This window comes from Talpa europaea (genome assembly GCF_964194135.1).
Source record: "Talpa europaea genome assembly, chromosome: 8".
Lineage (NCBI taxonomy): Eukaryota > Metazoa > Chordata > Mammalia > Eulipotyphla > Talpidae > Talpa > Talpa europaea.
The window spans coordinates 62641633-62758022 of NC_140075.1; the positions used below are offsets into that span (position 1 = coordinate 62641633).

At 53.1% G+C, this 116390-nt stretch overlaps 12 protein-coding genes across 17 annotated transcripts; 9 read left to right on the forward strand and 3 right to left on the reverse strand.

The window, feature by feature from the left end:
• Positions 1 to 3973: 3973 nt before the first annotated feature.
• LOC311174814 (dehydrogenase/reductase SDR family member 4) lies at positions 3974 to 13938 on the forward strand (the record flags this gene model as incomplete). Of its 2 annotated transcripts, none has more annotated exons than XM_084239543.1 (8): positions 3974 to 4104; positions 5251 to 5428; positions 8868 to 8969; positions 11230 to 11309; positions 11398 to 11449; positions 11736 to 11870; positions 12318 to 12373; positions 13824 to 13938. In XM_084239543.1, the coding sequence occupies 8 exons, from the start codon at positions 3974 to 3976 to the stop codon at positions 13936 to 13938; spliced, it is 849 nt and encodes a 282-aa protein (XP_084095669.1). The 2 variants fall into 2 exon arrangements, with proteins under 2 accessions (XP_084095669.1, XP_084095670.1); XM_084239544.1 differs by having other exon boundaries at positions 11230 to 11300.
• Positions 13939 to 15130: 1192 nt separating this feature from the next.
• On the forward strand, positions 15131 to 31082 carry CARMIL3 (capping protein regulator and myosin 1 linker 3). Its single transcript, XM_084239771.1, has 40 exons — positions 15131 to 15185; positions 16592 to 16686; positions 16958 to 17008; positions 17106 to 17165; positions 17239 to 17354; positions 17552 to 17649; positions 17881 to 17951; positions 18049 to 18122; positions 18346 to 18421; positions 18501 to 18589; positions 19039 to 19133; positions 19363 to 19449; positions 19638 to 19747; positions 19881 to 19958; positions 20471 to 20547; positions 20630 to 20734; positions 20828 to 20897; positions 21317 to 21398; positions 21533 to 21629; positions 21796 to 21850; positions 21931 to 22103; positions 22325 to 22393; positions 22612 to 22705; positions 22793 to 22891; positions 23334 to 23462; positions 23650 to 23763; positions 24201 to 24376; positions 25124 to 25211; positions 25344 to 25481; positions 25750 to 25813; positions 25929 to 26137; positions 26506 to 26606; positions 27244 to 27559; positions 27835 to 27963; positions 28603 to 28669; positions 28766 to 28855; positions 30273 to 30391; positions 30468 to 30648; positions 30777 to 30887; positions 31005 to 31082. Exons 1-40 carry the CDS (start codon positions 15146 to 15148, stop codon positions 31028 to 31030), a joined length of 4119 nt encoding a protein of 1372 aa, XP_084095897.1. The 5' UTR covers positions 15131 to 15145; the 3' UTR covers positions 31031 to 31082.
• Positions 31083 to 34661: 3579 nt separating this feature from the next.
• On the forward strand, positions 34662 to 39538 carry CPNE6 (copine 6; the record flags this gene model as incomplete). Its single annotated transcript, XM_084239823.1, has 16 exons — positions 34662 to 34829; positions 35260 to 35439; positions 35778 to 35852; positions 36009 to 36083; positions 36241 to 36324; positions 36437 to 36526; positions 36836 to 36940; positions 37136 to 37222; positions 37446 to 37505; positions 37726 to 37859; positions 37945 to 37999; positions 38092 to 38143; positions 38453 to 38586; positions 38713 to 38949; positions 39158 to 39330; positions 39451 to 39538. The coding sequence occupies 15 exons, from the start codon at positions 34662 to 34664 to the stop codon at positions 39293 to 39295; spliced, it is 1674 nt and encodes a 557-aa protein (XP_084095949.1). The 3' UTR covers positions 39296 to 39330; positions 39451 to 39538.
• Positions 39539 to 42295: 2757 nt separating this feature from the next.
• Positions 42296 to 43745, reverse strand: NRL (neural retina leucine zipper; the record flags this gene model as incomplete). Its single annotated transcript, XM_084239925.1, has 2 exons — positions 43350 to 43745; positions 42296 to 42628 (listed from the first exon to the last, which is right to left on the reverse strand). The coding sequence occupies exons 1-2, from the start codon at positions 43728 to 43730 to the stop codon at positions 42296 to 42298; spliced, it is 714 nt and encodes a 237-aa protein (XP_084096051.1). The 5' UTR covers positions 43731 to 43745.
• A 9737-nt stretch (positions 43746 to 53482) lies between these two features.
• PCK2 (phosphoenolpyruvate carboxykinase 2, mitochondrial) lies at positions 53483 to 62067 on the forward strand (the record flags this gene model as incomplete). Its single annotated transcript, XM_084240877.1, has 10 exons — positions 53483 to 53511; positions 55538 to 55783; positions 56835 to 57019; positions 57106 to 57309; positions 57598 to 57785; positions 58101 to 58263; positions 58518 to 58736; positions 60866 to 61003; positions 61289 to 61384; positions 61613 to 62067. The coding sequence occupies 10 exons, from the start codon at positions 53483 to 53485 to the stop codon at positions 62065 to 62067; spliced, it is 1923 nt and encodes a 640-aa protein (XP_084097003.1).
• An 8405-nt stretch (positions 62068 to 70472) lies between these two features.
• Positions 70473 to 76814, forward strand: DCAF11 (DDB1 and CUL4 associated factor 11; the record flags this gene model as incomplete). Of its 2 annotated transcripts, none has more annotated exons than XM_084239926.1 (14): positions 70473 to 70627; positions 71515 to 71642; positions 71884 to 72011; positions 72297 to 72361; positions 72678 to 72778; positions 72996 to 73142; positions 73341 to 73395; positions 73737 to 73805; positions 74141 to 74198; positions 74296 to 74481; positions 74921 to 75074; positions 75494 to 75646; positions 76480 to 76586; positions 76680 to 76814. In XM_084239926.1, 14 exons carry the CDS (start codon positions 70473 to 70475, stop codon positions 76812 to 76814), a joined length of 1641 nt encoding a protein of 546 aa, XP_084096052.1. The 2 variants fall into 2 exon arrangements, with proteins under 2 accessions (XP_084096052.1, XP_084096053.1); XM_084239927.1 differs by having other exon boundaries at positions 70473 to 70604; positions 71570 to 71642.
• Positions 76815 to 80663: 3849 nt separating this feature from the next.
• On the forward strand, positions 80664 to 82115 carry FITM1 (fat storage inducing transmembrane protein 1; the record flags this gene model as incomplete). Its single annotated transcript, XM_084240736.1, has 2 exons — positions 80664 to 81116; positions 81503 to 82115. The coding sequence occupies exons 1-2, from the start codon at positions 80851 to 80853 to the stop codon at positions 82113 to 82115; spliced, it is 879 nt and encodes a 292-aa protein (XP_084096862.1). The 5' UTR covers positions 80664 to 80850.
• Positions 82116 to 84345: 2230 nt separating this feature from the next.
• Positions 84346 to 86901, forward strand: PSME1 (proteasome activator subunit 1; the record flags this gene model as incomplete). The annotated part of the gene is made up of 11 exons (XM_084240249.1): positions 84346 to 84384; positions 84939 to 84971; positions 85095 to 85157; positions 85261 to 85371; positions 85460 to 85505; positions 85613 to 85710; positions 85960 to 86028; positions 86112 to 86179; positions 86285 to 86339; positions 86411 to 86497; positions 86671 to 86901. The coding sequence occupies 11 exons, from the start codon at positions 84346 to 84348 to the stop codon at positions 86749 to 86751; spliced, it is 750 nt and encodes a 249-aa protein (XP_084096375.1). The 3' UTR covers positions 86752 to 86901.
• A 63-nt stretch (positions 86902 to 86964) lies between these two features.
• EMC9 (ER membrane protein complex subunit 9) lies at positions 86965 to 88858 on the reverse strand (the record flags this gene model as incomplete). Of its 2 annotated transcripts, none has more annotated exons than XM_084241017.1 (5): positions 86965 to 87145; positions 87305 to 87399; positions 87488 to 87557; positions 88456 to 88532; positions 88661 to 88858. In XM_084241017.1, 5 exons carry the CDS (start codon positions 88856 to 88858, stop codon positions 86965 to 86967), a joined length of 621 nt encoding a protein of 206 aa, XP_084097143.1. The 2 variants fall into 2 exon arrangements, with proteins under 2 accessions (XP_084097143.1, XP_084097142.1); XM_084241016.1 differs by having other exon boundaries at positions 87488 to 87593.
• A 1577-nt stretch (positions 88859 to 90435) lies between these two features.
• PSME2 (proteasome activator subunit 2) lies at positions 90436 to 93705 on the reverse strand (the record flags this gene model as incomplete). The annotated part of the gene is made up of 11 exons (XM_084239512.1): positions 90436 to 90516; positions 90608 to 90694; positions 91002 to 91056; positions 91216 to 91283; positions 91433 to 91501; positions 92190 to 92287; positions 92368 to 92398; positions 92528 to 92614; positions 92853 to 92915; positions 93329 to 93361; positions 93658 to 93705. 11 exons carry the CDS (start codon positions 93703 to 93705, stop codon positions 90436 to 90438), a joined length of 720 nt encoding a protein of 239 aa, XP_084095638.1.
• Positions 93706 to 94786: 1081 nt separating this feature from the next.
• RNF31 (ring finger protein 31) lies at positions 94787 to 106839 on the forward strand (the record flags this gene model as incomplete). Of its 3 annotated transcripts, none has more annotated exons than XM_084239773.1 (21): positions 94787 to 94975; positions 95056 to 95202; positions 95343 to 95498; positions 95701 to 95775; positions 95871 to 95937; positions 96726 to 96903; positions 97377 to 97758; positions 97929 to 98219; positions 98440 to 98688; positions 98796 to 98981; positions 99087 to 99293; positions 102075 to 102248; positions 102332 to 102430; positions 102521 to 102610; positions 104480 to 104594; positions 104697 to 104815; positions 105083 to 105196; positions 105322 to 105379; positions 106016 to 106112; positions 106447 to 106615; positions 106728 to 106839. In XM_084239773.1, 21 exons carry the CDS (start codon positions 94787 to 94789, stop codon positions 106779 to 106781), a joined length of 3216 nt encoding a protein of 1071 aa, XP_084095899.1. In that variant the 3' UTR covers positions 106782 to 106839. The 3 variants fall into 3 exon arrangements, with proteins under 3 accessions (XP_084095899.1, XP_084095900.1, XP_084095898.1); XM_084239774.1 differs by having other exon boundaries at positions 95701 to 95769; XM_084239772.1 differs by having other exon boundaries at positions 95701 to 95760.
• Positions 106840 to 108246: 1407 nt separating this feature from the next.
• IRF9 (interferon regulatory factor 9) lies at positions 108247 to 112136 on the forward strand (the record flags this gene model as incomplete). Its single annotated transcript, XM_084240250.1, has 8 exons — positions 108247 to 108426; positions 108731 to 108914; positions 109119 to 109246; positions 109332 to 109508; positions 109561 to 109627; positions 110138 to 110545; positions 111619 to 111737; positions 111828 to 112136. 8 exons carry the CDS (start codon positions 108247 to 108249, stop codon positions 112017 to 112019), a joined length of 1455 nt encoding a protein of 484 aa, XP_084096376.1. The 3' UTR covers positions 112020 to 112136.
• Between the last annotated feature and the right edge of the window lie 4254 nt (positions 112137 to 116390).

Consider the following 116390-nt stretch of genomic DNA (forward strand, 5'->3'; position numbering starts at 1 on the left):
TTTAAAAGGGAGAGAGAATAAAACAGATCTTTTGTATACCTCTCAGAACAGACTCAAAGAATGTATTTTAAAAAATGAAAAAAGGGGGAGAGGAGAAGGAAAAGAAGCACAGTTTGAAGGACAGTGTAGAGTGTTGCTCCATTCATGATAAACACTTTGAAGGGAGATTTGCAAATTTTTAAGAAAATTTAAGGAAAATTCTAGAAGGACACACAAGACCAAGAGCTATATGGGGAGCAGGTAAAAGAAGCATAGGGAAGAGTAGTTTTACTTTTCACTTTATAACCTTCTGTCTCTTTAAATTCATGAATGTGTGTTACTTTTATAATTCAAAGAAAAGATATTTTAATGATTAAAACAAAAACACATCTGTGCTAAAAGTAAAATTACAATTCAGAGAAAAGTTACTTCTATGAAGACTGCCATTCCCCATCAGGTCAGAAAAATGAAGTGTAGCTAGTCAAAAAACACAGCAGTCAGCTGGTCATGGCTTACTCCAATTTCACATATGGAAATAAAAATGCCTATCTCACCAGATTAGAAATATTCAATAAGATTTATAGAAAGCACCCATACTTGTGGGCATTGAGTAGGAAAGTGTTCAATAGAAGTCCATCACCAGCCCTCCCCACTGCCCAATCCTGACTGTCTCTGAAGCACGAGACAGTGGGCAGCCCGGGGCAGCCATGACAGATGCAGATGCAGGAGCTCATCCAGCCCAGGTGAACTTCCGGCTGGACCACAGTCAGTCCTTGAAGACGAGGGGAGACAGTCCTCAACCACAGAGTCATTTCCTCAAGATCTGCAACTTCATGCAAGAACAATCCTAGACCATGGGTTCCCCAGTAAAATTTCCATTTCAGAGACTTGAAATTTCCCCCAAATGTATTTCCCCCAAAGAGTCTCTTCCCCCATCTTGAATAAACCAGCTTGATGAGGAGCTAGAGACTCCCACACTTTTTGCCTTCCCTTTCCTGTTCTCTGTCCACAGATTACCCTCCCTAATGCCCTTTGTGTTCTCTCAAAAGAAATGAACAACCTGGCTCTGAGGTCCAGACAGGGGTTACCGGAAGGGAAAGCTGGAGGAAGATGGGTAAATTGGGTAAAAGGGATCAACTGTATAGAGAAGGATAGAATCGGACTTTTAGTGATGAATTTAATTAATGATGCATATCTGAAACCTATTAATATTATAATTTTGTGGCAATTAAAATATTTTAATTTAAAATATGCAAAAAAAAATCAATTTTGAATAACTCCCCTTTAAAAAAAAAAAACAAAGAAATGATGCCTGAGGTCAAATATGAACCCTGCCCAAACAGGAGGGGCAGGTCGTGCTCACCCAGCTCCAAGGCCACCCGCACCCTTCCCCCAAGCTGGGTTCCTGGAGGTGGCTACAGTGTCTGAGCAGGAGGTAAAGAGAGATCAGATATGCCCTGGGGGGCTGTCCTTTGGAGCCAGAAGCCCCGAGAGTCCCTGCTGCAGCCCCACACACCCTCCACCAGGCCCCACGGGCAGGTGGAGCCGAGCTGGGAAGGGCTCCCACAGTGCATTAGCTCAGAACAGGGAGGAGGAAGAGGAACATCACACTACCCAGCGCCTCTTGTCAATAATTCATGAGGTTCAGACTGATGGGCACCAGTCGGAGAGTCAGTTTTCCTGGACACGGGGGAAATAAGACTTAAGCTCTCTTGTCTCATCAGGATGTGCTGAGCACCAAAGCTGAGAACTGCCACTGTAACTTCTCGGTTGAGGAACACAGTGAGTTGGGCAGGGGCCTGTGGGAGCACTTGCTACCCAGACGCCCCCTTTTGAACAGTAAAATCCTTTGTGTAGCCACCTGGCTGACCTGCACATAGACTCAATGAATCTTTAACAAGTTTGAATTCTATTAAACACCAACCCCAGAACTGAATATCACAGACGAGAATTCTCTCTCCTCTATCTGGGTCTGATACTGGGGTGTCAACTTGACGGTTTCACCAACTACCAACACTTCTCAACTTGTTACAGGGCAGGGCGAGGGGCAGCCCAGACCCCACAAACCTGCCTGCTCTAAATAGGTTCTGCCATCTGCCGCATCAACACAAAACATATGAGACTTTCATGGGAAGTAACTTTAATACAATTAGGAAACAATACAGGAAAGGCAAAGAATATAGTTTCTAAATCAAGCACCCAAAGTTACCCATCCCCTCGTGGGTAAAAGTCCACCCAAGCAGGATTGGCCCAGAGCAAGGCCCCAAATCCTGCCACAAGTACAAAGCATCTTCCAGTGGGGACCCACAGAAAAGGATCAGAAACCACCACACAAGTCTGGAAGGAAAAGAGCAAAATCAAAATCAAGACAAAAACCGCCATTGTCACCTCCCCCACGGGTCTCTCACCCACATCTGTGTCACCCAGTCCACGACCAAAAGGCAAGCGCAGTTTCTTCACTTGTCTCTTAGCCCCATGTGCCTCCTCCAGGTCTCCTTCTGGCTCTCCATCCTGCTTCCTTCTTTCCTCAGTCTCCTCTGCAGCTTCTTCTCTCCCTGCTCAGCTCCACCCTCCCTTGGGTGGGGCAGGGAACCTGGAAGCTTCCCCTTTCCTGGGGACCACCCTGTTACAAACTGACCTACCTGCTTTCATCATCGTTTCTTACTGCAAAGAGCAACACCAAAACAAGGACGCAAAATCACATCCAGAATAAAGGTCCGACTGCTAGGTTAAATGAGCTTCTCTTCATGAAACTCACTGTATTATCTTCATTTTGCTCACTTTGGGTGGCACCTAGTGAAACTTTGCCATGGCCAGCTCTACTTCTCAGCCTGGCATTTGGAGGCCACTGGTTTAAACCAATTCAGACACTGTCAGTTGGGTCTGCAGGGCCTTTCTAGAGTGTGCCATACGGTCTCTAGATTTATTAATTCTCACAGAAACCCAAGAGGGAGATCATTTCAGCCCACTTGGCAGAAGTAGAGTCTGAAGTCTCAGATACGGAATTTATAGCTAGTGAGGAATTTATTCATCATCTACTCCAGTATCCTCAATTTACAGACGAAGAGACTGGCCTGTGCCGGCAATAATAATTACTATATGGGGGCAATAATTACCATGCGTTTAGTAGTTTACCATTTATAAAGTGCTTTTATGTTCAGCAAACATTTACTGGACTGGGGTAGAGGTAAAGACCTGGGACTTAGTGATTACCCTCAATTGGGCAAGCTTCAGTTCTCTGTATTTCCAACACTGGTTAGGGGACCTCTAGCCCCTTGCTATCATTTAGGCCTGTAAAATGGGGAAGTCCTCTTGGGAAGCGGCTGTAAGATCAGGATCTTTCTCCCTACTGGATAGTTACCACCGTGATCGGTTTCCCCTCCAGGCTTGTGATGCTAGAGGTGGGGAGCCAGAGAGAAGAGCAGTGCAGGCCTAGACCAGCTGCTCCCACACATCTCTGTCCCAACTCCTCTGCCCTCACCCGTGCCCCTCACTTGAGGAACTCTATGGGGACCACTTCCATAGCCAACCTCAAAACATTTGTCCTTATGTGGACTGAGGAAAATGTCCCTCTTGAGGTTCTGGAAGGCAAAGCAACCAACCCTAAGTGCCTCTCCCAAGGAAACCAGCCCAACCCTCTCCCAAGGAAAGGCGTGAGTAAGCAGACGAGCAAGGTGGGGCGCGCAGGCAGGGGAGCGCGCGGGTCGCTGCAGGGGAGCGGCGGGGCGGGCAACCCGGAGAGCCTGCCCTATGCTCCCCGACCTGGGCAGAGGACGGCGGGGCGCGGCGGCCACGCGCCGGCAGGGGGCGCCCGCGGTCACGGTCGGCTCCCCCAGCGAAGAGCCAGCCCAGGCCGGAGTCCAGCCCCGGGGCGGCCGGGGGCGGCCGGGGGCGGGGCGGGGCGGGGAGGCGACCGCCCCTTCCCCTGCCCCCAGCTGTAGTCCACGGTCACCTCCCGAGGGCGGCGCGGAGCCGTGCGCGACCCGCCGGCGCCATGCAGAAGGCGGGGCTGCTGCGGGGCGTCTTCACCCGCGTGTGGAAGTCTGTGCGGATGGCCAGCTCCGGGGGGGCGCGCCGGGACCGGCTGGCGAATAAGGTGGCCCTCGTAACGGCTTCCACCGATGGGTGAGTGCCTGGCTCAGAGTCTCGGAGGCCCCTGCTGTCTAGAAGTTGGTACTAAGCCGTGCTTAACCCCCGGGCCCCTGTCCTCAGGCCTCGAGGCGCAGCCAGAGGCGGGGCTGGGGAAAGAAGGAATCACGTGGCCGACCTGTAGCCCCAGGAATCCCGGGCCAGGCCCCTCCGCTGTCAGTCTCTGTCATTGCCTCCTCTGGCTCAACTGCCCCAGCTCAGCTTTGCCCCCATCAATCCTGTCTCCAGGGCTCTGGGCTGCCCCAGTCACGGGCTCCACCTAGAGTCTGGGAAGACCAGAGGCAGAAATCCAAGAGAGCCCACATTTCTTAAATCCCTTCTGGCTGCTTCAATCTACTATAGAAATGTTCTAGGCACCTCATCTGGGCAGTCCTGCAAGCCTCCCAGAAGCCACCGCCATCCTAGAAGTCGCACAAAATCATGTGTCCAGACTTTTTGTCTTGTTCAGTACATTTGACCTCCCTTGCCCAGCCTCTCTCTAAACACCACTCTTGTCTGGTTTCTCATTCCCCCGGCACTTTGCTAGCTGCCAGCTTTTCACAACTCCGAAACAGAAATGTTGCAAAAGGCTAATGGCTGCCAGTTGCTGCATAGTGTGTAATCCTTACTCCCTGGGGAGTGATGTAAACATTTTCATTCCAGTCAGAGGCCTGCCCTTTCACATGCACCTCAAAACATAACTAAGGACAAAAAAAAAAAAAAAAACATAACTAAGGACAGAATTTTGAGATGATGTAGATTCAAAATGAAGATATTTGGGGGCAGGGGCTCGCTTGAGTGAAATCATCCAGTCAGGGAAGTGGCTGCAGCTACACCCCTAGTTCATTTCTTTCCCACAGTGCCCATAGGGTGCTGGACACCCCCCCTTGAGGCACCTGTGGTAGGCTTAGCTACTGAGTGCTATAGCTTAAGAAAAATCAGTAAACAAGTGCCAAAGGTGTGCTAAACATATCCATCTGCATGGTTATGGTTGTGGTGCACCATTCACCCTATTTACACAGAGTACAGACACATGGAGGTCACCCAGAGGGAGAACTGGACTTCAAACCCCTGTGTCTCTGGAGTCCATGCCCTCACCCTCGTCCCTGTTCTGGCCCTGACAGTCTTTATCTCTGCCCACAGGATTGGCTTTGCCATCGCCCGGCGTCTGGCCCAGGATGGGGCCCATGTGGTGGTCAGTAGCCGGAAGCAGCAGAACGTGGACAAAGCAGTCAAGGCCCTGCAGGGGGAGGGCCTGAGTGTGACGGGCACTGTGTGCCACGTGGGAAAGGCTGAGGACCGGGAGCAGCTAGTGGCCACGGTGAGCAGCAAGGGTGTGGGCACAAAGCCTGAGCCCCCTTCCATGCTTTACTGGATAATACTGGTGTGATCCAAAGCGACACTTTTAACTAAAACATGAGTTCTATGTATCCACGCCAGTCTGCCACACATTTTCATTGTGTACCTTTCTGTTACGTCTCCAAATATCATCCCAGCCCAGTCAGAATCAAAACCACTAGTGCAGCAACCCTGGCTCATCCCTTGGGGCACCCAAGAACACAACTGGGCCTGGTTCACCAGTAGTTTTCAATTCTGTTGGGCAAATGAGAAGAGTGAATACAGTGGCAAAGTAGATGTTCTCCCACCCATGAGCTAATAAATAATCCCGATTCTTCATCTTATATACAAGCCCCTAGAAACCTGAAGGTGGCAGCCCACCGTGTTCCAGCCCCACGCTGTGTACCATCCACTTTGTTATCTCCCAGCCTGACAAGCAGCCTGGCAAGGCAAGGGTTATTCTCCCTGTTCACAGAGACTGGTTCAGAGAGCTGGCAGGAACTCCCTAGGTCACACAACCAAGTAGGGAAAGATCTATGAGTCAGAGCTAACCTGCCAAGCTGCCTACTAACTACCAGGCATTTCCTCACTTGGATTGGCTCCAGTCCTAGGTGCCCACTTGGACTTTTGTCTCAAAGAATGTGCTAAGCCAGTGTCAGTGTTGTACTAGGCACCAGCCTTCTAGCTGCACAAGCAAATATGACCATCTGACAAAGAGGGCTCATCTTCCCTCCAGGTGGGCACACACTGTTCCCTAGAGTTGAAAGCAGAATCTACCCAAGAATGGAAAACACAGGAATGAGCTAACAGAATGGAAGACTAGCAGGCAAAATTTGGGCAATCTTAGGAAAGGGAGATGTTCATTAAATGATGGTAGACTGTGGTTTGGGAGCTGGTATAAGGTCATTCTATTTTTTAGGGATCCATTTGGAAACTGCTTAGTGTGCATTAGCGAACCAGATGTGAGTGTATGCCTGGCATAGGCTGCCCGACAGAGCCTGAGTCTGAGACCTTGATGCTGAGAGTGATGGGAACATTGGGATCCTAGGCCAACTTAGGGACTTAATGTCAACACCCTGCCAAGAAAAGAACCTCTTGCTTCACCAGCCTCTCTTAACCTGTCCTGCAGCTTTGGCCTAGAAGTAGGTCTTTAGCTAGACCTTGAGTGTGTGGGACTGGACAGGTAGAGTAGGGTCGGGGTTCCAGATGACCTGCAAAATGAGCAGACAGCCAAGAAGGGACTGAAGAGATGAGGGGCCACTGCCTTCCACAGCAGAGAATTCAGGCTGGTGGGAAGCAGAGTAGGTGGGAAGGATAGGGGTTGAGGGTCTTCATGGCCTCCCAGAGGAGTTTGGACATTGTTGTAGGAGGTAAGAGGCTGTGTGAAGTGAGTGGTTGAGAAAAATGAAAATAGTTATTATGGAAAGATGATCTGGCAGTGGTAGGAGGACTATATTGGAGCAGGGAAGATTCCAGGCCAAGGATATCAGTATCTCCTTGGATACACCCAAGGAGACATTGGTGGGAACCAACCAAGATTTTTTTTTTTTTCTAAACTAATGTCAAGAAATGGAACACAGGAGGGATGAGTCAAAAATGACTCTCAGGTAACCTGTATAACCCATGTCAGGTGGATAATGAGCGACTACCTGGTAGCAATTTGAGATGTATTCTGATTGCGAGCTGTTACCCAGTGATGAGGACAGGCTGTCCTGAGGACGGGCACTACCCAGTGGCCTAATTTGCCCCTCAAAGCTTCTCACAGAGTGGTGAGCAGAAACCCAATTAGCTTCTTCTCCAGGTGATTATACTTTTTCTAGAAAATACACTTATCAGAGCACAGAGCAAACAACTTAACCACCTAAGTGTAGTGAACACATCGTTTAGAGCAAGACTCAGAAGACACCTAGGTTGCCATTGTGCCTTTCTCATTAATCTTCTGTGCTTCTGTCTCTGTTCAATCAAAGCCCAACCTTCTCCCCTCTCTGAGCTGATATCCGGAAGAAGGGGCTCAGCAGAAGTGAAAGACCTCAGGGTGGTGATTCGGTTATAATCCACCATCTTCTCCCCACCCCGGGTATAGATGGAGCCCAGCACATGGCACTTTCTGACTTACGCTGCCCTGGCCTAGTTACACATCCACAGGCAGGACTTAGCCAGAGCCAGAGCAGGTGACTGGGCTTTGTGCCAGGATACCAAAATTCAGAGAGCACAAGAAAAGTATCGATCCTACTTTTAAAAAGTGTATGTGATTTTAAATTTGTTAAATTTACATGTTGACAGCCCAGGCATTCCTTCAGCAGTGTAGAAGCAACTGAGCTTAGCACCTAGTTAGCAAGAATAATTAGTTAAAACGGGAGCTAGCAGATGGTACACGTTGTTAATAACAGCCCTCTGTGCGCCAAGTCTCGAAGCACAGAGTTGATGGAGGGCCCATTCAGCGCTGCTTGCCCAAGGCAGCAAGATTGCCAGATCTGGGCAAATGCAAAGTCTGGTTTCAGGGTGGTGTATTGTTGGCAGATTCTGTTTGGCTACTCATTACACCAGCACATGGCTTCTCCTACTTAAAATTTATTAAGGAGGTGAGATGTCGCCTTTCTTGGTTTTATGTGTTTAAACCCCAGTTTCTGCCTTGAATCTTCCATGCCTTTGGGCCAACAAAGGTGGGAATGACATCATCACTGACTGTGGACCTGCTTTAAGCCCAGGCTCCTGGGTAGCCAGCTTCTAGTGACACCAGGTCACTCTGGGGAGAGTCCTGTGAACTAGCTGTGTGCTAGAAAGTAGGTGACCCATCTCATTTCTGTCCCTACTAAGCAGCTTTCTGCCTTGAGCAAATCACTTCCCTTCCCCCAAAAACTAGATGAGCAGACCTCACACCTGAATGTGTCATTCCTGAGCTATACCACCTTCAGAAATCAACTCTCCTTGTCCTCAGTTTCATCATCTTCACCGTAAGGAACTGACTAGATGATCTCGAAAGACCCTCCACTGGTAACTTTCTGTGGGTCTATTTAAACTGGTTTCTTCATTCAAGTGCATGCGGACAGGTTGAGGTTGAGATCTGGACACAGGAGACCTAGGCAGTAAGCACTTGGAGAAATGGGGCTGGATCTCCATGTGAAAGAGGACAGGTCTAGAAATAGATTTTGAGGTAAGAGCTGAGTTACCCAAAGGGAAGATGTAAAGAAAAGAGCAAAGGATTAGAGACAAACTTCGAAGAAGTGGGAGCAAGAAAACAAGACTGCCCAATAAATTAGACAGTCTTAAATGTCTGACAGCGGAGCTTGGAGTAACTCTAGAGAGAAATAGTTTCAAGGAAAAGAGATGTTGTTTTGACAATTTTCCTAAGAAGGAATTCTTTATCAATGTGGACCCGCACTGACCTGCAGTCCTCATTCTGAACTTACTTCTCTCTCTAGGCTTTGAAGCTTCACGGGGGCATTGACATCCTGGTCTCTAATGCTGCTGTCAACCCTTTCTTTGGAAATCTAATGGATGTCACTGAGGAGGTGTGGGACAAGGTAAGCAGGGATTAAAGCAGCAGGGGGCGGCCTCAACTCAGTCTGCCTTTAGAATGCATCTGTCAAGTGCAACACAATGTGGGAATGAATCCTTGCCATTTGCCACACTTCTGGAGTGCACCTAGCAAAGGGCGAGTGGGGGGTGGCTTCTTCGGTCCTGCCCTTCTCCTTGTTTCCACTTCTCCCCAGTCTATACTTCCACTTGTTCCTTGCTGGTTTTCTGCTTCCCTCTCCTATACCTCCCCCACCTCCACCACCACCACCACCACCACCACTTATCCAGGCTCTTCTTCCTAGTTCATTTCCAGCAGAGACATGGCAGCTAATATGCCAATAACTAATACACTTACACTTACACACTCCCCGTCCTCTTTCAGCTGCCAAAAAAAAAATGATTTTTCATTAGTTAGAAACTTTAATAGATGCTAGTTAAGTGAAATACCAATTCTGATGAAATGGCCTAACATCATTTCATATAGCAATTAAGAAAGACCAGTGCCCTTTTCTTCTTAATACAATGTCAACAAAGTCTAACATGTAGGGGCCTCCCTGGTGGCACAAGGAGTTAAGTGTCAGCACCATGAAGCTATCTACAACTACTGCAGCACAAGTTCGATCCCTGGCCCTGGAAGTGACCCACATGGTGCAGCAGACCTCTCCTGTCTCGCCCGCTGCTCCCCTCAGCAGTGTGTTTCAGTCAGTCTGCCTTTTCTGCTCCCCACTCTGTCTCTGATGAATCTTCTCACTCCCACGCCTCTGGCCTGTACCCCAGCTCTTATATGCATAAATAAATAAGTCTTAAAAAAAAAAACTCTGAGATGTACATATCTAAATTCAAATGCTAGAATTTGGTTTTTGTGCACGCCTGTATAATCACATCATATTTCTGTTTCAGACACCTATTTTACTATAGTCTTAATTAAAATATTTGTCTTTGTTTACTAAGGTTAATATTCCCCTGTGACTTGGATATGCTGAATTTTTTATGATCTCCTTTGATTTTGCTTTTTATTCTGACATCATCAATTATTACTTAACACTGACGTTTAAAGATACTAAAATATTATAGTTTGTTTATCAGTATTTCACCAACATAAAGATCAAAGTGCCAAAATACTCTTCAGTGAATCAGTTCCTGATTGATCTTCTTTAAAGCAGAGAAACATTTTTCACAAGGCTTCTGCATGAAGACCACAGGAAAATCAGTTTTAAAGTAATTTTTCTTTTCAGTTTGCATTTTTTAATAACCCACTATATCAAATCTAAATGTGATACTTGATCCTTAATTGAACTTTAGATTTTTAAAATAAGAACATTTAAGGGACACTTTGGGAAGTCTTGTGCTGGACAGCATATTTGGTAAAATCACTTTTATCAATGTTAAATGTCTGGGGTGTGGAAATGGACTGTGGTGTGTAAGAGAATATCCTTATTGCTAAAGTATTTAGAGATAGCATTATGGCATCTGCAATTTATCTTCAATCGTTCAGGAAAAATAACTGTATAGATACATGGATACGGCAAATGGGGCAAAATGTGAACAGCTGATGAATCTAAAGGATATCTAGATATTCCTTGTATTTCTATTTTCAACTTTTCTGCAAGATTGAAATTTTTCAAATTAAGAAGCTAACACTTGGGGGCATGGGAAGGAGGTAACCCAGCAGTGCCAAGAACAATGTGAGCAAGGGTCACACATTTGTTTTAAATTATGGATGTTGGGCTTTGATTGTAACCTAGGCCTCAGTTTCCCCCAGTGTGATCCTACTTTCTGCTGACTGTCCAGCCAGACAGTCCTTCTTGGAGAGCTGAGAGTATCTCAGCCCCAGAACTCAGAAGCCAGAGAACAACCCCAGGTGCCAAAGGTCAGGTCTCGTTTTCCAGGAGAAGCACGGCCCGCTCCAGGGCAGGTCCATGAAGCCCACCTGATTCCAAGCTCTCCCTAGCTGGAAAAAAAAAAAGAACAACAGAAGATTCAACTCAAATCCAAGGCAGTCTTAAGCCTTTAGAATTTTCTGGGCCAAATCATACTTAGCTGGTTAGGAAACAAGAGGAACCAGTCTCCATGCTTTCTCACCCTAACCTAATGTGCCATTCTCTAACTGAATACGCGAGCTCCCATGTCTTCCCCTGTAAGGTCCAGGTAAGTGATCTCTAAGAATCCCACCTGCCCTAACCCGCAGATGCTGGGAATGTACATAGCTCCTCGTCGCTTGCCTTCTCCAGCTCCCTTCTTCATTCCCCCTTCTCTTGATTTCAGATTCTGGACATTAATGTGAAAGCCACAGCCCTGTTGGCAAAGGCAGTGGTGCCAGAAATGGAGAAACGAGGGTACAGGGGGCAAGAGGGAGGCAGGGTGCAATGGATCCCCCATGGGCTGGGGGCGGTGACCTCCACCAGGAAAAGGGTCATTCCCTTCTTTTTCCAGAGGCGGCTCCTTGGTGATCGTGGCCTCTATCGCAGCCTACAGCCCATTTCCTGTAAGAACCCCTTTCTCGGCTATGGCCATCTTCCTCCCTCCTGCCCCTTTCCACCTCTCCACTCCCCTTAAGAAGTTTTATTGGCCTTTAGAATCACAATGCCAATGCCCCTCCCACCCAACAGATGCCTTGCCTCCCCAAGCCCTAACTTAAGAGATTTAGCCACACTGTTTTCTAACTGGGAGCCTCCCTTGCCCTAGTATCTACTGTCCTTTATGTCCACCGATGAGTACCACAGGTGATGAGCTGGAAATGAAGAGACTAACCCATTCTCTCCTTTCTCCAGGGCCTGGGCCCTTATAATGTTAGTAAAACAGCCTTGGTGGGCCTCACCAAGAACCTGGCCAGTGAGCTGGCCCCAAAGAACATTCGGGTGAACTGCCTGGCGCCTGGACTCATTAAGACTAACTTCAGCAGTGTGGTGAGCCAGGGGTGTCCTGCATCCCTCTGGGACCCTAAAGGGACATCTTCTTGGGTGGGAAAGTCCAGCACCTGAGTCCTGAGCTCCCAGCGACATCTTCCTCCCTGGGATTTTCCACACTCCCCCTCCACACCAGCCACCTGTCCAGCCCACACCCTCAACAGGCTCCCTTCTTGAGGTGTGTGGTGGAGTCTAAGGAGTTCAGATCCTACTCACACTGTATTATGTCTCCGAAAGTGACTGAGAAATGGGGAGGCCCGGGGAAATGCTTCCCTAGAACCTGAAAAGAAAGAACAGAAGAGGGAGGGCCTGGGAGCTAAGGAAGGACTAGGACATGGAAGAGAGTGGCTCTTCCTCCTTCCATTTACGTGCGGCCAGCAGTTTCTCCCCTGTCTGTGCCTCTTTTTCCTCTTCTTTCACATAAAGAGATTTCACTTTTTCCTACAGTTTTGGAAGGACAAGGCAAGAGAAGACAGCATAAAGGAAATCATGCGGATAGGAAGGTAAGGCTGTCACAGAGAGGGTCGGGAAGGATAAAGTCTGAAGGTCTGGTCCCTCAAGCCCACAGACGACACGGGCACATACTCCTCAGCCACAAGCATGCACTTTACAAGTTCATGGCATTGCGTCACTACAGTGACGCCTGCAAGTGCTGCAAAGACCAAGCTGAGAGGCACCCAGGTCTCAGGAGAATGGCGCTCTGGGAGAGGCCCTGACTTTCCTCCCTTCCCCTGGGTGTTGCCTCCACTTCTGGGCGTCCCTAGCCACCTGCGGCCAAAACCATGCTTTTTCGTTCCCCTTGGGGAACAAAAGCTCAGGTTGATGATCCTATAATCCAAATAAAAGGAACAAAGAACTTCACTAATCCCAAAACTCCCCTTGCCTAAGAAACTCCCCTGTTCTCCAAAGGGATAGCCAAACTGGGCATCTTCGTCCGGTTCACTCTCTAAGTTCCCTGCCTCGCTCCAGCTTCTGGCATCTGGGAACTCTCTCTTTAGCTTCTCCATCATGTCCCCTCCAGGCACAAGCCAGAAATACCTACTCTATACTGCTCCAAACAACCCACACACTCTCAAGCTCTCCCAAATCCATGCTCATGTGAACATGAGCATACCATGAGCCGCAGGCCTCGTTCACAACTCACAGCTCATTACTAAGTAAGGGTATGGCCATCCTAGAGCCCAAAGAATGATCCAGCCAAGTGTTTCTGAATCTTGGATGCACATTAGAGTGAGCTGGGGTGATTTTGAAACTACAAATGTTCAGGTTCCGTATTGGTCCAATACAGGAACAAGGCATCTTTCTTTTCTATTTTTTGGGAGGTGGTGGCAAATGATTACAATGTGCAGCTAGGATGGAGACCCACCTCATCCAGAGCTTATACCCATTCTACCCACCTCTAGAGCATTCTGTGACAGTTAGGTTAAAGCATCCCCTAACTGCGCAATCGCTGATGCAATCCCTGACACTAACACCGAGAATAGCACGTTTTCACAAAATGAACCTGACTTTAAGGAACAAAAATAGACTCCCGAAAAGATGGTCTGTGAACTGAAGCTGTACAAATGGAATCATTTTAAACAATGCATTGGCTGTGCACAGATTCCCTGACACTTGAATAGTATGCACACAGGTGAAACTGATTCTTTCAAGTATGAAATAGCTGCTCACCAGTCTAATCTAACTTTGAATATTGGTGCCCTGAGTTCTCTAAAAACTAAGTGTCTCTGAAGTGTTCAGGTATGATGTGTGATGGTTTTTGCTGAGCATAGCCCTTATGCCAAATTATAACAGCTGATTTTCATGGTAGCACTGTTTGATGAGCGGGAAGCTTGTGAGTGCTCCCAAAGAATCAACTGATATTTTTTGATTAAGCAAATTTCATTCCCTGTGGACCAGGTCGGAGGGTATGGCCTGTTTGATGGTTACTGCCTTCTTGTATCCCACCCGCAGGATAGGCAAGCCAGAGGAGTGTGCAGGCATCGTATCTTTCCTCTGCTCTGAAGACGCCACATACATCACTGGGGAGACGGTGGTGGTGGGTGGAGGGGCTCCATCCCGCCTCTGAGGACCTGGAGAAAGTCCCCCAGGGCAGATTGGACGCCAGCTCCTGGATCTGTTCCGGCATTCACCCAGTGGCCTCTCACACCCCTGCCTGTCACACTGCTCACCTTATACCCCACTCCACCCCCAAAATCTGGCCTTTCCTGAAGTCAAAGTGTGTGGTCTTATGAGGAGTCCCACAGCTGCTTTGCCTTAGATAAAGACTTCCCCAGAGAGCACAGGGAAGGCCTGCTGAGAAAGCCAACTAGTATTTGGTGGGTGGTAGGGGGCATCTGGGAAATTTGAAGAAAATGGGAGAGAAGGAACCTGGAGTGGAAGGAGAACTGCTGGAAATTAACAACTTGCAAATGAGGTGCAAATAAAATGCAGATGGTTGTGTTGCTCCGAATCAGTGTGCTCATTTTTCAGTGCTGGGTATAAAGGTATGGTATCAAGCACAGAGCCCAAGTCTGGGTGGACGGCATCTCTGGATTCTCCTGGCCCTCCTCCCTGTCTCCAGGACCTGAGCTTGAAGCTCAGGGATGGAGGTGTCTGCAGAGCTGCCAGCTGGGAGGAGTTGGCACGGGAATTCCCAGGTGCTACTCTCGGCCTAACGCCAGTGGGGATGGTGCCAAGAACGCCACCGGGATCCCCAAGGCTGGGAGGTCTAGAAAGGAAGAACTCCCCAGATGGAGCCATGCCCTCTCCCAGCATCACCCTCGGTCCCAGTTCCCTCGCGGGTCAGCGAGGACAAACTGGACAACCGAGCAAGCGAGGTGGAAAAGGGAGGGGCCTTGCAAGCATGACCCGGGGAGGGGTACCTGGGCTCACAAACAAAAGAAGTGGGTTATGCTCACAGTGCCCGAGGAGTGGGTGGCACGGAAAGCGGGCGCGCTGCCCCCTGCCCCAGGGATGGTCCGAGCTCCGGGCGGCGCGCAAAGGGCGTCGCACGCGGGAGCCGGCGGGAGGGGTGGGCGCGAGCGCGCGCGGGGTCTCACGCGGCCCGGAGGCGCGGCGCGCATGCTCACGCCGGAGCCTCCCCGGGAGGGGCGGGAGCCCCGCGCTCCGAGGCGGGGGGAGGAGCGCTCGCGCAGCCGCCCCTGACAGGAGCGGGCTCGGCGGCTGCTGCAGCGCTCGGCGCCCGGGCCCTGCCAGAGCCGGGTCTAGCATGTGCCTCGGCTCCCGGCGGCGGCGGCGGCTTCTCTGCAGCAAGAGCAGCAGCACCGGCCGCCATGGCCAAGCCCAGCACGGAGCTCACCCGCGAGCTGCAAGGTACGAAGCTGCGGTGGTCTCCGGGACACCCCGTCCCGGACCCTCCCAGACCCAGTGCGTTCCTCCCCGCGGTAATCCCAGCCCCGACCATCCCGATCCCCATGCACCCCGGCTCTAAGGCGGCCCCTGCATCCCAGCTCGGAGCATCGCTGTCCCCGAAGCATCCTCCGCTGCCCCCCTCGCCTCACCCAGTCAGGACCTTCCTGTCCCGGAGCCGCCTGTCCCTCTCATCGGGGACAGGTGTCGTCTCCCTGCGCTCCCTGGGGCTGACTCTCGGCGATCCCGGCCCACCCCTCGGCGAGGTGTCCAGCCTCCGCTCCGGAGAGTCCCCGTTTCCTTGCCGGGCGGGGCCAGGCCCGCCCCGCCGGGCGACGGGAGCTGCCCCTGGTCCTGACCGCCTCCTGACTCAACACCCTCCCTCCTCCCGGCCCCGCCCCGGAACTGGCCCTGGGGAGCCCCCCTGGCAGCTAGGCAGCGCCCAGGTCAGTGGGGCAAAGAAGGGAGTCAGGCAAGACGGCCTGCCTGGATTGGAGCTAAGGCCAGGAGCAGGGTCTCCGCAGTCTGCCTCCCACAGCCTCTGTCCCAGCCTGTCCCCTTCTCACTACCCCGCACCACACCTCAAGGCCTCTCCTGCCTCCATGGTTCTCAGGCTCACCCCAAACCAGGTCCAAGCCCTGCAGCACTGCCACAACCATGACCCCCAGAGGCAGGAGCACACACTAGCCCACACGGAGACCAGGACGCTCAAGGATACTTAGAGGCGTGCTGCACCGGCGATTTCCCACACCTACACACACTTAACCCCCAACACACACACACTGCTGGGTCGACTGGTAGATAGGTGCGGGGTTCTCTGTGACTCTAACTTCTACCCCCCCTCCGCCACACGCACACCCCGGAACTGTCTGACTCTGTGCCCCTTTCACAACTGCATAACATACTCATTCACACTTATCCATCCCCACCGGTGCCACACACGGGCTTGCTGGCATCTCCAGAAGGCACGCACACACATAGTAAAAGGCAGAGACTCACACCCAGGCCTCCCAGAATATAGTCAAAGGGACACCCCCACGCCCCCACGCACTGACTCACTGTGTATGTGTCGACGGCTGCTGGAGTGCACGGGTTGGGAAAATTCTTCACATCCTCACAAGTGTAAGACACACTCCCACAGACACTGTCACTCAGCGACTGTCCCCTGTCTCGGGGATATCAGAAGCCAGAGTTTTTCCCACACCCCTGCCTCTCTAATACGAGAAAAGCCACTTAGGAAGGAAAGGGCTCTGTCCCTGTCCTTTTCTTTGTTTCTCTCTCCTCCTGTCTGCCCCTGCCCCTGGAGAGTCCTGGGGAGGTGGGGGTGGCAGGCGAAGGAGCGCTCTGAGCAGGTCCCCGCCCCCCTGCAGACAGCATCCGGCGGTGCCTGAGTCAAGGGGCTGTGCTCCAACAACATCGGGTGAAGCTGGAGACGAAGCCGAAGAAGTTTGAAGACCGAGTGCTGGTGAGGGCCCTGAGCTTGGGGAAAGAGGGATGTATCAAGGCCACCCCGGGTGGTGGGGACAGGGGCCACAGAGGAGAGGGACAGCTGAGGAGACAGCCCAGGGGAGAGGGCAGGCAGGACTGGGTAGACAGAGTAGAGATGGGGTTCCCAGAGCCCGAGGGCAGAGTTGCCAGCAGGGTTGCCCCCAGGCTGAAGGGGTTAAAGGAGGGCAGGGGTGCCAGGGCCCCAGAAGCTGCCGTTGCTGGCTGACCTTCTTCTCCTCTCTCTGAAGGCTCTGACCTCCTGGCGCCTCCACCTCTTCCCCCTTAAAGTCCCAGCCAAGGTGAGTCGGGCCGAGGCACCAGACAGCACCTGGCATGCTCCCTCCTGAGCCTGGCGGCCAGTCCCTTACCATGCGCTGAGCATCTCCATGCCCCCAGGTGGAGAGCTCCTTCAACGTCCTAGAGATCCGCGCCTTCAACACGCTCAGTCAGAACCAGGTGAGCACCAGGGCTGGGGCCCCTGCTGGAGGAGGGAGTCAGCACCTGAGGCCCTGCTGCTGCCTCTCCCCAGGTCCTGGTGGAGACAGAGCGGGGCATGGTGAGCCTGCGGCTGCCCTCCGCTGAGAGCGTGGACCAGGTGACCCGACATGTGAGCTCTGCCCTCTCCAAGGTCTGCCCTGGCCCTGGGTGAGTGGCAGAGAAGGAGTCTCTTGAAGGTTTAGAATACAAGGAGACTTCCCTCCCCCCTCCTTCCCCTGGACCTGGGCTCCTGGGACACACATGTCCCCACTCCTGCTTTTTCCTAGGGATCCAGAATCTATAAGGGGGTGGGGGGGAACCAGAAGCTATAATCCCTCTCTGACAGGGATTTGTTCATTTTCCAGCTGTCTAATCCGGCGTGGAAATGCAGACACCCCAGAAGGGCCCCGAGACACATCCCCCAACTCTGAGACTTCCACATCTACCACTCACAGTGTCTGCGGTGAGTGGGGGCAGACTTGAGGCTGGCGGGAGCAAAACCACCCTGCCCTTGTGCTGAGTCCTTTGTGTGTGGGGCTGCCTGCCCTGATGATGCCACAGCTTCTGATCCACAGAGGTTCACGGTGTAGTAGGACCCCGGGATACTAGCACATAAAATGACCTTGACCTTTCCTTGAGCCCCAAACCTGTTCCCCTTACCGCTTGTGCAGCCAGCTCATGTCCTGCCCCACAGGTGGCTTCTCCGAGACCTACGCTGCCCTGTGTGACTACAATGGGCTACACTGCCGTGAGGAGGTGCAATGGGTGCGTTGGGCAGGGACCCAGCAGGAGGGCAGGAGGGGCCCGGAGGGAGGGGGCAGAGGAGGAAGGAGCAGGTGTGAGCCAGTCCCACCTCTCCAAGGACGTGGACACCATCTATCACGCTGAGGATAACCGGGAGTTCAATCTTTTGGATTTCAGCCACTTGGAGAGTCGGTAAGCAGATGGGATAGAAACTCAACCCCCCATTCCAGCCTCAGCCCAATCCTTACCCTTCCACCGTCTCACTCTGGTCCTACCGCAGTCCCCGTTCTATCTGCCCAGCCCCTCCCCACGGCCTTCTGCCCTTCTAGGCTTGCCCAGCCCAACACCCCGCCCTCTTCTTTCCTGCCCTGGCCACCTGCTCACCACTTTCTGCCCCCTTCAATCTCCCCCACAGAGACTTGGCCCTCATGGTGGCAGCCCTGGCCTACAACCAGTGGTTCACCAAACTCTACTGCAAGGACCTGCGGCTGGTAGGGCCTCGGAGAGGCGGGGAGAAGGGGAGAACAGTGTCCTCTTTGACTGCTGATCACAAGACTCCTCTGTCCGCAGGGCTCAGAAGTGCTAGAACAGGTGCTACATACCCTGAGCAAGTCGGGGAGCCTCGAAGAGCTGGTGCTGGACAACGCCGGGCTTAAGACGTGAGGCCAACCTCCTCCTCAGGCAGTGGTGCCCCCTGACGTAGTCTTAGTGTCCCAGAGCCTCAGAGCGTGGTGTGGGCCTCTGAACTATCTCACCCAGCAGCTCGCTTTACAGAAGAAGAGACTGGGGCTCCCAGAGGGCATAAAACCCCGCAGGGGAATTTGGGACTCAGACCTCATTCTCCCAAGCCCCGTCTCCATGCCCACTCCCTCCCTCCATCAACTACCAAGCAGGGTGGACTGCTCCAGTCTGGAGGACCCGAAACTGGGCTCTGTCTCAGCACTACTTCCCTGGTGCTCCTGAGCGGTGACAAGCTCCCCGGCTGGCCGCGAGCTGCGCCCCGCCTGGGGCCCTCTAACCACGGCAGTCCCGGCCAGGCGGGCAGGTGGAGGAGGAGGGGAAGCCCAGGCGATGGGACAAACAGATCCTTCCTCCCCCTTCCCTGAAGGGACTTTGTCCAGAAGCTGGCCGGGGTGTTTGGGGAGAACGGGAGCTGTGTGCTGCATGCCCTCACTCTGTCCCACAACCCCATCGAGGACAAGGGTGAGCCCCAGCCCTGGAATCCGACCCGCACCGCCACGCAGACCCCTGTCCTAGCCCAGAGCCCACCTCGGGTCCGAATAGGGGCTCTCCAACCCGATGCCAGCCCCTGCCTCCACACTGCCATCCTCCACCCCAGGCCTGTGCCCCACTCGAGCCCCAGTCTGACTCTCTATCACCTGTGCCCTCTGCCCAGCCTCTCCCTGCGCCCATTTTTCTTTCTACTCCCCAGGTTTTCTCAGTCTGAGCCAGCAGCTCCTCTGCTTCCCCACCGGCCTCACCAAACTGTGCCTGGCCAAGACTGCCATTTCCCCGCGAGGTACTTGCGAGGGACCCCTGACCTCTCACTCTGACCCTCCCCCTATGCCGCCTGGGGTGCTGAGCCCAGAAGTGTCCCAGGGGTCAAGGAAGGGCAAAGGAACTCATTTCGGGAGTGGGGGAAGAGTTGCGCACAAGGTAAAGAGGAGGGGATGAGGGCCAACCCAGCCCAGTGTCCGCTGTGCTCAGGGCTCCAGGCGCTGGGCCAAACCTTCGGGGCCAATCCAGCCTTTGCCAGCTCCCTTCGGTACCTGGACCTGAGCAAGAACCCCGGGCTGCTCGCCACAGATGAAGCCAATGTGAGTCCAAAAAATAGCCTCAGTCTCCTGCAAGCTTGGGAGCCTGGGAATCTCTGCCCTGGGAATCTATAGCCCCGGGGGGGTGGGGTTCCATCACCCCTTCCCTGGCAGCCCCTTTGTCCTTCCTTTCCAGGCCCTCTACAGCTTCCTGGCCCAGCCTAATGCTCTGGTACACCTGGACTTGGCGGGGACTGATTGCACCATTGACTTGGTGAGGGGTTGATGATAGGGAAGCCTGCCTGATGGTGAGGGGGGAGGCCAGGGTAGGCCTCACCCATCCTCCTTGAGTCCAAAGGTGGGCAGAGCTGACTGGATGACTTCAGGTTCAGCTGAATTAAAGAACAATGCCATTGCTCCCAGCTGCATGGCACCTTGTCCTGGCCCCAGGCTGTGCTGGCTGCGCAGAAAAGCCAGCCCTTGCTCTGTCCCCCAACTGTGTGCCCAGATGCAAGGCCAAGTCCTCCAGGACTTGAATGAGGCACCTAAGAGGCCACATACCCATTGCCTGCGAGCCTCTCCACCACCCTGGGGACCACGCAGGGGTAGACCCACTTTCCACAGAGTGGAAACAAGGCATTAAGAGGATAAGTGGGCAGCCACAGTGGGGCTCACACAGACTGACCACAGAGAGTGAAGAGCCTCGATGGGGCGGGAGGAGGAGTCCTCGCCACCCCTCCCAACTCTCCTCCCAGCCCCATGAGACCGCCATGTCTGTCCCCACAGCTGCTGGGCGCCCTGCTCCATGGCTGCTGTTCCCACCTAAACTACCTCAACCTGGCGCGAAACAGCTGCTCCCACAGGTGGGAGCACCAGACGTGCAGGGAAGGATGGGGCAAGTTGTGGGCATCCCCCTCCATCACTGACCCCCAGGGATCTCCACAGGAAGGGCCGGGAGGCCCCGCCAGCCTTCAAGCAGTTCTTTAGCAGCGCCTACACACTGAGCCACGTCAACCTGTCGACCACGAGGCTGCCCCTGGAGGCCCTCAGGTCGGGTGGGTGCAGGGTTGGGGGGTGTCCGAGGGGAAACCATGACAGAAGGAGGTGAGGGGTAAAGGTGGGCCTGCTGACCTTCTTCCCCAGGGCTCTGCTCCAGGGTCTCTCCCTCAATAGTCATCTCAGTGATCTGCACCTGGACCTCAGCAGCTGTGAGGTGAGCCCTCACCCCTCAACCCCACTGCCTGTCCCCCACCCACTGCCGCACGTGCCTCTGACCTAAGTGGAACCCTGACTCCATCTTGCCTCTGCACTGCCTCTGCGACACCTCTTCCCCACCACACCTCCACTTCCTCCCTCAGTGTCCCTCTTTCCAGAGGTCATTTCCAGTCTCCGCTGTCTCCCCTGCTGAAAGCTTCAGGGTGGGAGATACCAGGCTTTCCCGCCAGAGGGCAGGAGCAAGCTGTATCGGGAGCAGCAGCTTGGAGACTTTTCTGGCTGAAGGGAGGGCAGAGATCCCTAGGGAAGGATCTGGTACGGAGAAGGGGCCTCCTGACTTTACACCCCAGCCCTGGTATGACCTTGATTCCTGGTGTTACTACTCTATCCCACCCCACCCCCACTGTGTCCCTGCAGCTCCGCTCAGCTGGAGCCCAGGCTTTGCAGGAACAGCTGGGGGCTGTGACCTGTGTGGGCAGCCTGGATCTATCAGACAATGGTGAGTGAGGGTGCTTCCCTTCCTGGGGGCCATGTGGAAACAGAGGCCTGTGACATGGGCGGGGAGGGAGTCTCCTCAGGAGACTCCAGTGAGCCTTGGGCCTCAAGGCTAGCCTTCTTCCATCTACTGACCAGGCTTCGACTCAGACCTCCTGACACTGGTACCCGCACTTGGCAAGAACAAGTCCCTCAAGCACCTGTTCCTGGGAAAGAACTTCAATGTCAAGGCCAAGTGAGGTCCCCTCCCCATACCACCAGATCCTCACTCTATCAAGCACTTGTCCTTTGTGCCCACTGGATTACCTCTGATCCCCTTCCTGCTCCAGCTACTGCTCTGCTCCTCCAATAGCATGATCCCAGCCCCCTCCCATCCTGCTCTGAGCCCTTGCTCCCCACAGGACGCTAGAAGAGATCCTCCACAAGCTGGTGCAGCTGATCCAGGAAGAGGACTGTGTGAGTGCCTGGGCCTGGGAGGGGACCCACGGTGGCAAGGGCTGTGGGGACTGGGCCCAACCCCCAACTTGCCCACACAGTCCCTGCAGTCGCTGTCAGTAGCAGACTCCCGGCTGAAGCTTCGCACCAGCATCCTCATCAATGCCTTGGGCAGCAACACCTGCCTGGCTAAGGTGGATCTGAGTGGCAATGGCATGGAGGACATCGGGGCCAAGATGCTGTCTAAGGCCCTGCAGATTAACTCTTCTCTCAGGTGGGGCCCACACCTGGATCCTCTGACCTGCAGCCCCCCAACAATACATATCCAAGCCCTCCCTGTTTGCCCCTCTGTTCTGTACCCCAGGCTCAGAACTACCTCTGAGTCAGCTTCATTACCAGGGAAAGGAGGGAGGGATCCAGAGGGGGGTCATGTCCCTGGCCCCTAGCACAGACCCAGAGGGAGAGGTAACAAGCTGGTACTAACCCTCTCCCCAGAACTATCCTATGGGACAGGAACAATACGTCTGCCCTGGGCTTTCTGGACATTGCGAGGGCCCTGGAGAGGTAAGTGGACCAGGACCCTGCCCTGACCCAAGTCTCCAACCTCCCTGTGCTGGCCCAGGCCTGAATGATTCCCGCCCCACCCGGCCCACTTGACCTATTGGCGTAGAAGTGTCAGGAGGGGACCGGGAGAGGGAAAATGTCAGAAGGGTAGGTGTGGGGTAGTAGAGGCCTATCCTGCTCACCTCTCTCCCCACCCAGCTGTGCTATTTGTCCCACAGTAACCACACGCTTCGCTTCATGTCCTTTCCCGTGAGCGACATCTCCCAGGCCTACCGCAGCGCCCCTGAGCGCACTGAGGACGTCTGGCAGAAGGTGGTAGTCTAAGTCGGGTGGAACCACAAGGGGAGGGGCTGGCCCGAGTCCCCAGGCCCTGACCTCCACCCTCTCCATCATCTCCAGATCCAGTGGTGCTTGGTGAGGAACAACCACACTCAGACGTGCCCCCAGGAACAGGCCTTCAGGCTACAGCAGGGCCTGGTGACCAGCAGCGCCGAGCAAGTAAACGTTTCCCTCCGGGACACCTGGGCACGCATGAGGCATGGTGGGACATGCAGGGCCCAGGCGTGATGTGAGAGAGCACGGAGGGCGTGGTGGCGGGGAGGTGGGACAGGCGTCGTGTGACACCCACAACTGGATAAGCATGTGGGAGACAAAAAGACAGGGCGTTCAGAATGCAGGCCCCAAACATAAGAGAGCATGTGAGCAAACAGTGAGGGACCCCTGGCAAGGGGTCCACAGGACTGTGGGGTGTGCCACTGGGCATTCAAGAAGGGCATCCCAGGAAGAAGAGGGAAGCCATCCGGAGACATCGTCACACCCCTTTCAGTGCCAGCACAGTAGCACTACCCAAGGGGGCTCAGAAATGGGATGCCTGGGGTCCCACCTGGGAAGATGGGGGGTGCAGGGGTGCCCCCTGACACTCCAGCCGGTTGTGCTCCAGATGCTGCAGCGGCTATGTGGACGTGTGCAGGAGGAAGTTCGGGCCCTGAGGCTGTGCCCCCTGGAGCCCGTGCAGGACGAGTTGCTCTATGCCCGGGACCTCATCAAGGATGCCAAGAACTCCCGGGCGGTGAGCCTCCTCAGCCTCCACACCCCACCCCTTCTCTGATAGTCTGGGGAACCCAAGAAGGCCAGCCATGCTAAACCAGGAGTATCCAGGCCCCACCTCAAGCACCTACCCTACTAGCCCGGGGCCCAAAGGGACCCAGTGAGCCTGGTTCTGGCCTTCTGGTCATACATAACCCTTCCTTCCCCAGCTGTTTCCCAGCCTTTACGAGCTGGGGCATGTGCTAGCCAACGATGGGCCTGTGCGGCAGAGGCTGGAGTCAGTAGCTAGTGAGGTGTCCAAGGCTGTGGACAAGGAGCTACAGGCAAGTCCTGGGGAAGGAGCCCAGTACTGACCAAAGCCCTAAGCCCAGGGCGAGGTCAGTGCCAGGAGAATACTGGGGGAAAGAAGGAAATGCAGAGATGAGACTATTGGCACTCTCACTGTGCTAAGAAACCCAGAAACCCACACTTGGGGTTTTTCTGCCAGCTTCAACCTTGGTCTTTGAACTCTGACCTCTCCCCTCTGAACTCTGATCCTTGGCCTGATTCTCCCCTCTTCCTACAGTTGGGTGGAAGGGGGACTAACCAGGGACTGGGGAAGCTTGAATGTCAGAGGCCAATGATCTAACCAGCTCTGTGACCTTGGTGGACCCCTGGACTCACCCTGGGGAGCTGGAATACACACACCAGAGCCTCTTCAGTGGTGTGCCAGCCCTGTCCCTGCTCCCCTTGGGGCTCTGGCTCCCTTCCCCCGACACAGGTGATCCTGGAGTCCATGGTCAGCCTCACGCAGGAGCTGTGCCCTGTGGCCATGCGGGTGGCCGAGGGGCACAACAAGATGCTGAGCAATGTGGCCGAGCGCGTCACCGTGCCCCGGAACTTCATCCGAGGGGCGCTGCTGGAGCAGGCGGGCCAGGATATTCAGAACAAGCTAGAGTGAGTGGAGGGGCTGGGACTGGCTGGGGCGGGGCTGGATTTGACCCAGAGCACTTAGGGATGGCACCCACTCCCTGCCAGCTCTCAGCCATGAATAATGAATGGCACAATCTCCATTATAAGGGATAAATCTTTAACCAACTGAAACCTTGCTATTTAGGAACTGCCTGGTCTTTGCCTTACCAATCTGAGTCCCAAGCTCAGTTGAGGAGCAGGGGCAGTGCACCCACAGGTGCACACACACAGCCACATACACACCAGGGATTGCCTCCTAGAAACAAAGCGCAGCCTCCTGGAAGGCACAGAGAAAAACATGTGAATGGGGGGTGTGAACAGCACTGTGCCCTCCAGTTCTCATGGAACCTAGAGCTCTTCCATTCTATATCTGGGCACGACCACTCACCAAAGTGAGAGAAAATTATTGTACGTACTGGTGAAAAAGGTTCAAGATCTGCTTTCTGCTCTTATGGTACCCCAATTTACTTAGCTCCATTCCACTGAGCCCCGGAGTCCCTCAGCCTCAATTCCTCTTTGCCCATCCTCCTGGTCCACACATGCCTAGATGGGGGGTCCATGAGTGGGACTGGGCACGCCTTTATGGAGACATGAATGTGGGGCCTCCCGTAGCAGCTGTGTTCTCCCTGGAGAGCCAGGCTGGCCAACCATTCCCATGGGCATCTGGGGAAGGGTGGGGCCGAGGCTCAGGGACCTGGAGAAGTGGCTGAGCAGCACCACCTATGCCCACAGTGAAGTGAAGCTCTCGGTCGTCACCTACTTGACCAATTCCATAGTGGATGAGATCCTGCAGGAGCTATACCACTCCCACAAGAGCCTGGTAAGGTTTCTGAAACCCAGCCAGACACCCCACATCATCCCATCTCCCCCAGCCCCATCTCCCCCTTCACCATCCAGGCTCTGATAGGTGGGCAGCTTCTGCAGAATCCTGCTCACACCTGTCCTTTTCCAGGCCCGGCACCTGGCCCAGCTAAGAACACTCTCAGATCCACCTGGGGGGCCAGGCCAAGGGCAGGACCTGTCCTCCCGTGGCCGAGGACGGAACCATGAGCACGAGGAGACCACAGATGATGAACTCGGAACTAACATCGTGAGCACCCGCACTCCTCCCTCCTTAACCCTGGTCCGGGCCAGAACCTGCAGACACTGTCCTTTCCGCTTCCTGGGATTCCACTCTCCACCTCATGTGGCCTGGCCTCATCCCCTAGCCCCAACCCCACCCAGCCTCTTCCCTCCTCCCAGTGCCTCAGCCACAGCAAGACAGACTCTACGAAGAGTGGGCTTTACAAGGAGTGGAAGCTTCAAGTGAGGCTTCTGGGCTTTGCGCCCTGGCCTCACCATCCGTCTCTCTCCTGCAGGACACCATGGCCATTAAAAAGCAGAAACGCTGCCGCAAGATCCGGCCGGTGTCAGCCTTCATCAGTGAGTTCCAGCCTCAATTCTCATGGCCCTGGCGCTCTTTCTTTTTTCTCGGTCTCACCAACCTGCTTTCTTCCTGTCTCTCCTACTGGTCCCACTAACACTGCTGTGCCCACAGGTGGGAGCCCTCAGGACATGGAAAGCCAGCTGGGGAGCCTGGGGATCCCCCCTGGCTGGTTCTCAGGACTTGGAAGCAGCCAGCCTACAACTGGTGGCTCCTGGGAAGGTCTATCTGAGCTACCCACTCACGGCTATAAACTAAGGCATCAAACACAAGGAAGACCCCGTCCCCCCAGAACCACCCCTCCAGGACCAGGTCGGCCCAATGTGAGTCCCTAAGACCTTGCGAGAAAACCAGTTTCACTCAGCAATCCAGAGCCAGGAGCTCTAGCGTCTCAGGACCAGAGGCACCAGCCTTGGGGAATTGGTCAGGGGCTGGGCAGGCCACTGGACAGGATTATCTAATCTGGATGGAAGCCAGACCTTGTTACAGATAGGAAACTGCTGTCTGACAGTGGCAGTTCTTAGTTTGGTGAGGGATAGAGCCAAGAGACACCAACCTTAGGAAATGCCCAGAAGGACTGAAGTCTAAATTTTCACAGGGCCCAGGAAAGGCAAAGGGGAAGGCCTTCCCTGGATGGGCGGGAGGCCTCAGGGCACAGATGAGCTATCCCATGGGACTTTCCTCCCTGCAGGTTCCAGTCCCTGGAACTCGTCAGGAGAATGGGATGGCCACCCGGCTGGATGAGGGGCTAGAGGACTTCTTCAGCCGAAGAGTCATGGATGAAAGCTCCAGGTGTGGTACCCAGACACACTCCCATGGTCAGCAGACCCTGAGGCCCAGAGTGGATACCCCTGTCTGCCTGGCTCCTCTGGGGGCCCCTCTAATAGCAGTAGCCCAAAGCCAGTCCCTCAGGGACATTCCGCCCACATTCTCATCCTTCCCGTCACACCCCAGCCCTTGGTTCCCATGCTCTCTGAAGCTACTCAGGACACCTGGAAAAGACAAGAACAGAGTGACCCAGCATATTGAGGTGGGGGCAGTGGCAGCAGGCCCTGTCTGCTGATGGGATGACAGTCAGTGGTAAGAGGCCTGGAGAGTATGTTCCCGGTCACTGTCCTGCATAGACTCCCCAGCATCTGTTCAGAAGGAACTGGGTCACTTGGAGACTGCAGGGGAGCGGTGGGGGGGAAGGGAGACCAGCATACTTGGGCAGAAAGAGCTGATCTGGGGGAAAGAGGCTGCTGGGGAATGATGACACCATCTCTTCTGAGAACTCAGTGGACAGGGTCACAGAGTGGCAGGAGACTAGATGAGAGAGGAAAACGGGAGGTTGGCCTAACACCAGCAGGACTCTGGGACCTAAGTGACCTCTGTATCTGGCATTTGCATCCCCCCACGGATGTTACTAACTCACCCCGACCCTGCCCAGCTACCCCCGGACTCTGAGGACCCTGCGGCCAGGCCTCTCGGAGCCACCGCTGCCTCCACTCCAGAAGAAGAGGCGCCGAGGCCTATTTCACTTTCGTCGGCCACGGAGCTTCAAGGGGGACAGGGGGCCAGGGTCCCCCACCACCGGGCTCCTCCTCCCTCCGCCCCCACCCCCACCCCCAACTCAGGAGAGCCCCCCCAGCCCAGACCCTCCCAGCCTCGGCAATAACTCCTCCCCCTGCTGGAGCCCAGAGGAGGAGAGTGGCCTCCTCCCTGGATTTGGGGGGGGCCGGGGACCTTCCTTCCGTAGGAAGATGGTAAGTGAGGCAGGGATTGCTGTGTCTCCCTATTTGCTGTCTCACGCTTATTAATCTCTCCACCCACCCATCCCATGAGGCAATGAATAGGACTTGGTCATCCCAATTCTGGCTCTTTTGTGTGTGGCTAAGCATGCTGGGAGTGTGGCATGCAAATGAGGGCAGTGGAAGGACTCCTGGGTTGGAGGGTAGGGGCTCCAAGGGGCCCCATTCCCTGCTGCTTATGGAATCCCTTCTCTATCCAGAACTGCTTATAACCTGAGACCTTATTCCAGGGCACAGAGGAGGCGGAGCCAGGGGAGGGTGGCCAGACCCCTGGGATGGTGCAGCAGCCCAGGGTCCATGGTGTTGCCCTTCCTGGGTTGGGAAGGGCCAAAGGTTGGAGCTTCGATGGAAAACGAGAGGTGAGGGGAAACGGGAGAAGGGTAGAGGAGCATGAACTGAAGTTCTGTGGATCCCCTATCTACTGCCCTCCCTTTTGACACCCCTGTGCCCAGTGGGTCATGAGCAGGAGGCTTTGGCATGAGAAGGTGTTAGCTGCCCCTACCACACTTGGTGGTAGAAGGCCAGACTGGTCACTTCATCTCCTGGGACCTCTAAGTCCTGCTAAAATGGGCAGTCATAAAAATGCTTATCTCTGGAGCTGTTTCCCAAACTTTAAGTGACTTAATTACCACCTTTCTGGACTGACTTTTACCTCCACATACCATCTGCAATATTGTTTACACTATATTTCTATTTAAATCAACTCACCTGTTTTAACCTGGTCTGAACCAAAGCATTGTCATCTTTACCACCACAGACTTGTATCAGTTGTTTTTTTCCTACTACACATAAAATTACCACATAATGATTAAAATAGCAGTGTTTTAATTCATGCAAATCATGACTTATGCCCCTAGGGTGGTATGGTGCCACTCTCTGCAAAAAACAATCCTTGTCTAGGGACTAATGACACCGCATGCAAGAGCAGAAGCCCCTTGCTAACTGCAGTCCCCACGTGAAAGGGACTTTTCTGGTGACCTCACCCGCTGTCCTTTCAGGGCACAGGCCCAGAGCTGGAGGGGAGCATCCAGGCCTGGCAGAAACGGCGCTCTTCCGATGACGCAGGTGAGAATGGAGGCCCTCACTTCCCTCCTGTGACCCCTCTCTCAGGGCCTCTCCTAATTTACCTTTCCTCTTCTCCTTCCCCTCCCTCCCCTCCAGGCCCCGGAGCCTGGAAGCCCCCACCGCCACCCCAAAGCAGCAAACCAAGCTTCAGTGCCATGCGCCGGGCAGAGGCCACCTGGCACATAGGTATGGAAAACCCCTTTTCAGGAAGCAGCACTAAAGGCTCAGGGCGTGTACAAAGAAACAACCATGTCCCTATGCTGGGGAGCTGCCTGCCAAGGTGGGGGCAGTGGCGATGTTCAAGGATATTTACAAAGCAGTGGCGACGTTCAAAGATATTTACAAAGCCACATCCAAAAGAAACAAACAACCCAATCCAAAGGACAGCCCCACAGCCCAGAAGTGGCTTTGCTGGATTTAGCAGACATGGAACAACACCCTGTGGATGGTTCTGGGGACTCTTCTAAGCGGAGGCCATCTCTGACCACCATCAGCGGGGTGGCCCCCAGAAGGAAGGCCTCTCGGCCGCTCAGCTGGGAAGAGGCAAGCACTAGCCATGCCAGACCCTTCTAGAACCTAAAAGCCTCCTCCAAAAATAGCTCCTCAAGTCATCCTCAGCTCACTCAAAAAGGTGCCACATCCAAAATGAAGGTACAGGAGCCCCCTCTGGAGGTCAGAACCCCAGATGTTAGTCCCACCTCAACCATTGACCTTAAGCAGTCACTACCTTCTGACTTTGAGACTCTGGGGAATAAAGGGGATTAGGGAGGGGGAGTGTGAAGGGGTGGAAATCATGGGATGATGAAGCTTAGGCAGCCAATAAAGGAAATCTGCTCAGCTTGGCATCAGCCTCAGTCCCCACAGACCTGAGTAGATCGCCAACCGTATCGACATGCATAAGTCTCCCCACCTCCTCCACTCTGCCCGCCCGGCCTCAGGACTTGGTCATAGCCGCACTATTTGCCAGCTACCCATCCCACCCACAGACTGCTGGAAGCACCCGAGACAGGCCCACCCTTCATTTCAGCAACCATGGCCGTTGGATGCTCCAGTGCACACACCTGCCACCACCACCCTCCAGGCCTCTTGCTCTTAGACCTCCTAGACGCACACAGACAACACCACCATTCAGGGGGCACATCCCAGGCTCAGGTGGCATAGAACCACAGAAAGGAACGGGGAGTAGATGCCAGGGCACCTGTCCCGAACTCACCATCTTAATCAGACTGCAGACAGAATCCTGGGAATGCCAGGCTGCAGCCTTGGCAGGGCCCCGACACTGCAGTCCTCAATGGGCAGCCTGGCCTGTGGGTGGACGCAGCAGGGGGCCCTGACTTCGCCCCAGAAGAACAGGCTCAGACTTGTTCTTTAAGAGGAACAGCCAAGATGCTTGAGCCCCCTACAGAAGTGACAGACTCAGATGACCCTGAGGACAAGGGTTCAGGGAAACTTGAGAGCAGAGGGACATCTGAGACAGAGCTGTAGGGGCGAGTGGGCTTGGATGGGGAAAGTCTTTGTCTTCAGGGCTTCATAGGGACAGGGGACAGGGATGGCGATGCAAGAATGCTTTTACTATTATTTCTTCTCTCTTCCTGCCCCCCAGCTGAGGAGAGTGCCCCCAACCATAGCTGCCAGAGCCCCAGCCCAGCCTCCCAAGACGGGGAGGAGGAGAAAGGGAGAGCCCTATTCCCGGAGAGGACAGCTCTCGCTAGGAATGCCAAGGTGAGGCACGGCAAGGTGGGTTGGAAGGCACTCTGTCAAGGTCAAAGGACTAACTAACCCAGCTTCTTTCTGCCAGCTGCAGGACCCCCCTTTAGCTCCAAGGCCCCCCAAACCAGTGGCTGGACCCAGGGGCCTCCGCCCCCCACAGGAGCCAGGAGGCAGGGAGGAGACTGAGACTGGAACGGTGGTCCCAGGGATGAGCAAGCCTCGGCTGAGGCTAGGCTCCCAGCAGGAGCAAGAGGAGGAACAGGTCCAAGGTCTGGCCCTGACTGGAGGGGACTTGGGCCACCTCTGGGGACTCGCTGACTACATCATATGAGCACAGCCACAGTGCCCCACCTGTGAACCCCTCTCATGTGCCAGCCCTGCCCGACTGTCATTTCAGGGCCCCCAGATCCAGGCCGCCGGACTGCTCCCCTGAAGCCCAAGAGGACGCGGCGGGCACAGTCCTGCGACAAGCTGGAGCCTGATCGAAGGCGGCCCCCTGACCCCACAGGTGCCAGCGGGTGGGCAAGAGGGGGGTCGTCCCTCTATCCAACACAGCATGCCCCCACACGGGGCGGTTGGCTTTCTCTGCCCAGGAAACAGGGCTCCCTGGATTTGTCCCCAGCAGGAGCCAGTGAGCCAGGAACAGACTGACAGCCGCTGCAGCACCCTCCCAACCCTCCTCTCGAATGTGCCTCACATGGACTCAGATGCCCACCCACCCCGCACCTCCAGGCCCCTCTGCCAGCCTCTGTTCCACAGGGGCCTCAAGGCAGGATGAGGCGTGGGGGATAGGAGGTGGGGGACAGGAAGGGAGGGAGCAACCTGGAGAGAGGGAGGCTCTGAAAGCCTCGCTTGCTCCCCAGAGAGCTTGGGGTGGGGGCGGATCTGTCCCTCTATCCCCAGGGGCTCTCTCCCCACTTGTATAGAATAAAAAACCAAAATCACTGCCTGCCTCGAGATTCTGATGTCTTCCCCATTCACTGTCCCCCACCCTCTGCTCCCCTTCCCACCAACCCGCACAGTGGGGAAAAGTGAGGAACACCCCATAGGGCTGGGGCTGAGAGGAGAAGATGGAAAGACCAGAGAATTGCTAAATGGGGTTGGAGGTGCTGCCAGAGCCCAGGCCAAGGGGTCTTCTGTGGGGTCTGGGCTGAGCTACCTCGAGAAGGAACCAAAATGACAGAAACCAACACCCGTGTATGCGTAGCTCTAGGGAGTACTGGGGTGGTAAGACTCAGTGTACCAGGAGGAAATTGGAGAGCAGTGTGTGTGTGTGTGTGTGTGTGCACGCGCACACGTGTGTGTGCGCACACACACGTGTGTGTGCGCACACACACAGGTAGGCATGCTCACTAATGGTGGAAAGAAGAGGTGCTACGTCATCCTGGGGGCACCATTAGCAGTCAGAAACCTCCACAATAGAGTAGCCTGTAGGTGAGTAGAAGTGTCTGGCGTGAAAAGGTCAACAATGACATTGTTTGCTTCCCACTGGTGTATTAATACTGCTTTGGCATTCAAGACCACGCACAGGAGCCTTTGCCTCGCCAAGCCCTTCCTGCTGCCTTCCCTGGCTCAGCCACTCCAAACCCTCCCTCTCCTGCCCCACCGCAGCCTGAACACCCCATACCTCTGCACCTGTCACACTTAATTGCATTTGCGCATTGGCTCGTCATCTCTCCATATGTCTATCAGTCGCAAAGGTCTAGATATATACATCTAGATATAGATACATATGTTCCCCGGGGGCAATAGCTGTGTCTCAATCACCTGTGTGGCGCCACCCCCTGGCACTGCGCTGGGCACTAGGAGATGCTTGGTAAATGGTTACTACCTGAATATCTGAGCGGCTTAGGGGATGGAGGGTGACAACGTTCTGGTGAGCCCTCTTGTGTACTCACCTCAATCACCACGTGTGTACCTAAACATCTCCTTGTGTGGTGTACAGCCCCCCGCAATTGCTCACTCCCCCTGCTCTCACTAGGGAATGACTAACATCTCATTTCCTTAAGATCTGTGCGTGGCCTGGCCCCTCCCACGAGGATATGACCATATGGGATGAGCCTAGGGGGTGGGGCATGCATGTGGCCACTAGGATGGAGTCTGGGGCTCAGTCCTTCGGCACATCTCCCCACCAGGCAGCCCCAGGGAGCTGCGTGACCAGGACCTGGGACCGCATGTCCTAAAGCAATTGTGTCCATTTCCTCGTGACACCCTGTTAGAAGGTGGCTGGGGAACTGACTTCATTCTCCAGGCTACAAGGTCCAACGCGGCGCATGATGATTTTTAAAGAGCATGTGACGATCTCCATGCTGCTGTATTTGGGTTGGTGTGAGTGAGTGTATATGAGTGTGTGACAAGTATAACCCAGTGGGGTTTTTTTTATATGTTTCTTTTCTATATGTGACTGCAAATATCCCTAACAAGTGTGATGTGGAGAGTGTGCTGAGTCTGGGTTTGTTTCCCTATGTGAATCCGTGGAGCTGTCACTGTCTCGGTGTCACAGTGGGTTTATGTGCTGGTGCTTGTGTGTGTCAAGCTATGTGTGAGCCTGTGAGTCGTGGGTGCATGTGTCTCCATCGTCTCCCATTGGGGCTGTGTGCATGCACGCACCACCGCAATGTGTGCCTTTCTGTGAGGCTGGGTGTGGGTGTGGCATGAGGGGAAGATGCATGTCACTGTGTCTGTGGGGGTCCTGCCTCTCAGCCGCCCCCTGCCCGCCCTCCTCCCCCAGTTCTGTGGCTCCCTCCCAGCAGTGGCCCTGCTCCTCCCCTCTTCTCCCTCCCAACCAGTCTGTGCGGGGGGAGCTGGTGCTGCGGCCCCCCCACCCCTCCCCATCCAGGCCCCATAAATAGCAGCAGAGCCGGAGCCCGAGCCGGCGCCAGCGGCTGGAGCAGCAAGGAAGTCAGGGCCCGGCTGAGTGTTGGAAAGAGGAGCCCCCCGCCTAGAACCCAGGTGAGCCCACCCTGCCTCCCTAGCCCAAGCCTAAGCAGCCCCACCTGCCCAGTCTCCGTAACAACATTTCCCCCACCCCCGGCCCCCAGGAAAGGCTTGGGTTCTGCCGGCTCCCCTCACCATCACATGCCCCTGCCTATCTCAGGGGACCTTCGAGAACTGGGTGCCTTTCAAGATTGAAAGGCAGAGATCCCCAACACAGACCCTCCCTCACCTAAGCTGAAAGGCATGCATTGTGGGTGGTGGCTACCCAGCCAGGGAAGGGTACCAGTTCTGAGGGAGACACAGAAACTGTCACACCCTCCGGGAGACAGACACCCCACTAGCGGACAGACACACAGGGCGGGGGACCTCAGACACACCCATACACACTCACTGGGGGAAGCGCGACAAGAGATCAGACAGTTTCACCCTGAGACATGGACAGACACAGATAGATGCACTGACCAGCCGTGAGCTCGGGCCAGCGTGCCCCTGCCTGCAGCTGCCCAAGGCTTGCTACCACAGCTGGGGGAGGGTGATGTGTGTGCATCCCACGAGCAGCATGGAGGGGGCCTCAGCTCCCCAAAAATCCTGTCGCTAAGAGACAGTGCCAGCGCTGCCAAGAAGTGTGAGAACAGGGGAGGTGGGGAAGGGAGCGAGAGTTGTGATAGTGGGCGCCCCTGCCAGGAGGAGCTGTCAGCAGGGAGAGGGCTCGGCACCTAACTCCCCAAGCCCACCACCCAACCCTTTCCAGAAGGTGAGTGGGAGATGGTGGAGAGCGACAGCCCCACAGGTCACCTTCCAGCCTGCCCCCTACCGCTCACTGCGGACTCCATCCCCGAGGCTGTCCTTTTAGGACTTCAGGGGCCTCCCACCCTCTCCCCCACCCCTTGCCCCAGTTCAGCTCCCTCGTGCCAAGACTGAGTGCTGCGCTGGCTCAAACGCTAGTCGGGAAATAGCAGAAGGTGCTGAGACAGCAGAAAGCATGAATCAATTCATGACCTAGGAGCCAAGTCTGCCAGGAACCACTCCCCCCACCCTCCTGGCTGCTTCGGCCCATCCAGGCACACTAGCTGAGCAGGGTCCACAGAAGCATCAAGCTGGCAGGAAGGGGAGGGGAGAAGAGGGCCCTCTGCCTTCCCCCCTCAGAGCTCCGGAGAAGCTGCCGTGGGGGGTACAGAAGCAAGAAGCTGCCGTGGGGGGTACAGAAGCAAGAGGTCGGTGAGATCCCAGCTTCTCAGGAAGGGTGACAAGGGGGTGGGTCCCAGGGGCCCTAGAAGACAGACCCCTGCCTGGGCAGCTGTTCCCTTCCCAGTGTCCACGCCATCTGCTCTGTCCCCACAGTGACATGTCCGACCCTGAGATGGGATGGGTGCCTGAGCCCCCGGCCATGACGCTGGGGGCCTCACGGGTGGAGCTGCGGGTGTCCTGCCATGGCCTCTTGGACCGAGACACACTCACCAAGCCCCACCCCTGCGTGCTGCTCAAGCTCTACTCTGATGAGCAGTGGGTGGAGGTGAGAGGGGGCTCGGGTCTTTCCTCCTTAACGAACTTTCTGGCCTGGGAAGGAGGGGGCTGGGTGGGACCAGTGCAAACCTCACAGGGAATATAAAGACTCCGAGGGGGCCTCTTCTAGGCTACGTGGGTAACCGTGGAGATGGTGCGCCATCATCACACGCACAAACCATTTCACAGCTTCTGAAGCCCGAGTCCCAGAGGGCCCTGAGATGGTGCCAGGCACAGCTCCCGAAGACCTTCGGAGGGCCCCAGAGGGATGATGGTCCAGTGGGCTGGCAGCGCTCTGAGCTCAGGGTGCAAGCTAGGGAGGGAAGAGCTAGCCACTACTAAGGGTGTGGGAGCCCAAGGAGAGCTGGCATGACCAGGGCCGTCCAGGGCAGGGAGAAGCGGTCGTGGTTCCCAGAGGGCCCACAACTTTCCTGCCACAGGTGGAGCGCACAGAGGTGCTGCGCTCCTGTTCCAGCCCTGTCTTCTCCCGGGTGCTGGCCCTTGAGTACTTTTTTGAGGAGAAGCAGCCCCTGCAGTTCCACGTGTTTGATGCCGAGGACGGAGCCACCAGCCCCCGAAACGATACCTTCCTTGGTTCCACCGAGTGCACCTTGGGCCAGGTCTGTGTTCCCCAGCCCCACGCCCAAGCCCACCAGCTTCTCGGCCTCTGAAAGCCATAATAAGAGAGAGCCTGAGCTCTGAGGTTGATTCATTTCGGGCTCGGACCCCATCTCTGCCACTCAGTGACTGTGCAGTCTGGGACAAAATACTGAACCTTACCAAGTTTTACTTAAATAATGCACCTACGTCTTCAGACTGCTGTGGAAATTAAGTCCAACCCTAGCCCAAGGGCAGCCCTGTGAGCCCTCAGAGGACACATTAATTACCCAGTCCCTGGTGCCATGGTCAAGGCAGGTGGGGGCATCACAGCTGGGTCTCCCTTCACCTCCGTCCCCAGATTGTGTCACAAACCAAGGTCACTAAGCCATTGCTGCTGAAGAACGGGAAGACTGCGGGCAAGTCCACCATCACGGTAGGCAAGGCCACCTGCACTCACCCTTGGGTAGGGCATTCAATGCCCCTGCATGGATATTCATGGTGACACCATGCCAGGACTGCCCCCACCTAAGGGCGCCGGTGGCCCTGTGTGCTTGTAGGGGAAGTCCTTCCACTTGTGTCCCCCTTGCAGATCGTGGCCGAGGAGGTATCTGGAACCAATGACTATGTGCGACTCACCTTTAGAGCCCACAAGCTGGACAACAAGGTTAGAACCCGAGTCCAGGCCACCATGTCTTGTGCTCGAGCGCCCAGGTTCCCACTCGGGACAAGTCTCCAGGGCCCGAGCACCGCTTCCTTCTCGGTGCTAGCCACCCCTGCCTGCAGACTTCATCAGACTCATGGGCCCTATCCTGTATCCGCAGGATCTGTTCAGCAAGTCTGACCCTTTCATGGAGATCTATAAGACCAACGGGGACCAAAGTGACCAGCTGGTCTGGAGGACAGAGGTTGGTAGAGGGGTGGGGATGGAGGAGTTTTGAGAATGGAAGGAGGGAGAGCAGAGTAAGGAAACCTTGATGGGGGTGTGAGGGGTGACCAGCTCTCTGGTGTCTCTTCAAGGTGGTGAAGAACAACCTGAACCCCATCTGGGAGCCATTCCGCCTGTCCCTGCACTCCCTGTGCAGCTGTGACGTCCATCGGCCTCTCAAGGTGAAGCCCCACCAAGCCAGGCCACCTCCTGGGGCATCTGGCTTCTGTCTGAGCCTTCCCCTGAGCGTGTCAAGCCCCTTCCCGTTCCTCCACGCGACAGCCCTTCCCGCTGTGGCATAAAGAATGAGTCACAGCCTTTTATCAGAAGCCAAAGTCCTTGCCAGATTGAGCCAAAGAAAGTCATTCAGCAGGTGGCCACTCAATGCAGGTTGAAGACCTGTTTAGGCCTGGAGACTGATTGGCCCTGAGTCCCCCTCACAGCCCCAGGAAACCCTGCAAAGTACTTCTGACCCTGTTCCCTCTCCCCAGTTCCTAGTGTACGACTATGATTCAAGCGGGAAACATGACTTCATCGGCGAGTTCACCAGCACCTTCCAGGAGATGCAGGAAGGAACAGCAAACCCTGGGCAGGAGGTGCCACAAGGAAACCCCCCCCTTCCCAGAATCCTGCCCAGGAGCCTGGGAGGATCCTGAGAACCACCCTATTGGTCTGAGGTGGAGAGGGAGGACAGGACAGAGCTCTGGGTCTGCTCTGGGTCTGCTGGAAGGGGAAGGAGAGGTCACATAATGGGATTGTGACCCTGGGCTTGTGGGGTTTGTGGGGTCTAGATGCAGTGGGACTGTATCAACCCCAAGTACCGGGACAAGAAGAAGAATTACAAGAGCTCAGGGAGTGTGGTGCTGGCCCAGTGTTCGGTAAATCCCAGAGCCTGCCTCACGCCACCCCCGCCCCCAGGTCCCACCACTACAACCATGGATTTAACTTTCCCTTGTTTCAAAGATCAGCTTCTCTGTTTGTGGGATCTGAGAGTTTTTCCCTAACCCCCAAAACTCTAGGCCCTCCATTTCCCCTCAAAAAGCCCACCTAACTTCCTCCTCAAGGGACCATCCCTGTACCTTACCTCCCCGCCTCCCACAGGTGGAGAAGGTGCACACCTTCCTGGACTACATCATGGGTGGCTGCCAGATCAGCTTCACGGTAAAGACCCAGGGACAGGAGAGGAGTCCAGATCCCTACTGCCCCAACTAGGGCGTCTCATGATGCCTTAGTGCGGTCAGCCTGTACCCATGAACTCACCCCCTGATGACGCCACCTGAGAGCCTGCCAATTTCATCGCCCTTCCTGCTGACTGGAGCTCCAGCCTAGCCTCTCTGTTGGCCCTCACGATGCAGCGTGACCCTTTCCCCACCCCTCCCAGGTAGCCATTGATTTCACTGCCTCCAACGGGGACCCCAGGAGCAGCCAGTCCCTGCACTGCCTCAGCCCCCGCCAACCCAACCACTACCTGCAGGCCCTGCGGACAGTGGGAGGCATCTGCCAGGACTATGACAGGTAGGAAGAGGTGAGACTGGGTGGCTGGAGGGACAGGCAGGGAGGCCTTGGCCGATGGGCCCCCACAGTCTTTTCTTCTCCCCAGCGACAAGCGGTTTCCAGCTTTTGGTTTTGGGGCTCGAATCCCCCCCAACTTTGAGGTAGGCTGCTGGTTGCGAGAGGAAGGGAAGAGATGGTGTGAGGGTGTCATGGGATGCGAAGACACCCCTGCCGCTCCCGAATACTCTCACAGGTGTCCCATGACTTTGCTATCAACTTTGACCCGGAAAATCCTGAATGTGAAGGTAAGAGGGACAGTCCCCCTGCCCACCTCAGCTTGAAGCACACACTGTGCATCCCGTGCAACAACATAGATTCCATACCCATGGGCCCCGTTCCCTGCCGGTCATCCATCAGCACCTGTGTTCATTTGGTGAGATGCCCAGCACCTGCCCACCCCAGCCCCCCAGAGGCTGGCCATCTAACTGTCTTTCTACTAGGTAAAGAACATGGCGGGCAGGGCAGTCCTGAGATAGGGAAGCACATCCTTGCTTTAAGGGGTGTCAGGAAGGGCTCCCTACTAATCTCTGTCAGCCTCTTCTCTTTGCCCGCAGAGATCTCTGGAGTCATCGCCTCCTACCGCCGTTGCCTGCCCCAAATCCAGCTCTATGGCCCCACCAACGTGGCTCCGATCATCAACCGTGTGGCTGGGCCAGCCCAGAGGGAGCAGAGCACAGGCCAAGCCACGGTGAGGAGACAAGCAGCAGTCACGAGCTCCCCATGTGCCTTTGGGTGGGGCCAGGGCCCAGATTTGGGGCAGATGCCAATGTCCTTGCACACAGAGCCTACCCATCCCCCCTTTGCCTGCCCTCAGAAGTACTCCGTGCTGCTGGTGCTCACGGATGGCGTGGTGAGTGACATGGCAGAGACCCGCGCTGCCATTGTGCGGGCCTCGCGGCTGCCCATGTCCATCATCATCGTGGGCGTGGGCAACGCTGACTTCTCCGACATGCGGCTGCTGGATGGCGACGATGGGCCCTTACGCTGCCCCAAAGGGGTGCCTGCAGCCCGTGACATCGTCCAGTTTGTGCCATTCCGGGACTTCAAGGATGTAAGTGCCAGCGCCCCCTCCTGGGGGAAAGACTCCTTGGCTACTTGTACCCCCAAATCTTGCCTCTCCCACCTGGTTGCAGTCCAGCAAAAGACTCTGGAGTCTGGGTCAGAGTCTTTTGGGACAGGCCACTCCAAAGCCCTGATGCTCTCACCTGACCCCATGCCCCCCTCCATCCACTAACCCCGTGCCTGCTGCCCCACCCCAGGCCGCACCCTCTGCGCTAGCTAAGTGCGTTCTGGCGGAGGTACCCCGGCAGGTGGTGGAGTACTATGCCAGCCAGGGCATCAGCCCCGGAGCTCCCAGGCCCAGCACTCCGACCACGACCCCCAGCCCTAGCCCATGACTGCCACCTACCGGACTGACACTCCCTCAGCCTCAGTGAGTCCTGGGGACCCAAAGGGGTGGAAACTAGGGGGTACAAGGTGGGGCTCTTTGAAGCCCATCTTGGCTAGGTGAGATCTAGAGAAGGATGCTCATGACCATCCCATCCTCTCCCAGGTGCCTGTCCTGACCCTTGTGACCCAAGTGAACAGTGCCTCTTCCCATTGGTCTGGCTGTGCCCCCTGGGTCCTGGAAGTGAGTGATGAGCCCTGCCCCATCTCTCCAGGCCCCATGCCCTTCAGCCTTGTAGCCCCTCAGTGACTTTCTTCAGTGATCCTGACCTCCTGGCTGTTAATAAAGTAAACCACTCCTAGCACCTTAGCCTCTACTCATCAAACCCCAAATGCCCACCGGACAGCACACAGTACCCACTCCCACACATATCATTAAGAAATGAGTCCAGCACCTCTGAGCCAGAGCTCCCCGGGCAGCTTGATATCTCTACAGTTTCACCCCAACTATGTGCCAGGGGGATCTGAGAGTCCCTACCATCACCCCAAGCCCCAGGAGGCCCAGGCACCATGGGGATTAATTATGGGAAGTGGGAGGGGGTAATTAGGAGCTGTCAAGGAGGCAGGCTGATACCCTCTTACAGCTGTCTCCAGAGAAGCCCAGTTGAGTCCCCCAGGGGCAGAACCCCAACCTCCACACAGCTGTGGGGCGGGTTGAGAAGGGGCATTGGGGAGACCGAAGGTCTGGGCAGCCTGGTTCTCCTGGGTGTGTGAATGTGTGTGGTCATGCCCTGCACATACCTGACTCTCCATGAGTGTGGCCCTCGGGGCTCAGGAAGTCCAGCTGGGTACTCATAATAACATTCACATCATCAAGCATTATTGTTTAGGGTGTATGAAGCTAGTGCTAAGTGCTCTAAATACACTCATGCCCACTAAGTAGTACCATTATTTTCCCCATTTTTCTGACCAAACAAGTGAGGCTTAATTTACGCTTACCCATGGTCAAGGTCAAGCTGGAACTTGAGCCCAGACCCATTTGACTAAAGTGTCCAAACTTCTTACCCAAACTTCTGTTTGAGGCATATCTGTGTGACCCTCATCTTGAGACCCAGGTATATTTCTATATGACCTAAGGATGGGCACCCGCCAGTGTTTGGCAGAGCCTCAGCCGGTTAAGGAAGGTGTGCAAGAGCAGCGGTGGGTGTGGATTGTAGCTCCAGAGGGCAGGCAAGAACACAAGTGATATCCAGACAAAGGGAAGAGGACCCTCCCTGCCGAGCCTCTCCATCCAAAAATGCATATGAAAGGGAAGGAGGGAGAGGGTTTAGATGCAGTAAGCCACTCAGAGAGAAGAGCCAGAGAAGGTAACCAGTGGCCAGTGTGAGAAAGGAAATGGAGAAGAGAAATAAATGCTGGGGAAGATGGAGAGGACTCCCATGGCAGACTTCTGAGTGGAGGAGGGACGAGCTGGGCTAAAGGAGGGGGAGGAGGGAACAAGAACTGTGAAGGAAAGAGACAGCTGGGGAGGGGGCGGATAGAGGGGGCAGAAAGGAAGAGAGACATATGGGAGCCTCTTCCCCCACACCTGACTGTTTCTCCCCATTTATTTTGTCCCTTAGAGGACCTATGGCAGTGGCTGGTGAGGTAGCTACTCCCAGCTCACTGCTTCTGCTCTGCCCAGAGCCCTGGCCCACTCTCTCTGCAGGCTGGTTACCATGGCAACTGTGAGACCTCAGGATAGCCATAGAGTGACCTGGCTGGTCCTGGCTTCTATGCAATGATGATGGGAGAGGGAGGCTCCATCTGGCCCAATCCTTGCCTCTCCACCTATTTTCATTAGGCCTCCAGAACTGAGATGCACCACTCAGCCCAGGTGGGGGCTTCCCAGCCCGCCCCGCCCCTCACACACACACACACTCACACACAAACACCTTGAGCAAAGACAAAGAATACAAGAAAATTTCTAATAACAGAGTTCCACTGGACTTCAAATTTAATTCACAAAAGCAGTATTCTCTCAGCTCCTTGGCCTCCTGGGGAAAGTCTCGCCTCTGCCCTCAGAGATACAGGAGGCAGCAGGGGCACTGTTGCAGGTCTGAGGCCGAGGCTGTCTGGAGGGAGCTGCAGAGGACCAGTATGCAGACTCACCCACTGCCGAGGCTGCAGTCAGGAAACTGAAGCCCAACAGGAAGTCCCTTTGGTGAGGCTGTCTTTGGGGCTTCTTGGGGAGACCACTAGGGCTCCCGCCCTAAGGAGATGCAAGACCTGGAAAGGTGCCAGAAGTCCTCCAATCCACATGAGGATTAGATAACTGAGAGCCAGGGAGCAAGTGACTTGTTCAAGGTGACAAAGGTATCCTGTGCAGAGCTGGGACTAGTGCCCAGATCTCCAGACTCCTGTCCAGGGCTCTGTCCCAGCCCACACCAACCATCCCCAGAGTTCCTTGGGTCTTTGCTACTCTGCCCCAGAGGCCACTGGGTTGCATAGGAAGACAGCCTCTTAGATTTCCTTGTCTGTCTTGCTATTAGGAATTGAAATCTTGAAAATGCGGTAGTCCTATAAAGGGGAGGTTATAAGGTTCAGAACAGAGATACAATCTCATTGCCAATTACCACTTAATGCACTACAGGTTGAAAAGTGTGGATTAAAAACTAAACTGGGAGGGGGGTGCTCTGTCACTGTCACCCCGCCATCATCACTCCCACCCCACCCCACCCCACACACACACACAGAGTGCCTAGCACTGGCCCCTGCAGATCTGCGTGCTGGTCCTGTAGGGTGGGCCAAGAGGTGGAAGGTTTCTGCGCATGACCTCCGTGAGGGAAGGGCACCCCGAAAATGACCAGCAGCTAACCTCGGAGCGCTGAGGGTCCAGAAAATGTGGGGATATCTGTGTGGTCACACAAAGGAGAGGCTCGCACCAGAAGGCGCTCGCACCAGCACAGGCGCCTCCTGGGTGGCGCCCCCTACCGGCCCACCCGTTCCACCACTTGGCGGCACCTCAGGGCTCAGAGGAAGAGGTGGGCGTGGCCCCCGGCCCCGGCGCCGCCCGGAGCCAGCCGGTCGCAGCGCTCCTTGTAGAGGTCGCGTTCCCGGGCCAGGCGGGCCACCTCAGCCCGCAGCGCGTCCAGCTGGGCAGCCAGGCGGGCGCGCTCGGCCTCCAGCCCGCGCCGCTGCTGCAGCCTCTTGGAGCGACAGGCCTGCGCGTAGCCGCGGTTCTTCAGCGTGCGGCGCCTCTGCTTCAGCCGCAGGGCCTCGTCACGGCCGCAGCCGCGCAGCTGCCGGTTTAGCTCCCGCACAGACATCGACACCAGGGCCGCGTCGGAAAACCGCTCCGCCGGCTGCAGAGCGAGCGGGCAGAGGCCGGGTCAGCGCCGGGCGCCTCGGGGGCGAGCAGGGGGCGGCGCCAGGGGGGCCCCGCCCCGGGACGGCTCCGCCCCCGGCTGCCGGCTTAGCCGGATGCTCGCCCTCCCACAAAATCCAGCCCGCGGTCATTCCCAGGGCCCCCCAAGTGGCGGGGCGCTGGATCTAGCCCCCCCCCCCGCGCCCCTGTCCTGAAGGCCGCAAGCCTGTGACCCTCAAAGGCTTTGGATTACAGCTAATGCCCGCAACACCCCCATCTGTGTCTATAATTAATAGGATGAGTCGAAATCCTTCCTGAGAAGGTTGGGGGGCGGGGAAAGCACGAAGTCTTGAAAAAACGAGCCTCCTTCTGGTTCCCGTAACTCCTTTGGGCGCACAGCCCCTTCCTTGGTTTCCACTCGCGGAGTATCTGTTTACCTCCCGGTAATAGCCCTGCTCCCCGGTGCCCTTGAATTCCCAACCTCTCCCCTTGCGGTCCTCTTCTAACCTCATTATCTCCTTCCTCCTGGTTCAGCCCACTCATATTTCTCCATTTAGCAAAAAGGGAGAGGGGAATAATGTGTTTTTCCCTCTAGTTTCTTTCAGGGCCCCTTCTTCCCTTCTCCTGCACTCCCTAACCCTCCCCGGGACCTCTCCTTCCTCTCTCCCGCTGTCCTCCCTCATCCTGCCTCCCTTCAAAATGTCTGGGTGATTTCTTACCTGGGTATGCTGGGCTCCTGTCTCCTCTGGGTTCCCTGGGTAGTAGCTGTGGGCCCCCTGGCCAGGTACTGGGCCCTGACCCTGCAGCATCTCCACAACTTCCTCAGGACTCAGCCCCAGGGCGTCCCCAGTCCCCAGATGCTGCTGCAGGGTGGCTAGCCAGTACAGCTCCTCCAGGCCTGGTCGGGGGCCCTCGGTGGCCCCCACCAGGCCTGGGTCACTGAAGGTGGGTGAAGGAGGCACTGAGCTGTAGGGTGTGGAGCCCAGTGAGGCTGTGGGGGGGACAGATCGCCCTTCAGAGGGTTCCCGTTTTACCTCAAACTTCATCAAGTCAAAGTCATTGACATATTCCATGGCCAGGGGACTGGGAGGTAGTGTCATTCTGAGGCTGGATGGGTGGGGGGGAGCACCTGCAAAACAGAGGAGAGGTCTGGAGCACCTAGAGGTGGTCTACCTGCCTCCTTCACCCAACTCTACTTCCCCTAAAACCCAAGTGTCCTGGAGCCAATTCTGGAAAGTCAGGGTGATGGCGTGGCCCTGATTCCCCACCGTCACCTGTGGGCTAGGGGCATTTTCAGGTGGCAGGGTCTCCTGTCTAGGGACATGCAGGTCTATATAAAGACCTGATTGAGGTAGAGAATAGCACAGCCTCTGGCCCCTCAGGTGCCTCTGAGATCTTTGAAGAACAAGAGGAATATGGCAGGGTTCCCAGCTCTAGTGCTGGGACCTACTGAGAGACACTGTCATCTCAAGAGGCATTATTCCAATTCCAAGCAATTAAAACAATTTGCTTAATTAACCATGACAGAATGACTGTGTATAGTAGGACAGTGGAAAAGCACAAGTGTTGTGAATTTTAACGTAAGGATAAGGTGCTATTATACCTCTCTTTCTCTCTTAGCACCTAGGCCAATGCTTTGCAAAGAGAAGACCCTCAGTTCTAAATCAATGAATCTCTTTTATAACAGCAAGAGCCTTTCCAAGGACAAATAGAAAGTTCCTAGAATCGGTTCTGGAAAGATCAGAACTGAATGGTGACCATCCTTTCCCAAGGCCAATCTGTTCAATGGAACAATCAAGACTGGTTTTCCTCCTACTCAGAACCTGCTACATCGTGTAAACTTGAGCAGATCACCTTCCTCTTTCTAACTGTGGGTTTCCCATTCTGTTCAGTGAAGGCAATTAAACACCATTTCCCAAAATATGTTCTGTGAAACACTGTCAAGTGCCCAGGAAGAGGTCTGTGCTCAGATAATTTTGAGAAATACCTCCCATGCCTGCCTACTGCAGCTTCACAAAGCACAGTCACATATTAATCTGAGAAGCCCTTCTGTAAACCATGGTCAACTGTGACACCAAGTGTCCCAAACTATGCCACCAAGGAGTTCTCTCCCTTGTTTTCAGCCATGGAGCATGTTCCCGCCTGAGCAATCTCTGGCTAGAGGACTTCAAAGATCCTTCCTGGCCTGGAAGTCCCCAGTCCCAGCCCAGTTCCCAGTTCCAACAGCCCCACACCCAACCCCAGAAGAGGAAAGGCAGGGAGCACTCCTCCCCAAGGCTGAGAGTTTGATTCCATCCTGTTGGAGCCAGGGTAGCCCTCTTTCCAGCCTTATCTCAGACCCAAAACTCTACCCAGGACCAGAGGAGGAAGGACAAGGCCTCGCTCTCTCTTCCCATCCCAGGATTGTTGCCCTTATCCACAGAGCCCCTTGCCTTGGAGAAGACAGAGGGCATAGGAACAAAGATGCAGGTTGAAGGAACTGACCCCCGGTAGCGAGGAGACAGCAAGACAAGACGCTGACAGAGGTGTCCAAAGAACTGGAGGAAGAGCTGAGCGAGAAGGGTTGTTTATCTTCCCGACATGATAGCAGTGAGAGCCATCTGGCCAGTCAGAATGGGAGTGGGACAGGGAACGAAAGTGTGAGAATCCCTGAAAACAAACGAGACAGAGCAGGCAGCAGATGTCAGAGGAGGAGGCTTAGGTGAGAGGCCTGGCACCAGGCAGGTCCAGAACATACTTACTTCAGGAATGGTAGGGATGATGTGGTTAGTGTCAGAGCCAGGCTGACACCGCTTCCCCAGAGGCTGGAGGCCCCATCAAGCAGGACCTGGTGCCTCCATACAAGGGGAGTGACTATGGGTCCAGAGCCCACAGGGGTGTTCTTAAAGGGCCAACACTCTGAGGTCATCCTGGTCTTCAGGCCCCTGGCCAATGAGATAAGTGAATCATTTGCATATCTCATTGGCCTGAGGGTGGGGGCAGGGAAGAAGAGAGGAGAGGATAAGTGTGACTTTTCTCAAGAAATGGAAGAAGGCCTCTTTCCCAACAAAGCTCGCACATGCTCAGATCCACAGTACAGAGAGCCACATGGGCCCTGAGCCCCGCTTCATGTGAACACACCCTCAGCCCTCGGTGCCTGAAAGCCTGAGACTGGAAGAGATGGCTCCCAGAGAGGTGACTCCCAGCACCCTCACCCTCTAAGCCCCTGCAGCCCCAGTCAGTATTCACAAGTTCTCCTGAACCCACTTCACTTGGCCTGTTGGGTTTGTGACCTGTGTTTAGGAATCCTCACATTTCCTTTTCTTTTTTAAGATTTATTTATTTATGCATACAAGAACTGGGGTAGAGGCCAGAGATGTGGGGGTGAGAGGATTTACCAGAGACAGAGTGGGGAGCAGAACAGCAGATTTTACTGAAATACACTGCTGAGGAGCGGCTGGCGAGACAGGAGAGGTCTGCTGCGCCATGTGGGTCACCTCCCTGGCCGGGGATCCAACTTGTGCTGCAGTGGCTGCAGATAGCTTCATAATGCTTGTGTCTTAACCCCTTGCGCCACCAGGGAGGCCCAGGAATCCTCACATTTCTGCCACCCCCGCCATGACCGGCTTCATGCCCCTCACAGCTGTCACATCAGAAAGATAAGCAGCCCTCCCTACCATGAATCATGAATCAACAAGACTTGGCCATCCAACTTCAGCCTCGCCCACCCTGGCTGATCCAACCCAGCTTGGGGGAAGGGAGAGTGGGGAATTCTACTATTTCCTTCCGGTCACATCAGGACACTGAAATCTAATCACTGCAATCCTTCTAAGACACTGTATAACTGCCTCACATGCCCTCTGCTTCCTCTCACCTTTTCCTCATGTGGGTCTCTGTCCCTTTCTCTGCCTTTCCCACTCATCCTGCCTCCCAGATGGCTGGGCCGTGACCTACATTTTCAGCCTAATCCCCTAACACCTCTTAGAGCTATCATCCCCGGGAGAAGTTGGACTGGGGATACTAGGAATTAGGCAAGGAGATGTTTAAACCAGTCTGAATCTGTTTAATAGGGTCTGTACTAGAATAGAACCCTAAGAGTTAAAGGCCATTCCCTACCTACTGAGGACACCCAAACCCTCCCGTGGGATAACATTGCCTTTTCCCATCCTGGAGAGAGACCTGGGTGTCCATCAGCCCCAAGGATCAACATATAAAAATTAACCTGGTCCCAACCTGAGGTGCTGGGTGAAAAGCTGGTAAATTCAGATGACCTAAGACAAGATGTGGTCCCCAGACCAGCAGCACCACCTGGGGACATGTTAGAAATGCAAATCATCTGGCCTCACTTCAAATCTACTGAAACAGAAACTCTGGGGGTAGGCCACAAAAATCTGTTTGAATGAGCCCTCTAGGAAATTTTGATGAACACTAAATTTTGAGAATCATTAGTCTCCAGAATACCTACAGTCAACTCAGCTTCCTTCAGGATGTGTGTGTGTGTCTGTGTGTGTGTGTATGTGGTCTCTCCTGCATTTTCCTTGTGCACATGTAAGCAGGCCGAGGCAGAGGTCATCTCTCTCTCTCCGCACCTGGCCTCTACTTTGTAAAGGCCATTGTCATTGTTCAAGTGGAAAGCTTCTCAACATGACTGCCTGTGCTGTTTGTTTGTTTTTTTAAGATTTATTTTATTTATACAAGAACCAGGGTACAGGCCAGATGCGCGGGAGGGTGAGAGGATTCACCAGAGACAGAGCGGGGAGCAGAACAGGCAGACTGACGAAATACACTGCTGAGACGAGCAGTGGGCGAGACAGGAGAGGTCTGCAGTGCCATGTGGGATTCTCGCTGGCCAGCCGGGATTGAACCCGCACTGCAGGGGCTGCAGACAGTGTCACAGGGCGGCACTCAATCGCCTGCACCACCAGGGATGCCCTGCCTGTGCTGTTTTTGCAGAAGACCCAAAAAGCCCAGGACATGGGATCATGGCCAAAAAATGGGAACAGGAATCATGGAGACAGGGGACTTGCACACATGCCCGCGGAATATGACTGTAAGGTAAAACACCCAGAAAAAAGACCCCAGAATTTCCCTTGCTGAAGAATGGTAGGGAGTGTTGACTGCAGCCCCTTTTCATGCCCCTTCTGGCAGCCAGACACTGGCTCCCCAGCAGATGTCAGGTCTGCGATGATCTTCTTGTTTACTGGGAGGCTCAAAGGAGAGGTGAGAGCACTAAGCTGCTAATGATCTAAAGGCGTCAGACTAAACAAGCTCAGGGAAGTTGAGTTGCTCAGGGCTCAGACCAGGCAGCACTGACCAGAGCAAAGGGTCTGGGGGGTGAGGATTGGCCCGAGGAATGGACCAGGGCACAGAGAAGAGAGACAGCTAGAGCCCACGGAGACCCAGGAGGTGGTGAATGGATCCTCTTGGGAGAGGGAAATGCACACTGAGACTGACTGACTCAGGGACATGAGTCTGGGAACTGGGAAAGAGGGGTGAAGAAGAGGAAGTGAGGCGGACTCTAGGAATGACAGAACAGAGAAGGAAAGGCAGGACCTCACCAAGGAGGCAGTAGCTATGGAGCTGGACTAGAGCACAACAAGCCAGTGCCCCTCCTACATTTGATTTCAAAGACACAGAGGAATGTAGGCTTATGGGAAAGACAGTCAAAGGGTCGCAGGAGAGTGAACCAAGGAGGGATTAAGGGGTAACAAGAAAGGTGATAGGAGCAAAGGACTAGAAGAGCACAAGTGTAGAAGAAAGGGACAGAAGAGAGCAAGCTCAACTAGAAGCAAATACAGAGGGCCAGACAGATAGGTGGCCAGGTCACAGGGGAAGATCGATGGTCTGTCGACAAGCAGATAGGTGTGAACAGAGAGATGCTGGGCCCAGGGGAAAGAAAGCCGGGCAGGCCAGGGCCTAGAGGAGTGGGGTAGAAAACCAGAAGGAAGGAGATGAGACAGTCAGTATTCTGTCTCAACCTCTTCTCCTGCATCCCCATTTCTGGAATCCTGTAAAGAGTCATTCTCATTCCTTGTTCTGGCTTTTGGTATCTAGAGTTTCAGTAGTGGATCCAAACCCCAAATTCCCCCTGGTCTGTCTTGTACATTTATTTGACACCTTCTCTGCCCCAGGCACTGTGCTAGGCATCAGGGCCACTTCAGTAGATCAAACTGACACCCATGCTGCCTTCAGGGAGCTTACAGATGGATGAAACAGGGGTGGGAAAAGAGGAGGACCAAGGATCAACGGCTGAAGTTGCCTCCCCCACACCATCACATTCTGCAGTGGGGTCCTGAGGATTCCCAATAAAATCTAATTTGAACCAAATTTCAGGCCATTATGTCTGCATTTGTCAAAGTTGAAAAGTAGAACATATTTTATTTAACAATTTGTTAGCTTGAGTTGTTACATTTCAAATATTTAAACACCAGGCTTGTAAATCTATTTGTACTCTTGCCCCCGGCCCTACATGTGCTGGAAGGGGCCTACATAAAAACAAACCTCTGGAATGAGGTGAGTGCTAAGACGGAGAAGGGCAGGTGCTATGAGAGTTGATTTCATGAAGACCTGATTAGGTCTTCAAGCCGGCACTGGCGAGGACCGCGCTGCAGGTCAGCAGGTCCAAAGAAGCCTGCAGAGCTGAGTCTGGCCAGGGGAGAAAGAAGCGCCCACACCTGGATGTGGAGAGGACAGAGATTCCTAGGGCAGGAACAGCATGTGCAGAGGCTCTGGGCGGGACAGAGCTAGACATGTTCACAAAATTGGAAAAAGACCAAGGTGGCCGGAGAGTAGGAGCCAAGGAAGCGGGAAGAATGGTGTGGCTGGGTGGGAGACGCAAAGGGATTTGCTGAGGGGTGCAGTCGGCTGAGACCAGTTTGTGCAGAGTATTGTAGGCCAAGTTTAGGATATAGGCTTTATTCTAAGAGCAACAATAGGCTGCTAAAGGATCTTTTAGCAGGAACATGACGTGGTCAGATAGTGTTTGAAAAGAACTCTGAATCTAAGGTGGAGCAGGGCAAAAATGGAATCAAGGTGAATACGGTATCCAAGTCGACTTTGGGGAGTATCTTAAGCTGGAGACAAACTCTGAGATGGCAACTTGTACACAGGTGGTTAACTGGGGAGTACTTTTTTTTTTAAGATTTATTTATTTATGCATACAAGAACTGGGGTACAGGCCAGAGGTACAGGGGCAGGGGTGAGAGGATTTACCAGAGAGAGAGTGGGGAACAGAGCGGGCAGATTGACTGTAATACACTGCTGAGGGGAGCAGTGGGCGAGACAAGAGAGGTCTGCTGCACCATGTGAGTAGCTCCCTGGCTGGGGATCAAACTCGCACTGCAGAGGCTGCAGGATTGCCTCACAGTGCTGTGCTTAACCCCTTGCACCATCGGGAGTCCCTGGAGAGTACTTTCAAAAGGAGTGAGAGTAGCAGAACTGGGCAAAGGGAAAAGTGGAGATGCATTGCAGTTACGAAAGAGGCTTTGGCAGATCCCATAGACGGTCTGGAGCTGGGAAGCAGCTTCAGAGTTGTCCCAAACTGAGGCAAAGGGTCAGGCCTTTGTGCTCTTGCATCAACCTGTATCACTGGATATGTGTTAACTCAGAAAGTAGGTGTTGCATGTAGCAGGACACTGCCTTCAGCCACAGGTAGATATCAGGGAAGTAGTCAGCTGTGAGTCACCAGCAGCCAACACTCAGGGCTGGGGCAATGAGCACCAGGACTCCGAAAGGTGGTCTGGGCTGCACACCACAGTGGGGGTGGGGTGGAGACATCCACAGGGTGACCCAGAGGGCCCTGAGGAGAAAATGCAGACCTGGGCAAGGCTAGTCACACCCTGCCCCCTGGTGGTGTGCCATGGATGCTGGGGAGTAGGGCCACACTGAGCTGGGGAAGGACCATCCTTGGACAAGCTGAACAAAAGTGTGTAACAGGTAAGAGGAGTCAGCAGTGCAAGAAAATCCTCTTGTAAGCCCCTTGCTCAGTCTCCCTAAATTTAAGGAAGGAAGATGAGGGAAGGATCGGAAACAAAGGACTCATTCATTTTTTCATTCAACCAACACTTACAAAGTGCCTATTATAGGCCAGAGTTGGCTTGAAGCTAAGAATAAAAGCAAGACTAAGGGGCCTCCCTAGTAGCGCAGGGGTTAAAGACACAGCACTATCAAGCTATCAGCAGCCACTGCAGCAGGAGTTTGATCCCTGGCCAGGGAGCTGACCCACATGGCTGCCACTCCCCTCAGCAGTGTATTTCAGTAAATCCTGTTCTGCGCCCCATTCTGTCTCACCCCCACTCCTCTGGCCTAGACCCCAGTTCTTGTATGCATAAGTAAATAAATCTTTTTTAAAAAGACTAAGGTTTGGGTCCTTTACTCAAGGAGCTAACACTCTAGTAAGGACTATAGAGGTACAAAAGCAACTTTAATGAAGTGCACTACATACAAAAACATAGATATGTAGATGGCATAAGACCAACACACATGAGATATATGTTAATTCTAGGGAACAAACTAACTTCATATAGGTGATGTTTGGGTCTGAAGGGCAGAAGGCTCTGGAAACTGCAGGATTGCTGTGTAGGTAAGAGGATGGCAAATAGGAAAGTGGGGGTAATAACGTTAGACAAAAAGGAGTCACATTTTGAGGGACATCTGCTGCCATGTGATAGGAAGACTTAAAGGGATTTTAAGCCTGAGAGTGATATGATTTCCTTTTTTAAAAAAAATGATAAATCAAGGGGACACCATATGACAGCAGGGGAAAAAAAAAACTTGGTTATTGAAGTCAGAAAGAGTGGAATTCAGATTCTATTTTTCCTGCCGCCCAGCTGCGTGAGTTTGAGCGAATGATTTAATTTTTCTAAGCCTCAATGTTCACATCTGTAAAACAGGGCTGTTATGAAACCAAATGTGACTGCATGCAACGCTGCTGGCACAGAGCCTGGCACTAAGGAGAATTATCCCCTCTCTTACCTCTCCAAAGTGAACTTATTGCAGTTTGGAGGTTAGGGAGGGTAACTTAGTGGGAGGGAGATGGGGGTGGATTTGGAGAGGTGGGAAGCCAAGAGGTGGCTTGAACGCTATCACCTGAAGCCGGGTGAGCAATAAGCCCTGAACAGCAGTGGTCATAGCTAATTGTGGAGAGCTAATTGTGAAATACAAATCCAAAGTCCTGGTGTCTAATTGGCTATGGGAGATAAGAAAAGAATAGTCTAGACTGATTCAGATTCCTCTAGGGCAATTGGCTGAATGGTAGTACCATTTGCTGAGTTTGGGAACTATAAGAGCGGGAGTAGGATTAAGATGATGATATTCAGTAAGCAGACCTATGCCATCAGGGTCCACACCTTTAGGTTCAGAAAGTGGCCAAAGAAGCAGCTTTTTAGCAGCTAGTGAATGTGGACAGAGTTTAGATGTAGGAACTGAAGGGAAATCCCAAACACATACACTTGAGGTTGCTTACAGTATGGTGCCTGTGTGGAAGAGATGAGGACCCATAGCAAGCCTAGTGCTGGAAACCAGCTCTCCTAGCCCCATTCTATTCCAGCACAGAACTCTGAGAAGTCTGAGAAGCAAGATAGTTTTTGTTGCAAATGGCGGAATGCCACTTAAAATTAGCTTGGGCGAGAGCAGGAATTTATTGACTTCTAGAACTGAAATCAGGAATCTGCCCTCTCTGTCCCTCTGCTCCTGCTTCCTCTAGGCTGGCTTCTGCCTGTTTTGCAGAGCCAAGCTGTCACACAGCAGCTCCAGGGTTATATTCTACCAGTTCAACCACCCCAGCAGAAAGCAAGTTCATTTTGAAAGTTTACAGAAAAGTCTCAAAGAGGAAGGTTCTGCCGGTCGCTGAACATTCCCAATTGCTGTGGCCAGAGTGAGGAATGCACAAAGGGCCATGCTGATAGCCTACACCCCAGAGATGCATGAAAACACACAGGTGAGGAAGTGGTCCCCAAGGGGCAACCGGGTGCTATTAACAGAAATAGGGAGTGGATGCTGGGCAGATGCCCATGACAGGCATATTGAGTTTGAGGCGCTATGGCACTTAGGGTGATGTCCAGTGGTCTCAAGTTGCACAGCCATATCTGGATGGAGACATAACTTGAGAAATTACCTGAGGACTCATGGTGGTGATTCAGTGGGGCAGATGAGTTCTCCAAGGCAGTGCCTCCAAGGAATGACCAGGGGCAGAGACCTAAAGAGGAGACTCTGGGATGGAGAGACACCACCCTTTCATGGCAAGGCTGAAGAAAGTCCTGATCGGAGGAGAACAAACAGGGATTTGGGAGTTGGGGAGAATACAGATTTTATCTTTGGGGCCCTGGTTCTGAATGCACAGTCCTCAGGAAGAACGGAAAAAGCAATGCCTAACCCCGGGTTTTCTAGACCTCCAGGCCTCAGGCTCCCTCCCCAGGTCTCGCCCCTCCACCACCCCCCCACCATTCCCAGCTTGTTTGCCGCCCTTTATCTTCCCAGTCGCTATCTCCCCGGAGCAAGAATCCTCAAAGTTACATCATGTGCAGGGGGGCACGGCGGCGCGGGGGCGGGGCTTAGAGGAGGGGTGCCTAGGAGAGGACCCTGTCCGCCAATGGGGGAGATGAGCTCGGGGGTTAGCTGTAGAGGCGGGTGCCAGGCTGGGCGGGCCCCGGGCCGGGAGCCCCCGCGCCGCGGGGTGAGCGGGGCGAGCGGCGGGGCGGAGAGAGGGTCGCGGCGGCCCGAGGTTCCGCCCCTGCGCTCGCCCGCCTCCTTTTTAGGCGCCTCCCGCCCAGCTTAGCTCCGGCTCGCTGCGCCGCGCTCCCTCCGTCCCTGCCTCGCGTATCTCCCCGGCTCCGCTCCGTGTTCGTGGCCACCCCGCAGCCCCCACCCCGGTGCCATGGCCGCTGTGTACCGCCCCGGCCTGCGGTGAGTGACCCCCAGCCCGGGGCCGACCCGCACCCGCCGCCTGCTCGCCCCCTCGGGGCTGCGGGGAGCGCTCCCCGGCCGGCTCCCCTCCGCCTGGTTTCCCATCCGAGGACGAGGGCAGGGGCGAGGGGCTTTGGGTCTGACATCACGGCCAGCGAGGCTCCCGAGATCTAGGGCGTCCACAACCGCCCCGGCTCGCGGTTTCCCTGCTCCCCCCCTCCCCGCTTTGCTGGTCTCAGCGCGCACGTCGCAGCCACTCTCAGAACTTCCTTCCCCCTCCTCTGTCGCCCAGGCTGAACCTTGTCTCCGCGGCTCCTGCTGTCCTCTGCAGGCGTCAGCTTCTGCCCCAGGTAGCAATGGGGGGCGGTAGGCCCTGGGGTCAAAGGTGCTTGGGCCTCTGGGGACTGAGTTCACAGCTCCCTCAAGAAGGTAGAAGGTAAACATGCATTCCCCGGCCTCCCTTGGACTGGGCCTGGGGAAGGGGGAAAGTAGGTGGAGGAGGGGGCCGAGTTGCCTTCAGTTCTTCTATGACTGCCTGCATCTCCAGGCCGGGACCAGGAGCCCCTAGGCCCTGCTTGTCTGTCCCCTCCCCCTTGCACAGCTCGCTGTCGTCTCTCTATAGACTCCCTCCGCCAGGGCTTTGTTCCAGCGTCTAGGCTGACCCCCTTCTCTCCCAGAGCTGGTTCCATTCGTTCAGCCCCAGTGGGTGGTCTCTGGAGCTGAAGGAAAGGAGAAAGTCCCACTAGGGGACTGGAAGGGAGGAGGGGAGCTTCACAAGAGACTTCCTGAGCCAGCCTCCTCCCCCTCCAGATTGTGTGCCTTTAAATTCATGCTCAGGGAAAACCTCCCTCACAGGCAGGTCCCTGGAGTCCTCCTCCTCTGCCCCAAGGCCACCCTGGGTTTCCATCCTGCTCTGGAGCGGAAGCCACTCCAGCTCCCACATCCTTTATCTGAGCTCACTCCCTTCTCCAGGTTGACACGCTCTGAGGGTGAGCAGTACAGTATGATTTTCCACCCTTCCACCAGTACCCAAAACTCTAAGCAAGTGTCTTCTGGGGAAGAGAGCCTGGGTAGGGACAGGGTGAGTGGCCCTGGGTTTGGGAGCACCGTGTCTGATGGATGGGCCTCCGGCATGGAAAGAGAGCAAGAGACACCCCTCTCTTGGCCTTTGCTCTCTCAGGGTCACTCCACCCTGGGTCCAGGCCAATCAGAGCAGACCCTGCTTCTTCCTCTCCAGGGGTATGAAAGGACAGACAATTGGGACCCTGGCCTCCTGGGGAGAGGGGCATGAATCCCAGTGCCTGACATTCCCCAATAGTCAGCCTCCACACTTACTTGCACAGAGGTACCTACCCAATGGCAACCTTTCATGCAATCTTTGTTGACCCAGCTGGGCAGCAGCAGGTCCAGTGCCTGGATCCCCAACATTCAATTACCCACTCTATGTGCAAGAATCCTAATCTAGAGACCTGATACTGTGCCATGTCGACTGGATCCTTCGCTTAAGGCTGGCACAGTCTTAGAGCGTACACCAGAAGAAGGAGTAATAAAAATAGTTGCCTTTTCGCTTATAAAAAGTATACTTGAGATTGAAAAGAACAAGGATGACAGCTTTAAACATCAGACACATGGAGCTATCACCTGGACACAGTTTATTGACATTTGGGCCATTGAGCACCTGCTCATTTCTAAATATTGACCAGGCATAGTTAAATATGGCCACAGGCTAAGCCTGCAACATCATCTTGCTTATATAAACACCTCCGCAAAGCCAGGCATTTGGTGATATCCACCCCTTGCTGACAAATGAACACCCTCTCTGAACTTCAGAAAAGCCACAAAATGTATCTGGACTGAACCCCCGCCTACACACACACACACACACACACACACACACACACATAGCTGCTCCAACCTGTTCTTCACTGCAGCTACCCCTGACCTGCTTTAGCATGCTCCCCAGAAGCACAGGTTTCCATCCCCATGAGAACACCTGCTCATTACCTCCCTGCTTCCTCTCTCACAGGCTTAGCCTGCGTGGCCTGAGTCCCTGGGACCGGTCACCACGGCGTAGCATCCAGACCCTGCGAGTGCTCAGTGGAGATCTAGACCAGCTACCTGCTGGGGTTCGAGACTTTGTGGAGCGCAGCGCCCGCCTGTGCCAGCCAGAAAGCATCCACATCTGTGATGGGACTGAGGCTGAAAACACTGCCATACTGGCCCTCCTGGAGCAGCAGGGACTCCTCCAAAAACTCCCCAAGTACAATAACTGGTAAGCTCTGGGCCCTGCACCCAGCAATAAGGGGCAGCTGATTGGAACTAAGGCCATTTTGGGTTTATCAAGACAAAATCTATTTTCTTAATTTTTATTTATTTATGCATACAAAACTGGGGTACAGGCCAAGGGTGCGGGGGGGGGGGGGGCAGGGTGAGAGGATTCACCAGGGATGGAGTGGGGAACAGGACAGGCAGGTCTACTGAAAGACACTGCTGAGGGGAGCAGCAGGCAAGACAGGAGAGGTCTGCTGCGCCATGTGGGTCAGCTCCCTGGCTAGGGATCAAACTCATGTCGTAGTGCCTGGCAATAGCTTAATAGTGCTGGGACTTTAACCCCTGCGCCACCAGGGAGGCCCCAAAACAAAATCAAATTTAACCAGATCACCCCAACCCCAGTGGAATGAGAGCTTTGGGGGAAACAGAATCAGGAATTATTGGGATTGGTCTGTTTTTTTTTTTTTTTTTTTTTTTTTTTTTTTTTTTATGTTAAGTGAAGAAGTGAATACAAATAAAATCCTTTGCTTTTTTTTTTTTAAGATTTATTTATTTATGCATACAAGAGCTGGGGTATAGGCCAGAGGTGTTGGGGGTGAGAGGATTCACCAGAGACAGAGTGGGGAACAGAACAGGCAAATTGACCAAAGTATACCGCTGAGGGGAGCAGCGGGCGAGTCAGAAGAGGTCTGCTGCGCCATGTGGGTTGCTCCCTGGCTGGCCGGGGATCGAACTCCCGTGCTGCAGTGGCGGCAGATTGCTTCATAGGTTGTGTCTTAACCCTTGCGCCACCAAGAAGGCCCTTTTTTTTTTTAACTCACAAGTTCCAGGGGTTTTTGCCAGGGACAGTGGCCTTTAGAGGACTGAGACTGAGGAAACTCTCCTTTAGATGGGACAAAAGCTGAAGGAAGCAACTGAGATGCAAAAGGATGGGGGGAAATAAAGCCAACACCAAAAAAAAACCCATGGAGTTAAAGTTGGACTTGAAAGAGTGGGTCTGGGGACGAGGGATCTGCTGGCCGCCGTCTTCCTGATAACCCCCTCTTCCCCAGCTGGCTGGCCCGCACAGACCCCAAGGATGTGGCACGAGTAGAGAGCAAGACAGTGATCGTAACTCCTTCTCAACGGGACGCAGTGCCCCTCCCGGCTGGTGGGGCCCGTGGGCAACTGGGCAACTGGATGTCTCCAGCTGAGTTCCAGCAGGCTGTGGATGAGAGGTTTCCGGGCTGCATGCAGGGTAAGCAGGGGAAGGACATGGAGGCAGGGACGCTGAAGGTATGAGCAGGTGGGAACCTTTTATTCAGGTGCAGTTTTTTTCCACAGGCCGAACCATGTATGTGCTTCCGTTCAGCATGGGCCCCGTGGGCTCCCCACTGTCTCGCATCGGAGTGCAGCTCACTGACTCGGCCTACGTGGTGGCCAGCATGCGTATCATGACCCGGCTGGGGACACCTGTGCTTCGGGCCCTGGGAGATGGCGAGTTTGTTAAGTGCCTGCATTCCGTGGGCCAGCCCCTGACTGGGGAAGGTGAGCACCCAGTGCCAGGGGCAGACACAGAGACCTGCTTGCACGCTGAGGGAATCCCTGATCCTCCCAGATCTCCCTAGTAAGACACCTAACTCCCAAAGCTGTACGAAACTGGGAAAAGTCAGTTATGCATGTCCAAGAATAGGTTCCTGGAAGCTGATGGATATTCTGAGGTAGGGGGCTTTAGCTACCCTTTGACACTGCCAGTGCTCCCAAGTCTTTCCTGCTGATCCTGACTCCCCAGTTCCTGATGCCCCTGCAGCAGCCCCATGACCCCCTTGTCTCCAGGGGAGCCGGGGAGCCAGTGGCCATGCAACCCAGAGAAAACCCTGATTGGCCACGTGCCCGACCATCGGGAAATCGTCTCCTTCGGCAGCGGCTATGGTGGTAACTCCCTGCTGGGCAAGAAGTGCTTTGCCCTTCGAATCGCCTCTCGGTTGGCCCGGGATGAGGGCTGGCTGGCAGAGCACATGCTGGTGAGGGCCGGGTGAGGGTCTGGGTAGTTTCAGGGGTGGGGGAGAGGGCAGGGCAGGAATGGGGCCGGCCAGTCAGCCTCAGCCCCTCCTCCCCACTGCCAGTGCCAGGCTGGTGGGCAGAGACTCTGCCTAAATGGCCCGAAACACTGGCCCCAGGCTGCTGAATGTTGGGGGGCCTCCCCTTGAGTGGCAAGGCAGTGCACCTGTTTAGTGAATAAACATTGCTCCTCCCTGTTAACTCCTAGCTGTCCTTCCGGTGTAGTTCATGCCCCGACCTTTGGTGACCTCCTTATTTCCTTTCTCTCCAACATGCAGATTTTGGGCATCACTAACCCTGCGGGGAAGAAGCGTTATGTGGCAGCCGCCTTCCCCAGTGCCTGTGGCAAGACAAACCTGGCCATGATGCAACCGGCACTGCCAGGCTGGAAGGTGGAGTGCGTGGGGGATGACATCGCCTGGATGAGGTTTGACAGTGATGGTGAGAGGCTCTCAGATCGTGCTCTCAGGGCTGGCTTTTACTAGAGCATAGGAGTCTCCCCTCCACAGGTAGCTTATCCTGAACAACCAACACTACCCCCCAACTCCCCCAGTCTCCTAAGAAACACAAAACCTCTCCCCAGCAGATCTAGGGTCCAGCTATGGGCAGGGAGGGGCAGGACAGGAGCTTCCCAGACCATACCACTCAACTCTTCCTGGATGGGCCTTCTTTTCTCTCACTTCTCCCCCTAACAGGTCGACTCCGGGCCATCAACCCTGAGAATGGCTTCTTTGGGGTGGCCCCTGGCACCTCTGCCACCACCAATCCCAACGCCATGGCCACAATCCAGAGTAACACCCTTTTCACCAACGTGGCTGAAACCAGTGATGGTGGTGTGTACTGGGAGGGCATTGACCAGCCTCTTCCACCTGATGTCACTGTGACCTCCTGGCTGGGCAAACCTTGGAAACCTGGTAGGTGAGGGACGGAGAGTCATGACACAGCCCCGTGGGCTCCGCACCTTGTTGCTATCAAAGCCTTGTCCACAACTGCAGCCATCATCCAGGGCTCCAGGAAGCACCGCAAATGCTGAGTGTTTGCAGTTTCCAACCCCAGGCAAGATCTCACTTGATATCCCAACTCCACCAACTATTAGCTCTGTGACTTGGCCATGTTGCTTAACCTGAGCTTAGTTTCCCCCTCAACTGCAGGGGAGTAGTTATTACAGTACCTGTCTCATTACGTTGGAGGGTTAAATTAAATAACACATGCACAGGGTTAGCACAGTATTGAATACGTGGTAAATTTTCCATCAACATAAGTTGGATATTATAAAAGAAAGAAAGGGAAAGACTGCTTTGAACATTTTTACAGAAGTAGTTGTGTGAAAGCACAATCCACAAAATTCGACCTGTGAGGAAAGGAGGAAGGCCCGACCCTCCTCCTGCCACTTGGTTCCCTGCCATCCCCCCAGGATAATCACCATTGTCTAAAGGTCAGAACTGTAACGCTCACCCTTCCCTTGTCCCTCCAACACATATACCCCAGTCCTTCCAAACAAAATCAGGCCAGCCTTTAGCCTCTCCTGGAAGCTAGTTTGTCAACCCTATCATTACCCCAGGAGCCTGTGGCCCTGCCCCCTCCTCCAGCCCCGCACTCTGGACTTTCAGCAGTCGGAGTGTCCAGAGACCTAGGAGGGGAGCAAAGAGCGTGGCCAGGGGTAGGGGTGGACTTGTGCTTATTGAAGCCTGTATTCAAGTTTTCCAGGCTGGCCCAGTAGTCACCCTCCTCGTCTCAACACCCCTTCATTTTCTCTAACACCATCATTAGCCCTCCCCAGCCTTCCCACCCAACTGAGAAATCCGAGAAACTTTCCTGTTTCCCCACAGGCTAGTTCCCAACCCTTTCATCATCTCTGGATTCAGGGGTATAACTAAGGCATGTTGTGTCCACTTTCAGTTCCAGCATGATAATACCCTAAGCTCGGGTCCTGAATTGGGGGCTGAGGACAGAAGGGATGGCTTCGAGCTGAGAGTCAGAGCTAGAAGTCTGAAGGGGGAGGGGGTGCTGGCTCTGTGACTCCTTGTCCCCCCAAGTCTGACCGGCAACCTCCAGCCAGGCAGGCACCATGTCCATTCAGGGACCCCACCATGGTGCTTCACTCCTGCCCCTGACTTGGTCCCCACCCCTCTCCAGGGCATGAAAGGGACCACATGACCCGGCCTCCTCAGGCTATATGTGCCCACGTGATATCCTTGTCTGAGCTGGTCAAGCCCTGTCACCCCATCAGGTTCTGAGCTGATCCAGGGAAAGCATCAAAATTCTTTTTTTTTTTTAAAGATTTATTTATACAAGAACTGGGGTACAGGCTAGAAGCGCGGGAGGGTGAGAGGATTTACCAGAGACAGAGCGGTGAGCATAACAGACAGATGGACCGAAAGCACTGCTGAGGGAAGCAGCAGGAGAGACAGGAGAGGTCTGCTGCTCCATGTGGGTATCTCCCTGGCTGACCGGGAATCGAACCTGTGCTGTAGAGGCTGCGGACAGCTTCACAGTGCTGCACTCAACCCGCTGCACCACCGGGGAGGCCCCAAAATTCTATTAGCTTCAAAATGAATTCCTATTTGCATTTTGGTACCTCAGGAGCGCCTGTCTAACCTGTTAGCTGATGGGAAGTCAATTGTCTGAAATACTAAATTGACAGCTTCAGTGTTTGCTTTAGATTTGAGTGTTTATTTAAATAATAATTACATAAATAAAGGAATATTTTTAGGGGTGGGGGAGGAAATTCTATTATAACCTCATGCCAATATCTAACCTCATTTCCCTGAGCACTGGTCAGCACCAAATGATTGGTTTTAGCTGGGCCTAACATCAGTGTCCTACTGAACGCCAAGTCCTCCCCAACTCTTTTCTCACCCCGCTCATTGGAAGCACCATTAGAACTAAATAAACGGGTTCTGGGGGAGAGATGGCCTGACTCCCCTTCCTGCTCCTTATCACACGAGGTTGCAGGGAGTTGATAAGGCACAAAGGAAGTGCAAGGTCGCATGCGCCAGTGTGTGCGGGTTGGCAGGGTCAGTATTTGTGTTTCCTCTGCCAGGTGACAAGGAGCCCTGTGCACATCCCAACTCTCGATTTTGTGCCCCGGCTCGCCAGTGCCCCATCATGGACCCAGCCTGGGAGGCCCCTGAGGGTGTCCCCATTGAGGCCATCATCTTCGGGGGACGCAGACCCAAAGGTAAACATTATGTGGACTCCGTGCCTTCTCAGTATAGGGCCTGGCTCAATATCAGGGCCTGCCTCTTCTTGTACTAAAGCTCAAGAATTTTCTGCCTGGATCGCCAGCTCTAACTGCCTGTCTCCAGAGCTCACCTGTGAGAATGAAAACTTGGGGGATGTCATGGAGTCTGAAAATGGGATAGTGGCATTCCCAGGAGAGAGACTAGCAGTCAGGATCACCAGAAGGGGTGGAGTGAGCGACCAAAAAAAGGGTTTCCCATGACCCTGTTCGCTGGTGTTCTAGGCGTCCCCCTGGTATATGAAGCCTTCAGTTGGCGCCATGGGGTGTTTGTGGGCAGCGCCATGCGCTCTGAGTCCACTGCTGCGGCTGAACACAAAGGTGAGCACCTCCCTTTGCCCTTTCCTTTGTGTCCACATAGCCTCATCTCTCCCCTACTGAGCCAGACCTTCCTCCTGCCCATCCCTTCCTGCCTGGACCTTTCCCAGCCCCTTCTCTTCACCCTGCCTGGAGAGCGGTGAGCACTTCACAACTTCTCCACCTGGATGCAGGGTACCTTTCTCTTCTTCAGTAAAGAAGATTACTTATCCATCCTGCTCCCTTCCTTAGGGAAAATCATCATGCATGACCCATTTGCCATGCGGCCCTTTTTCGGCTACAATTTTGGGCGCTATCTAGAACACTGGCTGAGCATGGAGGGACGCAAGGGGGTGCGGCTGCCTCGCATCTTCCATGTCAACTGGTTCCGGCGCGATGAGGCAGGTCGCTTCCTGTGGCCAGGCTTTGGAGAGAATGCTCGGGTGCTGGACTGGATCTGCCGGCGACTAGAGGGGGAGGACAGTGCCCAAGAGACACCCATCGGGCTGGTGCCAAAGGAAGGTGCCTTGAATCTCACCGGTCTGGGAGCTATAGACACCACCCAGCTGTTCTCGCTCCCCAAAGACTTCTGGGAACAGGAGATTCATGACATCCGGAGCTACCTGACTGAGCAAGTCAACCACGATCTTCCCAAGGAGGTACTGGCTGAGCTGGAGGCCCTGGAGGGACGTGTGCGCAGAATGTGACCTGGGGTTCCAGGCTAGTAAGAGAGCACAGCACCCCCAACCAGGAACAGGAGAGCCACCAGGCCTGCAAAAAATGTGAGCAATTTGATGCACTTAACATCTGGGTGCCATCAGACCACACCACAAACCTTCTTATACACACTGTCTAATAAGAGATGCTCATTTATTTTACATAATGTGTACTGTTTTCATTTCCCACCTATTTCCACAGGCTTCCCTCTAACACCAGTTTCACAGTCTTCTAGCCCCTCAATTCTGCCTGGAGCAGCCTGGTAGCATCAAGGATCTTTCTCACAGGTGGCTCTGCCACTGGGTTATAGAAGCGGGAATTGTTGAAAGAAGCTATTTAATACTATCTACTCTGTGTTCTGCAGTCTTAAAAAGTTGGGGCCTCTGCAAGCTGCTCAGTACAACCTCCAGGCCTTAAATTCCTGATCTCCCACTTAGACACACAGAAGCCTCTGTAATCCCATTCTCCAGTGAAGCGATTCCACTGCCCATTTGCAAACTTTGTCTTCCTCCTACATGACCTGAACTTGAGACTTGTAAGGATTCATGAACGCTTATTTAGTATGAAGACAGTTAACAGTCCTATAATACCTTCTGTGTGCCAGACCCTGTTCTAAGAACACTACAAAATAACCCTCTGAGATAAGTATCATTTTACAGATGAAGAAACAAAGATACACTGAGGTCAAGTAATCGCCCAAGGCTACACCAATTATAAACAGTAGAGCCAAGGGTAAATAACTGTGAAGATGTTTTTATAATAGCAGCATGGACTTGTAACTTGTAAGGACTTTCAAAGTCATCTAGTCTGTGTTTCTCAAACTTAAAAATGCATGTGGGGCCTCCCTGGTGGCACAAGGGGTTAAGACGCAACCTAAGAAGCTATCTGCAGCCACTGCAGCACGAATTCAATCCCCAGCCAGAGAGGTGACCCACATGGCGCAGCAGACCTTTCCTGACTCGCCCACTGCTCCCCCTCAGCAGTGTATTTCAGTAGATCCTCCTGTTCTGCTCCCCACTCTGTCTCTGGTGAATTCTCTCACCATCCACACCTCTGGCCTGCACCCCAGTTCTTGTATGCACAAATAAATAAATCTTTAAAAAAATATGCATGTGAATCACCTAGGGATCTTGTTAAAATGCACATTCCATTCAGTAAAGCTGGGGTCTCCTGGAGATGAATCCTTTCATGAATCCTTACAAGCCCCAGGTTCAGATCAGGTAGGAGGAAGACAAGGTTTGCAAATGGGCAGTGGAATCGCTTTGTGGGAGAATGGGACCACAGAGGCTTCTGTGTGTCTATGTGGGAGATCAGGAATTTAAGGCCTGGAGGTTGGTTTTCTTAGAAGCTTCTAGATGATGCTGCTGCTGCTGCTCCAGGGACCATAGTTTGAGTAGCAAGGTCTAGGCCTAAAATCTGCAATCAACTTTTTAGAGGGAAAACAGAGAACTATTGTCATCCATAAACAAGGACGGCAGCTGAGAATAACTTCACCTATGATCTGGATCGGGCTGAGTGAATATATAAGCTGAGGTAGGAAGATGGGCCTCTGTACCCAGAAAATGAGAACAAACTTCAACAAACAAAAATAGAGTTACTGGGAATTCCCTCAAAGACAGACACTGAAGGAGGAAACAAGTGTTCTCATGAAAACTGCCAATAACCAGACGCTGTAAGAATGAAAAGGAACCTAAAGGTCAGGGCGGATGATATTAGAGCACAATTAGCCATGGAGTCCGTTGCATTTTTTTTAAAGATTTATTTATCTGTGCATACAAGAACGGAGTTGGGTACAGGCCAGAGGTGCGGGGGGTGAGAGGATTCACCAGAGACAGAGTGGGGAGCAGAACAGAAGGATCTACTGAAATACACTGCTGAGCGGAGCAGAGGGCAAGACAGGAGAGGCTGCTACACCATGTGGGTCACCTCCTGGCCAGGGATCGAACTCATGCTGCAGTGGCTGCAGATAGCTTCATAGTCTGGCACTTATCCCCTCATGCCACCAGGGAGGCCCTCCATTGTATTTAAAAATATAGAGCCAAACCCTCAGCTTAATAAATAGCATGCGATTAACTGAAACAATATGACCAGAGGCTGCTAAACACAAATGTTTGACATAGCAGACTGAGGCCAGGTATGCAGTCTTAGTTTCTTCACCAGTAAAATGGGGATGTGCCTACACCTCACAGTGTTGATAGGGGGGTTAAGAGAGTCAGTGGATGAGGCATGCAGAACTATACCTGGTATGGAGAAACCATTTAATATATGTTAGCTGTCCTCACCTTCCCACTCTACACTAACTATACATTATATAGTAAATACAGGGTATAGTATATAATGTAAGCCTATATTATATATTGTAATTTAAGAGAAAAATAAGCAAGGTAAATAAAATTTAGGAAAGAAAGGAAATTGATTTGGAAATAAGTCCCTCTAGGAGAGAGGCAGGGGAATGTGGCTCTAGGCATCTTTCTGATGTCTAAATATTGATGTGAAGGTATTTACCTCCAAAAATGATTTTGTCACTTTGAATAAAATTGGGCTGCAAGTCCTACAGCTCCAGATAAATAGCTAATAGATTTTAATTCTTTCATTTTAAAATAAAATAAAACACAGAAAACCATACAATAAAAGGTATGGTGTAATAAACTATTATAAAAGGAATACCCTTGAAACCATCACTCAGAGAAATAAATAGAACTTTGCCAGACATCCAAAATGCCCCTCTCACCCCCATCACATTCTTGATTTTTCATTACAGTCCCACCTCCTTGGAATAAATGGATACTGTAGTATGTGGTAATTATTTCCTTCTTTTTTGGTGTGTGTGTGTGTGTTAGCACCCAAATGTGGATCCCTAGACACAGTTTAGCCTTGCCCATTTTTTGAAATTTCATGTCTTATCTCTTTCAATCTACAGGCTCTTGACTCCTTTTTTTTTTTTAATTTATTTATTTATACATACAAGAACTAGGATATAGGCCAGAGGTGTGGGGAGGGTGAGAGGATTAACCAGAGACAGAGTGAGGAACAGAATGGGTAGTCTGACTGAAATACACTGCTGAGGGGAGCAGCAGGCAAGATAAGGGAGGTCTGCTGCACTATATGGGTTAGCTCCCTAGCCAGGGATCAAACTTGTGCTGCAGTAGCTGTAGATAGCTTCATAGAGCTGAGACTTAACTCAGAGCACCACCAGGGAGGCCCTAAACTCCTTTCTTTTTATTCACTTTAACCACTGAAGAATCTAGGTCTAGATTCTCAGTCTATAGATTCATTAATTCACTAGAGATTTCAAAACAGGCGTATTTTAACGCTGTTATAATAGTTGGAATACTTTGACAATGGTGCACTCCCTTATCCTTCATTTTCATTTTGTTTCATTACACAAAATTATAATTTGAGGAACAAGATAACTGATTCTTTCCCTTTATTTACCATAGTCCAAATTATTTGGATTAGTTTCCTATCATCCTTCGAAAAGGTAACAATTATATATACACACCACCACCACCATTATGAACTCATGAATTTAAACATACTTAGTGTTTATTAAATAATCTTTATTAACACTCAAATTCTCCCATCTTTGGCCACGAGAGTTTGGCTTCTGTGACTCTGTGACCTTACCCTGAGAATGTTTATTGGCCTCTTTGCTATCTGGTATGATAAGCTGTTCTACACATTATGTACATTTCCTGCCCTAGAAACTGGAACCAGCCATTTCGCCAAGATTTGGTTTCTTTTTAGTGAGAAATGGTATTTTAAGACCACAACTTTGGCGTTAGGAGTGTTCACTGCTGTTGGATTAGCCATTGTTTTCTAGGCCTTTTCAGTGGATAGGGATAGGAAGATAAAATTCATCATGAGTTCATACTGATACATCCTATTCAAACTCATTTCTAAAGGGTTTTTAACTTCTATGTCACATCTGTAGCGTCTATTCCCCACAAACAAAAATTTTGGTTCTCAAGGACCTAGAACATGAAGAGTATTAGAAATTCCTAACTACTCAACTGCTTTATAGTCAACACATTTTAAGCCCTGGGTAAATTAATGTACTTCCTCATTTCCTTCTACACAGACAATACTACAAGAAAATATTGTATAAACAAATGTCATCAGTCACTTCTGAAGACAGAACTTTTCCTTTTGTTGCCTGGAACTGTACACGTGTCCCAGGAGCTCTGTGTAGTTCCCTAGAGGGTGCTGTGGTAAGGAAGAAGGAAGGTAGGGTTAGGCAGAACATGAAAAATTTGCTTTCTCTCCTCTCTAGTCCAGACCGCCCCCTAGTGGACATGGTCATGAGCAGGAAACATGCAAGGCAGGTCAAACAGGAAGTCAACTAGTTGACATTTATACTCAGCAATTTCCAGAACCAATACTAAAATGGGAGCTGAAGGTAGAAAACTTCTCTGTGGCTTGAAGCTTAGTTTGGGACCAGAGAGTTTGCCTATTTAAAAAGCACTTCACAGGCGCGCAGACCTCTCCTGCCGCCCGCTGCTCCCCTCAGCAGTGTACTTGGGTCCTTCTGCCTGTTCTGCTCCCTACTCTGGCTCTGGTGAATTCTCTCACCCTCCCGTGCTTCTGACTGTACCCAGTGCTTGTATAAATAAATAAATAAATCTTTTAAAAAAATAAATAAATAAAAAGCACTTCACAAATTGTCAGCAAGCAACGTGCCAAATTCCAAAACCATGAGAAGGCCCACAGAGTTGATTAAAATGACATAATATAATTCTTTTTAAAGAAATGCCATTTTCTTTTCATAGAACACATAGAATACCCTAAGACATGAATACTCATATACATTTTGAAAAATATAAGAACAAGTGACTTAATTCAGTTCATACAAATACCCAGATCCAGATGAAACGGATCCAGAGATAAAATCCTATATTCTTTGACTTTTAAGACTCATTTTGCCATAAATCTGATTTTGACTGAAATACACTGCTGAGGGGAGCAGCGGGCAAGACAAGAGAGGTCTGCTGTGCCATGTGGGTTTCTCCCTGGCTGGCTGGGGATCGAGCTCATGCTGAGAGGCTGTAGATTGCTTCCGTAGTGTGGTGTTTAACCCCTTGTGCCACCAGGGAGGCCCGACTTTATTTAATTTTAAACTGGATTTGTATGTGCTAAGAAGCTAAGAGGGGAAAAGCTAATCAAAAAATGCATTATTGGGCCTCCCTGGTGGCATAAGGGGTTAAGCACTGCACTATGATGCGATCCACAGCCACTGTAGCACAAGTTCGATCACTGGCACGCCAGGGAGACCCCCAAATGGCGAGTCAGACCTCTCCTGTCTTGCCCACTGCTCTCCTCAGCAGTGTATTTTGGTCAGTCTGCCTTTTCTGTTCCCCACTCTGTCTCTGGTGGATCCTCTCACCCTCCCGGCATCTGGCCTGTACCCCAGTTCTTACATGCATAAATAAATCCTTAAAAATGCATTATTAAGGAAATGAGTTTAACAGAAATTTTTTATTTTGAGGAACTCACATGTTCAAATTATATTAATTATAATGCTTTGTTCATGCTATACTTGGGCCTTAATTCATGCAAGTCCCATTTTATTTGTTTGATGATACAATGAGCCTGGGTACTTTTAGACTTTTGTATGTAAAATTAAAACCACAGTTTTTGCATCCACCCTAACTTGTCATCAGAATGAAAAATTAAAACCTAGCAATGTAACTTCCACAATTCCACATGGCATAAAAATAGAAGTCTAGAACATTAATTGACTGATACCTGGCATGTCTGTGTAGTTAACTGGCTGGTCTAGTACTGTGATATATTTGAGTCTACTTTGATTCCAGTGTTTTACTATTATCAGTAATTGCTGAATATAAATCCTAGATTTAGGATTTAGCTAGATTTAGCAGGTGAGGAAGAGGGAAGATAGCATAATCTAGCTACCCACTGGGGAGGGGAGGAGGCGCTGCCCGCGCATTCCATCCTGGGATGGAAACAATCAAATTGTTTATAAGCATATTTGCTTGTCAAAAATAACAAAAAAAGTTCATAAAAAAACTTCACTGGAAGCTTGTATTTGAAACAGTAAGTTACCCTCTTGCAGGTTCTTAAAAACCAAACACAAGCGGAGAAAATATCCAGCAAATCAACTAGGTGAGGCATGAAGTAATGAAAATTTTTGACTTAGTGTGATGCTGAGAACCACCTCAACCAATCAACTAAAAAATCTGTAAGCAGGGCAGGTGGGTTGTGTGGGGGGAAGGGAAGATGAATTCCTAAGACTTGACGAATTTAAAGAGTAAAGAGGGAATGTTTTTGTTTTTTAAATGACTCCAAAATTTCCAGTCTAGACAACCCAGAAACTACAGAACCCGAAATTCTCAACCTTACAGTGCACAGATAGTAAGAGCAGATGGGTGACCAGCAGATCCTGTTAAATAGTAGAACCCCGGGCAAGATGAAAATGCGGGGCGTGGCGATGGGAGCGGGGACACTGGTTTAGAATTTACCAATAATTTCAAGACGGTGAAAGCGGCCAATTTCAAAACAAGTCAGGGGCCCTTTTAAGCAGAGTCCTGTACACGTTGCACGCCCATTGGAAGCCGGCCAAGGTGACCAGAAACGATACACTCAGGTCTAGAATAAGAGGCGTCCCCTTAAGGCCTGACCACACCCTCGCCCGCCCGGGAAATCAGCTCCAGAGGCAGGGCCGAGTAATGCAAGGGCCTCAGGGCTCTGGCCGGGGGTAACGCGCAGCACGTGCAGAAGAGCGCGGGCCAGGGGCGCTAGGTGCAGGCTGGCCCCCGAGCCCAGCCCGGCGAGGTTACTCAACCCACACCCTCTTCCCCGCCAGCCCGGGCGAGGATCCTTGGACTCGGCGGGTTACTCATAAACCCACTGGGGAGGGGAGAAGGCGCTGCACGCAGAACCCCTAGCCCGGGGTAGGGCCGCCCCGCCGGGGAAGAGCATTGGCCGCGGGGAACTATCGCGGCGCGAAAGGGGAACTGACGAAACCGGAAGAGCCCGCGGAGACCCGAGAGTGTGTTAGGAATCGTCTGCAAAGACCGCGGAGGGAAGCCAGGGGTCATCTAAAAAGTGCCAAAGCGGCTGAGGGGCGATGTAGAAAGGGGCGGTCTCCCACCCGAGGCTTCCGGAAGCTCAGCCCGGAAGGAAGGGTGGAGAAGCCGGGGTCCCAACCTGAGACGCGCAGGCTCTCCTGAGACGCAGGGCTAGGCCGGGACGCGGCAACCTGCAGAAAGACAAAAGCTGCGGCCGAGGGAGGGGGAGAGGAGACGCCCTTAGCGATCGTCTGAGAGCGCGAAGCCACTTGAACTTAAGGGGCCGAGAGCAAATTGTATGTCTTGCTAAGACACGGCTCCAACTTCTTGTGTAATGGTGGCCCCGCCCCTCATCTGTAGTCCAGTTCCGTCGTCTCTGCTTCAGGAAGCAGCAGGTCCCCCACTTACTCCTCCCCACCGGGAGCGAACGCCCTCCTCCGTCGAGTCGCTCTCCTCCCCTCAGAGCCTTCTCCGACTTTCTCCCGCCCACCTGTCAATCACCGTGCTCAGCTGGCCAGTTAGCGGGCCAAGGGGGCGGGGCCGCCAGGAGCGTCTGCATGACGTCTGCAGGCTGCCGGCGGGGAAGCCGGGAGGTGCGTGACGAAGGAGGCGCGTGACGAAGGAGCGGTTGGCAGAGTCTGCAGCTGCAGGCGGTATAAACAAGGCCTCGCGCCACTGCAGGGCCTGCGAACGCTCCTGGCTGGTGGGTGGTCTCGCGCGGGGCGGTAACCGCCGACTTCAGTGGGAGGCGCTTCTCGGCTTCCCCCTGCCGCCCCCCCTTGACGTACACACCCCCGGCACACCACGTGGGCGTGGGGCGAGAAGGAGGGGGTGTTAGACCCGAATTATAACCTCATTGGTTTTCGTTGCTGCCGGCTTTCGCAAGGGAACGCTCCGATTGGTCGGTAAGGGGGGCGTCGGGGGGTCTCCGAGTCCTAAGGTTCCTGATTGGCTTGATGAGATAAGCTAATGAGGTGCTTTCTTCCGCGAGGGGTTGTGATTGGTCGGCGGGAGAGGTTACCTGGGAATCTACCCCCCACCCCGAGGGACTTTGATAGGTGAGTTTGAGGCAGAAAACTGAGAAATTCCTCTTCAGGGAGTCTCATCGGTGAACTAGGGTAGCGCCCTGGCTTCACTCTGTTGTTTTTGCTTCACAGACTTGGAAAAGGTTAATGTTCCCGAAGCCCTGGGAGTTGTCACAGGCTAAAAAGAAGGGATCTCAGTCCCTAGGAAGGGTCCTCCTAGAAATAGCTGCTGCCCAATCTCTGGCGACCCCGGTATTTCTAGAGCAGACTTTGCTTTCACCAAACCCAAGGAGGTGACAGGAGGAGCCCCTGCACAGGACCTAAGGATGCTGTAACCAGAAGATGGGATCACGGAACAGCAGTAGTGCAGGATCTGGGTCCAGAGACCCCTCTGAGGGCTTGCCCCGAAGAGGGGCTGGCCTGCGTCGGAGTGAGGAAGAGGAAGAGGAGGATGAAGATGTGGATCTGGCCCAGGTACTGGCCTATCTCCTCCGCAGGTAACTTACCCCGTGGTGTGTCCCCACCAGGCGCCACCACAATCCCTTGATCCTGACTGCAGGCAGGGAAGTTACAGAGGATGGGGAATGGGATTAGCCCCGGACAGCTACTCCGTTTGAACAGAACAGACTTCCCTGCTGGGCACTCCCGCACTCAGCTCCATTCCCGTTAAGAGTGGTTCTTAACAGGAGGGTCCCCAAGATGACTGGCTCTTGTTTTGAGGGGACTGTTCAGGGGAGCCTCTGTAGCTATGACTAGCCCACTGTAACCTATTTTTCAAGTAAGTAAAAAAACAATTGGGGCTGTTTTCTGAGTGGGAAAAGAGTGAGATGAGGGGTGAAGAGTGGGTGGTGGACCTAAGTGAAGTTCTTGACATGTGATACAAGGCCAGGTGGATTTACTTGAAAAACAAGTTTAAACTAACCTAACTAATCCTGTTCTTGAGGAAAGACTGCTTTGAGGAAGTGACCACCAGGAATTGATTGGAAAGGGGTATAACTAGCTTTGTTTCTTGGCTGTGGTTCCTTAAAGAGAAGACAAACTTGAGGATCCTTTCAGATACCAGTTTCTGTGCTGGACTCCTCAGGCAGAGTGGTTCAAAAAGAAATGTACTCAGAATTTTTAGCTCTCTGGGAAATCAATTCCATAGGTCTGTCAACCTCCATGGAATGTTGGGGTTCTCTGTTCCTGCTCCAAGAGTGAGAATTTTCTTCTGAGAGTGACAGGAGGCTGAAAATAAGAGCCAAGGTCTGGTCAATCTCAAACCTCAAAACTGGGACACTATGAGGGCTTGAATACCATAGAGCTGGATAGCCATTGAATCTGAATTTGGTTGGCTTGGGGGAAAGGAGCTCCCCCTTTATCATGGGGGGGGGTCTCTCCACAGAGGCCAAGTGAGATTGGTGCAGGGAGGAGGTGCAGCAAATTTACAACTCATCCAGGCCCTCTCGGACTCAGAGGAAGAGCATGACAGCGCCTGGGATGGCCGCCTTGGGGACCGATACAACCCACCCGGTAAGAGGAAATGCAGATGGAGACCCTAACTTCAGAAGACTTTCATTAAAAAACCTTTTTATAATTTTGGCAAAGAACAATATTTTAAACTGAAACCAGATGATGAAAACAACCCAGGGAAGGAGCGTGTCCTGGGCAGTCCCCGTCTATTCAGCCATGTTCGGGGTGGGCTTGGGTACAGTTCTGCTAACTGCCCTCTGGGGTAAAGACCTAGGATGAAACTTCTTCTTGGTACTTACAGTGGATGCAACCCCTGACACCCGCGAGCTGGAATGCAATGAAATCAAGACTCAAGTGGAATTGGCCACTGGGCGGCTGGGGCTTAGGCGGGCAGCCCAGGAGCACAGCTTTCCTCAAATGCTGTACCAGGTAGGCTCTTCACCTACCTGGAGGCTCTCCACCCTACCTACCAGCAAGCCTGGCAGCAGACCTGTGAAGGTAACCTGCCTCCCAGACTCAGGGAAAAGGGAAGTAAACTTTCCAAGGAAGCTTCAAGTGATGGAGCCAGCTTATGTCAGAATTTGGTGGGCATGATTCTGTGTGTAGTATCTGTTTCTGTAGCAAAAGCAATGTCTTGGGGTAGAGGGAGGCTCTTGGTGTGACTGAAATGATCCTCTGTTTTTGCTACCAATATCTTCCAAACTTTTTCTTTAGAGAGAACGGGGCCTCTGCCACCAGGGAAGCTTCTCCCTTGGAGAACGGTCTCGAGTGATGTCTCAGTGAGTATGGGGCTCAGTGGAGAGACTCTAAGGGTCACATAGGCCTTATCCCCTGAACTTGGAAGGGATAACTGTCAAAGGATCCTTAGGGATATTAAGGTTAGGGTAAATGGGGTTGAAGCTTTTGAGAGTGAAGAAGGTGGAAAAGTCTAGAAAATTCAGAAAATAATGGAATGCATAAAATAAAGGGGATTGTACCCAAAGCCAAAAAGAAAGAGAATGCCTTTGTACTGACATCCAGCTGTCAGGATTCTGCTAACTGGAACACGCCTCATCCTAAGCTCCCTTCACCCTCACTTTCCATCTGCTTCCCCAGCTTCTTGCCCAATGATTTGGGCTTCACTGATACCTACTCTCAGAAGGCCTTCTGTGGCATCTACAGCAAAGACGGTCAGATCTTCATGTCTGCTTGCCAAGGTACCAGACCCTGGTCCTACATACTACCCTGAAACAAGGAAGCGCCCCCTGACTGATGCTAGAAGCCCAAACCCAGGGACCTCAGACCTGGGTTTAGGAGGTTTAACCAGTACACATTTCCCATGGTCAAGGGAAGATTCTGAGATACACTGAGAGAGGTCTGATCTAGGAAGGATTCCTGGACGGTGTTCCATAATTCTGATCCCTTCTCGCGCAGACCAGACAATCCGACTATATGACTGCCGGTATGGACGCTTTCATAAGTTCAAGAGCATCAAAGCCCGAGATGTAGGCTGGAGTGTCCTGGATGTGGCCTTCACCCCCGATGGGAACCACTTCCTGTATTCCAGCTGGTCTGATTACAGTGAGTATGCTCCAGACTTCCACTGTCTGGCCAGCCCAGGGCCTGAGGTCTCCAAAACCCTATATCTGAACCAGGACTCCATACACCCTGGGAAGAACTCTCCTAGGGTTTGTCATCCTTGCCCATCTCCTCCCTAGCTTCACAGCCACCCTCCTTCCTCTAGCCCTAAAAGATTCCTGTTTCTTTTGCTTCTCTTAGTTCATATCTGCAACATCTACGGGGAGGGAGACACACACACTGCCCTGGATCTAAGGTACTGGCTTCCCTTCCTGATCAAACTCACCACAAACTTCTTAAGGAAGGCTCTCCAGGAGTAAACCTTTTGAACTGGAACTCCTGCTTAGAGGGGAAAGTACACTGGTTACAAGTCTCTCTGTGGATTCCTGGGAGGGAACCACCATCCTGTCAGCCAGACGACCAGGGTTAAATAGATGGTTGCAAGATTTTATCTGACTAAGGTGATCGACATTCTGGCATGTGTTGACAGGACTTCCTTTCCCCTTGGAAGCACCTTTCAACCCTCAGTAGGCTCCTTGTACATTAGCAAAGGCTGAAGGGAGTCCCCTTATCCCAGCTCCTTCTTTCTCTTTTTAGGCCAGATGAGCGTCGCTTTGCTGTCTTCTCCATTGCTGTTTCCTCAGATGGACGGGAAGTGCTAGGAGGGTAAGTGTTTACAGAACTCTCTGAGTTAATGAGAAGTTCTCCCAGAGACCAGCTCTGCTGTTATACAGACTGCACTGGGTATCCCCATCCTGGCAGCTGTCGGAAATAACCAGCCTTTCTCCAAGGTCAAGGTTTACAAATTGACTCACCTCTTGTTCACCTTTTTCCGATTTAGATGAATGGTCTTATACCTTCTTGTCAACACAAATAAGCTTTATTCTACGCCTCATATAAGAAGAGACAAAGGCCTCTTAAAGGCCTGGGGATTCACAGAGCACACATCACATGGTCCTCTCTGTGCTGGCTCTAAGGCCCTCTTTATCCCTCCCTTTCAGGGCAAATGACGGCTGCCTGTATGTCTTTGATCGAGAACAGAACCGGCGCACCCTTCAGGTATTGTCCTCAGACTTAGAGCCTCTGTCTCATGGTCCTTGGCCTATTCAAAGACCTAGAAAGGGGTCCTATGTATCCTGGCCTCCTTCTCCCCTAGATTGAGTCCCATGAGGATGATGTGAATGCAGTGGCTTTTGCTGACATAAGCTCCCAAATTCTGTTCTCTGGGGGTGACGATGCCATCTGCAAAGTGTGGGATCGACGCACTATGCGGGAGGATGACCCCAAGCCCGTGGGCGCACTGGCTGGACACCAGGATGGCATCACCTTCATTGACAGCAAGGTGGGCAGGGAGATGAGGCTGCACAGTCAGACTACTAAAATTCCAGTTGTTCAGGACAGCGTCAAAGTGGGCTAGTGTGGGAACTGGCCAAGTTCCAAGGTTTGCAAGAGCGGAAGTTTAGGGAAGGGCCTTAAGCCAGGAGCCATGAGAGCCATCTTTACCCATTTGTCTCAAGGAGCAGGGCAGCACTTTCTGTATAAGAAAAGTCAAAGACAAGCCATTCGTGAATAAGGCTACAAGGCCCAGCTGGTACTCTGGGCAAAGGGGGGAAACCTACCCGGGGGTGGGATCTGTGGCACAGACTGATGGTGAGCCCAACTGAATGATGCAAAGTCAAAGGACAGGAGTTCTTACCCCTTCACTGAAGGAGGGAAGCTGGACTGACAGACACCAACATTTACAAGCTCTGATACTTCACTACCCATCTGGGGATTCACAGGGGGATGCCCGGTATCTCATCTCCAACTCCAAAGATCAGACCATCAAGCTCTGGGATATCCGGCGCTTCTCCAGCCGGGAAGGCATGGAAGCCTCACGCCAGGCTGCCACACAGCAGAACTGGGACTACCGCTGGCAGCAGGTGCCCAAAAAAGGTGAGGCTGGAAGGTAGAACTTGATAGCTGGAGAGTTAAGAGTCAGGGGTGGTAGTGAAAATACTTAATCCCTGGAAAGGCCTGGCAAGTGGGTGTGGCTCTAGCATGGAACTGAGTCCTGGCGCCTCCCCCCACTTCCCTTTGCCAGGCATTAACTCTTTGTTAACTTAATCATGGGGAGAGCCAAGGGTACCCAGAGTTAGGGACTGGATTAGGGACCACTTAGAACCAACCATTACAGACGTTTTTAATATTTTAAGAACCTGCAGGATCACACTGGTGACCATCAACTGACTATGCGGTTGGGGGTGGAGCAGGGGAGGCAAGAGCCACCACCTGGCAATCAGAAAGGTGGTTGTGTCTGAGTGTCTGTCTCTCTCCAGACTCTCTAACCTAAGCTGTCCCTACATCTCTACCAGCCTGGCGAAAGCTGAAGCTCCCAGGAGACAGCTCTCTAATGACCTACCGGGGCCATGGGGTGCTGCACACCCTCATCCGCTGCCGATTCTCCCCCACCCACAGCACCGGCCAGCAGTTCATCTACAGTGGATGCTCCACCGGCAAAGTGGTCGGTAAGGACTGGGTCAGAACCGGGGGCCTCAGGAAGGACAGAAACGTTTCTCTGGCATTCCAGCTGGAACCACCAGTAACCACCTTAAAAAGCTCAGCAAGGACAACAAGCAAAATTTAATTTAGCTTGGAGCAGGGGAGGTTTAAACAGAGGAATAGAAAATACTCTATTCATCAGCATTTTAAATTAAGAAAAGGAACACAGACTTCTAGTCAGTAAATATAATAGATTGCCGAAAATACACTCGGTTCTGCTTCCTATCCTGTCAAGGGAAGATTGCAGATGAAAAGTAGGAGGGAACAGAGACCAATAAAATGACACAGAAAGACAGCAGCAAGTAGTAAAGGACACACAGCCACAGGAGGAATGCACAGAAAGGAAGCCAACGAGACTACTGATGGAAGGCGCCCAAGACAGACCTGTCCCAGGAGTGGCACGCAGAAGGACATCCATCCGGAAAGAGAGAAGACACACACCCCATCCAGATGTAGAACAGAGGTTCACATGTCTGTAGAGACAGCCTGTGGTTTCACTTTTGGGGTACCTTCCACATCTTCTGGGCTTTTAGAAAATTGTAGCTAAAAGCCTTAAAGCCACGTTGCGTTTTTTCAGTTGTAGACTTTGTGAAATTTAGCTAAGGGCTCTGCTGAGCTGTACCTCCAAATTGAGGCAGGGAAAGAAAGTGAAAAGGAACAATCTTCTGGTGTGGGCTCTGCTCCCTTGGGAAGGTGGGAGGTTGCCCAGGAGGCAAATAAGTGGTACTGCTCAGGGCGAGGGAAGGGGTGGCTAGAAGGTCCTCCAGTGTCCCTCCCAACTCCGGCCTCTCCTGGACAGTGTATGACCTCCTCACGGGCCACATTGTAAAGAAGCTGACCAACCACAAGGCCTGCGTGCGAGACGTCAGCTGGCACCCATTTGAGGAGAAGATTGTCAGCAGTTCGGTGAGGTTGCAAGGGTTGTGGAGGGTGCTCCTGAGGGTTGGACCTGGGAGGGGGTTAGCACGCCCTGACTACTTGCCACCATCTGCCCTACAGTGGGATGGGAACCTTCGTCTGTGGCAGTACCGCCAGGCTGAGTACTTCCAGGACGACATGCCAGAGTCTGAGGAACACCCCAGCACCCCTGCCTCAGTGTCCCACCCCTCTACAGCTTTTTCCTCACCCCAGTAGGTCTGACCTATAGCCAAGTATAATGGTGAGCCTCTGCCCCTCCTCCCCCCTTTTTCTCTTCTGGGGGATTTTGGGGGACTTATAGGCATTGAATGGGGAGAAACAGAAGCCCAGGCTTCAGGGCCCTAGGTGGGCCCTGGAAGATTCTCCCTGCAGAGTGGTCTCTTCACATGTTCACGCCCAGTTGGCTTGGGGCTTTGGCCAGGGTCTGGCAGGACTGCCATTATCTGGGGTATAACCTACACCAGCAGGGTCCTGAATGTTTTTAATCATGTTTGGTTGTTAAGTGTTAGCTCCTAGGATAGACGTGAGGGTCCAGACCTGACCTGAGCTGTCAGCCAGGTCCATTGCTCAGGCCTTCATGTTGAGGATTAGGCTGGCTTATCAGAGGGCCAAAAGTCCTGGACTTTCTTCCAGTGGCCCTGATGGCTAGAGCTCTAGCCCTTTAGGGGAGGGTGGGATGGGTAAGATGTGCCCTCAGCACCCTCTGGGGTGCAAATTATGTCTTCTCTCTCATGTCTGGGTCTTTGGGGCCAGACAGGCTGTGGTGTGGGAGGCTCCATGTGGCCCCAGAAGGGGCAGGCCCTCCCTGCCCAGTGTTCTGTCATGTGAAGGCCAGCACTTCAAGGAGGGATGTTGAAGTAGGACTCCGTCCTCTCACTGGCTTTGGCTCCCTCAATAAACTCTCTGTGGGAACCTGCCTCGGTGTCTGTCTCTGCCTCATTCTTTTCCTGTCTGAGGTTTTTTATCCTCTCACTTCAAGAAAATAGTTTGAACAAAGCCTTCACATATGCTTCTTTGTGGGAGATATCACATCTTTGATACCTCAAGATGAAGGGAAATACCAAAAACATTTATTAACTGAGGTTTGCAACAGGTACTCCCTCACAACCTCACAGACTTCCCAGCAAATGGAAATCAAAATAGCAAGAAATTAGCATACTTGAGGTAAGATTCCAGAACACCTTCATTAGCTGTGCTCTGGGGGAGCCCTGGAGCTGGTCCCATCTATGAGAAGTAGCTTGGAGCCAGAGGATGCCAGGCTCCACCTGGGCGCTTCACACTCAGGGCCTCAGCCACGCTCATAGCTGCCCTTGCTACCCATGAGGGAATGGAGCTGTGCAAGGTCAAGAAGCATGCCTCAGGGAAAGCTTGTGGGTACTAGTACATCTCTCCCCACCTCATTGTCTTTTCTCCAAGGCCATTTTCAGAACCTCCAAGGGTTCTCCAAAATCTATCACAGGTAAAAGTGGAGGTATCTTTTGCAGCAAAACAAGTAGCTTTAAAGGAATAAATTGTCCATTACACAATGGTGCCTCAATTTATTTCTAATATCACTTTAATATAAAAGAATATAATTGTCTAGATCCATGACCTCCATGCAATATCTCTTCCTCTAATTGATTCAACATGTGAGAAACTATCACACCAGATCTTTCCCTTTCCATTCCCTCTCTGCCACTTCATGCCAGAGATGCCACCATCTCACCCAGAACCTAGATTACCTCCAAATACAGGATGCCAAAGTTAGAGACAAACTAAAATTATTAGTATATCCAAAGCCTCATTTAACCAAGGCCCTAATGGTCATCCATTCTTTTCATGAAGACATCTACTCCCAATACAATTTTAGTTTATTATTATCAAGATATATGGAATGTTTGTTATAATACATTTTCTACTACTAAGAATTATAATAAAAATTTAACCCAGCAGAAAAAAATATGTCATTTTAGGGCCTTATGATTAAAATTAAATTTCAAATGATAGACATTTTTTTGCCTCCTAAAAGACTTTAAAGCATAAAAACATTCAGATAAATGTTTTTATCCTAATGTAGGGGGAAAATGGAAATGTAATTTTTCCCTATTAAGATCTCATCCCAATTTTTAAATGGATAATGATAAAATATCCAATCATTGTAGTGTTTAGATTGCAATGGATATATTTTTAAAAGCACGACATAAAATAAGCTTTATTTTTTAAAATGTCAGCATATACAATACACTGGAAAATACGTCCTTTGCAACTTTTTAGAATTACAATAAAATTTTTTGTCAAAAGTGTGTGAAGCATTCAATAGGTCTTTGTGTTATGCAGGTCCACAAGTGGGAACCGTGCCAAGGGTCTAGAACCTGACTGATTAATCCATCTTAATCATTTTATTTATTTATTTTTTTTTATAATTTTTTTTTTAATAGAGGCATGCTTTATTTATTTGTTTGCTGGTTTGTTTGTTTGTTTTGTTTATACATGCACTGGGCACAGTCAGAAGCGCGGGAGGGTGAGAGAATCCACCAGAGCCAGAGCGGGGAGCAGAGCAGGCAGAAGGACCGAAGTACACTGCTGAGGGGAGCAGCGGGCGGCAGGAGAGGTCTGCGCGCCATGTGGGACCCTCCTCTGGTGGCCGGGGAGCAGCCGGGGATCGGACCGGCGCCGCAGAGGCCGCGCACAGCTTCGCAACCCAGCGCTCAACTGCTGCGCCACCTGGGAGGCCCCATCTTAATCATTTTATAGCTGAGGACCCAGAAGGGTTGGTTAATTTTCCCAAAGTCGCACATTTGGGCCCAGAACTTCAGTGTTCTTGCTTGCTCATTCCTTTCACCATTTTGTAGGCTCCTTGTGTCTGAAATCAAACCACCTTTTTTTTTTTTTTTTTTTTTTTGCATAGAAGAACTGGGATATAGGCTGGAGGTGCTGAAGGCAGGGGGTGAGAGGATTCACCAGTGACAGAGTGGGGAGCAGGGGAGCAGAACTGGCAGATTTACTGAAATAAACTGCAGAGGGGAGCAGTGGGTGAGAAAGAAGAGGTCTGCTGCGGCATGTGGGTTAGCTCCCTGGCTGGAGATTGAACCCAGGCCTTAGTCATGATGGCGCTGAGACTTAACCCCTAGGCCACCAGGGAGGCCCCTGAACCACCAGTTTTAAGGACTGAGGGAGGAAGACAACAGGGATCTCAAAACAGTTACAGAATAAATAGAACTTCTCCTTGGGTGGGTGTCTCTTCACCCTGTTGTTCCAACCCCAGTGTTCAGGCTGGGAGGCCAGATCTCATGGGGAGCTGATGCCCAGGTCATTGGCTAGAAGATACAACCTAAGGTTTCCTCAGACTCCAAGTTGGGGTTTTTCTTTTGCCCCCTATCACTTAGGCATAAATCTGATCTTTGATACTCTCTGAGTCCATCTCAGATAGTATACCTTCCTCAGAACACTTGGATTTTATCTGTTGGTCATCATAATAAACATACACAATAATGGTCGCCCGTTAGCTCTGATGTCTTGTCCATTGTACAATCACCAGTTTAAATAACAGCCCTGGGGTCAAACCAGGTCACCAGAGTCCCTAAGATCGGATAGGAGCTGCAGCTGGGCCAATTTCCTGGAGCCACGGAGCACCCAAGTAGACACCCCAGCTGACATGCCTCACCAGGCCTGAGTTGGACACACTGCCATGTGCAGCCATCTTGCCGCATCCTGTGTGGGCTCTTTGGCTAAGGAGAGGCGCTGGACCATACTGGTGATGATACAAACAGAATTTAAAAAATAATTTTCAAGTTTGGGCTAGTTTTATCTTCATGAATCCTCATTTTCCTATGGATCAAACATGCCGTATAGTTGGGGTGGCGTGAGGGTGACTTTGGCCAACCCCCACCACACCCCAGACAGACACAGGCAGACCCAAGCAGGCTATGGAGAAAAAGCACCCTGAACAGTATGCCTGGCCCTGAGACACAAACTAGAACATGGTTGGAGCTGGAGACACAGACCTAGAGGGCTGAGGGGACACAGGGCTAACAGGACAGGTCATAAGCCACTGTCAGGTCACACACCCGAGGTTAGGACCCTGCTGACGTGGCAGCCCATCATCTTGTCCCCTTACGGCCCCCCGCCCCTTTCCCCCGCCTGCCAGCTGCCAACAGGGCTCTGCCCTGTGTCTGCCACACCTGTCACTGCCTGTCTGTGTCCCGGGGGGGGCCCCATCAGCCCCTCCTCAGCCGCCCAGCAGAGCAAGCGGTTAGTGGGAAGGGGAGGGAACATGGAGAGGGGGCCAGTGGTGGGGGCAGGGCGGGGGGCCGGGGCCCGAATCCAGGCACTGCTGGGCGGCCTGGTTAAGGTGCTACTCTGGGTGGCCTCTGCCTTACTGTACTTTGGAAGTGAACAGGCCGCCCGCCTCCTCGGCAGCCCCTGCTTACGGCGGCTCTATCATGCCTGGCTGGCAGCAGTGGTCATCTTTGGGCCCCTTCTGCAGTTCCATGTCAACCCTCGGACTATCTTCGCCAGTCACGGAAACTTCTTCAACATGTGAGTGCACTCACGGCTATGGGTGCTGGCCCCCTACACTCCGGGACCTCAGCTCTCTCTTTTGGGCTTCTGTTCTCCTGCCAGTTCGGACTAAAAATAGTCTGGGAGGTTGAGGAGAAGGTCATACAAGGGGGAGGGGAACAGAGTGATGGGGGTACAGGAGAAGTCGGGAGCACAGCTGAATAGGAAATACAGACCCTAGAAGGCTGAATGGGTCTCTAAGGAGATGGCAAAGTTTGGATGGGGGAGGGGGATGGGTAATAGGACATGGGAAACAGAACCAGTTGATGATTTGTGGGACACAGGACAGACAGTGATGGGAATAGACCATGGTGGTGAGATAGGGCTGGACGGTCTCAGTAGCTGCCCCTCTTTTCTGTTCACAGAAAGTTCGTGAATTCAGCATGGGGCTGGACATGCACCTTCCTGGGTGGTTTCGTGTTGCTGGTGGTGTTCCTTGCTACACGGCGTGTGGCAGTGACTGCTCGGCACCTCAGCCGGCTGGTGGTGGGGGCAGCTGTGTGGCGAGGGGCGGGCCGGGCCTTCCTGCTCATCGAGGACCTGACCGGCTCCTGCTTTGAGCCTCTGCCCCAGGGCTTGCTGCTCCATGAGCTGCCAGATCGTCGCAGCTGCCTGGCTGCCGGCCACCAGTGGCGGGGCTACACGGTCTCCTCCCACACCTTCCTGCTCACCTTCTGTTGCCTGCTCATGGCTGAAGAAGCAGCGGTGTTTGCCAAGTACCTGGCCCATGGGCTGCCTGCTGGCACACCCCTGCGTCTAGTATTCCTGCTCAATGTGCTCCTGCTGGGCCTCTGGAACTTCTTACTGCTCTGTACCGTCATCTACTTCCACCAGTATACTCACAAGGTGGTGGGTGCCGCAGTGGGCACCTTTGCCTGGTACCTCACCTATGGCAGCTGGTATCATCAGGCCTGGTCTCCAGGGAGCCCAGGCCATGGGCTCTTCCCTCGCGTCCGCTCCAGCCGCAAGCACAACTGAAAGAAATAAAGGCACATCAAGCCTCGCCCCGGCTCTGGTTCATCTCATCATGTGGTTAGGGGTACCTGGACAGGGTGGGCAGGGTGAAAAAGAGTTTGGTGGTCACTGTGGTTCCCCAGAGACCCAGTCTTCTTGTCCTCAAGCCTGAATGCTGTCATTAACCTCGATATCCTTCCGTATGGATGGTCTCCGTCCTCCCTGCTGTCCTTGCAGTCTCCTAGTCTTTGTGGACTAAAAGTTACCTAGAGCTCTGACATCAAGCAGTGGCACTGCCAGGGCAGGTAACAGCACCCTTAGGCATCCCAGCAGAGCAGGTGTCCAACCTCCAGCCTGGTTGGTTAGTTTTTTCCTGCCTCATCCACTGACAACCCCCTCTGCCTTCCTCAGGGGCCTACATATCTGGCACTCAGGGTCACTTCTGCCCAGTCTTCCCCACAGGAGGTCTTTTTGTGCTCATTTAATAGATGTTTATTGAGCCAATGATAGCTCCATGGCATGTGAATAATCAAGACACATGTTCTGCTGTTGGGAGTGGAGGCTATGGGGCAGGCAGGTGATAAACTCACAAACAGTAATAGTATATTGTGTTTACTCTGTACTAGACACTGCTGAGTATATCTGTAAATTCATATAAATTAACACATTCAGCCCTCATAACACCACCACTGTGAGGAAGGTTTAGTAGTGCTCATTTATATAGTTGTAAAATGGAGGCACAGAGGTTAAGTAACTGCCTACATCTCATAAATATGATAGTCCAGAATTATAAACACGAGCAATATGGATCCATTGTCTGTGCCCTAAGCCAGGGATCAGCAAACGACAGCCCTCCTGTGGCTGGTTTTTGTATGACTTCAGAGCGAAGAATAGTATTTACATTTCCATGAGGTGGACAAAATCAAAGAAAAATCTGATTTCATGCCCTGTGAAAATTACATGAAATTCAAATTCGTGTCCATCCATAAAGTTTTATTGGAACCTAGTCATGCTAATTCACTTTAGGTATAGCTGTCTACCTGCTACAGGGCAGAGTTGAGTATAGACACTATATGGTCCACAAGTCCTAAAATATTTACTACTGGCCTGTTACAGAAAAAAACTTCTCAACCCCTGGTCTAAACCACACTGTCCTCAAAACACAGATTGGTCACAGAGAGGTTAGCGCTATGAAGGTCCTAAAACAGGCTGCTTTGTAACAAAGAGACTTGGAGAGAGGATGATGACGTTTTCTTTGAAGATGGGACATATAAGCTGAGACCCCAACGACAAGCTGAGGTAGGGAAGGTGTGTCAGGAAAGGGATTTGCAAGGACAAAGCTCCTGAGGCAGGAATGGCGATATCGACAGGTTTGATTTGAGAAACAAATGGAAAACCCAGGTATTCTCAAGTACAACAACAGGAGAAAGCAGTGGAAAGTTGAAGAACAGGTGCCAGAGAGGTCAGTCGGGCTTATGAGCCAAATAAGCACTTTGAATTTCATTCTAAGATCAACAGAAAGCTGAGGGAAAGTTTTAAGCAAAATCAGGGTGGGCTCCCAGTGATGTGAACGTGGTGACGGAGCAATGTGTCCACGGCGGGCAGGAAAGCGCTCGGCGGGGCTTGGGCTGGGGGTGGTTCCAGCGCCCGAATGTGGAGCCAGGGACGGTCTCGCTCCACCGCTGAGGAAGATGGACGCGCACCAGATAAGGCTCATCACAGCGCCACACGACTCCGGGGAGGACAGCCAGTGGGGAGCCCCGAGGCAGGAGGCGGGCGCGCGCGGCGAGGTCGGGGAGGCGGGGTAAAGGGCGGGCAGTGGGAGGGGTTTCGGGGCGCGCGGAGACGGGCGGGAGGGCGGGGCAGCGGGTGGGGCGTCCAGAGACTGGCAGAGGGGGAGAGGCGGGCGCGGCGAGTAGGGCGGAGACGGGAGAGGCGGGGTGGAAGGAGCAGTAGGAGGGGGTCCAGAGACTCTCAGAGGTGGGGGGGCCGGGAGTCAGAGCGGATGGGGCGGAGGGGAGCGGCCGGGGGAGGAGGTCGGTGGAAACGCGCCTCTCCGGCTCTAGGGGGAGCCCCGCTCCGGCCGTGCCCCCGCCCCTCCGCCGGCCTCCTCTTTCTGCTCTGGGCCCGCCTCCTCCAGCACCTCCACTCCCCGCTACCCAGGAAGGTCGAGCGGGTGTGAGCGCTGCTTTCACTTTCCCTTCCCGTGCCCACTCCTCGCTCCTCGTGCGGCGCTAGGCCCCCCGCCCCGGCCATGGCCATGCCCAAGGTCCAGCCTGAAGACCAAGCCAAGGTGAGCTCAGTGGGTCGAAGATGGGCCCTTTGGGGAGGCGTGGCTCGAAAAGATTCCACACGTCCGAGACCCGCCCCCCATCCCTGGACCCCAGACTTGAGTGGGGGGTGGGGGTCAGTCATCCGAGCCTCGGTGCCCGGAGCACCTGAGCCCTGGGGAGACCGGAGAGTTCTGCCTTCCCAGAGAGGCGAGGCGGCTGGGGTTCAGCGGGGTGAGGCGAAGCGGAGAGCTAGCATGGAGGGGAAGTCCGCTGGCCCGGGACCACACACGAACGGGGTGTGGGACCTAACCTGCCACCTCATGGCCTTTCATACAGATGGCTCCAAGCTCACTCCGCAGGGCACTCGGCCCCCGCCCCAGTTGGAGACCCAAGGGGTCTGCTCCCACTTAAACCACTTGCCCCTCACCGCCAGGAAATGTTCTGTCCCCCAAACCAGCCCCGCGGGATCCATTCCACCCTCCCCGTGGCCAGGCCTTCCTTACCCAACCTAAGTGAAGTTTCCTCCAATGAACTGGCCATAAAGCCAGGTGTTTGAGGACTGTCTGTCCCACAGGTGGATATGTTCCGTGAAGACCTATGTGCCATGGTAAGACCTGCCCATCAGCACCCCATCCCTCCCCAGTTCCCACTGCTTGGCTCTCCCCTGCTTCACTGCCTATGGAAGGCATTTGATTCTGACCTCCTTGTCCCCCACGCCCACCTCATGCAGACAGAGCATCTCCTCGGAAGCTACTTCCCCAAGAAGATTTCTGAGTTGGATGCGTTTCTAAAGGTACGGGGCATGCAGGAAGCTAGAGAGTAGGGGTGAAGGAGAGAGTCTGAGGGGCCATGAGAGGGTCGTCCTTATCTCCAGCCATCTTCCCATCCTGCACCAGGAGCCAGCGCTCAATGAAACTAACCTGAGCAGTCTGAAGGCCCTTTTGGACATCCCAGTGCCTGATCCAGCCAAGGAGAAAGAAAAGGAGGAGCGGAAAAAACAGCAGGAGGCAAGTTGGGAAGGACTGGGAGGAGGGACCCAGCCACAGGGAAAATCAGTCTTAGGCCTCTCTCCCAAGAAGCCCTCTCTCCTTGCAGAAGGAAGACAAGGATGAAAAAAAGAAAGGGGAAGATGAAGACAAAGGTACCTCTATAATGGCAAGGGACTTGCATCTCAGCTCCCCAGAGATCCTCCCTTCCCCGCCTCGCACACAGTTCCAGCCATGTGACTGACCACTGCCCATGCCCTAGGTCCTCCCTGTGGCCCAGTGAGCTGCAATGAGAAGATCGTGGTCCTTCTGCAGCGCCTAAAGCCTGAAATCAAGGATGTCATTGAGAAACTTAACCTAGTGAGTGCTCCCACGTCCACCCCCAGGCTTCAGTAACCCTTTTTCCTCCTTGGCTCCTGCTGGATAGGAAATAACCTGCCAGATCTTAGCAGAAGCGGGCACAGCAAGGGAAGTCGTTAGTCCAGGCCTTGGGGTTCAGGATGGACCAAGCATACCTCCACTCACTGTGGGCAGGGAAGCAAGGAAGGATAGGCAGCTAGGAATTGGGTTGAAGGCTGATGCGGCTTTCATGCCATTCCCTTCTCCCAGGTCACCACCTGGTTGCAGCTGCAGATACCTCGGATTGAGGATGGAAACAACTTTGGAGTGGCTGTCCAGGTGAGATCGCAGCCCCACTCCTGCCCTCCCTCCCTCTCTAGTCTCTGCTGCTTTCCACTGTCCCCTTTGCCTTTGTTCCCCAGGAGAAGGTGTTTGAGCTGATGACCAGTATTCACACCAAGCTGGAAGGCTTCCACACTCAAATCTCCAAGTGAGTGACTGCCCACCAGCACCCACATGCACACTCTGCCTTTGGCTTGGACAGAGGGCCTGGGCTGCCGCCTTCTCCCACTGCACATCCTTTTACTTCCCACAGGTACTTCTCTGAGCGGGGCGATGCCGTGGCCAAAGCAGCCAAGCAGCCCCATGTGGTAGGTGAGGCACAGGGGGTTGTAGGGGGAAGGGCACATTTGAAGTCAAGCCTGACCCAAGTCTCCCACAGGGTGATTACCGGCAGCTGGTGCATGAGCTAGATGAGGCAGAGTACCGGGACATCCGGCTGATGGTCATGGAGATCCGCAACGCTTATGTGAGGAGGCCAGGGCAGGGGTGGGTGGAGGCAGCTTTCCCAGGACACCCACTTCCTAACCCTGCAGGCTGGGGGTGAAGAATGACAAAGCTCAACTGTTCCACAAGACTAGAAATGGGGCATAGAGCCACTGGGGCCTACAGCTGACCCCCTACTCCTCCCTGGCCCTATAGGCTGTGTTAGATGACATCATCCTGAAGAACTTCGAGAAGCTCAAGAAGCCCAGGGGAGAAACAAAAGGAATGATCTATTGAAAGCTTCTCATTCTGTGATGAGTCCAAAAGAGACCTTCCTGTCCTTTACGGGACAGTCCAGACTTTCCCTCACCTTCTACTTCCTGGTGAGGTTTCTCCCTCACTTTGTCTCCCAAACACAATAAATATAAGTCATATGACTGCCCATCAGCCCAAGTCTGTTTATTGGATTCTGACCCCCACCCCGACTCAACCCCCCACCCCAGCCCTCACTCAGGTATTTCCATTGGTGGGACCAACCCACTGGGTGATTTGGTTGTTGAGGTGCTGGTTGGTCCAATCCTGTCGGATGTCATCAAGGTGGCAATCAAAATCTACAAGGTGCTGATGGGCTCGACCCTCCAGTAGTGCACCCACCATCTGCCGTGACTCTTCCCAGTCCCTCCACATCACTCTGAAATAATAACCCCATGGAGGTCAAACTTAGCGGCAGAGGGACCAGACTCTTGGCAGAGACTGGGTCTAGAGAAGCACCACTGAGGCAGGACCAAGGGCAGAGGGCCCCCAGGCATGGTGGGTTTCCAGAAAGAGGCGGAGGGTGTGGGGCACTCACAAATTCTTGTCCTTGGGGACCCAGCGGAGACTGTGGTTCTCCAGTACGATGACTGGGGGCACATGAGGCTGAGGCACCAATTTCTGATTATCCAACTGTGTGGACAAGGAAAGGCAGGTGAGGGTTTTAAGGATTCCCCTCCCTACTTTCTCTCCAACTCCCCACCTGGAACCCAAGCCTCACCATAATAAGTACTGCCTCAGGGAAGAATTCTGCAATCCGCCCAGCAATTTTCAAGGCCAGGGACCCAGGGCTGTGTAGAGGAAAGATCAGAGGAGTGAGGAGCCAACTGTGGGCAGAACCAGTTCCATCTTAGCTGGGCCTCCCAGGTCACACAGACACGGGCACAGAGATGGCCTTTCCCTGTACTGGCCTGAGGAGGTCAGGCCTGCTTGACGCTTCACGAAAGATGACTTGATGCTTGAGGGCTATGGGAAACAGGTGCAGACAGTGCTGGTGAGAGTGGAAATCAAAGGTGGCCTTTTTGGATGGTAGTTTGGCATAGCCAACCAAATTTAAACTGCACTATTTATAGATATATGCAGATTATACACACCCACACACACAAATATACAGATCCAGAAACTCCACTTATAAAGAATTTATATTGTCTGTAATAACAACCAACCTCAGTGTTTCATGTAAGGCATTTCATACATTATGGCACCTGTGTATTTATACTACATAGCCATTATAAGATTGATCTTGGTGTAGAGCTGGAAAGATCAAATTTACTGAGGAGGGGAAAGGACATTGCAAAACTGTAAAATTTGATCCAAATGTATGATTAGTATATATACACAAGTAGATAACATATATATCTATATGTACATATACATATGGAAATGTCCTTTAAAAAAGTTGCTGGTTGGGCTTCCCCTATGTTCTTTCAGCACTTGGGGGGCCCTCAGTTAAAGCGGGTATCAGCCCGGTCTCACTAAAGCACTGCTGTCCTCCCCACTGCACTGCAGCTCCTCCAGGACATCTTTATATTTTTTTGATCCCTCATTTCAGTTCCCAGCCCAGGGCTGCACACAGTCCCTGCTTTTAAGCGTTTAGTAAAAGCAAGACGGGACGACCAAGAGGGGTCCCGTGACACTCCCACCCCACTCCTTAATCCTTAGCCCTCTGCCTCCGGCTGCCCTACTCACCTCTGGTCGTCCAGAGCTGCATTGGCATGGTAGTACCCAGCCACTACCAGGCCGGCCTGCGCGCCCCACACATCCACCTGCCACGGGAAAGGGGCCTTCAGTAACTAAATTGTGCGCTCGGCCGCCAAGAGACCAGGGGTGGGTTTAGGCTAGGGGTCTCGGGGGGGGGGGGTCGCGGTCGTCGGTGGGCGTCCGGCAACGGCACCTGGTTGAGGGCGACCTCCAGCATGACGGAAAGGGCCAGGTGACTGTGGAACAGGGGCACGCAATCGGTGAGGCACAGGCATCCTCCCGACCGCGGCGCCGGCGCCAGCAACACGCCGTTGACGGCGGCGTGAGGGTAGCGGGCGGCGTGCAGGCACATCTTCACGTAGGCCCGGGCCGAGATCTCCACCTCCCCCATGGTGAGCGCGGCCCGGGCTCGCGTCCGCGGAGCTCCCTGCGGAGCCCCGGCGCCCTCCCTGGCTCTTCCCGCACCCCTTCACTTGGGCTCGGCGGGGAAGGTGACGAGGCTGGCAGGCAGCCCGCCGGCTCCGGCGACCTGGACCCCCACGCTCGGTCTCCACTTGGCCCGGAGGCCGGCGGCCCGGACGGCTCGCGGAGGCGCCCAGCTCCGCCTCCCCACTCCTCCCGCCCCGCGCCAGCGGCTGCCCTCCGCGGGAGTCCTGGTGCCGGCTTCTCTCGGCGGAATGACTTCTGGAGTCCCGCCCACGTGGTGTTCTCTGATAGGTTTATAGGTTCTCGCTTTACCCAATGACGCGCCGCAGTCCAACCCTGGCCCCGCCTTCGTCTCTAGTGGCCTGGAAAGAACCTACAAACGTAAACTGAAGTGAACAGCCCGCACGCTGATTGGCTGCCCGCACGCTGATTGGCTGCCCGAACGCTGATTGGCTGACGCACGCCGATTGGCTGCCCCGCCGCGGCTCTCCATCGCAGGCCTGTTCCGCCAGTGACCCGGCCTCCCGCCCTGCTTGGAGAACCGGAGCACGAGCCCTTCGGACGCAGGCACGCAGCGAACAGCCCTGCTCCTACTGCAGAATGGGTGAATTTGTACTTTAGACCGGCTCTATCATTTACTAATGTGCCGTGTTATCTTTCATACTAGATTATCTGGCCTTGATTTCCCTAATACAGTATCTGTAAAAATAAAGACGGCAATTGACTGAAGGAGGGAAAAAATAATAAAAAAGGGAAATGGACAGACTTGGTGTAATTTCCTTCTCCTTGGGAGCGTCCTCCCCCTCCCGAGTCCTTGAGAAGGAGTCCAGTCATTCACCCGTAATGTTCCTAGCGAAATCTCATTTGCTCTCCAGGCTTGCACGCCGAGCTGATGACTAGCATGGTTCTTTTCTTCATTCTCTAGCCTCAGCCACAGAGCTTTCTCCTAGTCTGCCCAAAAGCCACCTCTTCCAGGAAGCACTCAAGAGCCCCCTGATGGGAATAATCTTGTGTGATTTCCAAATATGGATAATCTTCATGGCTGCCATGGCATGTAACAGTTTCCATCCTGTTCTTTAGGATGACTTTTTTTTTAATTTATTTATGCGTGCAAGAACTGGGGTACAGGCCAGAGGTGTGGGAGGTGAGAGGATTCACCAGAGAGAGTGGGGAGCAGAACAGGCAGATCCACTGAAATACACTGCTGAGGGGAGCACCTGGCAAGACAGGACAAGCCTGCTGCGCCATGTAGGTTAGCTCCCTGGCCAGGGATCGAACTTGTGCTGCAGTGGCTGCCAATAAGTTGATAGTGCTGTCTTTAACCCCTGCACCACCAGGGAGGCCCTAGGATCACTTCCTAAGAACAGGAAGAACATCTAATTCATCTTTGTCTTCCTGGCAACCCCTCCCTTTCCCAGCACCACACTCACATTCAGTGTCTGGACATTGGTGGCACTCAATAAATGCTTTTGTGAATGAATGACATGCGTCAAAAGTAATCAACACAAAGTGTAAGTCATTTATTTCCCTCCAACTCTGGGCTCAATACATAGATGGTTTCTCTTCACCCTTTGGATTGACAATTTTCTCCAGATTGCTGCTGATGATATGATAAAGCTCAGCCTGGAAGAAAGCCAGAAGGGCAGCAGTCAGGTTCTTGGCCTTTCACCTGCCCCCCTCAGCCACCTCCCTTGGGGGCTTCCCCCACACTCACATAGAAAGACCTCAGGTGCTGCACCATGGCCTTGAGCTCCCTATAGGCCGCCTCATCTCGCTCATGCACCAGAGCTCGATAATCCATCTGGAATGTGGGAAGCAAAGTTGAGTCAGTTCCATGGGAGGTTGGGACATTAGTCTGGTTTCTTCATACAGGCAATAGGTAACTTAAGGATGAACCCCTTCTCAGCACCAAGAAATGGGATCCCATAGGATCAAGTAGACAAAGAGATCAAGGGTTTTAAAGCCCAAATTAATTTTCATAGACAATGTTTTTGGTAGTATTTTTCACATTGGGAAGGTCATAACTGAGACAAGGAGAACCTCTATACCCCCCTCCTTGCTCACCCCCAGGCAGTCTCAGCTACAAAGCTGAGAACTGATCTACTCACTACATGGGTCTCCTTAGAGGCTTTGGCCACAGCATCCCCGCGTTCTGAGAAGTATCTGTTAAAAGGGAGTAATTGCAGGAATGAGTGTTCAGAGAGACATACTCCCTCAGGCCCTTTCCAAGGTCCTCTACTCTCCTGATGGGACTAACCAGCTTTGGGAGTCCCAAAGAAATGTCCCTGCAGCCCCCCATGCCAGCCCTCCAACTGTCCTCACTTGGAAATGGTTGTCTGGAAGGCTTCCACTTTGGTCTTGACTGCATTCACCCTCTCTAGCACTTTCTCCTGTGGTGACAAAAAAGATAGGAGGCAAAGAAAACACTTCATCTCCCTCCTTCACTCATCACCCCCTTCCTTATCCCAGTTCACGTCTAGCTCTTATCCCTCACTCCCAAGTCTCTCCCCACTTTCAGTGTCCGCACACACCCTCTTACCTGGATTGCTACCCCAAAGTCATTTCCATCCTCAATTTTGGGGATCAGGTGCTGAATCCATGTGATCACCTACATTGCAAGTATCAAATCGGAATCATTGAACGAACTTCTGAGTCCTTTCTATTACTGCCACTGGCTAATAATAGCTTAGTTGAGCACTCACGTGCCAGACACCATCTTAAGCATTATATAATTTAATCTTCACAGAAACTTGTCAAAGTATCCTACTGCATAATACAATTATAATAATATTGTACTTAACAATTATAATAATATAATTATAATAATTATTAAATTATATTATAATAATATTATAATTATTATAATAACTTAACAATTATAATAATATTAAACTTAACAGATGAAAAAACTGGAGTTGCAGAATGTCTAAGTGATTTATTTAACCAGCCAGGTAACCAGCTAGGTAAGTGATAGAGTCAGAATCTGTGAGGTCTGCCTGAGCCAGGCAGTCTTCCTCTAGGCCCCAAGCTCTTAAATCCACTCACTTATGAGAGCACCTGCACTGTGCACCTGGTACAGCAGTAAGTTCTGAGCTCAAGGAGGTAGATGTCCCACAGGGGTACCACTGTGGTATCAGGTCTAACGGAATGAGGAGAACAAAAGGTATCTAAACCCAAGACACAGAAGGAAGTTTTCTATTTTGGGAATAGGTTTCTGAACAAGGACTTACGTCTCTGAAGGAGACCAAGGTCTGGCCTTGGTCTTCTCTTTCTATTTCTTCACTTCCCAGGCTTACCAGGATGCATTTCTCTTTGAGAGTCCAGACTTCTGGCTTCACGAGGGCAAGAAGGGCCAGGATCTTCTCATTCCCAGGGAGAAAGCCGCACTTAGGGACTGTAAGAAAGAGGAGATTTAGCCCCTTCCCCTCCAGCAGCCCATGTGCCATTCCTCTTTCTCTACCACTCCTTGCTCACCTTCTTTCTTCTCCTGCTTATCTGTTTCCATCTAAGGTAAAAAGGGGGAAGGTAGCTTTAGGAAAGTCATAGGGTTTGGAGGGCCAATTGTCCCCTTTGGGATTAGAGTCCCAATCCTACACCCTGATTAAAGTCCGAATTCTATATCTGAGTGCCTCACCTCATCGTCCTTGGGTGGGGGGTCTGGAATAGGGATGTCCAGGGGGGCCCGGAGAGAGGTCAGGTCAGCCACATTGAGGGTGTCCTCCTGCACAGAGCACAGAGTCAGGAATTGACTGCTCACCCTCTTCCCCTCAGCCTGAGGCAGTCTCTCCTCCACACACCCCACACCTCCCCTGCTTCCCTCCCTAGACTGAGGGTCACACCATCTTCATATTCCCAGCCCACTACTCACAATGTTCTCTGCATGCTGAACTGTTAGCTAAAGAGGGCACGTGGAAAGGAGAGAAGCCACGCTATGAGGCAGGAGGGCCCGCACTACTCACTTGTAAGAGCTGATTCAGGCATATAATTTTCTGTGGCAAGAATCTGGAGAGGAATTCCTCTGCCTGTGGATTATATCACAAGGTTTGGGATGCACAGAAGATACTCAGTGACATGGGACTGAAAGGGCCCTTGGAAATCATCAAATCCAAGACTTACAAATGAGGAAATGGAAGCCCTAAGAAATGAAGGAACTTGCCCTAGTTGGGAAGCAGCAGAACCAAGGTAAAGCCTGGTATTCCTACTTTGGAGGCACACCTTTTCCCTCCATACCAAAAGAGGCGAAAGGAAGTGGCAGAAGTGGGGAGAGTATTAACAGGAGTCAAAAGCAGAAATGAATGAGCTTATCGTGGCTGAAGGCTTGATAAATAGGGACCAGGTCTGGGTGGATTTGGGGGTCACTCTGAGAGGTTACCACACTCAATTACTGATTTAATATTTAATATCTGCTTCAAATCGCTCAAACCAAAAGACTTACCTCCTGTAAAAGATTTTGCTTGAAGAGATCCACCTGCACAGAGAGCAGTACCCGGATGTTAGTTAAGGGTCTCACTTACCAAGAGTAAGATCCACCCCTAACGGGATGCCCTCCAACTTGGCTCAGGCCTTTCCCACCACCAGTCAGATTTCCCTGGAAGCCCCGGCTTGGTGCAGAGATTGGCCAAGATTCACTTCTCCCGGAGCAGAAGTGAAAGCATTAAAAAGAAAGGTGGAGGAGTTTCTGGCTTTGGGCTCCTGGATCATGCAATCTGGCCTCCATCCAAGAAGGCACCCCGGCTCTTTCCTGGCCTTCTGTTCTCCCCTTACCTGTTTTCGGGCTTCCCCGCTAAGGCGCACCCCACAAGGTTTGGCCATGCTGCTCCAGTAGCTAGATCTCAGTCTCCGCTCGCCGCCCGAGCTTTCGCTTTCACTCCCCAAGTCCAGGCCCGCCCCCCTCAGCCCCGCCCCCTTCCTTCTCTTCTCCCTCCCCCGAGCTGGCTGCAAACCGTAGGGAGCCCCTCTGCCATTCTCGGCCAGTCGCGACTCGGAGAGGCGGTGCTGACTCGGTCGCCAGCCCGAGGGCTGTCTGGGGAGGGGCTAGGACGAGCAGGACCCGACTGTGCAGGGGCTGCCCCTCCGAGAAGGGCTGGGGCTTACAGGGAGGGGCCAGGGCCGTCGGGGGGAAGTCCAGGGTGAGGTGAGAGGGTGCAAGGAAGGCAAAGGGGGTGTTCAGTGATGGGGCTTTCCCTAGAAGGCTCGAGAGCGGGGAGGGACCGGAAAGGAATGAGAGTGGGTGGGAGAAGCAATGGGAGGCAGGGGCTGGGGCCGAGAAGGGCTGGCAGGATGTGGACGAGAGCGGCGGGGGCTTTCCCCGGCGGAGCTTCCAGCGTTCCGACCCACTAGTGAAGGGGCGGGACCGGCTTGAGTCCCCAGAATCGAGTCCCCGGCCGAGAGGATCCTTCCCCGCTTGGGACCGGAGCGCGGCGGCTAGGCCGGGCGAGAGGGAACCTAGGTCCCCGCGTCTGGGGCTGTGCAGAGGGCGGCGGAAGCGGCCCCGAGGCGCGCGGGGCCGAGCCGCGACCTGCTGGGAGGGCGAGGCCGTCTGGGGCGGGGTCGAGGGCCGTTTTCCGCGCTCATTGGCGGGCACCGCGCCTCCCCTTGGCCACGCCCCCCGATTTCCTGACCCCCCCCACCTTCCCTAAACCCGAAACCCCTCCTGTTCCCCTGAAACTAGGTCGCCGTCCCGCCCTCTTCCCCGGTACTTCCTGTTCCCGGCGGCCCTGGCTGGGGGCCGGGGGCGCGGGAGGACCGCGGCCTGACCGACCCCGGGCGCGGCGCCGATCGGCTCGGGCGGCAGAACCGGGCCCCGGGAGGGGGGGGGGGCGGCGGGAGGGCCTCGCGCTGCCGGCGCGGGGTCCCGGCGGCCGGCGGGGCTGGGGCTGACTCGCGTCTCAGGATGCCCGGGGAGGAGGAGCGGGCGTTCCTGGCGGCCCGCGAGGAGCTGGCGAGCTCCCTGAGGAGGGACTCCGGGCGGACCTTTTCCCTGGAGCAGCTCCAGCCCCTGCTGGCCACCTCTCTGCCGCCAGCCGCCCGCTACCTGCAACTGGACGCCGCACGTCTGATCCGCTGCAACGTTCGCGGGGAGGTGAGGCCGAGCCCCGCGCGGGAGTGGGGACCCGAGCCCCGGGCGGGGTTCACAGCGCTCTGCTCTCTGATTGCTTCCAGCCCCGAAACTACCTCAACACCCTCTCTACGGCCCTGAACATCCTGGAGAAATACGGCCGCAACCTCCTCAGCCCCGAGAGGCCCCGCTATTGGCGCGGGGTCAAGTTTAATAATCCTGTCTTTCGAACTACGGTGGATGCTGTGCAGGTGACATCCCTGGGTCCCTTATGGGAGGAGACTAGGCCAGGGCTGGAGGTTGGCCAGAAAGGGCCTGAGGCTGTGCTGAAAGTAGGAAGGGATCCAGTCCTGTTGGGGAGGGATGGTGGTGAACTGTGAATGTGTGGCAGGGGGGCCGGGATGTTCTGCGGTTGTATGGCTACACAGAGGAGCAGCCAGATGGGTTGAGCTTCCCTGAGGGCCAGGAGGAGCCAGATGAGTACCAAGTTGCTACAGTCACACTGGAAGTACTGCTGCTGAGGACAGAGCTTAGCTTACTGTTACAGGTGAGATGTCTCCAGTCCTGAGGAGGTAAGCCCTGGACTCCAGAGCTATTCTGGGACTCTCATGCCGCCCCATGGTGTATATAGTCCCCAGAGCAACCTGGGAAGTTCCCATATTGTTTTCTCCACCAATGTTGTGGGGCCCAGACTTTGGGAGAGGGTCTGGTTTAAGGGCTAGAGGTAGGAACTCATATCTTGTTTACAGAATAGTCACCCAAGACAGCAAGCACTGGAAGAGCTGCTGAAAGACAAGGCTGAAGAAGATGTAAGGAAGGCAGGAGTGGGATCCTGGGGCCTGGTGAACAAAGGGGATGGGTTGTAGACTCTGACCCCAAACCCTTATCATGTTCTGCCTTTATTCTTCATGTGCTACAGGTCTCAGAGTTTGCCCTACTACTGAGAGAGATTGCACCTGGCTCCCTCACTACACCCTCTGCCCCAGGTATTATTGAGCCCATATTGGGGGGGAACTTTGTTAGTAGATCATATTGTTGGAAATTAGGGGCCTTCCTCTGTCTTCTTAGTTAAGTCCCTTTTTTTTTAAAGATGTATCCATTTATTTAGATGGGGTACAGGCCAGAGATGTGGCGGGGGCGGGGGGGGAGCATGCAGTGAGAGATTCACCAGAGACAGAGCAGGGAACAGAACAGGCAGATTGACTGAAATACACTGCTGAGGGGAGCAGCGGACTAGACAGGAGAGGTCTGCTGCGCCATGTGGGTTGCTCCCCAGTCAGCTGGGGATCGAACTCACGCAGCAAATACCATGGACAGCCTCATAGCACTGCACTCAACCCCCTGTGCCACCAGGGAAGCCCTAAAAATTGATTTATTTATGCATATAAGAACTGGAGTATAGACCAGAGGTGCGAGGGGTGAGAGGATTCACCAGAGACAGAGTGGGGAACAGAACAGGCAGACTGACTGAAATACACTGCTGAGGGGAGCAGCGGGCGAGACTGGAAAGGTCTGCTGTGCCATGTGGGTCACTTCCCTGGCCAGGGATCTTTTGCCTTGCCACAATGAGTACCTATAGCTTCATAGTGCTGTGACTTAACCCCTTGCGCCACCAGGGAGGCCCCAGATCCCTTTCTTTTTAAAAAGAGATTAAAATTCTTCCTTGGGTCCAGATACATTGAAATATAGTCTGTGATTTGTCCTCCTCCACAGCAGATTCAAATGTAACTGGTCTTTTTCAGAAAGATATTCTATCCTTTCTCTTGTTCTTCAGGCTCTACTCCTGTTCCCTGCTTCCTCTGTGGTTCTGCCCCTGGCACACTGCACTGTTCAGCCTGTAAGCAGACCTTGTGCTCAGCTTGTGATCGCCTGTTTCATGGGCATCCATCTCGTGCCCATCACCTCCGCCAGACCCTGCCTAAAACCCCCCAGGCCACCCACCTGATCCCCAGGTGAGAAGCCTTCTCTCTTGGGTGCATGTGAAATTGAGAAAACTTACAATTACTTGTATGTAGGATGTACCAGGTTCTGTGCTAAAGACTTTCATAGAGAACGAGCTGGTAGTTACTACTCTCCATGACATCAGAGGCATATATATCATGCAAGTAGTAGTCACAGCAAAATAATTATGATGTGCAAATAGGTGTTGAGAGGATGCTCCTAGGCTAAAGGATCAGCTCAATCAGTTGGCAGTGTTGTAAGCACTGAAAATAGGCCAGGCCCTGTGTTGGGGATATCTACCTGGAGAATAGGAATGTTACGCCGCCATTTAAACACTGAACAGGCTATGGGTATGGAAGTGTTCCATACAGGGAGAACATATGGGCAAATGAGGGATGGCCAGGGGTAAGGGACCAAGACATCAGCCCATACACCTCAAACCCCCCCCCCCCCCAAGAAGACCATGTCTGTTTTTCCATTACAGCTTACCTGCCTCAGCTCCATCACAGCCTCAGTCAACCTCCCAGCTGGCCCTGGGAGACAGCTCTCTTTCTCCCCCTGATCCTGCAAGTGCCCGTCTGCCCTGGCACTGTGCTGCCTGTCCCACAATAAATGAACCTTCTGCAGTGCTCTGTGTGACCTGTGATCGGCCCCGAGGCTGTAAGGGGTTGGGGACTGAGGGTCCCCAAGGAGCTGGGGGTCTAGAACCTGAGCTTGCACGGGGTCGCTGGGCCTGCCAGAGCTGCACCTTTGAGAATGAGGCGGCAGCTGTGCTGTGTGCCATATGTGAACGACCTCGCCTGGCGCAGCCTCCTAGCTTAGTGGGAGATTCTCGGGATGCTGACATTTGCCTGCAGCCCCTTCAGGTAACCTGTTCTTGCGCTTGCAACTCTATCTGAAGCTGTTACCACAAGCCATTCTCTACTTCCTCTTCCCTGTTTTCCTTTAGTTTCCCCATGTCTTTTCCCCAGCTCCCTGTATTCCCATCTTGAGCCTCAGCCAGCTTTCAATGGGATAATTCTTTCTGCCTTCTCAGCAGGGGGATACTTTGCTCTCCTTTGCCCAGACTCAAATCTGGTACTGTATTCACTGTACCTTCTGCAACTCGGGCCCAGGCTGGGTGTGTGCTATGTGCAACCGGACCAGCAGCCCCAACCCAGTACAGCACACCTCCCGGCCCCATGCCAGATCTTTGGAAGAAGGACTCCACGAGCCAGGGCCCCCACGACGCTTCAGTGCCCCCCTGCCCAGTTCCTGTGGGAACCCTGAGAAACAGCGTCAAGACAAGATGAGGGAGGAAGGTCTTCAGCTAGTGGTCAAGATCCGGGTAAGGATTTGGGCCTAAGATAAGGTGGGCTAAACTGGTGGGAGAAGGAGAGGCTGTAGTGGATGACTACAGCTTCTTATAGAACGTGTCATTATTAACAGCACTGCTCACATGACCCCTATATCTGAGCCTGACCAATGTCAGCATTTTGGCTCAGAGTAAGTGTGGGTGGAGAGCGTCCTTCCTCACAGACTCTTGTCTGGGTGGGTCTGTGTCTTAGGAAGGGGAAGCTGCAGGTGCCTGCCCAGAGGAGGTCTTCTCAGCGCTGCAGTACTCAGGGACCGAGGTGCCCTTGCAGTGGTTGCGCTCAGAGCTGCCCTGTGTGCTGGAGATGGTGGCTGAGCTGGCTGGGCAGAAGGACCCGGGCCTGGGTGTCTTTTCCTGTCAGGAGGCCCGCAAAGCCTGGCTGGACCGTCATGGCAACCTTGATGAAGCTGTGGAAGAATGTGTGAGGGCCCGGCGGAGGAAGGTATCAGAGGCAGTGCTGGAGGTGGGACAAGGTTGTGGATCTCAGGGCCTCTCACACTCTGCTTCCTTCTTACCTCTTTACTCCTTCTCTCCACCCCCCACACACAGGTGCAGGAGCTGTGGTCCTTGGGCTTTGGGCCCGAGGAGGGGTCTCTTCAGGCATTGTTCCAACACGGAGGGGATGTGGCCCGGGCCCTGACTGAGCTGCAGCGCCAGCGCCTGGAGCCCTTCCACCAACGCCTCTGGGACAGTGGCCCTGAGCCCACCCCTTCCTGGGACAGTCCAGATAAACAGGTGCTGAGAGGGGCGAAGGGCCCATTATTGGGATCGGGGGATGTCTGAGGGATAGTATTCCTAGCCTGACGGTCACTTCTTCCCTCTACCTGAATTACGTTGCAGAGCCTAGTGAGACGACTTTTGGCAGTCTATGCCCTCCCCAGCTGGGGCCGGGCAGAGCTGGCTCTGTCGCTACTGCAGGAGACACCCAGGAACTATGAGTTGGGGGACGTGGTAGAAGCTGTGAGACATAGCCAGGACCGGGCCTTCCTGCGCCGCTTGCTTGCCCAGGAGTGTGCAGTGTGTGGCTGGGCCCTGCCCCGGAACCGGGTAAGCCCCTACCCACCGAACCTGGCCTTAGAATTCCTCTCTTTCTTTTGGACCAACCTCCCCCATACAATACTCCCTTCCATCCCAGCCCCTGCCTCTGGTCCTATCTTTCGCTTAGTAGTTGCTATGTCTCCCTGAAGGCTTCTGGAAAGGAGACATGAGGAGTGGGCCACCCCTCTGCTTTTTTTAATATTCTATGATGGAAAGCTTTAAACATACAGTAGTAGAGAAAACTGTATAACAAGTCCCTTCCTCCACTCACCCGCCTCCCACTAAGCTTCAGCAATATCCATGGCCAATCCTTTTTCCCTGCAGGCACAGAGGATTATTTTGAAGCAAATCTCAGGCATCATATTGTTTGTAAATATTTCAGATTGTATCCCTAAAAGATAATATAGCCAACAATGCCATTGTCTCACACACACACCCCCCCAAAAAAAAAAAAAAAAAAAAACCCTGACAAATCCTTTAACATCAAATATCCAATTGGTAGCAACAGGCCCCTCTTATCTTCTGAGCCCCAGCACTGTCAGGAGTGGCAGATCTTTAGCCAAATATAGTCCAAATACAGTTTATTTACGCTGAGTATTTTTTGTTTGTGGTTTTGTTTTGACTTTCTAAAAATAATGGATTCACAGGAATTTGTACAAGTTGTATTGTCCTGCGTGCTCTTTCCCACCTTCCCCCAATGTTGACGTCTTAGACAATACAGCCCGCTGTCAAGACCAAGAAATGGACATCGGTACAGTGGTAGCCAGACTGCAGATCTTGTTCATTTTCACATGTGTCTCTGGTTCTCTGCAGTCCTATCCCATGTAGAGATTCATATAACCAGCCCAGTCAGGACTCCGCCACTGGCCCTCACACTCCCCCTTCATCTGCAACCTTCTCCTCCCAGCCTCTCACAACCACTTGTTTGTCCTCCATCTCTGGAGGTTTGTCATCTCCAGGATGTTATCCATGTGTCTGTTTTTTCTTCCCCACAAAGGAAGCATTTATGGGAGATTTAGCATGAAATCAAACAAATGAAGTGTATAAACACAAACAACATCAAATCATAACACAGCAAAGGACAAAGTAAAAACAAAATGACCTGGCAACTGTACAGTGGGGCACAGCTGTGTCTTGCATCCTAGCAAGTCTTCTACAAAATAATCACCTGAGAGCAACAGAAAATCAGTCTTTTGTGTCATCCTGGGAGATGGACTACGTTAGCATCTCCTCTTGTCTATGTCAGAGGCCTCCTTTAGTGTGGCTGGTGATTGTGGCAGTGATCACCACCCCTTCGAGATGCCTTGTCATTAAGTGCTCTGTTGGCCTCTCTACCCCACGTTTCCTGTCCACATCTATAGTCCCGACAGTTACACCTAATAAAGTTATATCCCCATGGCCTCTATAGTTTTGACCACTACCAAGGGTCCTATTGTAATTTCCATATCCTTGATCATAATAGTTATTATATCTTTGGTCCCAGTTTTGGCCCTGACCTTGGCCACCACCCCGAGTACCATCTGGTTCACTAATGGCAGCACCCCTTCCTCCTTTTGGTTGTTGACATTGCTGCCTACATTCCTCTTTAGGTGGTGCAACTTTGACTTCACTCTTCCCAGAACTGTTGTGAATATGTCTGCTATTTCTAGCAATTTCGTTACTAGTTCTTGGTCTATATATATGATAATACATTTGTACATTTGTACATTTTCATTTGTACATTTGTACATTTCATGGGACGTTCATCTCCAAAGTCCCCAAAATACTTTTTAATTTGTTCTTTGGAAGTACTCAGGCTCAATTCACCCACAAAAAAACTCTTGGAGAGGGGTCCATTCCCTTTTAAAGTTTAAAAGGCCCTTTTGGGGTCTATCAATGTGCCATCCAGTTTGTGTTTTTTCAGTGCCAAGACCTTCTCTACACTAGCAGCATCTTTGAAAAGTGCAAATCCAAACCCTCTTAGTCTTCCAGTGACTTGATATGTTTTAATTGTGCACCCTACACTTCCCCCATTGGAGGCAAATACCCAGCTTGCTTGTGTCCCAGCTCAAGCTATCCAATAAACATTTTACTGTCTTCCTGCTAATTCTTTTTTTTTTTTTAAGATTTATTTATTTATGCATACAAGAGCTGGGGTACAGGCCAGCGATGCGGGGGGTGAGAGGATCACCAGAGACAGAGTGGGGAACAGAATAGGCAGACTGGCTGAAATACACTGCTGAGGGGAGCAGTGGGCGAGACAGGAGAGGTCTGCTTCGCCATGTGGGTTGCTCCCTGGCTGGCTGGGGATCAAACTCATGGTGCAGAGGCTGCAGATTGCTTCATAGTGCAGTGCTTAACCCCTTGCGCCACCAGGGAGGCCCTTCCTGCTAATTCTTGCATGCATTGATCTTCGATCCATCTGTGAAACACTCCGCGTTACTGTACTCATCCACATTTCCATTAGGCAGAGTTGTTGGGGGGCGGGGTGGGGGGGAGAGGGAGGGCCGATGCCCGAGTTGCTGTATGAGCTGGATTTTAAATGGCAGCGGGAGAGTTGTGTGTTTTCTTTTTAATTAAATGTGAACACCTTCCCAGACCTCAGGTCTCACCATTGCATTATCTGTTTTCTTCTACTTGACTTTCTTCAGACATTTAGGTTGCCTGCCTGGGCACTTGTTGGCATATGAGGTTGCTACCCAGTGGCCCAGTGATTAATTAGACCCTTGTTTCTTGGTAGACACCTGACCTCTGCCTTTCCTAGGCTGGCAAATATGGCCTCTGACCCCTCCTCTCCTCTTCACTTTCTAGATGCAGGCCCTGACTTCTTGTGAGTGTACCATCTGCCCTGACTGCTTCCGCCAGCACTTTACCATTGCCTTGAAGGAGAAGCACATCACAGACATGGTGTGCCCTGCCTGTGGCCGCCCTGACCTCACTGATGAAACGCAGCTACTCAGCTACTTCTCCACCCTTGACATCCAGGTATCGCAGTCACTAGGCCTCAAGGTGCCCTCAGCTTCAGTCAGGAAGCCCAGCCACCCACCACTTCCGCATCTTGTCCGCAGCTTCGAGACATTCTGGAGCCAGATGCCTATGCGCTGTTCCACAAGAAGTTGACTGAGGGCGTGCTCATGCGGGACCCCAAGTTCTTGTGGTGTGCCCAGGTCAGTGACCTGCCCAGAGGAGCTGGCGTGGGAGTGGGACAAGGTAGTGCAGGTCAGGTCTCTGACAACTTTATGCTCTTGCGCCCACAGTGCTCCTTTGGCTTCATATATGAGCGCGAGCAGCTGGAGGCGACATGTCCCCAATGTCACCAGACCTTCTGTGTGCGCTGTAAGCGCCAGGTGAGGCACATCTATCAGACATGCATGCTGAGCTCCTGGCAGGTACTGTATTAGCTTCAGAGGGTGCTGGAGAACAGTAGATGTGAGCTCTGGGCTCGAAGCCCTATCAGACTAGTCAGGGAGACCAGCATAGGAAGGAAGGAAGGATGGAGAGTGGAAGAGTGAAAATAAAGGTGAAGGGGGATGGAAGGAGAGAGGACATAATAGGCATAAGTTCTATGAAAGAAACGAATCGGAATCCAAGAAAATCGGAATGGCCCAATTTAGGATAGTGAGGTCAGACAAATAGTCCCTAAAATGGTTAAATTTAAGCTTAGACCTGCAAGTTGAGAAGCCGTATATATAGAATATTTGGAACAGGGTCCTCCTTTGTGGTGCAAGGGGTTAAGTACAGCACTGTGAATCTGTCCACAGCTACTGCAGCACGATTTTGATCCCTGGCCAGGGAGCTGACCCACATGGCACAGCAGACCTCTCCTGTCTCTCCCGCTGCTCCCCTCAGCAGTGTATTTCAGTCAGTCTGCCTGTTCTGTTCCCCTCTCTCTCTGGTGGATTCTCTCACCCCTTGCACCTCTGGCCTGTACCCCAGCTCTTGTATGCATAAATAAATAAATATTTTTTTTAAAGGGAGGCCCAATAAATAAATCTTTTTTTTCTTAATTTATTTATACAAGCACTGGGTACAGTCAGAAGCGCGGGAGGGTGAGAAAATTCACCAGAGGCAGAGCGGAGAGCAAAGCAGACAGACTGACGAAGTACACTGCTGAGGGGAGCAGCGGGTGTGGCAGGAGAGGTCTGCGCACCATGTGGGACCCTCGCCCGGCAGCTGGGGATCGAACCAGCATTGAGGAGGCTGCAGGCAGCTTCGCAACCCAGCGTTCAACCGCTGCGCCACCGGGGAGGCCCATAAATAAATCTTTAAAAAAAAAAAAAGAGTATTCGGAACAGACGGAACAACAGGCAAGAAGGCCAGAGTCAGAAAGAAGCACTGTGTGGCTATGGCCTAGGTAGGAGCAAGGGGTGAGGGCAGGCAGCCAGTGCAGGCGAGGCCTTGAGGCCAGGTGAGGAAAGCGTTCGCTTTTCATTCTAAGACTAAGCTAGTCTTAGACACCAAAAACTTGCATCAGTACTATGAGACACAATAAAAAGATGAACCGCTGAGAACTTCTCACCAAATGTCAAAACTAAAACACACCACCATTGAAAGTGTCTGACTTACACTTTTTTTTTTTAATTTAAAGATTTATTTATTTATGCATATAAGAACTGGGGTACAGGCCAGAGGTGTGTGTGGGGGGTGGGGGTGTGAGAGGATTCACCAGAGACAGAGCAGGGAACAGAACAGACCGACCGACTGAAATACATGCTGAGGGGAGCAGCAGGCAAGGCAGGAGAGGTCTGCTGTGCCATGTGGTTTACCTCCCTGGCCGGGGATCGAACTGGTGCTACAGTGGCTGTGGATAACTTCATAGTGCTGCATCTTAACCCTTTGCCCCACCAGGGAGGCCCTGATTTACACTTTTCAAGGCACTTCACCTGTAAGGTAGAGAATGGACCAGAGGGGATCAGGACTGGAGGTGGAGAAACTAGTAGCCCAAAAAGTAGATAAGGCAAGACCTGACCTGGCCTGGAGTAAGATGGTCACAATAGGGATGAGAAAGGGAGGTCACGCTGAGATGGGCTTGGTTGGGGGAATCATGGGGTGGTATGAGGAAATGAAAGAATCAAGCCTGGCCCCTCATTTTGGGACTTGAACCAGTGGTGTCTGACAGTGACATAAGCCAGGGACCACTGGACATATGTGGAGGGCCCAGCAAGAAGGGGCCTGGATGAGCTTACATGTGAAGCCAGCTTGCTTCCTTCTGGCAGTGGGAGGAACAGCACCGAGGCCGCAGCTGCGAGGATTTCCAGGACTGGAAGCGCAACAATGACCCAGAATACCAGGCCCAGGGCTTGGCAATGTATCTTCAGGAAAATGGCATTGGTGAGGCTGCCCCAACAGGCCTGTAGTCTCTCATTGCCAGGCGCTCTCTTGAGGGCCTTGAGAGCAGGGGCCATCCCAGACTTGACCTGCTGTCCCTTGCAGACTGCCCCAAGTGCAAGTTCTCATACGCACTGGCCCGAGGAGGCTGCATGCACTTTCACTGCACCCAGTGCCGCCACCAGTTCTGCAGTGGCTGCTACAATGCCTTTTTCGCCAAGAATGTGAGCCCAGAGAATGCCCAGGGATGAAAATGGAGGGGAGGCTCCAATGGGTGTGAGGGGCAGAAGCCAGTGAGGAGTGGCCCAGGGGAAGGGATGAGGAGACTGTGGGTATACAGCACACCTCTGTCCCCTCTTCCCGTTTGCTTGCTCCAGACCCTCCAATGTCTCCATCTCCCCCTGCCCCAAAACCCCTCATACCAGGGTGCCTGAATGGCCAGGTTCCCAGGAGTCTCCAACTTCCCCTCTCCCATCTGGTTTTTCTGCCAGAAATGCCCAGACCCTAACTGCAGGGTGAAGAAGTCCCTGCACGGCCACCACCCCCGAGACTGCCTCTTCTACCTTCGGGACTGGACTGCTGTCCGGCTCCAGAAGCTGCTACAGGTCAGGGGTGGCCAGCCTGGCTGGGTTTGTGGGTTCCCCAGGAGAGGAGGGCCCAGAGTGGTGCTTGGAAATTCTGTGGACTGGCATCATCAAAACCTAACGCCCACCTGTCTGCTCCTTCTCAGGACAATAATGTCATGTTTAACACAGAGCCCCCAGCAGGGGCGCGGACGGTTCCTGGAGGTGAGTGTTAGGACAGACCTTGAACAGACCTTCAGCCTCTGGGGTCCTTTGTTTCTTCCTCTGTAAAGTGGGGGCCCCATTCATCTTGCAGCCAAGCTGTTTTACCTAAAGCCACATTAAAGCGCCTGGTACCTCCATACTAATTTCCTTCTCCCAATTCCAAATAATAATGATTTATCAGTTAACTTGAATATTTAATAAGACCTGCTAGTTGCACTGTGTCAGGTTGCATGAGTGCCACAGAAAGATGTCACACATGGTTCTTTATTTTTTTTTTTTCACATAGGTTCATCTTCCCCCCTTCCTGCGCTCTATAGAGAAAAACCTTAACAGTATAATTTAACTATGTAAGATCTCAGTCACAATCAGAAGAGCTATCTCAAGGGAGTGTCTCAAGGCAGTGAGTCTAGACTCAGAGTCAGTTTGGGGCAGCCAGATCTCTGTTCCTCAGTTGGCCTGCTGTGGTGGCAGATCTAAGTACCCCACTCCCACCCATCACCACCACTGTTAGACCAGGGCTCCTGTCCTCATGCTTTGCCTGGAAGCTGCTGCCCATGCCTCTGTCAGTCTCGGTTCTGGAGCTTTGTGGTCTGTGGCTTCCTTCCAACCAAGAGTCCCTTCTTTCCCTTACCTTAGGTGGCTGTCGAGTGATGGAGCAAAAAGAGGTTTCCAACGTGCTCCGAGATGAAGCTTGTGGCAAGGAAACTCCAGCTGGCCATGCCGGCCTCTGCCAGTGAGTGCCAGACAGGGCAACCCCTGGTGTTGGGGTGGTAGGCATAGAAGCAGTAAGGATCTGCCCAGGAAGTAAAGTGGATCTCTGTAAGCAGTAGATTCTGCAAGGAAAGGGGAAGGAGGGGGCACTCTGGACAAGGGCATGGATAGATGGTGCACAGGTTGGCAGTGCCTACATGTACATATGAGTCTTTAACGAGACCTGCTAGTTATGCTGTCGAGGTGAGGGCTGTCATCTTGTTCGTCTGAGGATGCCAGTACCCAGCAAGGTGCTAGGTACACTTGCCTAATATCAGCCCAAAAAGAACAGATATTCAGTCCTCTCGCCTCTCCAGGGCACACTACAAAGAGTATCTTGTGAGCCTCATCAATGCCCACTCACTGGACCCAGCCACCCTATACGAGGTGGAGGAGCTGGAGACAGCTGTGGAGCGCTACCTACACATACGCCCCCAGCCGCTGCCCGGGGAGGATGCCCCCAACTACCACACCCGCCTGTTACAGGTAAAAGCTCCACCCAGCCTCGCCTCTGACTCCACACTCTAGGAGTCACTGGTCCAGCCTGTGTCTGAGGCTCCCGACATCCAGTGTCATCATTTTCTCTCTCCTTCTGCAGAAGCTGACGGAAGAGGTGCCCTTGGGACAGAGTATCCCCCGCAGGAGGAAGTAGCTGAGGGCAAGGGTCCCGTGGCTGGACTCCCTCAGGAACAGCTTCAGCACCAATAAAGAGGCATCTTCTTGCCCAGGCTTCTTGTTGGTCCTTCTTCCTGGCCTCACCATTTGGGGACATCGGGGAAAGGGTGGGGGGCAGTGAACAGAATTTTGCTGAAAGGGCGGCCGGCGGCCCACCCCCCACTCCGCAGCTCACCACCTGACCCTCCCGGATTCAGGGCCAGGAAGGAGTTGACGCCTTGGATGGCCAAAGAAAGCCCTCCCATCCAGCAGTCGGCTTCCTTCTTCCTTGCCTTTCCTCTTTCATCCACTTCAGCTGCTATTTGAGGACACCTGCTAGGAGCCAAGCAAACACTCTAGGGAAACAGAGGCACTGGCAGTCCAACGCTATCCAGAAGCCTCGGGCCAGACTCCAGGACCTTGGTGCCTCCCTGCGGAAGCAGCACCTTCAGATGGCTCAAAGAAAGCAAGGGGTGTCCTAGGGAGGAAGGGAAAGGAGCCCCGCCAGGCCAGCGGGTGCGCTGCCCGCACTGACAGTGGGAGTCCGACAGGGAACTCCTCGGACGCTGCTTCCCTCTAGTGGCCACCAGCTGCCTGGCAACTCCGATCACGTGATTTCTGGGAAACGGACCTCCCGGGAGAACTGAAACTTAGGGTGGGGACTGTAGGCCGGGCAGAGAGAGCAGGAACTGCCTACCCAGCCGCCGAGCTGAGGTCAGCTGAGCACTGGGACCACCTGCACTGCCGCTCAGGTAAGATGGACCACGGGCAGGTCAGCCTGGGTCCAGGGCTGGCTGGAAGGTCCAGTGGGTTTGGAGGTGGGGGTGGGGACCTCTCTGCTAGACAGGAACAGATAAAAGGCCGTGAGCCAGGCGCAGGAGGTTTAACCCGAGTGAGAGACTGACTATGGGCTGGTGTCTAACCTTTAGGCAAAGGAGGGGAAGACCTGCTGCTGGGTTCTTCGGAAAGCTCCTACTGCTCTTGTTTTCTTGCCTTCTGGCCCTGCCTACTCCTTCAGCTCCCTGCCCCACCTGCCCATGCAGGATGGGGGTCAAAGGACAAGTTGTAGGGTGGTGGGTAAAGATGGTCCATGGGCACCTCTGAAGCTTCTGCAAAAACTTGGGCAACTACAGAGGGCCTCACTAGGAATGGAACCCCAAGAGAAGTCTCTTTTCCTAACAGTAGATTCCTACAAAGTCTTTTCCTAACAGTAGATTCCTACAAAGACCCGTGCCTAAGGTTTCTTCCTAGATGTCACAGCTGGGCAAGGTATAAAGAATGTATTTTTGGTAATTGTTCGTGACTGGCAGAGGGCAAACATTTTCAGATACGTCTAGAGAAGAAAGAGGGTGGGGTCTCTGGAGGCCCTGGCCAGCGTCCAGCCCTGATGGCCAGGATCTCACGGATGTTCCTTCCAGAACTGTTGATGCTGCTGAAGCTTCCTGCTGCTTTTTTCCCCCAAGATGGCATCAGGCAGGGCACGCTGCACCCGAAAGCTCCGGAACTGGGTGGTGGAACAAGTGGAGAGCGGGCAGTTCCCAGGGGTATGCTGGGAAGATAAAGAAAAGACCATGTTCCGGATTCCCTGGAAGCATGCGGGGAAGCAGGACTTCCGGGAAGACCAGGATGCTGCCTTCTTCAAGGTGAAAGGGCCTGGAAACTGGCCTCTAAGTGGGGGGATGGAGTATACACTGGTGCTCAACTATCAAGGGGTTATGTTGACTTGGCTTTCAGATAAAGAGGAGGTGGAAGGGTAGAACCAGCTACCTAATTATCAGAGCCCAGTGCTAAATGAAAATTCAAAAATTATGAAGGATTTCAAGATGGCAAGGGCAGAACGTAAAGCTTGCACAAGCTCTTCAGGCCACATGTCTATGAGGCCAGCTTGATGGAGGGTCAGCTGGGGCCTGCAATACACTGCCTCTTCTTTACTTTCTCTGTTCCTAGGCTTGGGCAATGTATAAGGGAAAATACAAGAACGGGGACATGGAAGGCCCTGCGACCTGGAAGACTCGCCTGCGTTGTGCCCTCAACAAGAGTCCTGAATTTGAAGAGGTTCCTGAGAGGGGCCGAATGGATGGGCCTGAACCCTATAAGGTGTATCGGCTGCTGCCACAAGGAACCCTCCCTGGTGAGGATCCCCAACCCAGCTGACTGGGAGGAGGGACAGCGATAGGGTCCTGCCGGGGGTGCGGTGGCCCTCCTTCAGTCACAGTTCAGCCGGGCCCTGTCCTGGGGCAGCTGCACCCAATTCCCTTGTCTGTCCTTTCCCTTCATTACCTTTTCTTCCCACTTAGGACTCTGACCTTTCTCTCCCCTCAACAATGTTCCACAGCTCAGCCAGAAATCCAGAAATCACCATTAAAGCGACACCAAAGTTCTGTGTCCTCTGAGAAGGAGTTTGAGGGCATCGTGAAAAAGTGCATACTCAGTCCCTCCCTGCCGCAGGACCCCCTCCAAAGGGTAAGAGCTGAGGAGGGACCTGAGTGGGCCAGAAGGCAGGACAGTCACTAGGGGAGAGGCAGGCCAACATGCACACTGTCTGCAGGAGGAGGTGGAGGCCGATGGGGGTGTGGGCTGCTCTGACTTTGGAAGTAGCAGCAGCAAGAGCAGCAGTAACAGCAAGAGCAGCAGTAACAGCAGCAGCAGCAGCAGCAGCTGCAGCAGCCCTGAGCCTCAGAAAGGTACCACCTCCCTGCCTTCCGTGCCAGCCCTGTGCCACCCTGTGAGCCCTGCACTCCCAGTCTGAATGACCAGTGCCTCTGCCCGCCTTCCAGGTGCAGACACAATCCAAGCCTTTCTCCAAAGAGATGAAGCATGCCTGGAGCTTCTGCTTCTTCCAAAGTCAGGTACTTTTGTTTCTCAGCCAACCCTGCATCTGTCCCCACAGGTGGTCTTCCTGGGGCCATTATTGGCCCCAAAGTCAACATTATTGACTCTGTCAGGGCTTGCCAATATTGACTCTGTCAGGGCCCACTAAAGAGAGGCTCGGGTTTCCAGACAGTATACCTGACCACACCCCAGACTCCAAGCAGCTTGCTTCTTGAAAATACCCTCCCAACACTATTTCCTAGAATCCTCTTTGAGACGTTGATTTCCGAGGGTTAAGCAAAGGTCCAGTCTCTGGGACATTCTTGTAAGCTGCAAGACTCAGGCAGCAAGCCTCCGGGGTTTCGGTGGGCATATGTGTATCAGCTGCTCTCCTGAGTGATGGAAAAGCCTCGCACCACTGTTCTAACCTCAGAAGCCTACCTGTCCTCCAGGCCCTCACTTGGTTTCCCTCTCCGGGCCTCACTTTCCTCATCAAAAAATAAGGACACTGGATTTGCACGGACCTCTTCTTCCTTTCCCCAGAATCTCAAGCTGAGCAAGAGGACTGCTTGCAAGAGACGGTGCTGTGGGACCCTTCTGTGTCCATCGACTACTCACTGCTGCTCACCTTCTTCTACAATGGGCGTAAGGCAGGGGAGGCCCAGGTGCAGAGCCTGGACTGCCGCCTGGTGGCTGAGCTCTTAGATAACCAGTGTGGCATAGAGCAGGTGCTGTTTCCCAAGCCAGGCCCAAAAGAAGCTGCCCAGCGCCTGCTGAACCAGGTCGAGAGAGGTGTCCTGGTGGCCAGCAACTCCCAAGGCCTCTATGTAATGCGCCTTTGCCCAATCCCCATCTCCTGGAATGCGCCCCAGGCCCCATCAGGCCCAGGCCCACATCTGCTCCCCAGCAAGGAGTGTGTCAAGCTCTTCACAACCGCCTGTTTCCTCAGAGGTAAGGCTGCTCTAGCAGAGCACCTGGCTCCCTAGCCACCTTTAAAAAAAAAAAAAAAAAAAGATTTATTTATGCATACAAAAACTGGGGTACAGACCAGAAATTTTTTCAGTGGGGAGAGGATTCACTGAGACAGAATGGGGAACAGAACAGGCAGACTGACTGAAATACACTGCTGAGGGGACCAGCGGGTGAGTCAGGAGAGGTCTGCTGCGCCATGTGGGTTGCTCCCTGGCCGGGGATCGAATTCATATTGTGGTGGCTGCTGATAGCTTCATAGTGCTGAGACTTAACCCCTTGCACCACCAGGGAGGCCCCGCTAGTCACCTCTTACGCCCAACTTGGGAGGTCCTAGGCACCACCCACTGCTGCCTCAGGCAAATGCTCCACATAGCCAGGCTCAGCAGCCCTCCTTTCCTGCCAAGGCTGTGGAAGATGGGGCCAAGGGAGGGCGTAATGAGAGTGTTGCATCTCAGGGCACACATCTCATTGACGCACACAACAATCGGGGGGAGCCCACCTACGCAGGTGCATACAACCACACGCATTTGGGAGAGTCGGCGCATGCCCCCCACCTTGCCCCCCACCCGCTGCAGGCATCCCCTAAGGTTGCCCCTCTTTCCCATCCATGCTGGAATTCTTCCTGCCTCCATTCAGTTCTAAATCTGATTTTAGATTTAGACACACAGAGCGTGGGTGTTCCCAGGGCTGTGGGTGCCCCAGCAGAAGGAAGGTGGAAGCAGCAGGCAAAAAGAGGTAGCAGTCAGGGCCACTGCCTGGGGGGAGCTGATGCCCACAGAGCCTGCAGAGCTGATGGTGATTGGCTGCCTCTAGGCACTTGGTGCTCAAGGAAGGAGCCGGTTTTCTCATTTGTGCTTGGCTGAGCAGCAAGTGGGATCTTAGCCGGTCCCCTGACCCAAAGCGACAGCTCGAGACCCTGCAGCTCCTGCCCTGGCCTTGGCCTCCAAGCAGCCCCCTTCCATCATTCTCTCTCCATTATGGCTCCTCCCTATTCCCTGCCTGCCTGTGATCCTCTCTTCTCCTTCTTCCCACACTTTACCCTTCTCTTCTAGACTTCGAGAGGTTCTCCCAGGGCCGGGGTCCACCACCCAAATTCCAGGTGACACTGAACTTTTGGGAGGAGAGCCCTGGCCCCAGCCATACCCATGATAACTGTCTGGTCACAGTGCAGGTGAGTCGGGCAGGGGACGGCCGGGGGTATTGCCAGAAGGGGCTTCCTCCTGTGCTCATGATACCTTCCTCCCCACCTCTTCTGGTGCAGATGGAGCAGGCCTTTGCCCGACACTTGCTGAAGGAGACTAAGGAGGAGCAGGCAGCCACACTGTCCTTGGTGCAGAGCTTGGAGGACCCCCCTTCCTCCTCTGCTCTCTTCTCCCTAGCTCCTTTGAGTGAGACTGTTTATACTCCCTGTTCACCTGCCCGCCTCGGTGACAGTTCTCAGTGTTTTCTATAATGGTTGCGTCCCTGAACTCCTCATGTACCCTGGCTGGTGGGAAACTCAAGGTTGACTTTTGCCCTTATAAAAAAAAATATTGAAATATGCCCTCTTTCATCTCTGAGGACCTGGGAAAGTCGAGATGGTATGAACTCAGGGGACCGTTTCCTCTTATCCCAAGTCTGAAGGCAAGCACTTTATATTCATCTTTCACTAAGACTTAAAGTAAATTTTATTGAAAGTGAAACTGTTATCTGTCTTTTTGGGAGAAGAAGGGATCGCAGGATGATGAGAAGATATACACTTGAGAGCAGGGCATTTGGCATCTCTCCCTGTGGACATCTCTGGGCCTCAACTTCCTCCTCCCCACAGGATGTGGCCAGGAAGCTGTCTGGGCTCAGGGGGTTCTGACCCTGACTCTACCCTGTAGGTACCAGCTTTAGGGAGAAGGTTGGTGTTTGCAGCCAAGAGGGGTGCTGAGCCTGTAACCAGCGTCACAGGGAAAACCTGGGTGCACATTTCTATGCTAGAGCCCTCTAATTTGGCCTTTACAACAGGCCTAGGGCTGGACACGGGACTGGAGTCTAAAAGGAGAGCTTGAACTTGGCCTGAAACTATGGAGCAGAGACCCTGGGGCCTGGAGGTGGAGTGGAAATCAGGGAATTGTCTAACTGCTGTGCCTGGGGCAGATGGGATCTGGTGCCTCTTTTTTTATTTTTTTAAAGATTTATTTATTTATGCATACAAGAGCTGGGGTACAGGCCAGAGATGCGGGGGGTGAGAGGATTCACCAGAGACAGAGTGGGGAACAGAACAGGCTGACTGACTGAAATACACTGCTGAGGGGAGCAGTGGGCGAGACGGGAGAGGTATACCTTGCCATGTGGGTTGCTCCCTGTCTGACCAGGGATCGAACTTGTGCTGCAGTGGCTGCGGATTGCTTCATAGTGCGGTGCTTAACCCCTTGCGCCACCAGGGAGGCCCCTCTGGTGCCTCTTTTCCCAGCACTCATCTGAAGGTTACTCACAAGGGTACTCCAAGCTGGTTCCCTCGCTCCATCTGAAACCCACAAAGGATAATCTGGCCTAGACCGTCACGTCACCAACACTCTTCACTGAGATATGAGGGCTCCAAGTCAGCTGGCACACCTCTCTTCTCTGTTTCTTTTACCACCAAACTAGAAGTTCTTCCTTCACCAGGCCACTTGGCACCTCACCTCTGTATAATCACTTCTTCTAGACTATTTAGATCAGACTCTGCTTCTCTGACTGCCACAGCCTCTAGCCTTCAGCTTCCCTCTTCCTACACAAGACCCCAGGTTGGAAAAATGGACTCCCCAGACCAGATTCCTTCCCACCATGTCAGGCCATCAGAGGCTTACCTCCACAACCAATCCCAGATGCCTAGAACCTTAAGGATCTTGCCATCTCATTGACAAACTTTAGTACAGCTTTTGAAGCTGTCTCCTTGGAACTTCCTTTTCTTTAGTCTGGCCCATCATCCTCCTGAGAAGACAAGAGCCCAAACAGGCATCTGCCGTGAAGAAGACAGGTACTGAGTGCACAGGGCACAAGCGCTATTGTGCCCTTGATCTGCTGAAGTCCCTCCTACCTACCGGCTCTCCCCTCTGACTTCCATTTTCCCTCACACCCAACATGCAGTCTGTCAGCAAGTTCCCTCATGATTCCTTCAGAATCTACCCAGGATTGACCTCTTCTCTTGCCTTCCACCGCTGTTGCTTTTCACCTCTCCTTCCTGCTTCCTTCCACATTTTCGTTTCTGTTCCTACTCCTGTTCCCCATCAGTCGGTGCGCCACATGGTAGAGATCTTTCTGACAAACGTCACTCTGCTCAAAATTCTCCCCTGGCTCTCAATTCATCCAGGGAAAAAGACCCCAGGTCCTTACAATGGCTTCCAGAGTCCTTGTGATGTGGCCTCAACCTCACCCTTTGCTGATTCTTTTGTCTAAAAATACTCTCCCCGGGCCTTTCTGGTGACGCAACCTATGAAGCTATCTGCAGCCACTGTAGCACGAGTTTAATCCCCAGCCAGGGAGCAACCCACATGGCGCAGCAGACCTCTCCTGACTCGCCTGCTGCTCCCCTCAGCAGTGGATTTCAGTCAGTCTGCCTGTTCTGTTCCCCACTCTGTCTCTGGTGAATCCTCTCAACCCCCACACCTCAGGCTTGTACCCCAGTTCTTGTATGCATAAATAAATAAATCTTAAAAAAAAAATACTCTTCCTTCAGGGGGGCTCACGACTTCTAGCTCTTTCCCAGAGGGCTTCCCTGAGGGCCGATTTCAGCAGCAGCCTGCACTGTGCTGTTCTCCTGTGCTACCTCACTTTTCTTCATAGTAACAATCATCATACATTTCTACTTGTCTACTCTCCTGTTCCATGAGAAAGGAGACTTGTTTTGGCCATTGCTATATCCCCAGTGCCTGCTGGAGTGCTTGGCATGTAAAAAATACTTATAAAGTGACTGCATAGAGGAATGAATTACTGTGCCCCTTTGCTTATCTCTGAAACTGGCTTTAGCTAAGCACCTCAGAGCAGGTGCCCACTTCAGCAAGTGTGCCCTAATGTGAACACTCGTAAACACTGACAGCATTTGTACAGTGATTGATACAGTTTTAAATGTCATATAGAAGCCAAAGGGGTTCCGGGGTACCCCTCATTTCTGTCCGCTAACAGCAATTCAGCCCAGCAGAGTGGAATAGGAACTGAGAACCTAGAATATCAAGAAAGCAGAGTTCCCAACCATGCTGTCACTAAGAAGCTGTGTGACCTGGGAGAAATTATATGGGCAACTTCTCATCTGTAAAGACAAGGCTCAGACGAGACTTTGAAATCTCTTTCAGCCTTAATGTTCTGTGGTTACAAATTTGGGGCAATTGCACCTTGACAAATACTTACTGAAGTAGGTGCCAGGCACCAACTGATAAAACCAGACCCCAATTTCAAGAGCTCATGGATCAAAGGCACAAGATAAACACGGTCTGCTCAGTCTTAAGAGTTGAGTCTTGGGTCTCCCTGGTGGCGCAGAGTTTAAAGTCTCAGCACTATCAAGTTATCGGCAGCCAGTGAAGTATGAGTTCAATCCCTGGCCAAGGAGGTAACCCACCTATGATGCAGCAGACCTCTACTGTCTCCCTGCTGCTCCCCTCAGCAGTGTATTTCAGTTACTCCACCTGTTCTACCTCACTCTGTCTCTGGTGAATCTTCTCACCCCCCTGCACTTCTGGCCTACACCCCAGCTCTTGTATGCATAAATAAATAAAATAAATCTTAAAAAAAAAAAAAAGAATTGAGTCTTAAATGCACAATTTTGAGCGGTAAAAAATTAAATTGGACGGCTGTAACCATACAACTTAATTTTACAAAGAATTGTTTGAGGCAATGGCTTTGTAGGTGGAGAAATGTGCCCTGTATCCAACAAAGCTAAGGTCTACTTCAGTCAGGAGAGCACGTTCACAAGTGTTAAACAGCAGAAGGGGTGTGACCACAATGGAAGCTGCTCAAATTTAGGAAATGACCCAGCAAGCCCTCTCACTGTGAGATCTGACTTCTACCCATTGGCTTGTGGTGGCTCCGAGGTCACCACACACCCTTCTACCTCCCGGGTTCCCGATGGGCCTTTGGCGGGGCACAAAGTCGGACCAATCAGGCGATCATTTGGGATTGGGGGTAAAGGACAAGGTGTAACCGCAGGCGGGAAGACCCGAGCACAGCCAGGGCAGATGCCCCCTGCTTGACCCCACCACCCACACTAGTTGAACCGCCCTTGTTACCAGGCTCACAGAGGGCGAGGCTGGAATTTGCTCCCCACTCATTGGCCTGCAGAGAAGCGCCTCCGAGGAATCCTTGTTACCAGAGGCCGGGACGAGAGCCCATTGGCCAGGAAACCTCACAAAGGCCCGGCCGCGCGCGGGATTCTCCTGATTGGTTCGCTGCCGGCCCGGGGAGACCCCTGTTGCCCCAGCGCAGGCAGGCTCCTTGGCGCCGGGGATCGAGGGCACCTCAGACAACCGGTTCCCCATTCGAGGGGCCGCCGCCACCTAAGGGGGAGCCGGGGCCAGGCTCCCGAGCGAGCGCGTGCTCCGTGGGGCGGGATCTAGTCCCGTCCCGCCCCGGGGCGACCCCGCCGGACCGCGACCCAGGTGCGACGCTCCGCATCCCTGCAGGCCGTACCCGTGCTTCCTCGGGAGCTAAGGCGCCGAGAATTCTGCATCAGCAATCTAGAACTCAACCAGGAAAGGCCCAGTAAGTTCGAAGCACCCACGCGGTGTGCGAACCCACTCGTGGCCGAGGGAGAGGGGCATCCCGGCCCCAAGTGTGCACCTCCGTCTTCTCGTTCCCTCAATCACTTGCCCTCCAGTTGCTTATC

Excerpts from the sequence above, each read along its gene's own strand:
- CARMIL3 (XM_084239771.1), top strand. The coding sequence starts at position 15,146 with ATGGCCAAGCCCAGCACGGAGCTCACCCGCGAGCTGCAAG. Across the intron at positions 22,892-23,333 it reads TGACCAGCAGCGCCGAGCAA|ATGCTGCAGCGGCTATGTGG; the intron begins GTAAACGTTTCC and ends GTTGTGCTCCAG. Across the intron at positions 25,814-25,928 it reads GCCGGTGTCAGCCTTCATCA|GTGGGAGCCCTCAGGACATG; the intron begins GTGAGTTCCAGC and ends CTGTGCCCACAG.